The 142,503-nt window shown below is 42.5% G+C and overlaps 4 protein-coding genes across 10 annotated transcripts; 2 read left to right on the top strand and 2 right to left on the bottom strand.

Annotated features, from left to right (window-relative positions):
- Nucleotides 1-23,477: 23,477 nt before the first annotated feature.
- rhov (ras homolog family member V) lies at nt 23,478-26,322 on the bottom strand. Its single transcript, XM_063002374.1, has 3 exons — nt 26,121-26,322; nt 25,257-25,315; nt 23,478-23,924 (listed from the first exon to the last, which is right to left on the bottom strand). The coding sequence occupies exons 1-3, from the start codon at nt 26,320-26,322 to the stop codon at nt 23,478-23,480; spliced, it is 708 nt and encodes a 235-aa protein (XP_062858444.1).
- Nucleotides 23,585-38,272, top strand: vps18 (VPS18 core subunit of CORVET and HOPS complexes). Of its 7 annotated transcripts, XM_063002370.1 has the most exons (8): nt 23,585-23,926; nt 26,208-26,295; nt 27,256-27,331; nt 28,305-28,408; nt 31,060-31,201; nt 32,148-32,239; nt 33,862-35,732; nt 36,611-38,272. In XM_063002370.1, the coding sequence occupies exons 2-8, from the start codon at nt 26,247-26,249 to the stop codon at nt 37,337-37,339; spliced, it is 3,063 nt and encodes a 1,020-aa protein (XP_062858440.1). In that variant the 5' UTR covers nt 23,585-23,926; nt 26,208-26,246; the 3' UTR covers nt 37,340-38,272. The 7 variants fall into 7 exon arrangements, with proteins under 7 accessions (XP_062858440.1, XP_062858437.1, XP_062858439.1 ...); XM_063002367.1 differs by having other exon boundaries at nt 26,208-27,331; XM_063002369.1 differs by lacking the exon at nt 23,585-23,926 and having other exon boundaries at nt 24,087-26,295; nt 26,441-27,331.
- An 8,612-nt stretch (nt 38,273-46,884) lies between these two features.
- ino80 (INO80 complex ATPase subunit) lies at nt 46,885-123,520 on the top strand. Its single transcript, XM_063002365.1, has 37 exons — nt 46,885-46,951; nt 49,635-49,696; nt 50,545-50,726; nt 51,597-51,781; nt 51,875-51,942; nt 53,358-53,501; nt 53,606-53,726; nt 53,815-54,017; nt 55,582-55,635; nt 55,725-55,928; nt 56,012-56,213; nt 57,757-57,824; nt 59,012-59,221; nt 60,513-60,593; nt 62,965-63,060; nt 65,909-65,968; nt 66,177-66,319; nt 68,421-68,505; nt 68,595-68,712; nt 69,796-69,881; nt 69,968-70,135; nt 72,908-73,041; nt 73,128-73,195; nt 73,286-73,379; nt 77,251-77,434; nt 83,440-83,580; nt 88,605-88,830; nt 105,248-105,375; nt 110,465-110,559; nt 110,979-111,051; nt 113,338-113,496; nt 114,305-114,407; nt 117,299-117,387; nt 117,475-117,636; nt 118,592-118,730; nt 121,309-121,524; nt 122,890-123,520. Exons 3-37 carry the CDS (start codon nt 50,584-50,586, stop codon nt 123,087-123,089), a joined length of 4,650 nt encoding a protein of 1,549 aa, XP_062858435.1. The 5' UTR covers nt 46,885-46,951; nt 49,635-49,696; nt 50,545-50,583; the 3' UTR covers nt 123,090-123,520.
- Nucleotides 123,521-131,592: 8,072 nt separating this feature from the next.
- On the bottom strand, nt 131,593-137,169 carry chac1 (ChaC, cation transport regulator homolog 1 (E. coli)). The gene is made up of 3 exons (XM_063002364.1): nt 136,532-137,169; nt 136,402-136,437; nt 131,593-132,373 (listed from the first exon to the last, which is right to left on the bottom strand). Exons 1-3 carry the CDS (start codon nt 136,700-136,702, stop codon nt 131,969-131,971), a joined length of 612 nt encoding a protein of 203 aa, XP_062858434.1. The 5' UTR covers nt 136,703-137,169; the 3' UTR covers nt 131,593-131,968.
- Nucleotides 137,170-142,503: the final 5,334 nt, after the last annotated feature.

The raw sequence follows: 142,503 nt of genomic DNA, 5'->3' as shown, positions 1-142,503 counted from the left end.
ACTTTGTAGTTCTACAATTACTGACTGTAGTCCATCTGTTTCTCTACATACATTTTAAACCTGCTGTCACCCTGTTCTTCAATGGTCAGGACCCCCACAGGACCACCACAGAGCAGGTATTATTTAGGTGGTGGATCATTCTCAGCACTGCAGTGACACTGACATGGTGGTGGTGTGTTAGTGTGTGTTGTGCTGGTATGAGTGGATCAGACACAGCAATGCTGCTGGAGTTTTCAAATACCGTGTCCACTCACTGTCCACTCTATTAGACACTCCTACCTAGTTGGTCCACCTTGTAGATGTAAAGTCAGAGGCGATCGCTCATCTATTGCTGCTGTTTGAGTTGGTCATCTTCTAGATCTTCATCAGTGGCCACGGGGCGCTGTTGGCTGGATATTTTTGGTTGGTGGACTATTCTCAGTCCATCAGTGACATTGCTGCTGTGTCTGATCCACTCATACCTGCACAACACACACTAACACACCACCACCATGTCAGTGATCCACCACCTAAATAATACCTGCTCTGTGGAGAGAAACTGATGGACTACAGTCAGTAATTGTAGAACTACAAAGTGCTTCTATATGGTAAGTGGAGCTGATAAAATGGACAGTGAGTGTAGAAACAAGGAGGTGGTTTTAATGTTATGTCTCATCAGTGTATATTTATTAAGTATAGATACACCCCTCCTTATAACTGAATTTAGGTATTAAGTATAGAACTATTAAGTATATTTATTAAGTGTTAATAAATGTGAGCTGTGCTGCTTCAGGCAATTAGTAAGACCACCGCTGAGACCCGAGTGGCTACACAGTGTACTGCACTAAACATAGAAATAATTCTGTTGTGTTTTTTTGTGCACAGATGAAGAGAGTAGAAAGACATTTGAGGTTCATCTTTTGTCTGGAGAGAGAGCAAAATAGAAACTGTAAACCGATGCATGCATAGTACATACAACTACAAAAGAAATGATACATTTGTGTTATTTGAGCTAAAAACCAGCTGAAGATGTTAGTTCTTGTGTTATAAGTCTTTCCTCATTCATAATGAAAAGAGCCTGGTCTTGTACAGCTGGAAATACCAGCCTGGAGCCAGTGGAAAGCTGGCGTATGAGTGTTTTTCCTACAAACTTCCTTATAAAGTACGTTTCTCTAATTTCACTTTTTCTGAATTGTTGCTCAGTATCTGATTATAAACATATTAGGATTATGTGTTAGTTGGAGTCACTAGGTACATTCAGAATAATAGAAAAGGTGTGACATATGGGTCAATGGCTAAACATTCATTCATTTTCTTATCCGCTTATCACACACACACACACACACACACACATTCATTTATAGAGCAATTCAATGTCTCCAAACCGGAGCTCCCGGAACAAACCCACGCAGACACGGGGAGAACATGCAAACTCCGCACAGAAAGGACCCGGACCGCCCCGCCTGGGGATCGAACCCAGGACCTTCTTGCTGTGAGGTGACAGTGCTACACACTAAATGGCTAAACATACATATAAAAATAATTTGTTTCGTAGGATTTAAAATGATCTTTGGTTTCAGTCAACAGGATTGTTTTTTTTAGTTGCAGGTGATTCAATCACACATTAAATCTTCACTCTTTATGTTTTGGTGCTGAACATAAAAGGAATGGATTTACTAAAGTCTAAAGTCTTTCCTTATGCTGTCATGCTTTCATATGTTACCCCAAATAGCCAGACAGGATTATGTAAATGTCAGGTCAGGTCAGGTTAAAGTGGTTTGCAGTGGAGGTGGAACGATGGCTTGGTGGGTAGCACTGTCGCCTCACAGCGAGAAGGTGCTGAATTCAGTTCCCAGGTCGGGAGGTCCGGGTCCTTTCTGTGTGGAGTTTGCATGTGCTCCCCGTGTCTGTGTGGATTTCCTCCGGGGGCTCTGAGTTCCTCTGACAGTCCAAAGACATGCAGTCAGGTTAGCTGGAGCTACTGTGTGTGTGTGTGCCCTGTGATGGACTGTTGACTGGTGTCCATAGTGTTTGCAGTAGTACATTGCAATCAGATGGTTGCTGGTTCAAGCCATCAAGTTGCCACTGTTGGACCCATGAGCAAGGCATTTAACCCTCAATTTTTCAGACTGTATTTAGTCACAGTTGGAAGTAGCTTTAATTAAAAAGCCTCTGCTGGAAATGTCAACTTAAATTGCAATGGCTGAGGTAAATTTACTCTAAAAAACCCTTGTCAAAATAATATTAATGCAATTTATAATTTACATCACCATTACTGTTATTTTTTTAAAATATCAAACATTCTTACAAACAAAACATTTATGAAACGTCCTTATGTATATGTTACTTTTTAAGTTCACCTGAGTTTTAAGATGAAATTAGACAATAGTTAGTTCATCTTCATAGATCAGGTAGTAATAAATGTGTTTAAAACAGCTACACAGATAAAGATGCCCATATTCACTCTTGGGGCATTTATTAGGATGAAATAACTCTGACTGAAGGAAAACACAAGTCTATTTATCCCCTACACACACTGAGAGGAATTATTAAAGAGTCAAAAATGAATAAAAACATATAAGTTTTAAATTTTACAATTATATGCCACCTTCGAGTCTATTTGAAAGGTGTACCAGAAGAAATTCTTTATTTTATTTACCCACCACTTTAAGTACCTGAAGTTTGCTAAATGCTGCTTAAACTTGACTCAAACTTTATGGCCAGTTGAGACGACTATAGAGCTTTTTGGAACAAATGCTTAAGGTGGATTTGTTCCAAATATTCCCATTCTTATTCCCATATGACCCAGCAGGCATTAAAAACGAGTCAATCTTTTGTGTTGATTACTATGATGAATATTTGCTTTTCTTTTTACACCATTGTTCAGTACCTGTTCATTACCTCAGAACAGACAGGAAGTGAAGATGCTTTGGTAGTCTGAGTCACTGTATTAGGTCATTCTGAAATAAAAGTGTGTGACGACAGGCTTTAGGCGATCTGGTTTACCCAGCTAAAACGCTTCCTTATAGACCTACATTCTCTGTTTCTATACATTTTCCTGATATTCTCTCTGTCACATGGTGCTATCAACAAAACCGCGGTTGGGATTTGTGATTTGGTTCATTGGTTTAATCATGTGTTTTGGAGTTGGGCCCCTGGAACTGAATATGGCTTTATTCCTAAACCCAATATTCTGGGCTAAACGCTATTACACACATTAAACATTTAAATATTAAGTCATTCACTCATTCACTGTATGTTTTTCCATCTCTTTTTACCCGGGTCAGGGTCACAGTGGATCTGATTCACCCCAGTCGGGTCACCAGTCTATCACAGGGCACACACACTGCAATTTTTATTTGCTCCTGTTAACCTGACTGCACGTCTTTGTACTGTGGGAGGAAGTGGGAGCACCCGGAGAAAACCCACACAGACACTCCACACAGAAAGGACCTTTACTGCCTAGCTGGGGTTCTTCTTGCTGTAAGGCGGCAGTGCTACCCACTATGCCATCACAATAATAATCAATTTCGCTCAGAATTATTAGTCCCAGTCTCACTAAACCAATGCCATAGCCATGAAATAACCTTTGTCTAAATGACAACCTTCTGACATGTAAGGAGGGGGGGTGCAAGAGCACCTTTATTTGTTGTATATATATATCCCATATTGAAGCACTTAGTAGTTCTACAATTACTGACTGTAGTCCATCTGTTTCTCTGCATGCTTTGTTAGCCCCCTTTCATGCTGTTCTTCAATGTTCAGGACCCCCACAGGACCCCCACAGAGCAGGTATTATTTAGGTGGTGGATCATTCTCAGCACTGCAGTGACACTGACATGGTGGTGGTGTGTTAGTGTGTGTTGTGCTGGTATGAGTGGATCAGACACAGCAGCGCTGATGGAGTTTTTAAACACCTCACTGTCACTGTTGGACTGAGTATAGTCCACCAACCAAAAATATCCACCCAACAGCGCCCCGTGGGCAGCGTCCTGTGACCACCGATGAAGGTCTAGAAGATGACCGACTCAAACAGCAGCAATAGATGAGCGATCGTCTCTGACTTTACATCTACAAGGTGGACCAACTAGGTAGGAGTGTCTAATAGAGTGGACAGTGAGTGGACACGGTATTTAAAAACTCCAGCAGCGCTGCTGTTTCTGATCCACTCATACCAGCACAACACACACTAACACGCCACCACCATGTCAGTGTCACTGCAGTGCTGAGAATGATCCACCACCCAAATAATACCTGCTCTGTGGAGGTCCTGTGGGGGTCCTGACCATTGAAGAACAGCATGAAAGGAGGCTAAAAAGGTATAGATATATAGATACTTTATTAATCCTGAAGGAAACTAAGGAGAATGTAGAAAAACAGATGGACTACAGTCAGTAATTGTAGAACTACAAAGTGCTCCTTTATGGTGTAGAAACAAGGAGGTGGTTTTAATGTTATGGCTGATCGGTGTATATATACATCTCCACATGTAGAGTACAATTAAATTCTTTATTTGCATACCCCAGCTTGTCTGGAAGTTGGGGTCAGAGCGCAGGGTCAGCCATTGTACGGCGCCCCTGGAGCAGACAGGGTTAAGGACCTTGCTCAAGGGCCCAACAGAAGCTGCATTGGATTTGAACTGAACCGACAATCTTCTGATTGAAAAACCAAAGCTCTACCCACTAGGCTACCACTGTCCCCAGATGTACTGGTTTGGGGTTCCTGCTATTCTAAAACATTCATGTCATATTAATCACTGATGGGAACACTGACGGAAGCTAACACTACACAAAGCCATTGAGTGGAATTGGTTTATTTATTATTTTTACATTAGTATTTAGGGTTGGGGGGGGGGGGGGGGAACATATATTATATAGGACAAGGTTTATCTCACTTTCTGTGTTGCTAGTTGGCGTCATTGCACATGTTATGACCATGAATCCATAAACCTCTTTGAATAAAAGTCTGCATGACGTCATTTCCTGCTCCAAAGCATCTACACTCGTTTTGCATACATCCTGAACTGAGAAACATTTCTAGTTTGTTAGTTTGAGGCAGCGGATGTTCGTGTAGTTAAACAACTCGTGTTAGCACAGCGCCAGCGTCAGTGTGTGTGTTCTTCCAGTCAGACCGGCTCCTTCAGCTCAGAGCTTGTCGAGCCAGTCTGGTTAGCAGGGACTTTCAGCAAGCAATAGTCTGCAATCCTAACCAGAGCCAGTCACGTCCAGCCCTGCGACAGGTGTTTATCATTATCATCATTGTACAAACACACCTTACAGTTACGAGCGCAGCCTCATCTCACATGGTTTGGAACAATACTGAGTAAAAGCCAGTCATGAGATCATGGTGTGGAAAGTCAAGTTACTGAAAGCACTGATTCGGTTGGTTTGATGACCCCTCATTGTATGACAATAGCAAGCACTTTTCATGCTTTTTCATTTTTAGGTTCATTTTGCATGCTTGGCTTAAATGACTCATTTTCCGGACACTGTTTCCAACGTTTCCAAGTTGTTGGTAGTGAAGAACACAGATCTTGTTTCACTTAAGAGCAATTCCAAGTCCAAAAGTTAGGTACACTTGTACATTTTCTCTATTTTCCCCTTGTCTTTATTGTGCTGGATTTGGTTTTATGAGGTGGGTAATACAATTCTCTGTACATTTTTGAAAACAATTATTAACAAATCTTTAATCCTTTTTAGTCATGTCAGGTCTCTGAATATAAATATTTGTGTATATGGTTAGATAGCACGCTGACATTCTCATATCACATTAGTAAATTACAATCTAAGGTTAAATCTGTATAGAATGCGGGCCTCTCTTAGTCGATCTGCTAAACTGACCCTTGTTCAAATGAACATCCTTCCCATGTTAGACTATGGTGACGTTATATACAGGTCAGCCCGAAAAAGTGATCTTCTGAAGCTTGACGTACTTCATCACTGCCATCCAGTGTGTGATAATTGCTCCCTATAAAACACATCACTGTACCCTTTATTCTACTGTGAACTGGCCATCTTTACACTCGTTGTACTATTCACTGGTTTATGCTCATACACAAAACTCTCCTCCCTATTTGTGTCATTTATTGCAAACTTTATCTTCAGTTTACGATACTTGTGCTGCTCATCTTATTTCACTGAAGGTTCCCAAAACGAACATCGTTTTTGGTCAGTCATCATTTCAAGTGGCTGCAGCCACAGACTGGAACACTCTGCAAAAAACAGTAAGGCTGGAAACATTTATTTCCAAGACAGTTTTTAAGAAACAAATTACAGATATCTTAAGTGATACATGCAGCTGTATGACAGATTAACTTTCTTTTTACACTGTTGTTGGGGGAGTGACACGGTGGCTAAGTGGGTAGCACTGTTGCCTCACAGCAAGAAGGTCCTGGATTCGATCCCCAGGTGGGGCGGTTTGGGTCCTTTCTGTGTGGAGTTTGCATCTTCTCCCCGTGTCCGTGTGGGTTTCCTCCAGAGGCTCCGGTTTCCTCCCACAGTCCAAAGACATGCAAGTGAGGTGAATTGGAGATACTAAATTGTCCAAGACTGCGTTCTATATAACCTTGTAAAATGATGACTTTTGTGTAATGAGTAACAACCGTTTTTGTCATGAATGTAACCGAATATTGTAAAACATGACGTTAAAATCCTAATAAACAAACAAACAAACACAGTTGTTGGGTGGTTTGACTATTTGTTGTTTGTATTGTGAGCATTGTTGGTTGTTTTCAATGTCTTATGTAATTTTGTTTGTAAGATTGCATGTTCTTCAAGAGGCTTTGCCTTTTGCCAGGCCGCCATTGTAAATAAGAAGCTGTTCTTAACAACTTCCCTGGTTAAATAAATGTTAAATTAAAAAAATCAAATACTGTATATTTGTGAATACATAGTGTGTTGGTTCCAAAATGCCATATGGCAGATAGTAAATCTGAACACCCTAGTCCTTTAAAAAGTTTCCGCACTTTTTAAAACTCTATTTCTTAAGAATTTCACATCATCATCACATGAAAATCTTCTTCCCCTTAAAGCTTCTCTGAGCGTCCAAGAAGGTGGAAATCAGATGGAGCTAAATCTGGACTATAAACGACCGATTAGATATAAGATGTTCTTCATTTGTCATATATACAAATACAGTTGTACAGTACAATTAAATTCTTTCTTCGCATATCCTAGCTTGTTTGGAAGCTGGGGTCAGAGCACAGGGTCAGCCATCGTACGGCTCCCCTGGAGCTGATCGTGTTAAGGGCCTTGCTCAAGGACCCAACAGTGGTTGCATAGCAGAGCCTGGATTTGAACCGCCAATTTTCCGGTTGATAGCCCAAAGCTCTACCTACTAGGCTACCACTGTCCACTACCACTGATATGGTAGCTGTCCAAAGTGTAGTGATACCGTTAACTGAACAGTGGTAGCCTAGTGTGTAGAGCTTCGGGCTGTTAAATGGAAGGATGCGGGTCTGATTTCCGGCTCTGCCTTGCAGCCACTGTTGGACCCTTGAGCATGACACTTAACCCTCTTGGCTTCAGAGATGCACTCTGACCCCAGCTTCCAAACAAGCAGAGGAAAAGTGTTTCATTGAACTGTACACATGTATCTAAAGGTGTTTTATCTGCCCGACTGTTAATGTTGGCTCTGAATGTCTTGCCAGTCTAAAATTACCAGTCTAAAACGCTTACTGTCGTGATGCGACTCCTTTACAAACACCAGGGATAAAAGGAAATGCTTTTAGCCATGACCAATCACTGTGGGTAAACAAATGCTGACATCACTTTCACTTCCTCCTATCGATGCTACGTATGGAAGCGTGGGATTGTGTTGGTGACTGTCGGCATCTTGTCCTTACTTGTCACTGTACGATTGTGCCAGAGTCGCCCTTAATCACATCACCCCCCCTTTGTCTAACAAGGTGTGAGAATGGCAGCACCCATTGATTCCCAGACTGTATGTCATAGTCGAACCAATCAGATTTCCTTCAGGCCCTCGTTACTATACAGAATTTAGGACAGGTCACAAGAGTTCCCAACTTACACAATGATGTATAATTCATTCTGATTTAATACTGGATATTAGATATATTCAGTTGAACAGATTGAAAGACTATTACTAACTACCAGAATAGGTATTAACTACCGTGTGATAACACAGCCCATTTATCATACCGACTAATCTCAGTCCTCGCTTGCTCAAACCGCTCTTAGCCAACACTACAGAAAGGTTCACAGTATAGGGACAAAACCAATACACAAGCTCAACGGTCACTCTGATAGCCCTTCATCACCAAATCCAATCAAGCCATGATGAGAGGCGGGAGATAAAAGCACAAACCTAACACAGTCCGTTAGCAAAACAAAACTCAGACGGAAGCTTTGAAGTAAATATTAGCTCATCAGGTTTGTGGAAACTCAGCTGTTTGTGGGACAGAGGTCAGCAAACTTTGATTGCTTTGATGCAGCACTACAATAACCAGTAATACAATGGGTGCTCAAACGTGTCCTTTGTTATGTCACGCAAAAACAGTTCACACGTGATTTTGTTGAATGATTAAAGGACCCCTAAAGTAAAAAAAAGGTTTATCATTTCAGGTTATACTCACTCTCACCGTGATAGAACAAAACTTAATACTCAATTAACAAACGGCCAAAATAATAAAAATACACCGATCAGGCATAACATTAAAACCACCTCCTTGTTTCTACACTCACTGTCCATTATATCAGCTCCACTTACCATATAGAAGCACTTTGTAGTTCTACAATTACTGACTGACTGTAGTCCATCTGTTTCTCTACATGCTTTTTTAACCTGCCTTCACCTTGTTCTTCAATGGTCAGGACCCCCACAGGACCACTACAGAGCAGGTATTATTTAGGTGGTGGATCATTCTCAGCACTGCAGTGACACTGACATGGTGGTGGTGTGTTAGTGCTGGTATGAGTGGATCAGACACAGCAGTGCTGCTGGAGTTTTTAAACACCGTGTCTACTCACTGTCCACTATATTAGACACTCCTACCTAGTTGGTCCACGGTCGCTCATCTATTGCTGCTGTTTGAGTCGGTCATCTTCTAGACCTTCATCAGTGGTCACAGGACGCTGCCCACGGGGCGCTGTTGGCTGGATATATTTTTGGTTGGTGGACTATTCTCAGTCCAGCAGTGACAGTGAGGTGTTTAAAAACTCTAGCAGGAGCAGCATGCATTCATCGATACACACTCAGTTGACATGAATGTCACCTGTGGTACAGCTAGCGTTGTAGTAGACTGCTGCACCACCCAATCACCAAACAAAAATATGACAATAGAAGCCAAGACTCCAGTGCTGTAGCAGTAAGCTAGCACTTCTGCTGTTATGATATACCAGAAAGACATGGGGGGCTTCCTGCATAAGTGACAATTAAATAATAGAGACTCATATTTTAAAGAGAGTAAAGCTGTACCTATGCTTTTAGATTATTTTTATTGACATCAAAATCAGATCAAACTAAATGTACCCGAAGGTGTTGTGCACAGTGTTAAAATAAACGTGTAATCATTTCCTGGTACAGTAACTGTTTTGACCTGCCACGGATCAACAACCGGCTCTGTGTGAACCGAAAACACAACAGTTTACAAGCCACACGCTCATCGAAACTGGGGATAAGTCCATGAAAGACGGCAGTTGAGGCGGGAGTGAGCGATGTTATCGCCTGCAGGTAAATCCAGACACAACAGCTGGGAGACACAGCTGGCTGCACGCCACCATCTCGAAACAGTCGGTTTATAGAACGGTTCGATTGGTCTGAATCTCAGAGAAACAAAAACAATACGTCACATCTCTTACTGTACGTGATTGGGTGGTTTGAATGAAATAAAAATTGGAGGGAAGATTGTCTGCTAACTGTGTGGTAAATAAAATGATTTCATTAATTTTTGCTATAATTGATAAATTATCTGTTTCTTAGTTGAGTTCCTACATGCACTTTTAACCAAAATGTACAGCTTACTCATTTACATTTTTGGCACTTATAGTACTGTGGCAGTACATTGTCTGAGCAATTGAGGGTTAAGGGCCTTGCTGAAGGGCCCAACAGTGGCAGCCTGGTAGTGGTGGGGCTTGAACCAGCAATCTTTTGATTACTAGTCCAGTATCTTAACCACTAGGCTACAGCTGCCATTCATTCATTGTCTGCTTAACTAGGGCAGTGATAGCTCAGTGGTTAAGGTACTGGACTAGTAATCAGAAGGTTGCCGGTACCAGCCCCACCACTGCCAAGCTGCCACTGTTGGGCCCTTGAGCAAGGCCTGTAACCCTCAACTGCTCAAAATTGTGTTCAGTCATAACTGTAAGTCGCTTTGGATAAAAGCGTCTGCTAAATGCCGAAAATGTAAATGTAAACTATTGCTTTATCCTGGTCAGGGTTGCAGTGCAGTGGGTCTGATTCATTGGCCGAAAGGTAGGAAACACCTCGGACCATCACAGTCCATGACAGCACAAACACACACACTTCACCCAAACCACTCCACCTGGGCATCAGTGCTACCCACCGAGCCACCGTGCCGCCCTCTGTATACTGTAAATGCCAACAGTTATGTAATGTATTTATGTCAATATTTGTAATGAACACTCAGTCAATAATAATTATGTTAATATTCTTGGGTGACCACTTTAATAAGCCAAACTGGTCATGCTCCTAGATTTTGGTCAAATGTTTCAATACTATTAGAACCTGTCACTAACATTTTTTATAGTGGCACTAAACAAGCATTTTAACATTGAAGGTATTCTAGAAGTGCTGATTTGTTTGTCCCGGCAAAATCAGTACAAACATTGGGAAGTTTGAAAGTCGAGCTATTGTGCATTTGTAAATTAGTTCTTTATAAGTTTGACCTCTCCAGTTAATTTGTAAAATGCCAAATTTGCCCGACAGAAAATCTGAACCCTTTTAATGGTCTCACCAAGAAAATAATGTCTTTGCATCAACACATGTCAACCAAACAGTAGATATGAGATTATTTAATACAGCTTATTTTTTTAAGTATTTAGACTAAAAGAAAGTCCATAAAGGGTTAGACTGGTAACAAAAACACAATGTTTTGTTGGAAACTTCTGACCCACAGGATGAAATATACAGTACAAACCCAATCTGCAGAAAAGTTGGGGCATTTTTATGCAACACAAACAAGGACCTGTGATTTGTTGATTCTTTAAAATTTTTTATTTAATTAACAATAGTACAAAGAAAAGATTTCCAATGTTGAGTAAGTGAATTTGTGGATCCAGATCCTTGCACCCAACTGTGATCTTGTAAAAATTCTAGTAAAAGTAAATAATGTACTGAATTATTAAATTAAATGAATTGTAATAATTAATGTTTTGATTGTTTGTTACAGTATATGGTAGTATAACCGACAGCCCCATAAAGAGAATCACATTACATCTGTCAGTGCTGGCGGTGATACACGGTCGGTGATCATGACAGTCAGACGCGAGTCAGGTATAATGCCGAGTGACATCAGTGAAACTCGGAGTCTGAAACTGGCTGGGTTCCAGAGAAAGCACTGCACGGTTTAGCTCGAGTCCTGGGAACGAAGACGAACAAAGAGGTGAGTAACCGTCCCTCAACCACAAAGCGAGAGGAACACCTCATGGCTCCCTGGGAACCTGAACCTGTCAGGCCTGGTCTCTATTGCGCAACACAGCAGAAAGTCAGTGTGTGTGTGTGTGTGTGTAACATTATCTAAACATAATATTGACTTTATTAGTCTGAGTTTTTACAGATAAAACAATGACAGCCTCCTGTCATTGGTGCAGTTTTTTACAGTTAAGCAAGCTTTACACTGCCATGGGTTCAGAGGCTCCTGTGCAAGAACAGAGTTTATGCACCAAAATCAGCAACACAGTTGAAATTTTACTTCTTTTCTAACATTATTATAGTTGTAGCCTAGTGGTTAAAGTACTAAACTAGTAATTGGAAGGTCACTGGTTCAAGTCCCACTACGGCCAGGTTGCCACTGTTGGGTCCTTGAGCAAGGGCCTTAACCCTTAATAGCTTAGACTGTATACTGTCCCAGTACTGCAAGTCACTCTGGATTAAAGCGTCTCCTAAATGCCGAAAATTTAATCATGTTATTTAGCTTTGTGATATAGCTTTATGACAGATTGCAGCCGGTGACTTCTCTATGCCCATATAGCTGCCCTGTCATCTAGGCACAAGAAGTCATCAGCTATAATCATAATAATAATCAGTCATTAGGAATTAGGTTAAGTTAAATGACTTATTAGGAAAGAAATGACATACATTTTACATTTAAATTTTCTGCATTTAGCAGACGCTCTTATCCAGAGCGACTTACAGAAGCGCTTCCATAGTAATTTCATTTCATTTCTCAAGTTTTAGTAAACAACAGTCGAAGAACACAAATCTGCTGAAACCTGTTAGAACCAGTGTTTTTTTTTTTTTTTTTTTTTTTTTTTTTTTTGGAAATGGAAAAAAACGTTAGTCAATAAGTACAAGTCAGCTTAAGTGCTTAGTAAAAAGGTGATGAAGGTTTTTAATCGTTTTTTAAAGACAGCAAGAGACTCAGATGTTCGGACAGACAGAGGAAGTTCATTCCACCACTTGGGTGCTAGAACAGATAAGAGCCTTGATGCTTGTGTTCCTCTAGTCCTGGGTGGAGGCTCAAGTTGAGCGAGACTAGTGGCTCGGAGGTTGCGCGGCACAGAGCGAGGCTTGATTAGGCTGCGAAGGTAGCTTGGGGCTGCTCCATTTTTGGCTTTGTAGGCGAGCATCAGTGTTTTAAACTGAATGCAGGCAGCTACAGGAAGCCAGTGAAGAGAACGCAGCAGTGGGGTGATGATGTGGCAGCAGTGGGGTGATGATGTGGCAGCAGTGGGGTGATGATGTGGCAGCAGTGGGGTGACGTGGCAGTGTTTGGGCTGGTTAAAAACCAGACGGGCAGCTGATTTTGAATGAGCTGCAAGGGTTTAATAGTGGACATTGGAGCTCCTGCCAGGAGGGAGTTGCAGCCGTCCAACCGTGAGATTACAAGTGACTGGACCAGAATCTGGGTAGCTTCCCTGGAGAGAAATGGTCGAATCTTCCTGATGTTGTACAGGAGGAACCGGCACGATCTTGTCATGTTGGCTATATAAGGAGAGAAGGTCAGCTGGTTATCCAGGACAACTCCAAGGCTTCTTACCTTATCAGATGGTCTGATCTGGGAGTCATCAAGAGAAATGACTAGGTCCTGGGTTGGAGACTGATCTCCGGGAATGAGCAACATCTCTGTCTTGCTGGGATTGAGTTTTAGATGATGAGCTGACATCCATTGTGAGATATCTCGCAGACATGCTGAGATGCGAGCTGAGACTTGTGTGTCTGAAGGAGGAAATGACAGAATGAGCTGAGTGTCATCTGCATAGGAGTGGTAGGAGAAGCCATGGGAGGCTATGACCTTACCCAGAGAGCGGGTGTAGATAGAGAAAAGAAGTGGGCCAAGTTTAATGATATTATGCACTGTAGAGGGAGAACATGCAAATCACTTCCAATCTTTCTTTGAGGATCATTGTTTTTAAACATTTCAATCATTTTCTCACACATTTGTGGACAAACTGGATCTTCTGATCATCTTTACTCATCAAGGACTCAGCCTTTCCTGGATGCTGCTTTTGTACCAAACCATGATCACAATCACCTGTTCACATCACCTGTTTGGAATCACATAATTATTTAGTTTTTTCCACCTCATTACTAGCCCTAAATTGCCCCGTCCCAACTTTTTATGGAATGTGTTGCAGGCCTGAAATGTTTATTAATAAATGAAATAAAGTTGAGCAGATAAAACATGAAATATCTCAGGTTCATCCTGTCATAAATGTAAGAAACTCTGTGTTTTTGTTTTATTTGCATTTCCCATACTGTCCCATCTTTTTCTGGTTTGGGGTTGTAATATTTATGGACAAAGAAGAATCATTTAGTCACAGAAAAAGAACAGTTGGGGGAATCACTGAATTAGGGCAGTGATAGCTCAGTGGTTAAGGTAGTGGACTCGTATTCAGAAGTTGCCGCTGTTGGGCCCCTGAGCAAGGCCCTTAATCCTCAATTGCTTAAAATTGTGTTCAGTCATAATTGTACGTCACTTTAGATAAAAGTGTCTGCTAAATGCAGAAAATTAAAATCTAAAATGTACATGAATCCCTGGCTGCGACATATGACCGGAAGAATATACTGAGTTTTGGTGTTTTATCCACACACACTGCTTAAGTGGGTAGGAAATTAATTTTATAAAATAAATTATATGCTTCCAACTGGAAACGTTTGGGGGAAATGATCTCTCCTGTTCCAGCATGACTGTGCCCTTGCGCACAAAGCAAGGAGTTTGAAAATAAACATTGGGGCATTGATTGCAAGCCAAGCTTTCACAGTCAACAGGAGACCAAATAACACATCAGAATGTGATCAGAATCTGAATTAAATGAAATAAATGAGTAAAGAGGAAGTTGCACTGTACCATGATGTCATGCTGCACGGAACACCTTTATTACCGTGTATGATGTGGCCATTACAAACTTTTATTCTTCCCTTGAGTCACTTGATCCCTCAGATGAGCCCGAGTGTCTTAATAATGAGCTGCATTAAACCTGAATGGCACGACTGGCGGCTTGTATATTGTTGAACATTTCAATAGAACAAACCGTGTGACATGTGAGAACAGTCGGACAGTCTTTACACTCAGCTCAGCCTCAGATGAAGTTTCTGCATATAACTCTGCATACAAGTAGTGTCCGATTTAGACCCTACAAAATACTCAAGGCTGAATACAGAATACACTAGCCGGCATTACCACAAACATGATTAACATATTGGGAATACAGTACCCCGAATACTTTGCTTCGACCAGGAAAAATTTATCTGCTAAGAAATGGATTCATAAAAATGTATTCTTGTTTAGAGAGACAGTTTGATTTAGTGTAGCTGTTGTTTCCTTTAATTTCTTTTGAACATGAGAAATATTAATTAAAAGTATAAAAAGTTAAAAGTATATCTTACTTTAGATCTGTGCTTTTTGTATGATTACATCCTTGACCCCAAATCAGAAAAAGTTGGGACAGCATGGAAAATGCAAATAAAATAAATGACTTTGACTTTTATTTGATATCAGACAGGATGAACCTGAGATATTTCATGTTTTATCTGCTCAACTTCATTTCATTTATTAATAAACATCTATTCCTGCATTTCAGGCCTGCAACACATTCCAAAAAAAGTTGGGACAGTAAAGCATTTACCACTTTGTAATGTTGCCGTTCCTTTTCACCACTTAAAAGACATTTTGGCACCGAGGAGACCAAGTGATTTAGTGTTTCAGCTTTTATTTTGTCCCGGTCTTCATCCTGTTTGCAATCAAATATAAGTCAAAGTAAATGTAAGGAACACTGCGTATTTATTTTATTTGGATTTTCCATATTGTCCCAACTTTTTCTGATTTTAAATGCTTGTTAGGGTTTTTTAAATTTGTGAACAGGTCATGTTCCATGTTCATGTTTATATACATATATAGATATAATTCTATGCAGATTGTGTAATTAATTACATTGTTTTAATGTACTTTAATTAACTATTTAATTGCACTTTAAGGATGCAGTGGCACATAGGGTGAGGTGAGAATCTTTATTATTTCTTTATTTATTAGGGTTTAAACGTCATGTTTACACACTCTGGTTATATTCATGACAGGATCGGTAATGTCAAACAGTCATTAAACTTAATCATAATTTTGTATCACCAATTTACCTCACTTGCACCTCTTTGGACTATGGGAGGAAACCCACGCAGACAACGTGCAAACTCCACACAGAAAGGACCTGGACTGCTCCACCTGGAAATCAAACCCAGGACCTTCTTGCTGTGAGGCAACAGTGCTACCCACAGAGCCACCATGCAAATCTGGACATTAGACCTAGAAATAAGTCTAGAATTGAACACCAGATTAAGACTGCACTGTTTTTATATGCTATATTACAGCTAACATTTAACAGACTGGCCAATATTGTAGTATTGGCCTAATTATAAATGCATTTATTAACATAGGACTACTTAATTAGGACTGACTCGAGTGTCTCCTAATGTCCCTCTCAAACAAGAGATTACAGATATTACCATTTACCTTTAATGCTAACGCACCAGCTTTGTGTCGTTCACACTTTTACCTTGGAAGATCCAGTACACACAACGTGATGAATAACAAATCCCACACACAATGTGATTGATGGAATGTCCATTCCATTCACTCAAGGCTGTTTATCAGCCACTTTATCTCTCTATTTATGTGATTCACAGATCATTGACACATAAAGGAGTACGTCTTACGTCGTGTCTTTTAAGTTATTACGAATTTAATCCCTGATACGATGGATTACAGCTCCCATTCTTCAGATGTGTGTTTATCTTCCTATGCTCTTTTTTATATCTGTTTTAAAGCACAAATAAGAGTTATAAACAGTGTGAAATGAGATCTGATACCTAAACCACATTGGGAAGTGGTCACAGACGCACGTCATCACATGACCACCTGTCTGAAATAATCCAATCACAAGCGACCGGCAGAGACCTGTCATATGGGTTTGTATTCAATTTCCTAACTATAGGAACTGCCAAATATTACCAATGCATCTTTAATGTCATAAAACAGCCCAGTACCAAAAATCTGAGTGTGTTTTTAGTCACTGAACACCACTGGTAAATTAAATAGCTAGGTACTTAGACTACATAATGGTGTGTTTGGGGGAAGCACCTCACACAGCTCTAACAAACTCCATCGCAAGTTTATACACTTAAATCCACGAAGGCTTAAAAATAATTAACATTCCATGAATTTATAACATTAAGCCAACTATTTTATCCAAAACAACTTGACTTACAGTAATTTCACAGTATACAGTCTAAGCAATTGTCAAGTCAAGTCAAATGTATTTGTATAGCGCTTTTTACAATGGACATCGTCTCAAAGCAGCTTTACAGACTCCAGGACCCACAGACCAAAAAACCCCTGTTGAGCGAGCCGAGGGCGACTGTGGCAAGGAAAAACTCCCCTAAAATTACAGGAAGAAACCTTGAGAAGAACCAGTCTCAGCAGGGTGGCCTGAAGGATAATTTAAATAAATAGGATTTACACAAATCATATAAACACACAATTAAATGAACTAGTAAAAAAATATTGGAGTTCTTCATTATTTGTCTGTGATAAACTCAGTAGTGAGTTCTTGACATTTTTGGTATAAACAAGCCAGGGTTTCATCACATCTAGCAGGAGCAGCAGTGAAGGTTAAGGGCCTTGCTCAAGGACCCACACAGTGGCATCCTGGCGGTGGTGGGGCTTGAACCAGCGACCTTTTGATGACAAGTCCAGTGGCTTAACCACTAGGTTTCAACTGACTTAGAATTTTGACTGAATACAATCCAGGCTATTGAGGGTTACAGCGACTTACAGTATTATGATAGTATACGATCTAAGCAATTGAGGGTTAAGGGTCTTGCTCAGGGGCCAAACAGTGATATCTTGGTGGTTGCAGGACTTGCACTAGCAACCATTCGACTACAGTTTTCTACACCAAGTACTGGAACTTGCATTTCTGTACAGAGCTACACAAACTACCAGCTTTTATTCTGCATTTAAATTTTTTTGTACTGTGTACACCGACCAGGCATAACATTATGAGCAATTTTATCCTCAAAGTTGATGTTAGAAGCAGGAAAAATGGACGAGCATGAGGATTTGAACGAGTTTGACGAGGGCCAAATTGTGATGGCTAGACGACCGGGTCAGAGCATCTCCAAAACTGCAGCTCTTGTGGGGTGTTCCTGGTCTGCAGTGGTCCAACAAAGGAACAGTGGTAAACCGGCGACAGGGTCATGGGCGGCCAAGGCTCGATGCACCTGGGGTCGATGCACCTGGGGAGCGAAGGCTGGTCCGTGTGGTCGGATCCAACAGACGAGCTTCTGTAGCTCAAACTGCTGAAGATGTCAATGCTGGTTCTGATAGAAAGGTGTCAGAATACACAGAGCACCGCAGACCAGTCACCCAGGAGGGTGGTCATAATGTTATGCCTGATCGGTGTATATTCATTTGTTGTTTCAAGAATATGTTCATCCAGAGTTTCAAGCTCATGACTTATTTGTTATGCACATTAACAATCCTCACTACTGATGTTTATTTTAATAGTGCAATGTACAATGAGGCCCTACTGTGTTTTTTGGTAACTGGCTACTAAATCTTAGCTAAACTTTACTTTGTGTAGTGTAAAAATGGTAAAAATGAATTCAATAGTGTAATTTAACTTTGCTTTAGCAGTTTAGTTGGCAAAAGATTTGGTCAAATTTGGTTAGTTAGCACAAGCTGTTTTGAAATTCAAAATCCAAGCAAATAATCCTCTTCAGTGTTGCCTCCAAAGGCACAGGACTCGCTCACAGGTTGTCTAGGCTAGAACCATGGGGGCAGGGTTTGATTTATTGGGTGCACCTACCTAGCCCTAGCAGTCAAGCTTTATTAAAACCATAGTTAGGGCTAAAAATATTTTCTCCTATTAACCTGCAATATGGACTTGATTTGGCTCATTTGTGGCTATAATTACTGTTACTTTTTGAAACAGACTTTCAAACAATGTTTTGAACAAAGACAAGACAAATATAAGGGATGCGAGGCTGCTTTACAGTTGCCTTTCTACATTTACAGTTTTGGGATTTGACTTAGATAAGGTCTAAGCAATTGAGAGTTAAGGTTCTTGCTCAAGGGCTCAACAGTGACAACCAGGCAGTGGTGGGACTTGAACCAGCATCCTTTTGATTACTAGTTCAGTACCTTAACCGATAGGCTACAACCTGTGCTGTTTATTTTAAACAGCACATTGTGGTAGTGCTTTGTGACTGAGCTGTTGTTGTTCCTAGGTGCTTTTACTTAATAGTAACAGCACAGTTGTTTAGGGCAAGAACCTTGATTTATCAACTTGCTATCGAGTTAGTGTTCAGTGACACTGACATATTTTAAATGCTTGTTGTGAATCTCTCTCTCTCTCTCTCTCTCTCTCTCTCTCTCTCTCTCTCTCTCTCTCTCTATATATATATATATATATATATATATATACATACTGTATATATACTGTATATACACACACATACATACATACAGTATATACAGTGTATCACAAAAGTGAGTACACCCCTCACATTTCTGCAAATATTTTATTATATCTTTTCATGGGACAACACTATAGACATGAAACTTGGATATAACTTAGAGTAGTCAGTGTACAGCTTGTATAGCAGTGTAGATTTACTGTCTTCTGAAAATAACTCAACACACAGCCATTAATGTCTAAATAGCTGCAACATAAGTGAGTACACCCCACAGTGAACATGTCCAAATTGTGCCCAAATGTGTCGTTGTCCCTCCCTGGTGTCTTGTGTCAAGGTCCCAGGTGTAAATGGGGAGCAGGGCTGTTAAATTTGGTGTTTTGGGTACAATTCTCTCATACTGGCCACTGGATATTCAACATGGCACCTCATGGCAAAGAACTCTCTGAGGATGTGAGAAATAGAATTGTTGCTCTCCACAAAGATGGCCTGGGCTATAAGAAGATTGCTAACACCCTGAAACTGAGCTACAGCATGGTGGCCAAGGTCATACAGCGGTTTTCCAGGACAGGTTCCACTCGGAACAGGCTTCGCCAGGGTCGACCAAAGAAGTTGAGTCCACGTGTTCGGCATCATATCCAGAGGTTGGCTTTAAAAAATAGACACATGAGAGCTGCCAGCATTGCTGCAGAGGTTGAAGACGTGGGAGGTCAGCCTGTCAGTGCTCAGACCATACGCCGCACACTGCATCAACTCGGTCTGCATGGTCGTCATCTCAGAAGGAAACTGACGCACAAGAAAGCCCGCAAACAGTTTGCTGAAGACAAGCAGTCCAAGAACATGGATTACTGGAATGCCCTGTGGTCTGACGAGACCAAGATAAACTTGTTTGGCTCAGATGGTGTCCAGCATGTGTGGCGGCGCCCTGGTGAGAAGTACCAAGACAACTGTATCTTGCCTACAGTCAAGCATGGTGGTGGTAGCATCATGGTCTTGGGCTGCATGAGTGTTGCTGGCACTGGGGAGCTGCAGTTCATTGAGGGAAACATGAATTCCAACATGTACTGTGACATTCTGAAACAGAGCATGATCCCCTCCCTTCGAAAACTGGAGTTCAAGGTGTCTAACATCCACCAGCTCCGTGATGTCATCATGGAGGAGTGGAAGAGGATTCCAGTAGCAACCTGTGCAGCTCTGGTGAATTCCATGCCCAGGAGGGTTAAGGCAGTGCTGGATAATAATGGCACAATTTGGACATGTTCACTGTGGGGTGTACTCACTTATGTTGCAGCTATTTAGACATTAATGGCTGTGTGTTGAGTTATTTTCAGAAGACAGTAAATCTACACTGCTATACAAGTTGTACACTGACTACTCTAAGTTATATCCAAGTTTCATGTCTATAGTGTTGTCCCATGAAAAGATATAATAAAATATTTGCAGAAATGTGAGGGGTGTACTCACTTTTGTGACACACACACACACACACACACACACACACACACACACACACACACACACACACACACACACACACACACACACACACACACACACACACACACACACACACACACACACACACACACACACAGACACACAGACACAGACACAGACACAGACACAGGCAGTTGTAGCCTACTGGTTAAGGTACTGCACTAGTAATCAAAAGATCCCTGGTTCAAGCCCCACCACTGCCAGGTTGTCACTGTTGGGCCCTTGAGCAAGGCCCTTAACCCACAATTTCTTAGACAATATACTGTAACTGTATTTTAAGTCACTTTGGATCTGCTAAATGCCGAGTATCTAAATGTAAATGACCTTGCTAAGATAACTGCTACATAAGGATAAGTGTTTGTCACATAGGGTGAGGTGAGAATCTGGACATTAGACCTGGTTTGGCTGTTTGGCTGAATCCACAGATTAAAAGTGTCCACATACATTGGATTACGCATTTCATGCAACAAAAAAAGAAACACAATTCAAGTGCCATTTCACTTCATTTTATTAAAACATCTTCCAACACTGTTTAACACCCAGCATAATTCTGATCGAAATGCTGACTGATCGAACAGATGAACCGTGGAATATCGAACACGCAGAAAGTCCTTCTTGCCTACGGCATCAAAACAGAGCTGTTAAAAATAAACAGAATGTAAAAATCTTCCACAAGAAGCATAAAGAACGAGTGTTTTAGCAAAGAAAACTGAATATTTTACATCGTTTTTACATGTGTGTCAAATTAACACGTTCATCTTACCAAGATAACAACTGCAATCAACAAACAAACGAACCCAGGCTCAGAGGCAAAGCATTGTGGGATTTCACGTCTTCATGAAAGAGAAATAATCCTGATTTCATTTTTAGTGTATGCAACATTATGGTATTTATAATGTTCTACATACTGAATAGGAGATTCTAAGATCATAACGTTGCTTTAATCTCTTAGTTAAATAAAATTCATTGCTAAACTGTCTGCTTTTACACCTATTGTTTGTTTTTAAATGTTTATTTTTATTGACTAGCCCATTAATCACTTACATTGACATATCTTTGTTACTATTTGCCTTTTATCATAAAGCTCAATTAAAAAGGTTTAACATATTTACTGGTGATGATCAGTGAGCTACAGATGATGTTAAAAAATTAAGAAACACTCATGTTCACAGAGTCTTCCTTAATTTTTCCTTTTTTACCTTTTATTTATATTAAGCCCTTAACAATAAATACATTTAACATGACTAAGGAGTTTTACTGTATTTTGCTTAAAACGTTTGATTGATTGTTTAAATAAAATTAAGGTAAGGACCCGTACAGGAGGAACCTAGGAGTAACTTGTTTTGCTCAATTTTTAGTGCACAGTTTCTAATTACTTGGAAATGTAAACAAACGAGTGAACACAAAACATGAAATACTAAAAAAACGTGTCATAACATTTTAACCCGCCTCATACTGTACAGTTTTTGTCTTCAATATCTTAAATACAGTAAATTAGCTGTAAGTGTGTTTAATTTAGGGTGATTAATTTAAAACGTCAAGTGCAATTAAACAACTTTTCATTAATTCATTTAAGTAATCTGATCAGGGTCACAGTGTATCCAAGACACCCAGGAACACTATGAACAAGATAGGGTTAGACCAGAGTTCTAATTCATCTCCCAGTCCCTCACTCAAGTCACTTACACCTAGATTTCTGAAAGGTGGAAGAAATCTGGAGTACCAATCTAAACAAACTCATGTGCCCCTATTTTTACTGCGCCTTTATACCAACCCTAAAATTATATCCCTCCCTTGCGAAAATGCTGTATACTTGGCTGTATTATTGCAACGATTATCAATACTAAGAAATTTGGGATTGCCGTGTACCCTCCGTTGTTTAGATCTACACGTTTACTGGGTCTACTGCGTAGCTGTATTCATGTTGCAGTTTGAGCACCATGAAAACTGTATTACATCATTAGATTACTTGTGTTGCCCTGAACTTCGTAAATTTGGTCAAACTTCACAGGTCCCCATTGCTTTACACCCCAACTTTAACATGAGTGTGTGTTTACTTGCCATCCGTAGATACAATTACAGTCTGTAACTGATACTACAACATCAGGAAACAGCCTGGATGTTCTCTAAATTATAATGCTTTAAATTTATATACTGCAGCTTTAAAATACTAAAATACAGCTAAAAGTAGCGAATAACCATGGCTCACAATCCCACGTCAGGACCCGAATGAACCCTCATTGAGAAGATCGATTTGCAAGACAATAGCCAGCTCAGAGATGTCGGCCGGCTGAGCAAACTGAATCCTAGGGTTGTGAAGTCACCTCTTAAATGTTCAAAAGGACAATCGCGAATACGGGTTACACTGCGGCCTGGGCTGGACGTGTTGCATATGAAAAGTCCCGTCTGACAAGGTAGCACCGAAAACAAAGAGAAACGACTGACAGCCATTCTCCTCCCAGGCAGCTTCTCACAGACACCTACGTGTAGGAAGCTAAGCCGTGTAGAGCTTCAGGCATTACCCAGTCAGATAATGCAAATGTTCAGTATTTACATACGGTTGGTGTTTCATTTCATAAACTGATTTGATTCTGGTGAGTCCAAAAGGGGAAAAATGACAGGGTGTGTACGTGGACTAAACCCTGAGTAAATTTAAGAGTTTCCTTGTTAAAAGTGGATTTTAATCCTGAACTGGTATAAGCCGGGTCTGTTTGCTCGTTATCTGACTCACGTCACGTCACGGCCGTCTCTGCACTATCAGCTACATCGTGGAATGATTCGTGTAAATAGTTCTCAATCCAAAACGTTGAGATCATCCAACACAAGTCTGTGAAGATTCACACAAATCGATCGACGTTCCAAATAAATAACAGTTCATGATTCGACCCACGGGGTCAGATGAAGCAGAAGAACTTTTTCCAGCTGCATTTAGAAAAGGCTTTAGCGCGCCTGTCCGACAGTCTCATCTTTTTGGCCTTTCTGGCCTTGTGTTTGATGGCGGCGAATATGGCGGCATCGAAAGCTTCCTTCAGGTTTTTCTGCGTCAGAGCCGAGCACTCCACGTACTCCGTGGCTCGGATCTTCTCCGCCACGCTCCGGGCCCGCGAGCCCAGCACGGGCTTTACCTTGTATTTGTCCAAGTCTATCAGAACGTTCACGTCCAGCAACAGGTCCGACTGCGTGCCCACCAGGATGATGGGTGAGGACGGGTTGCAGGAGCGGATCTCCGGGATCCATTTTTTTGTAATGTTCTCGAAGGAAGTAGGGTTGACCACGCTGAAGCAGAGGAGGAAGACGTCCATGTGGGCATACGACAGCGAGCGGAAGCCATCGAACTCCTCCTGTAACGGCAAAAATGCACAGATAAGGACTCACCTCATAACATTCCATTATTTATCACAGTGTTGATCAAGATGTTTTACATTCTTACTTTATTTCTTTTAGAGAAAGAAGTCTACAGTTCTGATTAGTAGTTATTTTTATAGATTTGAATGTAATCCTTCAAGATAAATTCAATTAATGTAAAAAATGATGATTATTATACACATATAGATTCTACATACGTTATAAATATTATTAATATTAATATTTATTAATTAATATTTGTGGCTCACAACACATGGTAGTCACTCAACACTTCCTAATACTGCTATAAATAAATGCGCTGGTGCTGCACATAAGACCAACTTTTGTTTACAGTTGTAAGCCTGTTGAAACCAAACTGACGAGAAGGTTAAACAACTCTCTTAGAAAGTTAAGTTTAAAGATTTAGATCGTACTTTTAAAGCCTCTGTTTATTAGTTCATAATTCTAGAGTTTTTAATACATTTCATTATTGAATAGTTTATACGATGCAGTTTAGCCCCGACACATTCTCTCTAAAGTACTTTAAGCTGATGACTCAAATCATCATTATTTACCTTCTAAAGTCTTTATCATGTGTCGTGTGTAATCATTAAAACAATGCAGAATATCAAAATAAAGGTGTGTTAATTAGATGTGATATGGAAATGTGATATCCAAATTCCTTCTGAAAGTCACGGCTTCACTGGAAACCACTGGGTGCAAAGCAAGGATTACTCCATTCAAACATAGCCAATCATGTCTGTGTAGATGCATGGTCGGCCAGTAGCACAGCTGAGATTCTAGGCTAGATGTAATAGACCACTGCGTCACTAGTGTGCCCAGTCTGGATTATTTTAGTTAATCTCAGTTCTTGCATTGATGCATTCTATAATTCATTTGCTTTCCATTCAGACTAAACTGCAAAAGTATTATAGATAGTTATTAGCCACTATGTCAATGCAGATTTCTAAAATTTTTAAAGTCTTATCCAATACATTGGCAACTGCAGATGATTTAACCTTTAACATGTTTGTTTGTTTGTTTATTAGGATTTTAACGTCATGTTTTACACTTTGGTTACATTCATGACAGGAACGGTAGTTATTAAACAAGATTCATCAGTAAACAAGGTTATATCCAACACAGTCTTGGACAATTTAGTGTCTCCAATCCACCTCACTTGCACGTCTTTGGACTGTGGGAGGAAACCCACGCGGACACGGGGAGAACATGCAAACTCCACACAGAAAGGACAACTCCAACCTAAATACACAAGTTACAGTAAATGTCTTTAGTTAAAAAGGCACATAGATTGTAGGACTAATTACCTGTCCAGCTGTGTCCATTAGTTGGATCCGTACTGGTGTTCCATCTACTTGGACTTGTCCTGCATGGAAAACATGAGAACTCCATTAAAATCATGTACAATACAAAACTATAAAACATAAGTCACAAAATCCTATTATATGAATTTATGATTCCTTCCTTCCTACTACAACAAACTTCAGTTAAACTAAGCTGAAATATACTGTTTGTTTTATCTTAAGCATTACATTAGCAGATCTGAGTTTATATATAAGTATTTGTATTATTTTTCACCTTGTTTAACTTGAACTTACATACAAACAGTGACCACCACACATTATCTACATGTACAATATCCAAACACTGTATTCAATGTTCGATTTACACCCATTTATACAGCCGTAAATAATAAATAGAAGAAAGTAAATACACATATACAAACCCCCAACTTAAATCTTTATAATACAGAGTGTATACCATATTAAAAAAAAGTCACAGAACAACCTGACAAAGCTTTAATAGTTGTAAAATTAAGATTAAGAAGTTACCCTTCATAGTTAACTGATTTATGGTGATTTACAGGCAATTGGGTGGAATAGACTAGGCTCCACCAAAGGTGTAGTGTGTTCAGAAATGGTTTTAAAATGGTGTTCTTGTGAATCGCCCTATAAAAACGAAAGTAATAATGCAAATGAAATATGTAGGGTCAGCTGAGGTGGACAACATTCATCATAAAGATAAAAACTGAAATGTTTTGGACTTTTTGCCAGTATATTCACTGGTACCAAAGAGATCTGATCTGCAAACATGTTACAAACTTAAATCCTGCTTAATTTTAAGGAACTGGAGAGATGTCCACATATTTAAGGCTTATAAGGCTTACTTACCGCAGAAGACATCGAAGGCAGTTTGCTTGTAATCAGTGGGATATCCATTATTGGTGTAGCTGACGATCATACTGGTTTTGCCCACAGCTCCATCTCCCACCAGCATACAGCTGACGAGCGGCTCTAATGAATCCTGCTGCTCCAAACACACTGAGGGGACCCGCGGTTCCTGCTGGTACATATAATCCATTTGGGGTGGCATGTCCAACACCTGAGCAACACCTGAGCTCTGTAAAACTCCTGAAGAGCACCAAAACTCAAAGTACGATACAACAAGAGGCTTTAAAGTCGGTGTAACTCCAGCTCATCCCTCCATGCAGGACTCATGGACTCTCACACTGACACACTGATCTGATCTGAACTGACTTCACTGCACTGAGCTGCACAGCTGAGGTTCAAAAGGGACCTGATTTACATAACCACGCCCACACAGTGAGCTACGTCACTGAGACCTACCTGCCTTCCTACCTGTGGGTATACAATAACAAACAGGGGGAAAAAACAAACAGACATGGGGCGACAAAAAGAACCTTAATACTGCTTAAGAACTCTTCTCTTTAAAAATTAATAAATTGTATTATTTATAAATTCCTGCTATTTTTCTATAATATATTTTATTTTTATTACTTTATTACCTCGAGCAAGTTTTAGTTAATTATAATCTAAATTAGCAGATGCTTGTATCCAAAGCGACATACAGTTGTGTGACAGTATACAGTCTGAGCAATTGAGGGTTAAGGGCCTTGCTCAAGGGGCCAACAGCAGCTACCTGGCAGTGGTGGAGCTTGAACCAGCGACCTTCTGATTACTAGTCCAGTACCTTAACCACTAGGCTACGACTTGCCCTATTTACTATTATTAAATTATTTTATGCCGTGTACTAATACATCAAACGCAATAAATGGTTCATAAAAAATTACTCATATTTACAATATATATAACAAACATGGGGAAGAGAGCTGCAGGCTTCCTTAGTGCATTTACACAAGGACTTTAAAGATACAAATAAAAATACAATTTTATGTTTGTTTTATGCTTGTTTGTTTTCTCTTGCGGCTATATAATTGCAGTCTGTCTGTCTGTCTGTCTGTCTATCTATTTCTATCTTTCTCCATGGTGTCTTCTTCATTCTTAGAACGTGTGTATCTGCCCTGCGATGGACTGATGGTGTTACTGTGTGCCTTGTGCCCACTGGTTAAAACAGTGAGTGAGTGAGTAATCCAGGACAGATGTATGCACTATAATAAAAAAAACCCATTAAAAATTCAGAATCAGAACACTTTATTGATCCCAGAGGGAAATTGCAGTTCTTACAGTAGCACCCATTTATGTAGAAAGAATAAACACTCTACTAGCTTAAAACAAAGAAAAAAGAAGAAAAATTTGCAAATAGAAGTTAAAAAGTTATTTCACACATAATTAAATAATTGAATGCTTGCATTATTATTATTGCACATATGAATACAAAATATTGCACTGAATATTGCACAGATGAACCATTGTGTCACACATTAAGGGAGGAATTATAGAGTTTGATGGCCACAGTTAGAAAAGACTTCCTGCGGTGCTCTGTGGTGCATTTTGGTAGAATGAGTCTTGCACTGAATGTGCTCCTCACTGTACTCATCACTGTGTCATAAAGTGGGTAAAATCAACTATAAAATAAAATAAACTATAAAATTTATAATAAATTATTGCATTGAATTATTATTAATTAATTAAGTAGTTTAATAATCATTTATAATGTAATAATAATTAATATTTGTTAATAATTGTTAATAATAATATGTAGAGCTGAAGCTGGTTACATGGCGCCCTCTTGTGGACAGTAAGTAAAACTGCACTGTAGAGTTTTCTCCAGTCACATGATCATAATCACCAGACAGCTGCTCAGGGCGAGCATTACATTACACAAATCTCTCCTTCTGGATTTCTCTTTAATGCTTCATATCTTACTTTTTTATATTTAATAAGACAAAAGACACTTTATTTTTTTTTTACTTTATACTTACTGGAGTGAAAAGGACCACAAGGACACAAAGTAGTTGAATCATAGCGGGCTAGCTGTCGGCTAACTGTTGGTTAGCTTAGCCGGCTGAAGCTAGCTGGATAATAATAATAATAATAATAGAGCTGCTTTAGTAAACAATGAGATTTATTTAATTGTTTAGGAATTCTCTACAGCGACACAATGGCGACTATACTTGACGATTATGAAGATTCTCAGACTATCAGACACCTGCAGAGCCGCCTGCCTGCTGCTAACATGATCGGCATCACTCACTCGGGTAAATATCACATCAGCACTGGTGGTAGTTTTATTATTTAAGTGTTTTTATTTGTATTTTATGGTTTTCTAAGAATTCTGCTCAATTCTTTATCTAATTTTGATCAAATACAGTGCAAGTAATTGTTCAGGGGACTAAAAGTGGTACCTTGACATTAGTGGGGCTTGAACCGGCAACCTTCTGATTGCTGTTCCAGTACCATTCATTCATTGTCTGTTTTACCACGGTGAGTCTGATTCATTTACATTTTCTGAATTTAGCAGACGCCTTTATCCAAAGCAACTTACATTACAGTTACAGTATACAGTCTGAGCAACTGAGGGTTAAGGGCCTTGCTCAAGGGCCCAACAGCAGCAACCTGGCAGTGGTGGGGCTTGAACCAGCGACCTTCTGATTACTAGTCCAGTACCTTAACCACTAGGGATAGAACATCCAGCATTTAATAAATGCTTTTATCCAGAGCGACTTACAATTATGACTGAATACTAATGGAGCAATTCAGGGTTAAGGGCCTTGCTCAGGGGCCCAACAGTGCAACCTGTTGGTGGTGGGGCTTGAACTGGCAACCTTTTGTTTACTAGTGCAGTCTTTAACCAAAAAGCCACCACTGCCCTATTGGGCAAAAGGCAGGAGCAGGAAACACCCTGGACAGGCCCGCCAGTCCATCACAGGGTTTAGTGGGGCTTGAACCGGCAACCTTCTGATTGCTGTTCCAGTACCTTAACTACTGGGCTGTCACCTGTCCAGAAATATGTACATGCAGCAAATGAATCTGGTGATATTGAACGTTCTGCTGGAACAGAGGTAGCTTAGTGGTTAAGGTACTGGACTAGTAATCAGAAGGTTGCAGGTTCAAGCTTGTTTACTGCCAAGTTGCCACTGTTGGGCCCCTGAACAAGGCCCTTAACCCTCAATTGCTGTATAAAACTGTATAACTGGATAAAAGCGTCTGCTAAATGCCACAAATGTAAATGTAATGTCAGCGTGTGGGCAGTTGTAGCCTAGCGCCAGAAGGTCGTTGATTCAAGCCCACCACTGCCAGGTTGCTACTGTTGGACCCCTGAGCAAGGCCCTTAACCCCTGTAATACTGTAAGTCGCTTTGGATAAAGGCGTCTGCTAAATGCTGAACATGTAAATGTAAAATTTACCCTTGTGGCATGACGTCCTTGTTCCTCACTAGTTATTATGACTGAGATTTAAACAGGGCTAGTTAAATTGCTGGCTCGGTGGGTAGCACTGTCACCTCACAGCAAGAAGGTCCTGGGTTTGATTCCCAGTTGAAGGGGTCCGGGTCCTTTCTGTGTGGAGTTTGCTTGTTCTTCTCGTGTCTGTGTGGGTTTCCTCCGGGTGCTCCGGTCCCCCCCCCCACAGTCCAAAGACGTGCAGGTAGGGCAGGGATAATGGAGATCAGTGCGTGACTTTAGCAGTAAATAAAATAAATAAACTTAAAAAGAGCCTCACAGTGAAGATAAACCGGAGCAGCGCGCGCGCGCGTGTGTGTGTGTGTGTGTGTGTGTTTGTGCTTTTAGAAGAGACGCTTTGTTCACTGTATCGCTATAAGTGATTCATTGATTCACGAGTCATTTTTCGCGAAGTGTAAGTTTCTCTTCTCAGTTATCTCTCCGTGTTTACTGTTATTAATTAATGTCGTGGTTTTAAATAAACACCAGCTACTACAGAACATTCTGTGTGACTCTCTTACATTAAAAAGCTTCATTAAACTGTTATTACCACAGATCTGTAACCGAGTCAGACTCGTTCCGTCTAAGGAGCTAAAAGTTCAGCAGATGATCCTGAACTAACGAATTTGGTAATGAATAAACTTTTGCCTCTGATTGGCTCTGTAACGTTTTCTGTTCTCATCTACATCACAAGTAAGAACCGCTTACGATTTACCAAAGTGAACCAGGAGTTTATATAACGTGCTGATAGAATCGACTCAGATGTGACCGGGTTGAATTATCTTTTTAAAGTAAATATTACAATCAGCAAAATTACATCGTATGTATGATGCACAACGTTAATTATGTTATTTTAGGTCATGAAGAGCTTTCACTGTGGTTTCTGTACGATGGTTGATGAATGGTGATCTGATGGTTGGTGCTTCGTAGCTCAAAGTCTGGATCGATCCACTGAGCCGTTAACTTAACGTGATCTTTATATATCACACGATCGGATCGGCTACTTTTAGTAAATATCGCCGATCGCCGATAGCATATTTTGATTAAAAATCGGCCGATACCGATTCATAGCCGATCGATCGTCCCATCTCTAGAGGAAACCCACACAGACACTGGGAGAACATGCAAACTCCACACAGAAAGGATTTGGGGAATTGAGCCCAGGCCCTCCAAGCAAAGCAGTTTTGTGTTTACATAAACATACAGGTTTAAAGTTCATAAAGTTACTGTACAGGCGCTTAGAAGGTTGTGGGTTCAGGTTTCATTACTGCCCAGGGGCGAGACCCTTAAACCTTAACTGCTTTGACGTCTGCTAAATGCTGAAAATGTAAATTGGAGATACAAAATTGTACATGACTGTGTTTGACATTAAAAACGTAAACTGCTGAATCTTGTGTAACCAGTGTGTAAAACATGACGTTAAAATTCTAATAAATAAACTGAATAAACGAGGCCTCTTTGTTTTTCAGGCTTCGTGAATGTGAGGCTGGAGGAAGAGAAGCCCATCTTCAACAAGCAACGCATCGATTTCTCTCCACCGGAGAAGATAAATCACTTCGCTGTTTGCAACAACCAGTTATGCATGAGTCTGGGGAAGGACACTCTGTTAAGGTGGACTCGCACATTTACGTTACAATAAATGACCGTTATAGCCACTGATTGCTGATGTCTTACGAGATTAGAGGTGCTAACTGGGGTACTTGACATTTGATCAGGTTTAAAGTCAGATAGATTATCTGGATGTTTGTTATATTTCATCTGTTTAATCTTCAAGCTTTCTAACATAACGTTAAAACCACCTCCTTGTTTCTACACTCACTGTCCATTTATCAGCTCCACTTACCATATAGAAGCACTTTGTAGTTCTACAATTACTGACTGTAGTCCATCTGCTTCTCTGCATGCTTTGTTACCCCCACAGGACCACCACAGAGCAGGTATTATTTAGGTGGTGGATGATTCTCAGCACTGCAGTGACACTGACATGGTGGTGGTGTGTTAGTGTGTGCTGTGCTGGTATGAGTGGATCAGACACAGCAGCGCTGCTGGAGTTTTTAAACACCTCACTGTCACTGCTGGACCGAGAATAGTCCACCAATCAAAAATATCCACCCGACAGCGCCCCGTGGGCAGCGTCCTGTGACCACTGATGAAGGTCTAGAAGATGACCGACTCAAACAGCAGCAATAGATGAGCGATCGTCTCTGACTTTACATCTACAAGGTGGACCGACTAGGTAGGAGTGTCTAATAGAGTGGACAGTGAGTGGACACGGTGTTTAAAAACTCCAGCAGCGCTGCTGTGTCTGATCCGCTCATACCAGCACAACACACACTAACACACCACCACCATGTCAGTCCTGACCATTGAAGAACAGCATGAAAGGGGGGTAACAAATCATGCAGAGAAACAGATGGACTACAGTCAGTAATTGTAGAACTACAAAGTGCTTCTATATGGTAAGTGGAGCTGATAAAATGGACAGTGAGTGTAGAAACAAGAAGGTGGTTTTAATGTTATGGCTGATCGATGTATATAACTGATTATTGTTTTGTAGGATTGATCTCGGGAAGCCAGATCAGCCGAACCAGATTGAGTTGGGACGGAAGGACGACAGTAAAGTACATAAATTGTTTCTGGATCCGACAGGTAAACACACCTTTATTTGTACGTACTAATGTGAAAGAATGAGGGTGGAAAGGGACGTTTTTATTTAAATCGATGAACTTCACCAGTTAGTTTAAATCATATGCCTTTATCCAAATTGACAGTTGAGGGTTAAGAGCCTTGCTCAAGGGCCCAACAGCAGCAACCTAGCAGTGGTGGGGCTTGAACCAGCCACCTTCTGATTACTAGTCCAGTACCTTAACCACTAGGGATAGAACATCCAGCATTAAAGAAATGCTTTTATCCAGAATAACTTACAATTATAACTGAATATTAATGGAGCAATTCAGGGTTAAGGGCCTTGCTCAGGGGCCCAACAGTACAACCTGGTGGTGGTGGGGCTTAAATTGGCAACCTTTTGCTTACTAGTGCTTACTAGTCTTTAACCACTTTACTACCACTGTCGCCTAACAGCAAGAAGGTTCTGGGTGGAGTTTGCATGTTCTCCCTGTGGTCTCTCCGGGTTTTCTTCCAGGAGCTCCGGTCTCCTCCCACAGTCCAAAGACGTTCAAGTGAGGTGAATTGGAGATACAGATTTGTCCATGACTGTGTTTGATATTAAACTGGACCTGATGAATCTTGTGTAATCTTGGACAGGTGTAGCCTAGCGGTTAAGGTACTGGACTAGTAATGGAAAGATCGCTGGTTTAAGCCTCACCACTGCCAGGTTGCCACTGTTGGGCCCTTGAGCGAGGCCCTTAAACCTCAGTTGCTTAGAAAATATACTGTCAAAGTACTGTAAGTGGCTTTGGATAAAAGCGTCATATGTAAATGTGTTACCAGTAACTACACTATATTGCCAAAAGTATCACGAATCACGCTTCTCCGTCTGGCGATCCGATGGACGAGTCTGGGTTTGGCGGTTGCCAGGAGAACGGTACCTGTCTGACCGTATTGTGCCGAGTGTAAAGTGTGGTGGAGGGGGGATTATGGTGTGGGGGTGGTTTTCAGGAGTCGGGCTCGGCCCCTTAGTTCCAGTGAAAGGAACTCTTAATGCTCCAGCACACCAAGAGATTTTGGACAATTTCATGCTCCCGACTTTGTGGGAACAGTTTGGGGATGGCCCCTTCCTGTTCCAATACGACTGCGCACCAGTGCACAAAGCACAAGGTCCATAAAGACGTGGATGAGCCAGTTTGGTGTGGAAGAACTTGAGTCCTGACCTCAACCCGATAGAACACCTTTGGGATGAATTAGAGCGGAGACTGTGAGCCAGGCCTTCTCGTTCAACATCGGTGTCTGACCTCACAAATGCGCTTCAGGAAGAATGGTCAAACATTCCCATAAACACACTCCTAAACCTTGTGGAAAGCCTTCCCAGAAGAGTTGAAGCTGTTATAGCAGTGAAGTGTGGGCCGACATCATATTAAACCCTATGGATTAAGAAGTTCATATGCGTGTGAAGGCAGACGAGCGAATACTTTTGGCAATATAGTGTACCTGTCCTGTCATAAATGTAACCAAAGAGTGTAAAACACGACATTAAAATCCTAATAAAATGAAAAATAAGTCTGTTGGGATATATTAACTCCATAAACTGAGGGGTGTCCACATACTTTTGCCCATATAATGTGGATAAATAAAGGTTTTATTGCTTGTTTCAGGGTCTCACTTGGTGATCAGTCTGACCACAAACGAGTGCGTCTACTTGAATCGAAACACCCAGAAGGTTCGAAATCTCTCTCGCTGGAGGGGCCACCTGATCGAAAGCGTGGCCTGGAACAAGCAATTCGGCACCGAGACGAACACCGGCCCGATTCTGGTGGGTACCAGCCAGGGCGTCATCTTCGAGGCGGAGATCTCGGCGTCGGAGGGGAGTCTGTTCAACACCAATCCGGACCAGTACTTCAGGCAGGTTCACTCTCTGGACGAGGACGGCAAGCCCGCGCCCGTGTGCTGCCTGGAGGTGGAGCGCGGGATCGAATCCAAGTACTTCGTCGTCGCCACGACTCGGAAGCGGCTCTTCCAGTTCGTGAGCAAGCTCCCCGAGGGTTCGGAGCAGCAGGGCTTCAGCGCCGTGTTCGCTCAGAATCAGGACCTGTTACCCAGCTTTCAGGAGTTCCCGGTGAACATGGGCTACAGCGAGATCGCGTTCTACACGTCCAAGCTGCGCTCCAGCCCCAAAGCGTTCGCGTGGATGATGGGCAACGGGGTTCTGTACGGCCAGCTGGATTGCGTCCGCCCCGACTCTCTTCTGAGCGACCTCCAGGTGTGGGAATACACGCCGGACGTCGACTTCGCCGATAACAAGCCCGTTTCCATCGTGCTCACGCAGTTCCACTTCCTGCTCCTGATGCCCGATCGCGTCAAGGCCGTCTGCACGCTGAACGGACAGGTCGTCCACGAGGACGTCTTCCCCGATAAGTTCGGCGCCCTCAAAAAGATGATCAAAGACCCCGTCGGCGGGCTGGTCTGGATCTACACCGAGAGAGCCGTCTTTCGCTACCACATCCAGAGGGAATCCAGAGACGTCTGGCAGATGTACATGAACATGAAGAAGTTCGAGCTGGCCAAGGAATACTGCAAGGACCGACCCGAGTGCAGGGACACGGTTCTGGCCAAGGAGGCCGAGCACTGGTTCCAGAACAAACGCTACCTGGAGAGCGCAAAGTGCTACGCTCTGACGCAGAACTACTTCGAAGAGATCGCGCTGAAGTTCATCGAGGCCAAGCAAGAAGAAGCGCTGAAGGAATTCCTCACCAAGAAGCTGGAGAACCTGAAAGAAAGCGAGAGGACGCAAATCACGCTCCTGGTCACCTGGTTAACCGAACTCTACCTGAACCGGCTCGGGCGGCTCGAAGCGGACGACGGGAAGAGGCCGGCGTTTCAGCAAACCCGGGTCGATTTCCGCTCCTTCCTGTGCAAAGCCAAGTTCAAGGAGTGCTTCTACAACAACCGCAGCACCATCTACGACCTCCTGGCCAGCCACGGAAACGTAGACGACATGGTCTACTTCGCCGTCATAATGCAGGACTACGAGCGGGTCATCTCTCACCACTGCCAGCACGACGACTACGCCGCCGCCCTCGAGCTCCTCTCCAAGCACTGCGACGACAAGCTCTTCTACAAGTTCTCGCCCGTCCTCATGCAGCACATCCCCAAGAAAGTGGTCGACGCCTGGATCCAGATGGGGAAGCGCCTGGACCCCAAGCAGCTCATCCCGGCGCTGGTGAACTACGGTCAGATCGGGAACACCGAGCAGATCAACCAGACCGTGCGCTACATGGAGTTCTGCGTGTACGAGCTGGCGGTCACGGAAGAGGCCATCCACAACTACCTGCTGTCACTCTACGCCAAATATAAGCCGGACTCTCTGCTGTGGTATCTCGAGCAGGCGGGTACGCACGCCTCGGAAATCCATTACGACCTGAAGTACGCGCTGCGGCTCTGTGCCGAACACGGCTATCTCCAAGCGTGCGTCTTGGTTTATAAGATCATGGAGCTGTACGAGGAAGCTGTGGATTTAGCCTTACAGGTAAGTAAACCCGGTGATCTCTCTACAGAGACACATTTTAGGTCATCCTACATTCCTAAAAAGAGGACATGTCTAAATTCTTAGATACCCTAACATGTTCCTACTGAGGCGCCTTATTTTGAAGCTGTAATCTGACTAAATAATGAGGGAGCCTTGCTCAGGGGCTCAACAGTGGCAACATGTCGGTGGTGGAACTTGAACCAGCAACCTTCTGATTACTATTCCACCACCTGAATCACTAAGCCACCCCCTTCCATTGTCTCATACTTAGCCAATCATGTCTGTGTAGACATCTGGACAACCTATAGCACTGAGATTCGAACTCGGCTCCCATTGGGCCCCTGAGCATGGCCCTTAACCCTCAATTGCTTGAACTGTTCAGTGTAAGTCGCTTTGAATAAATGCATCTGCTAAATACCACAGTTGTAAATGGGCTGCTATGGATTGCAGCCCTGTCCAGGGTATTCCTGCCTTGCGCCTAGTTTTTCCCATCGGAACTGCGACCCTGACCAGGATAAAGCAGTTGATGAACATGAAATTAAAAGTTACATTTGAAGTTTTATGGTTCTTTATTTGTTTTAATTACTTTATTAGGAACATCTATCTTGTTCGTGTATTCCTTGTTTGATTAAATTTGTGGGTATACAATTACTGACTGTAGCCCATCTGTTGCATTGTAAACGTTTTCACCCCGTAACCATTCATTAGTCAAAAAGGACCCAGACTGACCACTTAGTATTCAGATTTTCAGGATTGCTGTGACATTAATGTCACATGATAAAGTGTGTTTTGCTAGTAAAATTATAGCAGGTGCAGCAGTGTTGTTGGGATTTTAAAATGTACGACATCACTGATTTCTAAACGATCTTTCCATTCAGGTCGACGTCGATCTGGCCAAGTCGTGCGCCGATCTCCCGGAGGACGACGAGGAGCTGAGGAAGAAGCTCTGGCTGAAGATCGCCCGCCACGTGGTCCAGGAGGAGAAGGACGTGAAGAAGGCCATGAACTGCCTGTCCAGCTGTAACCTGCTGAAGATCGAGGACATCCTGCCCTTCTTCCCCGACTTCGTCACCATCGACCACTTCAAGGAGGCCATCTGCATCTCGCTGGAGGAGTACAACCAGCACATCGAGGAGCTGAAGCAGGAGATGGAGGAGGCCACGGAGAGCGCCAAGCGCATCCGGGAGGACATCCAGGAGATGAGGAACAAATACGGCGTGGTGGAGTCGCAGGAGAAGTGCGCCACCTGCGACTTCCCCTTACTCAACCGGCCCTTTTACCTCTTCCTGTGCGGACACATGTTCCACTACGACTGCCTGTTCCAGGAGGTCACGCCTCACCTCTCAGCCTACAAGCAAAGCAAGCTGGACGAGCTTCAGAAGAAGCTCGCCGCCACCACACAGACCGCCAAAACCCGGCACAGACCCAAAGAGGAGGACACGGTCAGCCTGGGGAAGGGCCAGGGAAGCCGAGAGCAGCTCAAATCCGATATCGACGATATCGTCGCTTCCGAATGCGCTTACTGTGGCGAGCTGATGATCAAATGCATCAATAAGCCTTTCATCGATCCACAGAAGTTCGAGCAGGAAATGTCCACCTGGCTCTGAAACAAACAATTTGCTTTGGTTTATGACCTGAAGGCTGATTAAAATGTTCATTATTTATCAAAAACTACGCCCGAATACTTCGGCAAGTACGACACCATAAGTAAGGCTGTGAAACGATCGATAATGACACGCGATCCTGTAATATATCTTCAGATCCGCCTGTGTGTCGCCCTTTGTTGAGTTTTCAAGCTCAAACCCTTTATAATCGTCCAAACTAAACCAGAACGAGGGTGTTTAGTGCTCCAGCTGTTGGTCCGGACGCGAAGAAACCACACAAGTGTCTAAATAATAATAATGACAGCATTTTATCTCAGCTATTAACTGAATAGAAGAACAGAACACGTCCTATACGAGGGATCTTCAAAAAGTAGAGTAGTAATCGCGGTATCAGTGGCTACACGCTCAATCAAAAACGTTTTTTGCTGACGGCATTAAAAAGTTGGTACGATGCTGGAAAAATGCATCGGAAGGCGACTGTGTAAAAAAGTGATGAAGTTTGTTTTTGAAATTCTTAATAAATAGAGTTTAAAAAGTGCGGAAAGTTTTTGAAGAACCCTCATATAATGTGTACTGTGTACAGTACCATCAAATTCCATCAAAAGTGTATCCAAGCTTGTTCAGAAGCTGTGGTCAGAGCACAGGGTCAGCCTCTGTACGGCCTCCCTGGAGCCGAGAGGGTAAAGGACCTTGCTTAAGGAGGATAGCCAGCTGCCAGTGTCCCCATACAGCACAGACATACTGTATGACCTGCATGACTCTGTTTCTTTGACTATGCGCTGTACGATTGTATAATATAACACGTACAATTTATGAACGATAGCTTAAATCTGTCAAAGCTATTACTGGACGCGATTACGTGGATGTTCGTATGTGACTCTGAATGATTGCTGACAGATGTATAAAATCAATAATCAAATAAATAACATGCTCTCAGCTTTGTCATGTCACATTTATTTGTGTAGCTCTCTTTACAATTGACAGTTCTACCTATTTCATGACCAAAAAACCCCTGATGAGAGAACCGGGGGCAACAGCACCGAGGAAAAAGTCAAGTCAAGTCAAGTCAACTTTATTTATATAGCGCTTTTTACAATATACATTGTCTCAAAGCAACTTTACAAAATCCAGGACCAACAGATACAAAAACCCCTGTTGAGCAAGCCGAGGGCGACTGTGGCAAGGAAAAACTCCCTGAAAATTACAGGAAGAAACCTTGAGAGGAACCAGACTCAGCAGGGCCCCATCCTTCTTGGGTGGTCTGGAGGATACTTTAAATAAATACACGATTTACACAAATCATACAAACACAGAATTGAATGATCTAAAAGTCATACAGTGGTAATAAATAGATAAATAAACAATTAAATAATAATAGAGTTGTTATCCGCTCTAGTCTTCAATAAAGTCTGTAGTGATTTCTTGTCGTTGCAATTACTCCAGACCCGTCACATCTGACAGGAGCAGCATCGTTGTCCCGGCAGTCTCGACTTTAATCCTTAACCTCGGCGGGTAAACAGGTTTCCATCAGAATGCCCTCGGGGTAAAACAACAGAGAATGTAGTTAATAATGTACAATGCTAGTTGACAAACAGTTTTACAGAGAGTTTTAGACTCCGGCAGCCCTAATTATTACAGCATAACTAAAAGGGAGAGCGAGCAGGTAACAAGGTCATGAAGGCTTTCACAGGACATCAGCGCCCACCTCTCCTACCCAAACCAGAGTGATTGGACAAGAGAGGCAGAACGACAGCGACCCAACATCCCTGATCACCACAAGTTTCTATGACCAAGAACCCCCAAGCTCTGCGCCTTTGTCTATACTAATCAAAAGCCTGAGAAAATAAATATGTTTTCAGTTTAGACTTAAACATTGAGACTGTGTCCGAATACCGAACAGAGGCAGGAAGATTATTCCAGAGTTGTGGAGCTTTGTAAGAAAATGCTCTTCCACCAGCTTTGGTCTTTTTAATTTTAGGAACTATAAGTAACCCTGCATCTTGTGAACGAAGTGGACGTGCTGGGCTGTAGTAATTAATAAGTTCACTCAGATACTGTGGAGCCAGACCATGTAGCGCTTTATAGGTTAGTAAAAGTATTTTGTAATCAATGCGAAATTTAACTGGCAGCCAGTGTAGAGATGATAGAACAGGAGTGATATGATCAAATTTTTTAGTTCTAGTTAGCACTCGAGCTGCTGCATTTTGAACTAACTGGAGTTTGTTTAAGGATCTACCAGAGCATCCAGTTAGAAGAGCATTACAATAATCTAACCGAGAAGTTATAAACGCATGGATCAGTTTTTCGGCGTCATTAACAGATAGTATATTTCTTATTTTAGAGATATTACGCAAATGATAGAAAGCAACTCTAGTAATATTATTAATGTGTGTATCAAAGGAGAGATCTGAATCTATTGTGACACCTAAGTTTTTTACATCTGGGCTGGGAGTAACAGAGAACGTGTTTAAGTTTAGCACCAGGTTAGACAACTTGTCTCTTGCAGCTTTAGAGCCAACAAGTAAAACCTCAGTTTTATCTGAATTAAGTAAAAGAAAATTACACGACATCCAGTTTTTTATGTCGTTTACACAATCTTCTATCTTACTGATTGTGTCAGTATCATTTGGTTTGGCTGATATATACAGCTGTGTGTCATCTGCATAGCAGTGAAAGTTTATGCCATGTTTATGAATAATTTCACCTAGTGGAAGCATATAGAGTGTAAATAATAGCGGTCCAAGTACCGACCCCTGTGGAACACCACACTTTACTTTTGTAGTTTCTGAGCATTTATTATTTACATAAACGAATTGAGAGCGGTCAGTCAAATATGATTGAAACCAAGAGAGTGCGAGTCCTTTAACACCTACTGTATTTTCTAGCCTCTCCAGTAAAATGTTATGATCGACCGTATCAAACGCTGCACTAAGATCTAATAGAACAAGAAAAGAGACACATCCATTATCAGAAGACATTAACAACTCGTTAACTACTCTAATTAATGCGGTTTCGGTACTATGGTTGGGTCTAAATCCTGATTGAAATTTTTCATGAATACAATTTTCATTCAAATAAGAACATAGCTGTTTGGAAACGACTTTTTCTAATATCTTTGAGACAAAAGGAAGGTTTGAAATTGGCCTATAATTAGATAAAACATGTGGATCAAGATTAGGTTTTTTAATCAGGGGTTTAATAACAGCACTTTTAAACAATTTAGGTACATACCCAAGGCTAAGGGATGCATTGATTAATGTAAGCAGGGGCTCTACAATAGCTGGGAGTAAATCTTTAAGTAAACGAGTTGGAACAGGATCGAGTATACACGATGATGACTTCGATGATTTAATCAACACAGTTAGTTCATTTTGGGAGATTGGATTAAAGGAATTTAGTTGGATTAACTCGTTACTATTATCACCAATGCTGCTCGGAGTGAGTCCATACTTAACATTGGCAAGTGACACACTCTGACTCTGAAGTCGTATTTTTTCTATCTTGTCATTAAAGAATTTTAAAAAATCATCACTGGTACAGTCGGGCGGTATATTAGATTCAGTTTCATTGACGTTTTTAGTTAATTTGGACACTGTCTCAAAAAGGAATCTAGGATTGTTTTTATTTTTCTCTATTAGGGATGAATAATATAAAGATTTAGCTTTTATAAGTGCATGTTTATACTCAGTTAGAGCATCTTTCCAAGCAATCTTATACACCTCCAGTGTAGTGTGACGCCACTTACGTTCTAATTTCCGTGCTGCTTGTTTAAGTGCGCATGTGTGGTCATTGTACCAAGGAGCAAGTTTTTTCTCCCTAATCAGTTTAGTTTTGAGTGGGGCTACGTTATCTAAGGTTGTGCGCAGTACGGTCTCTAGGTTTTGAGTTGCCTGATCTAGTTCTTTAGGTTCTGATGCTGATATATTTGGTAATTCTGGTAGGCAGTTTATGAACGCTGCTGCAGTTGCAGATGTAATAGTGCGCTTACATTTAAAACGATTTGGTTGCTGTATATTATTGGACAGGGACACTTCATATATTAGTAGGGAGTGATCAGAGATTAAGTCATTCTGTGGTATAATTTCCAGGTTGTCTATGTTTATACCATAAGTAAGTATTAAATCTAAGGTATGTTTACAGCGGTGAGTGGGTCCTGTTACATTTTGGGTGATGCCTAAGGATTCTAAAATAGAATCAAACGCAATTTTGAGTGGATTACACTTATCCTCATAATGAATATTAAAGTCACCAACAATTAAAGCTTTCTTAGTTGATAAGACTAATTTAGAAAGAAAATCGGCAAATTCGTTAAGAAATTCTGAGTAAGGACCAGGGGGTCGATAAACAGTAACCAGTTTAAACATACTATTTTTATCAGATGAACATTTATTGGTTATGTCAGAGATAAGAACTTCAAACGAGTTTGTTATGGGAGATGATTTTACAGTAAGACCTATGTCTTTATCATAAATTGCGGCTATTCCTCCACCACGACCGCTAAGACGTGGCTTATGTTCATAACTGTAACCCGGAGGAGATGCTTCATTTAAACTTAGATACTCATCAGGTCTAGCCCAGGTCTCGGTTAAACACAGGGCACTAAGACAATTATCTGTAATTATTTCATTTACAATTACTGTTTTGCATGCAAGTGACCTGATGTTTAGAAGTCCTAACTTTAGTTTAACTTTACTAGGGTTTTCATGATGCTCATTTAGATTAATTTTAATTAAGTTATTATGACATACTTTTTGATTTTGTTTTGGCTTACACCTGCCACGGTAAACAGACACAGTCTCAATGGTTTGTGACCTAAGGATTCCGGGTGACGTCCGATGGCGACTCGCAGACAGTCGGTTAGGCCTGTTAGTCTGCTGCCTGGTCTTGGCTCTGGATAGTCATTTAACACTATCTGCCGCTACACTAACGCGGTGGTAAAGCCTGTCACCTATGCTGCAAGAAATGCGAGCAGCACCCTCCCACGTGGGGTGGACACCATCCCGCTTCAAAAGACCAGGCCTTCCCTCAAAGGTGGACCAGTTATCTACAAAATCGATGCAGTTTTCTGAGCACCATTTAGACATCCAGCGGTTCAGCGACAACAACCTGCTGTAGGTTTCGCCACTGGGTCGAATCGGTAAGGGGCCAGAGCACACTACTGCCTCAGACATCGACCTAGCTAACTCACACACCTCTTTAACATTACTCTTAGTAACCTCAGACTGCCGTAAACGAACATCATTAGTGCCGACGTGGATAACAATCTTCGAAAATCTACGATTAGCATTAGCCAGCACTTTCAGGTTTGCTCTGATGTCAGGCGCCCTGGCCCCCGGAATACAGGTGACTATGGTTGCTGGTGTCTCTATGGGGGTTGCAATACGCACGTGTCGGAGCTGAGAATCTCCTATAACCAGAGCACTTACATTAACAGGCTTCTCAGCGGGTGGCTCACTGAGTGGGGAAAACCTGTTGGACACGTGCAACTGAGATGGTCGGTGCTTTTCCCTACGACTATGTCGCCGAGACGTCACCCAGTCGCCCCGCTGTGAGGGCTCTAATGCCGGAGTCTGGGGTTCTGTACCTGAACTGCTGGCATTCGGGACTGCTACAGCTGAATCTAAGCCCTCACTAGTAGTAGTCTGTTCTAACGCCCGAATGCGCCCTTCTAACACTGAGATCTTCTCCGTTAGACTAACCACTAATCTACACTTATCACATGTAAAGTTATCACTAAACACGGAGAAGGAATAACTGAACATATTACACTCGGAACATGGATACAGCGCTCCTGCTGGGGCCATAACAACAAAGAAATATACTTAGCTTTACAAGATGAGTTGGAGATGATGTTTATGTTGGATTCACCGGCGCTTCTGCTGGTAGTCACAGAAGAACGGCTTTAATTCCGGATGAAACAGGCGATGATGAGCTGGAATACAAAAACCACCAACCAAACCAACACAAACGTGCTTCGTTCGGACAAAAGCGGCTGTAATTCTAAAGGAAAACGGTGTTATGCGCTGGTGTACAAAACAAATAAACGCGCTTCCTACGAACAGAAACGGTTATAACTCCTCACAAAACAGAGGTGTTTTAAGAGCTGAAATACAGAACACAACCAAACACAAACGCGCTTCGTGCGGACCGAAAACGGTTTTAATTCTGGATAATTATGATGTTTATGCGCTGAAGTACAAAAACAAACAAAACCGGGCTTCGTTCGGATGCCGGTAGCAGAAGTTTCCTAGTTTCCAACACAGCACGAATTTACGTTAGTAAACACAAGCGCTTTTTTACGATAAACAAAATAAAACTAAATCAACAACACACGGAAGATTAACGTATAAATTATATGTTTAAAACATACGTATATAAAAAGTTATTTAGCTAAAGGCTACAAACAAACTACTAGGCTAGCGTCTCAGCGTGCGTACCACCGGAAGTGACGTGAGGAGTACGTCACTCCCTCAACAAGATCCATCCATCGTGGGTGGCCTCGAGCATCATTTGGATTCATTAGAATTAGTTAAAACAGACTAGATACATACAAATCTGTGTATTTCTAAAAGTGAGGTCTATAAAAAGTAGGGATGTCCCGATCACGTTTTTTTGTTCCCGATCCCGATCTTTAATTTTGATCCCGATCCGATACCGAGTCTCAAACCGATACTTGTATTTTCTAGATATTGTCTAGATAAGAACTAGATAATACTGTTTACACAGTGCACACTTCAAGTACATTACAGTTATTCACATTAATCCAGTGTACATGTTTAACAACTGAATAGCTCTGCAGTGCTGTAGGAAAAAAATTGCCTGCATCCAAACTATTGCTTAATGTTCTTTTACAAAATAAAAGTAAACAAACCTAGTGCAGCATTGTAGTAAAAATGAAGTGAGATAATTAGTTTCACTTTGAACTTTATATTCAAAGAACATAATTCTGTTTAATGCAGTGATACACTAAACATGAACAAAAATCTCCACTCACGAGTGGTGTAGCAGCTTAACCTGAATATAAAAAAACAAATAAGTTACTTAACAGCATTACAGTAAAACCTGAATACCAAAATAAAATGGACAGGCTCTTTTGTTATGAAGGAAAGCCAGTTCTTAAAGTGCTTGTATTGTGACAATGGTTTGATGGACGGGTCTACGCAAAGTGAGTGTGTTTTGACCCTTTGGGGCTTCCATAGTGCATGGGATAGCGTGCTCGGCTCTGGCTGTCCGCTATTCGTAACAGAATAAGTTAATAAAGTGTTAAAAGCTCCCGACAATTAGTGAATATAGCGTGTATTTATTTCTTTATTAAGCGAGTGCATCACTACGACGCTCGGTTACATAACTAAGCCAATCGGAGTGCTCGATACTGAGATGTCGTTCAGTCTTGTAACACGTAAACTGGTAAAAGCTGTACGTTATGGTCCTGAAGTTTTCATACTCGGATTAAAAGTTATTGTTTTGTAAACCGGCGTGATCCTCGACTCACACACCATATAAACAGTAAAATTCTACAGTAATGAACGCAGCTCTGCTCCCACCGCCTCGTGAAGCGCTCACACTGCAGACGTTACACTTCACTGTTGGACTCGTTTCACTTTCCAATTTAAAGTATTTCCACACAGCGGACATGCTGACGTAAAACAAAAGATCGGGTTATGATAATGCCGATTTCCGATCAGTTAAAAATGCCTTGATCGGCCCCGATCCCGATCTGTGAGATCGGATCGGGACATCCCTAATAAAAAGTCAACTCCATCGCCTGTGGAGATCTTTGAGCAAAGGTCGATTGCAAGATGTGCACATAAACACAAGTACACATACTGTAGGGGTGGCACGGTGGCTAAGTGGGTAGCACTGTCGCCTCACAGCAAAAAGGTCCTGGGTTCGATCCCCAGGTGGGCCGGTCTGGGTCCTTTCTGTGTGGAGTTTGCATGTTCTCCCCATATCTGCGTGGGTTTCCTCCGGGTGTTCCGCTTTCCTACCACAGTCCAAAGACGTGCAAGTGAGGTGAATTGGAGACATTCAATTGTCCATGAATGTGTTTAATATTAAACTTGTGAACTGATGAATCTTGTGTAATGAGTAACTACCGTTCCTGTCATGAATGTAACCAAAGTGTAAAACATGACGTTAAAATCCTAATAAACAAACATACTGTAGAAGTAAGCTTATAACATAAAATATAATAGAATACATAGACAAATAGAAATATACTAGGGCAGCTGTAGCCTAGTGGGTAAAATACTGGACTAGTAATCAGAAGGTTGCCGTTCAAGCTCCACCTTTGCCAGGGTACAACTGTTGGGCTCTTGAGCAAGGCCCTTAACCTTAAATTGCTTAGACAATATACTGTCACAGCACTGTAAGTCACTTTGGATAAATGTTGTTTTTTAAACGGTTACCCTACATGTTACCATGCTATATTTAATGTGGGGTTTTGTTTTTTTGAAGCCTGTCCAAATATTTTTATATTTACTATAGTGCCAAAAATTTGTGGACACCTGACCGTAAGCTTGTTTCCAAAACATGACCAATATTTTCAACTATGTCTGTCGGAATTTGTGCATATTCAGTTAAAAACGCATTCTGATTGTGGTCAAGAAGCCCAGGCTCACAGTCAACATTCCAATTCATCCCAAATATGGTTAAATATGGTTAAGGTCGATGCTCTGTGCGGAGCACTGGAGTCCCTCCTCACCAAACTAGACAAACTGTCTCTCTATGAACCTCACATCATGAAGGTCCTGGGTTTAATCCCCAGGTAGAGCGATCCGGGTCCTTTGTGTGTGTAGTTTGCATGTTCTCCCCGTGTCGGTGTGGGTTTCCTCCGGGAGCTCCGGTTTCCTCCCACAGTCCAAAGACGTGCGAGTGAGGTGGACTGGAGGTACAGAATTGACCATGACTGACCTAATACTGACCAGTTAGTGTAGCTACAGTGTTAAAAACCCTAATAAATCAGGCCTGACTCGCAACTGACATTCCAATTCATCCCAAAGGTGTTCAGTAAGGTTTAGGAAATGGCCTGTGAGCACATCACTTATGTAATATTATATATTTTATACACCATTATGTCACAAAATTGAACACTGGCTTAAAATACTTGATAAGAACTAATAAAATAATATAGTAAATATGTTATTATTAAACCCTGAGAATCTGCAAGTCACGCGATATTTGGGAGCGTCACCGGTGACGTCACGTGTACAAGCTCAGACTTCTGAGCGCACCAGGCATCATCAATCGGTGGCCAAAAATGTGCATCGCGTTTTGAACTAAAAACGTGCCTTTTTGAAGCACAGACTTTCACTTTTTGGGTTATTTTCCAAAACCCAGAATTCACGTTCGCGTCACGAAAAGAAACATCGCGTTAATGCGTGTACAGTCGGTTTAATGTGTTAGCGATGCGTGTTGGTGGTTGATTATTATGCCTGTTGGCTGCTCTGTCCTCGCCATGGCGCCGCTGTCCCTGCTCTCTGGGTTACTGAAAGTGGCCGCCTCTCTACTGCTGCGGCTCCGGCTCTGTCTCTCCACAAGCGCCATTTTGGAGACAGAGAGCTGTGAGCCGGCAGCGGCAGAGACTGCGAGGGAACAGGGGGACGCGGGGACAAGGTGAGCCGTGTTTATGGGGGACATGTGGGGGAGTGTTGGGGGGAAGATGGCCGGGAGAGGGAAAGAGTTAGAAAAGTAGAATCAGAGATGACAGGCCTGCTCTGATCCGCCTCGGCGTGTGTGTGTGTGAAGGCTACAGGCTACAGGCTACAAGCAGCTTACAGCATGATTTTATTAAACTAGATATTTTACCCCGATGGAGGTGGCCTTAAAGAGGCAGGGCCCGATCGAATTATTCATAATTATGTAACGCAAACCCATTTAAGCCACAAAAGACCAATCTGTATTCCAAACCACGTTGTGTTCCCTATATAGTGCGCGAAAATAGTACGCACGGGATTGCCAACCTAGCGCACTACGTTTTACAACCAAGCGCGGATCGGGATACGACTCTAATTTACCTATTAGCTTCTAACTAACGCTATTCTCCTAATAAACACATTATCTTCTTACCATTTACTATCTATTTACTATCAACTTTTAAATACGCCTGCAGTTTGATAAGTAAAAAATAATAATATATACAAATACATTTATCCGATTCAGGCTAGCTAGCTAACTTAGCTTGCTGATTAGCCGCGTTAAACCAGGTCGGTCGCGTTCCAAATCACTCACGAGGGGACAGGTGTGAAAGGGTACACAGTACAAATAACTCACCTAGATATTTTACCCCGATGGAGGTGGCCTTAAAGAGGCAGGGCCCGATCGAATTATTCAAATTTAGGTAACACAATAGACCAGGTTGTGTCTAATGCTCCCTGCATAGTGCGCGAAAATAGTACGCACAGGATCGCTAACCTAGCGCACTACGTTCTACAACCGAGCGCGGATTGGGATACGACTCTACGCTATTCCGCCAACACTAAGCACTTGTTTTTAATAAACACATTTGCACGTTTTTAAACGAACTAGCTAACTGTAAATACACCTGCAGTTTAATATGCAAAGCCGATAATAATAATAATAATAATAGAAATAAATTGTATTCCATTCAGGCTAGCTAGCTAGCCTAGCTTGCTGATTAGCGGCGTTAAACCAGGTCGGCCGCGTTCCAAATCGCACACCGCGTGTACTTAATAGCGCCTTAATGAGTCATTCTGTCGTTACTAATTTTACGCCCTAGTTAGTGTGCAAGCATGTAAATTAAGACACAGCCACAAATGAAGCGTTTATTTTGGTTCGTTTTACATATACATTCAGAATTGTGCATTTAGCTTTATGTTGGTTAGTCTGACTATTAAAGGATACTAGAATGCATTACAATTCGATAATTCTATTTAGCTTTTTATTATTTTTTCGTTGTGAGCTAACTGGCTATGCTAACTGGCCAAGATAGCACAGTTGCAGACCTGTATGTGAGGAGATGCGTCTCAAATCTCATGCTGTGTCAGTCTCAGTATGTTCTAAATTCTAATTACACTATTAATACTATTTCCTTCCAAGAATCTACGACTAGTGGACATATTTTATTTTCCCACAATGTCTAAAACATTTTTAGCAAAACCACACCACAGTTATTGGCACCCCTACAAATTCCCATGGACAAAATGTGACAAACACGTATATTTTTATGAGCATTTCTGGATTAAATGACCCAGCAGTGTTGCCACTCTCAATTTTAAGAATTCCCAAGATCTTGCCTCAAAAAAACCCAAGTAAAACGACAAAATTGTGAACATTTATATAACATATTTTCACAGTTATTCACAAAAACAAAAATCCTGAGTTTACTGACGAAGAAAAAGTGGGATCATTATCAGTATTAATATTTACAAATTGCAATTATATAAAAAATTATGAATGTCTTTCAAACCCAGAGAGTGTCCTGTCTGATCTCTTGGACAGCTATCATTATTGGACTATGCACTACTGCAATCAAACAATGTCATGAGAAAATAAGATATAAAACTGTTTACACTATGACGATTGGCCCAGATTTATTCCTGCAATCTATCACAGCACTAACCAAATAACGTAAGTAAAATGAACGGATGACAACAGACGTGACGTCATGTTCTCACAGCCAAGAAAATTTAAATAAGTGAAGAAGTACATGTACAGTTCCAAGACTTATTTAGTAGTAGTACGCTTTGTCATTTCTCATTTATTGCTGTAGACCGTAAAACTGCATGTAGATTTGCTTGAGTGCAAATTAAAAATCCCAAGATTTTTCGGCAAAATTCCCAAATCCCAAGAGTGGCAACACTGACTGTGTCTGAGGGAGACATGGCCAAAAAGTGGATTGGCGCCCTGTCCAGTGTATTACTGCCTTGCGCCCGGTGTTTACTGGTGGAACCAAATCTATGCCGTGACACTGACCAGGACACAGCGATCAGTCAAAATAAAATAAAAATAAATGTATTGACCTTTAGTGTTACCTACAGCTCTTATGATATATGGCCAAGCGAATATGAACACCTGACTATGATGAACATCCCATTTCAAAACCTTGGGTATTAATACGGAGTTGATTTTTTTCATTATAGAATATTTTAAATGTATTTAATAGATGAAATTTGGTATTTAATGAGACAATTAGTATTTGATTAAAAAAAAAAAGTTCCAAGCAAATGGACCAAATCCTAGATTGTGAACAAGGTCGAAAACCTTTGGTGGTTAAATACTGTTCTATGGTCTTATACACTCCTAATTGTGATTGTTTATTTATTTATTTGTTTTTCAGATTCACGTTTTCATAAAATCCGGATTTTGGACAGTGAGATGATGAAATCAGATTTTCTCAAGGTATTGTCAATTAGTCACTGTTACCATTTAAAAAAAAAAATAGTACAGTGGATAGCTCTCTTAATAAATAGAGTTAAAAGAAGATCCTTTTGAAGAACTTTCATATTTATTCACTAAAAAGTCATTAATAGTAAAAGGTGGTTCACAGTCACATGGCTCTCCGGTGGCTAAGTGGGTAGCACTGTCGCCTCACAGCAAGAAGGTCCTGGGTTCGATCCCCAGGTGGGGCGATCCAAGTCCTTTCTGTGTGGAGTTTGCGTGTTCTCCTTGTGTCCACGTGGGTTTCCTCCGGGAGCTCCGGTTTCCTCCCACAGTACTAAGACGTGCAAGTGAGGTGAACTGGAGATACAAAAGTGTCCATGACTGTGTTTGATATTAAACTTGTGAACTGATGAACCTTGTGTAATGAGTAACTACCGCTCCTGTCATGAATGTAACCAAAGTGTAAAACATGACGTTAAAATCCTAATACACAAACAAACATTAATAGTAAAAGGTGGTGCACAGTCACATGACTCCAGGGTTTGATCCTTGCCTTCATTAACTGTCTGTGAGAAAGTTGCTATGCATTTCCAGGTACTCTGGATTCCTTTCAAAGCATGCCATAGGTTGATTGGCTGCTATAAATTACCCCTAGGTCCAAGTGGTTAAGTAAATTACCTGCAATGGATTGGGGCCCTGTCCAGAATGTGTTATTATGTGTTTCTGGATAGGGCCTGACCTAAAATGAATAAACAAACTGATAATACACCTTGTGAAGAACTACAGAACTGTGAAGGCTGTTTTTAGTTGTGCTCATGTGCATCAGTGTCTCTCTAACCCATCTTCTGCATGTGTGACCTGTTTAGTAAGTGACCTACTGGGCTCAGGACTCCTTCTAGCTCCCTATGGCCTCGGAGCCGGAGGGCGTGGAAGCCTCCGCCTGCTCGAAGTTGGCCAAACCGCTCCACCTGCAGTACCTGGAACGCTCGGTTAGGCTCGATGCCTTTCTACGCCACACCGCCAGCATATTCAATCAAGATGTATCCAGGTAGGAAAAGAGTCTCAGTAGAGATGCGTCTGTGTAGAGTGATCACTAGTTTTCAGACGGACATACACTGATCAGCCATAACATTAAAACCACCTCCTTGTTTCTACACTCACTGTCCATTTTATCAGCTCCACTTACCACATAGAAGCACTTTGTAGTTCTACAATTACTGACTGTAGTCCATCTGTTTTGTTAGCCCCCTTTCACCCTGTTCTTCAATGGTCAGGACCCCCACAGGACCACCACAGAGCAGGTATTATTTAGGTGGTGGATGATTCTCAGCACTGCAGTGACACTGACATGGTGGTGGTGTGTTAGTGTGTTAGTGTGTGTTGTGCTGGTATGAGTGGATCAGACACAGCCGTGCTGCTGGAGTTTTTAAATACCATGTCCACTCACTGTCCACTCTATTAGTCACTCCTACCTAGTCGGTCCACCTTGTAGATGTAAAGTCAGAGACGATCGCTCATCTATTGCTGCTGTTTGAGTCGGTCATCTTCTAGACCTTCATCAGTGGTCAAAGGATGCTGCCCACGGGGCGCTGTTGGCTGGATATTTTTGATTGGTGGACTATTCTCAGTCCAGCAGTGACAGTGAGGTGCTGCTGTGTCTGAACCACTCATACCAGCACAACACACACTAACACACCACCACCATGTCACAGCATGAAAGGAGGCCAACAAAGCATGCAGAGATACAAATGGACTACAGTCAGTAATTGTAGAACTACAAAGTGCTTCTATATGGTAAGTGGAGCTGATAAAATGGACAGTGTGTGCAAAAACAAGGAGGTGGTTTTAATGTTATGGCTGATCGGTGTATTATCAATGGGAATGCTACTAAATGGTAAAAATGTATTGTGTGTTTCAGTGATGACACTGATGATGATGATGGTTTGGGTGAGGGTCCATCCTTGACCCCCTCTAACCCTCATGCTCCACTGACTGTGAAGGACGAGCCAGCTGATGCTGAACATGGTATCAGGGGCTCTGCTGGAGGAGGAGGAGGAGGAGGAGGTACAGGGTGTGGAACTCTCAATGGAGCTTTGCTTCAAGGTATGGAACACAATCTGCTATATCCACATATAAATATTTATTCAATCACTGATTATTTGGTCATTCTTAACTTGGTATCAATGTCCACTACAGAACATAAAGCTGATAAGGCCAGTTTGTACAACTTCTCCAAGCTGAGGAAGAGTCGGAAATGGCTGAAGGTATGCGGCGCTTATCAGATATCGACGTCTTTGATGAGGGATCTTCAAAAAGATTTCTCACTTTTATATTTTAAATAGGAGGAGTAATCGGTCGTGTCTGAGAGACAGAGAGACGCTTATAGTCCGGATTTAGCTCCATCTGATTTCCACCTTTCTGGACACTCGAAGCTTTAAGGAGAAGAAGATTTTCATGTGATGATGATGTGAAAGCAGCGCTGCATCAGTGGCTACGAGCTCAACCAAAATAATTTTTTTGCTGATGGCATTAAAATGACACGGCGCTGGGAAAATGCATTGAAAAGAAAAGTGACAGAGTTTGTTTTTGAGCCGCTCAGGTGGCGCAGCGGTAAAAACACACGCTGGAACCAGAGCTGAGATCTCGAATACATCGTATCGAATCTCGGCTCTGCCCTGCCGGCTGAGGCTGAGTGGCCACATGAACAACGATTGGCCTGTTGTTCAGATAAGGGGCGGGACTAAGCCGGATGGGGTCTCTCTCTCAGACTAGTGCGATTACGACCTCTGCTGGCTGGTTGGTGGCGCCTGCACGGAGATGGGGAAGGAGTGCGGTAGAGGGTGTGGCTCTCCGTGCACAGCGCTGTACCGCACTGCACCCGTCGTGTGGGTGATAAGATGTTCGATTGCTGTGCACGTGTCGGAGGGGGCGTGGGGCAGCCTCGTCCTCCCCAATCGGGAGCGGGGACCAGCATTAGTGAGAGGATGACTGACGGGTAGAAATTGGATGCGCTAAAGTGGGAGAAAAAGGGGAAATTTTTAAAACAAATTTTAATGAATAGAGTTTAACAAAGTGTGGAAACTTTTTGAAGAACCCTCGTGTGTATATATACTGAATAAAATAGATTATATAGTGAATTTGTTGACATGGGAAGTTTTTTTGGTGCTACATGGCAGGCACGAAGGTGGCTGGTTCAAGCCCCACCACAACCAATTTGCCAATGTTTAGCTCCCCCAGCAAAGCCTTAACCCTAACAGCAGGAAGGTCCTGGGTTTGATTCCCTGGTGAAGCGCTCAGGGTCATGTTCTCCTTGTGTCTGTGTGGCTTTCCTCCGGGTGCTCTGGTTTTCTAAACTAAATTGCCCCTAGGTATGAGGGTGGGTGTTTGCCCTGTGATGGACTGGTGCCTTGTCCAGGGTGTTTCTGTGTGCCTTGCACCCACTGAGAGCCGGGATGAGCTCCAGCACCCCCCGCAACCCTGATTAGGAAGCGGCTTAGAAAGTTAGTGAGTGTTATGATATGTTGATGTTGATGATGGTAATGATTTATTGTAGTTGCACCCACCGTGACCCTAAATTGGACCCACTATGATCGAGATCAGGAGAAAGCTGTTCCTAAAAAATGAATGACTGATCAATATTGCTCTGCTCTACACCTGACTGATATCTTACAATCCTCAGGGCGTGCTGTTAAGCGACACCACAGATTCGGACTCGGATTCGGACGACTCCGATTTCTCCCTGAGCCGAGAGGAGCTGCACGACATGCTGAAACTACACAGGTTCACCAGGCTGCACCAGAGCAAGGTTCAGCCTGACCGGGAGGTAAACACACACACACACACACACACACACACACACACACACACACACACCTTCTAAAGCAGTGGTGGTGGCAGACTAAAATGAATGTCTATGTGTTTGTACAGCTGCAGCAGTACCAGTACTACAGTGCAGGACTCCTTTCCACTCATGATCCGTTTTATGAGCAACAGCGCCACCTGCTGGGTCCCAAGAAAAAGAAGATCAAGGAAGAAAAGAAATTTAAAAGTATTTTTTATTATTATTATTATATATTTTTTTAATTCAGATACTTCATTGAATATATATGTAATTTAAATCTGATGTTTGATCACAGCCAAGTTAAAGAAGATGAAAAAGAAGAAGAAACGAGGGGAAGAGCTCTTAGATGAGGGGCGGCCGCACGCCACCAAGGTGTTCGCCAAGTTCTCCAACGACTCGCCTCTGCCCGTAGTGAAAAAGAAGCACTTAACCGTAGAGCAGCTGAACGCACGTCGCAGAAAAGTCTGGCTTACCATCGCCAAAAAAGAAATCCCCAAGGTAGGAACGTTCCCCAGAGCCCATTTCTACTATAGAACACCTTTATTTGGCATATATACATATGCAGATGTACACTAGAGAGGTGCATTTCCTGAAGAAAATGCGAGCGTGATTGCAGTGCAGCAGGTGGGTGGGGGTGCGTATCCAAAACCTGTTTCCGAGTCAGGGGTCATCAAGGGGCCGGACGATTTGGAGTCGAAACGGCGTTGATATCTTGAAATTTGAAAAAGTGAACGGGGCTGAAAAATGGGTGTGTATTCCCATGCCGTATCCAAGTCGGGGTGTCATCAGTGGGCAGTGTGCGTATCCAAATACTGTGTGGATGACCTGCAGTTTGTGGGGGTGTGAATATTTTTCCCTTCTCTCTGGAGCAGAAAGGGTTAAGGGCCTTGCTCAAGGGCCCAACAGTGGCTGCATGGCAGAGCTGGGATTCGAACTCTCAACCACTCAGTTGATAGCCCAAAGCTCTACCCACCAGCTATCCGAATAATAAATTTAAGCTCCAGGGTACGAATCTTAACAGTGCCGTTGGCCGGTCGGACGCCTACACAGACACGATTGGCTGTGTCTGAGGGGGGTGGGGATGGGATGGCCGCTCCCCTGCCTGGATTAAATAAAGGATTATGTCAGGAAGAGCATCTGGCATCAAACTGGGCCAGATCAGGTATGCAAACCAGAATGATTTGCTCTTGTCCACCAAAAGTGACAAAATATGACGACCTGCTGGGTCCAAAATATACATACAGCAGCTCAGGCTGTTATATTGTAATAATTGATATGTAGAAAGGTTTACGGTTTCATATAAGGGTAGTGATAGCTCAGCGAATAAGGTACTGGACTAGTAATCAGAAGGTTGCCGGTTCAAGCCCCACCATCACCACTGTTGGGCCCCTGAGCAAGTCCCTTAATCCTCTGTTGCTTGAATTGTATTTGCCACGAATGTAAATGTAAATCAGTGATGTGACCTCCTTATTCCTTATTAGTCATTATGTTAGACTTCATCTCTGTGCCCATATAAAAAGGCTAATTTGACTTCAACCTTAATAAAGTACACAGACACTAGGTCTGTTTGTGCTAAAGGGATTTTTTTCTTGCTGGTCAAATGTTATCCATCAGTTCTGCTATAACAGGATTTTTTAAACCCTAAGGGTGGGCGGCACTGTGGCTCGGTGGGTAGCACTGTCTCATCACAGCAAGAAGGTCCTTGCTTTGATCCCCATGTGGGGTGGTCCAGGTCCTTTCTGTGTGGGTTTCCTCTGGGAGCTCTGGTTTCCTCCAACAGTCCAAATCCTAATAAATAAACAAACCCTAAGGGTCGTGAGCTGAAAAAATGGTTTGCAGAGAAAAATAGTAGTAATAATACAAACTTGTACACAAACGCCCCCTTGTGGAGGCTTTATGTTACATCTTGTATCGTATAACATAGAAGGTGCTCGAGATAGGGACACTGTTCACAGTCAAGCAAGCATTACGTAGACATTGCCAGCTCAGAGGCTGCTTCTCTTTGCTCATGTGATCAGTGTGATCAGATCATTACCGTTTACCTTTAATTTTTCTCTCCCAGGCGTTCAAGCAGAAGGCTTCCGCAAAGAACTTTGTTTTAACCAATGCCAAAAAGGTAACAGCACTACTAAACCAGCCCGTTTGAGTTTATTTTGTGTACATTTTGCATCTGAGGAAGTTAAATTTGTGTGCGTGTGTGTTCAGCTGGCCCACCAGTGCATGCGTGAAGTGCGCAGAGCTGCCATCCAGGCCCAGAAGAACTGCAAAGAGACCCTGCCGCGGGCGCGGCGTCTCACCAAAGAGATGCTGCTGTACTGGAAGAAGTACGACAAGGTGGAGAAAGAGCACCGCAAGCGGGCGGAGAAAGAGGCGCTCGAGCAGCGAAAGCTGGACGAGGAGATGAGAGAGGTACGGACCCACCCCGACGTGTCGTGTTACGCTTAGAGTTGTCGGCGGCGACGAGTCTCACAGCTTCTGCTTCATCTTATCAGGCCAAGAGACAACAGAGGAAGCTGAACTTTCTCATCACGCAGACAGAGCTGTATGCACACTTTATGGGCGGCAAGCACAAAGGAGCGGGCGGGGACAGCGCCCAGGAGGAGATACTGAGGAAGCTGGATGAGAACGCAGCACAAGGGCAGATGGATTCAGGCGCTGGAGTGATGCCCGGTGCTCAGAGTCAGGACGAGTATGGTGGGTTCTGTAGCTTTTGTTGCTGTGAAATACACCCAAACGTCAGCGAGATGCCTACACAGACGCTATTGGCTGTGTCTGAGGGTGGTGGGGATGGGATGGCGGAACAGCCTAGGTATTGGGAGGTGCACAATGTGTGCGCTCTCAGTTCTGGACCCATGCCCGGGTTAAATAAAGAGGATTGTTGGCACACCTGAAATTCTTAAAATCAAGGCAGTTTTCTATACGTATTCCACTTTTTTAAGTTAATTAGAGTGTCTAGAAACTTTTAAGCTGTAATCTGACTCTCTGTTTCACTGGGGAACATGTGGGTGATTCTTCAATTGCGGGCTCTTTTTACCATCTTAACTTTTGAAAAATAAAATTAGTAATAATTTAGTTTTAATTATGTCAAGATAATGCTTACATGCTTTTGCAAAGTGGCAGCAAAATGTCATCATGTGTCGGTAATGACGTGTTGCGGTAAAGACAATTTTTACTTTTTTTAAGAAAAAAACTAGCTAGTCAACAGCTAGTACAAGATGCACTTTAAATACATATAAATAATGTGTAAATTCCCTTTTTATTTTTGGTAAAGTACTGCCATACTGATGTAAATGGTAATGACGCTGAATTAATATACTCTATGATCGGGAGGAATACATGATTAAATTACTCACATTTCCAGACATTAAAATATTAATCTTCTCTCATGGCTGGCATGTGCTTCCTTGCGAGTCTTTGTTTCCATGGTTACAACATAAACAAGTGTTACCTTCAAATGATTCCCTACAGAAACCGTACACTGTGCGGTAATGACGATAATGCTGGGGACAGTAATATATTGCTCAAAAATATGCTTTCTTTGTTTCTTTTTAAGTTATTATAAAACTCATATTGTGGTTTTTATAATGAATTGATCACTTTTTAGCATTTTATTAGAGCAGAGAAGTTTTAAAGTCTGGGTTGGGGACAAGGCCAAAGTAGCAAAATATTGATGTTTAAATCATCATAAAAAATGGAAATCATAATTATTTTGGTATGTAATTTTTTTTAGTGATGCAGTGAATGATCTTTTTAATACCTAAAATATTTGTTTTGTAATAAAGTATTTTTAACACACATGTATAACCTAGGGACGTAAAAGTTCCCCCAATTGAAGAATCACCCATATATGCGATGACAAAGAGGTCATATTCTTTTGGGAACAATGACAAGAGAACATGCAGTTCAAAAATGGGAAAAATGTTGTAATCCTAAAATGCCCAAATCCAGTTAGGGCAAAAAAAAAATTCATAAAAGTTTGAATCCATTAGAACTGTGACAAATTTGCCTGGACAAGGAGCCAAGCTTTTTTTGTGAGGATGGTAAGAGAGGCAAAAGATCTATTACAGGATTACTATTACAGAGACCAATCACAACAGGAGCCACCTTCATGCAGATTATTTTAAATGTAAAGTGTTTAAGGTCTTGCTTAATAAAGCCTCAATAAACTAATATTGACGATGTAGTATCAAATAATAAAGGATTCTTTACATTTTTCTCTACTTGCTGTGTTTTACAGACAGTGAATATTACAAGTCTCAGGCCCTGAGGAACGCAAAGGAAGCCTACCAGATTCACCAAGCCAGAGTGAGTAACGGGGAAAAAAAAGACATGTTTTATATTTCATGCTCTGCATTGTGAGCATGTGCTTTATGTAAAATTTGGGTTTTTATTTGGCAAAAGGGTAGCACTGTCGCCTCACAGCAAGTAGGTCCCGGGTTCGAATCCTGGGTGGAGCGGACCGGGTCCTTTCTGTGTGGAGTTTGCATGTTCTCCCCGTGTCTGCGTGGGTTTCCTCCCACAGTCCAAAGACGTGCATTGGAGATACTAAGTTGTCCACGACTGTGTTCGATGTTAAACTTGAAGTGATGAATCTTGTGTAATGAGTAACTACCGTTCCTGTCATGAATGTAAGCAAAGTGTGTGAAGATGACGTTAAAATCCTCTTAAATAAATAAATATTGTCGCTCAGGTGGCGCAGCGGTAAAAGGACACGCTGCAACTAGGGCTGGATTCTGAGTACCTCGTATCGAGTCCAGCTCTGCCTCACCCGTTCGAGGCCGAGTGGCTGTATGAGCAACGATTGGCCGGTTGCTCAGTCGGGGGGCGGGACAAAGAACCGGATGTGGGTCTCTCTCTGTCAGAATGCGATTACGAGCTCTGCCGGCTGATTAGAGGCGCCTGCACAGAGATGAGGAAGAGTGCCCTTAGGGTGTGTCTCTCCGCATGCAACGCTAGGTGGCGCCACACTCATCAATGTGCGGGTGGCAAAAATGCATCCGGCTGCTGCCCAGAGAAAAAGCACGATGCAAATTGAACAATTGGATGCGCTAACGGGGGAGAAAAAGGGAAAAAAATAAATAACCTCAGTTTAAATAGCAGAAATAGGGTCATTTAAAACGTTTTTGCAGTCTACTGGAGTTCAAAGTGGGCGGCACAGTGGGTAGCGTTGTGTGTGGAGTTTGCATGTTCTCCCATTGAGAGGGTTTGAGCCTCCTCTAATATGTGTGTAGTGCACTGGCCTTTTTTTTCAGTATACTGCATTAGGTTTCTATAGAAAGCCCCACACACAAGGGGGTATTCCTCAGTTGCTCGTGTTGGCACCTCGATCAGACACTAGGTGTAGCTTCTGAAATGAATGAAGGTGCCTCCCAATACAGCGAACCCTTCATAAGACATGACCAACAGTGTCTGAAGAGTGTCCGACCATTCAGAACCCCCCCAAACCCCACTGTTATTGTTGTGTGTGTTCACTGTTGCTGTGTGTGACGTAGACGAGGCAGTTCGACGAGGAGGCGAAGGACAGTCGCTGCGCCTCTGTGCACGTGGCCAGCGGAAGCGGCTCTGGGTTCGGGGAGAGCTACAGTCTGTCCAATCCCTCCATCCAGGCCAGCGAGGACATTCCTCAGCCCACTATTTTCAACGGCAAGCTCAAGGCCTACCAGCTCAAGGGCATGAACTGGCTCGCTAACCTTTATGAACAGGTAGGTGACCTCAGATGTTGACGGAGGGTGTCTTCCACTCCAGCAGCGCAAATTTACTGCCCATGGTCTTTTCGGAGTACAAAGTTTTACTGTTTGTTTTGAAATCGCAAATTCATTCGTTTAATTTCTGCAAATTATAAATGTTATGTGTAAAAGTAAATAAACTTTTGTCACAAAAACAGCTGATATACAAACCAAGAATACAGTGAATATGTCTTTGTTTTTAACCTGCTGTTTTCTTTCCTGCTTGCTAATATTAACAATGTTAATATCTATGATATATTTTTACTTCTGACTTCTAATAAAAAAATGAGAAATAAATGAGAATATACAGTAGTAAAGAAAACTGAGACTGCAATGCCGGCAGTTGTAGCTTAGTGGTTAAGGTAATTGACTAGCAAGCAGATGGATGCTGGTTCAAACCCCACCACTGCCAGGTTGCCACTGTTGGGCCCTTGAGCAAGGCCCTTAATCCTGAGTTGCTTAGACTGTATAAGTTGCTTTGGATAAAAGCGTCTGCAAAATGGCAAAAATGTAAATGTAAAACAATTAAATTTTTTTACATTTTCAGCATTTAACAGACGCCTTTATCCAAAGCGACTTACATTGCAGTTACAGTATACAGTTTGAGCAAGTGAGGGTTAAGGGCCTTGCTCAAGGGCCCAACAGCAGCAACCTAGCAGTGGTGGGGCTTGAACCAGGAACCCTCTGTTCACTGGTCCAGTACCTTAACCACTAGGCTCCAACTGGCCTACAATTCCTCTTCTTTCTACTCAGGGCTCATACCTGCTAGGCTAACAACCCTGCTAGATATCAGCCATTATTAACCATAATTATAATTATTTATTATGCAAACATAATTTAAAAGTCAAGACTTTGATTGTGAAATACGTTTGGCTTGTGGCATGTTGGTATGCTGTGGTAGCTAACTGGGTGTGTTTAAATTGCCAGTGCTGGATATACTCTACTCTACCTGGTATTATAAGGGAAATGGTTATTTAATGTTTTGATAACATAAGTAAAACATCTAGTTCTCTTGACAAATGTCCATGTTCACTAGGATTTAACCCCCAGCCTCAGTACTTAATGGAACAACAACAACGAAGTTAGTACACTTCTGTGATTATGTACAGTTGTTTGGAACACAACCAAATAGTGGAAGTGTTTGTAAGCTATTGTAAGATACCAGAATAACATGGAGGCATTAAATGAAAATAAAAAACACGTATCATATAGTTTGTACATTCATTTAGGCTAATGGTGGCTTATCTGCATGTACGCTGTGTTACAGGGCATCAACGGCATCCTAGCAGATGAGATGGGACTGGGCAAGACGGTCCAGAGCATCGCCCTGCTCGCCCACCTGGCAGAGGTGAGTCAGCACTTTCCACAGTACATCTACATTACTTTTTTGGCATTTAGCAGATGCTTTTATCCAAAGTACTTTGACGGTATATGTCTAAGCAATTGAGGGTCAAGGGCCCAACAGCAGCAACCTGGCGGCACTTGAATCAGTGGCCTTCTGATTACTTGTCCAGTACCTTAACCACTAGGCTACAACAGGACAGTAATCAGAGAACTATATGTACCAGCACAGTAGGACCAGCCGGGTTCATTTCTCTTCTAGTAGTCTTTTAGCGTACCAGATCTGATGCAGGTGTTGTGGTCGAGGACAGGTTTAGACGGGTCATATATAATAAAAGGTTGTGCTTCCATGCCACCTTTTTCATTTTTGCTGTTAAACTTCAGGCAACACAAACAACGCATCAAAATTAAATATTATTAATTAATACAAATGGTGGCAATCTGGTCCAACTGTGGTTCACAAGATGTAACGTAAAGCCTCCACAAAGGGGCGCTAATGTACAAGCTTATTTTGCGTTTGTTCCTGTTAAAATGTGTTGATTTTATTTATTTATTTATTTATTTTAAACCCTGAAATACGCTGGGTCATGCCCACAGGATGCTGTGCTCGCTTGGTGCCTCTTTCCTTGATTGTTTCCTGTTTTACCCCCCATGTCCTTCTCACCATTCCTACAGGCATCTGTGTTCTGGCCTCTAATGTTAAACACTAGGCAAAAATAGTACATTTTGATTGTGTAGCTGCCCTTTCCTGTTGAATTATACAGTGCTGAATATGAACAAGGACACACGGTATAGTTTAGGTCAGCGGACCCCAACCTTTTTTGCACCACGGACCGGTTTCATATAAGATATAATTTCACGGACTGGTGGGGGCGGCAGGATTTAAAATAGAATAACTATAGAAGGAAAAATCAGTGTGAAGTCGGAGCATTTTATCGCTGCAACGAGACGCTGCTCCCACCTAGTGGTGATTGGGGATAATAACACCCGAAGAGTGTTGGAAATTAATTGCGGCCCAGTAATAAATGACCCACGGACCGGTGGTTGGGTGACCACTGGTTTAGGTGAAGCACCAGTGTGAGCGGCCCTAACACAAAAAGCTTGCACACAAGAACCTCTCTTATGAATACGGCAGGCCGGGCACTTGAACGTAGAATGACTGGCTCGTCCGAAGGTGAGAGTGTCAGACGTGCGTGACTCTCTGTGCACGATACGGATCTCCATTTGAACCCGCTTCATTCAAGTAAAAAGAAGCAGTCAGCTACTTCACACATGTCGGATGCGGCGTGTGTTAGTCACGGCCCTTCTCAGACAGGAGTGGAGGTTTGCAGCAGTACAGGGGAAATAAGATCGGGTAATAGCATATGACTAAATTGGGAGGAAATTTGGGAATAATGTTAAAACATTCCACTATAAGTGAACAAGCACCAGCCATTTATTATCAGCCATGTCCTTGTGGTGCTTAGGTCCTGTACAGACCCCAAAACCAGGGGTATGTTTGTTTTAAGTCTTGTACCCACCCGCTTCTACACTAAACTGGCTTTATACTGGTTTATATTGTCATGCTCCCATTTAAAAGCCCTAAATACCTACGAGAACGTATGTATAGCAATACCAAAAACTATGGAAAACAGTTTTTAACCAAGCCAACATAGAAACAATCCTCAATTTCTTAGAAAAATGTGTCTAAAAAACGCATATAAAAACAACATGGGGTTTTTCCAACCTAAACATTGCCACATCACCCCACTGCTGTGTTCCTGTAGCTGCCCACATTCAGCTTAAAACACCGATGCTCGCCTACAAAGCCAAAAATGGACCAGCCCCAAGCTACCCTTGAGGTCTAATAAAACCCTGCTCTGAACCACGTAACCTCCAAGCCACTAGATCCTCCACCCAGAACTCGAGGAAGACAAGCATGAAGGCTCTTTTCTGTACTGGCACCCACGTGGTGGAACGAGCTTCCCCTGTCTGTCAGAACCTTCATCACTAAGCTCTTTACTAAGCCCTAAAGCTGACATGCACTTACTAGTGCTCTTTATTTCTTGCATTTATAAAAAAAAAAAAAAAACAGGATTAACAGGGTTTCAGCAGATTTGTATTCTTGGTTTTTTTAAACCAGAGTAAGGTAATGTTCACTATGGAAGCACTTTTGTAAGTAGCTCTGGATAAGAGCGTCTGATAAATGCTGGAAATATAAATGTAAATGACTAAATCAATGCTTGACAAGGGCTATAGACTGATCTAAAACTTATCTACCCTTTGTGTTGTAAAACATCTAAATAAATAAACTCTCATTTGTACTAATGCAAGCAAAAAAACACTTTTATTTCAGTAAACAGAACAGTGTGTTCATTAAATGTGTGTGTGTCCTGCAGAGAGACAACATCTGGGGCCCCTTCTTGATCATCTCGCCAGCCTCCACACTCAACAACTGGCACCAGGAGTTCACCCGCTTCGTGCCCAAATTCAAGGTGAGCGTGGCAGCTGTGCAGGAAGACACCTGCATTCCCGTAAATGGCTCGCTCCTCTCCTCCCCTTTTACAAACCCACTGAACTGGCTTTGTTTTCAGGACTATAACAATCGCCCAAGGTTGCGTGGTTCTATTTTCGCCTCTCTAGAAGAACCAGGCGGAAACGTGCCACATCTGTACGGCCGTGTCGGTTTGAGTAGGAAGGGATCCGTGTTGGAACTAGTGGGGGCAGTGTTGCATCATAGATCAACACTGGGTCTCAGAAAATCAGCCATGATATTACAGACTGGCTTTAAAGGGAGTGTTCTTGCTTTTAAAGACCTGATCCCCCCCCAACCCCTCATCCCAGGGAAAAAAATGATAGGGAAACCTGCTTTCACTTTTACTTCATCAGTAAAGCCAGATTATATGAAAATACTTATTTTCTTCTGATGACTGATGAATATAAAGGATCTTATATTCATAAAATGACATAGTATGCCTTTATTTGTCATACAGTATTTACTATATTATACATTTTATCAGCTTCACTTACCATATAGAAGCACTTTGTAGTTCTACAATTACTGACTGTAGTCCATCTGTTCCTCTGCATGCTTTGTTAGCCCCTTTCACCCTGTTCTTCAATGGTCAATTATTTAGGTGGTGGATGATTCTCAGCACTGCAGTGACACTGACATGGTGGTGGTGTGTTAGTGTGTGTTGTGCTGGTATGAGTGGATCAGACACAGCAGCGCTGCTGGAGTCTTTAAACACCTCACTGTCACTGCTGGACTGAGAATAGTCCACCAACCAAAAATATCCAGCCAACAGCGCCCCGTGGGCAGCGTCCTGTGACCACTGATGAAGGTCTAGAAGATGACTTTACATCTACAAGGTGGACCGACCAGGTATGAGTGTCTAATAGAGTGGACAGTGAGTGGACACGGTGTTTAAAAACTCCAGCAGCGCTGCTGTGTCTGATCCACTCATACCAGCACAACACACACTAACACACCCCCACCATGTCAGTGTCACTGCAGTGCTGAGAATCATCCACCACCTAAATAATACCTGCTCTGTGGTGGTCCTGTGGGGGGCCTGACCATTGAAGAATTGCATGAAAGGGGGCTAACAAAGCATGTAGAGAGGACTACAGATGGACTACAGTCAGTAATTGTAGAACTACAAAGTGCTTCTATATTGTAAGTGGAGCTGATAAAATGGACAGTGAGTGTAGAAACAAGAATGTGGTTTTAATGTTATGGCTGATCAGTGTACATTATACACATGTACAGTACAGTGAAATTCTTCTCCTGCATATCTCAGCTTGCATTGTCTGGTGCCCCTGAAGCCAAGAGACCTCAGGGCCTTGCTCAAGGGCCCAGCGGTGGCTGCTTAGCAAAGCCAGAAATCAACCCACAACTTTTTGATTGATAGCTTACAGCTGTACCCACCGTGTCACCCCCGTTCCTTAAAGAATGCAGTCGAGATTCCCACATTTGGGGAATTCACAGGGGTCTGCACAACCAGAGTGCAGTGGCTGAGCCTCTCCTTGATCCTGGTATCTCTAACTCTCGTCGTATTACTTCTTATACTCATAACTATTGTTATGTAGTTCATTTTTCATACAGTTGTCCTAGATTGATTTTAAATATGGTGCAAAACCACTGCGGTGAATTTTTATCACCCTTTGACCAGTGTAGTGAGGTCTAGTAAAACAAAATCATCTGTATTTCGTTCCACGGCTGAACGAAACAACGTTCCTCAAGGGCAAAACAACACAATATACACAGTGCAGATAAAAAACAGTACAATAAATACAAGAGACGTTTCTAAATGAATTGAGTGGGACGAGACCATAGACAAGAGTAGTGTTGGCCATTAAGTACATGGTACTGAGTAAATGATAAGTAAAGTAAAAACATACAACCGATCAAGCTTCTTAATATTGTGTTGGTCCCCCTTTTGCTGCCAAAACAGCCCTGCAACTGTGATGCTCTGTGTATTCTGACACCTTTCTATCAGAACCAGCATTAAGTTCTTCAGTAATCTGAGCTACAGTAGCTCGTCTGTTGGATCGGACCACACATGCATCAAATGCATCAAGCCTTGGCCGCCCATGACCCTGTCGCCGGTTTACCACTGTTCCTTCCTTGGACCACTTTTGATAGATACTGACCCACTGCAGACCGGGACACACCCCACAAGAGCTGCAGTTTTGGAGATGCTCTGACCCAGTCGTCTAGCCATCACAATCTGGCCCTCGTCAAACTCGCTCAGATCCTCACGCTCGCCCATTTTTCCTGCTTCTAACATCAACTTTGAGGATAAAATGTTCACTCGCTGCCTAATATATCCCCCCCACTAACAGGTGCCGTGATGAAGAGATGTGTGTTATTCACTTCACCTGTCAGTGCTCGTAATGTTATGCCTGATCGGTGTATACTGATATATAATTAACAGTGTAGGTTTATATAGCAGCAGAGATATTAAAGAGTCAGGTGAACAGATGCAATATTGTGAAAATAATATAGTCTCTAAGTAGTTGTATGTATTGAAGTTGTCAGAATCCAGGGAACAAGACTGTGTTGGATAGATAGATAGATAGATAGATAGATAGATAGATAGATAGATAGATAGATAGATAGATAGATAGATAGATAGATAGATAGATAGATAGATAGATAGATAGATAGATAGATAGATAGATAGATAGATAGATAGATAGATAGATAGATAGATAGAGTAAAGGCTTAGGATACATTACAAAAAAAATAAAGTATTTCAAAGATTCAGTTACAAATTATTAATTAAGTAAGGCTCAAGGTGCATAAGAATGTTTTTTTCTTGTTGTTCTGTTATACAGGTGCTGCCATACTGGGGGAACCCTCACGACCGCAAAGTGATTCGAAAGTTTTGGAGCCAGGTAGGCTTTGTAAACTTATTAAAATAGCTTAATTTGGGCACTCGGGGGGCGCAGCTAGCACTGCTGCTGAGGTATGTTGGCTATGTTGCTGTTGGCTGGTCAGGTGACACGATTTGCTATGTCTGAGGTCATTGCTCGAACAAAAGTTAAGAAGTTTAAATGTATAAACTTTATCCAACCTGGAATCACTTGTGCTGTGTGTCTGCAGAAAACGCTGTACACCCAGAACGCTCCGTTTCATGTGGTGATCACTAGTTACCAGCTGGTGGTGCAGGATGTGAAGTATTTTCAGCGGGTGAAGTGGCAGTACATGGTGCTGGATGAGGCTCAGGCACTGAAGAGCAGCACAAGGTAAGAAACTGAACCCAACCCAGTGATGACCAGCTGAGAAATGCTGTTTCCTGTTTGTAAACATTAAAATTAATTATAAATCGCGGGCACCCAGGTGGCGCAGCAGGGTGTTCCAGTGGCACTCTCCGAGTTCGAATATCAGCTCTGCTACTGGTCGACTGGGCGCACCCTAGCGGACACAATTGGCAGTGCCCGTAGAAGACAAATTTGGCCACTAAGTCTGCTGGGTGGGAAAGGACCAGACTAAATAGTGGGTGGGGTGTTCAACGCTGTGTAAAGACTTTGGTTAGTAGCCCTAGGAGCCTGTACAGAATTGGAGGAGCGCAGAGATGCGTTGGAGGGAGCGGGTGTCAGGCGAAATAGACCCTCCTCGGACGCCATCGGGGTCTCCAGCAGCGCAAGGTGAATTGGCTACAATAAAAATGCGAAGAAAATGCATAAATAAAATAGCAAAATGAACTGGTTCAATTTAATTTGATGCCTAGTTCACACTACACGATTTTTGCCCTGATTTTCACTCGCTGACCGGTCGGCGCTAGATTTGCCGGCTTGGGAGCAACTCGGCGTTCGCTCGACGAGTGAAACTCGGCTCTCAATCGCTATGTGTGCACTGCTCAACAACTCGATCCAGGCGACTGAAAGTAATTATCTAACTTGCTAGATGTCTGTATATGAGTTGGCTGACTGGTAATGAGTGCTATGTCGAACAGCCAATGAGGAGTGTAAAAAGGTGAGACGGGCGTAATATAGTTTATATCAGAATACATCGACACACACGCAAGTTTTACAGTATTTCTGACCTTATCGTTTTCTACAAAACATAATACCCACGCTGCATTGCAAAAAATATTTATTAACCTCCAACTCACTACAGAACAACCCATGCTGTTCGTGTTGCCAAATCCACTCAGATTCATTTATTTTTCCTCTTTGCTTTTACGCTGCACATCAGCGCACAAACTCCGATCGCTCGCTACTTGTTGACGTGCATTTTTGGACGTGGTGTCATTAAACCTCTCGTCACTTCTCTCGTGTGTTTTCGTGACTAAACGTAGTTTGGGAGACCAGAGAAGCTCGCCTGCGATTCCAGTTGGTGATAGATGGTGTAGTGTGAAATACACACCGACTTGAAAGACTCCCGATTACAAGAGATCCAGTCGTGTAGTGTGAACTGTACAGCGACCTGACCACTTGGAATGTCGTGTAGTGTGAACTTGGCATGAGTTGAGGTTAAGCCGGCGCTGCTCTGTGGTCATCGGCCCAGTTTTGCTGTCGCAGCTAAATTTACTCATCGTAAATGATTTTGCTTGGTTTTGGGTAAGGATCAACAAAGGATCCGAACGAAGTCAGGTGACCGCTTCTACAAGACTTATTTAACATTTTTTGGATAATCTTTGGGAAATTAGTGTCTTTATTTCATTGGTTGAGTGATTGTTCAACAAACGAACATTTAACCCACTTACATTCATTATGTCAACAATAGGGTGGCACAGTGGGTAGCGCTGTCTTGCCTCACTTCAAGAAGGTCCTGAGTTCGATCCCCGGTCTGGGTCCTTTCTGTGTGGAGTTTGCATGTTGTCCCCTTGTCTTTGTGGGTTTCCTCCGGGAGCTCCAGTTTCTCTCCTACAGTCCAAAGACATGCAAGTGAGGTGAACTGATAAATAAATAAAATGTAAAACAAATGCTCGACAGTAGAAGCAGAATTGCAGTCTTATAGAGAGATGTCTGAGGAAGGTACATGGATAGAGTGGGAGTTTTTTATATTAACACCAGACCTGGGCTGGAACCCATCTCCCAAACACACCGTGTGAGACTGTGCCCAAGACGGGCTGACTGCACACGCGTCTGCAGCCTGTGTTGTGGTAAAATATGAAATAGTGTCTCAGCCGGGCGTCGGCGCGGCCTCGGCTTGCTCCCTCAAGTTCCCCAGTCGAGTAGCTCGTTCTTAATAAGTCTAATTACGATTCGGATTGATCCGTGTGCCGGTTTTAATCTGCGCTTCAGCTCTGATGCTGTGCTGACAGCCTTTCTTAGATCTTTCGCTAAACGCAGCGGTCTCGCTGTTTGATTGATACGTCTACGGTTCGGTTCTGCTTGACAGCGTGCGGTGGAAGATCCTCCTTCAGTTTCAGTGCCGGAATCGTCTGCTGCTGACGGGAACGCCCATCCAGAACACCATGGCCGAGGTGAGACTGCACAGACCGTGTGTGTATGGTGGACGGTGGGGGGGTGTATATGGGTTTTTGAAATCTGACTCTCGTGTTCTGCTCCTCAGTTGTGGGCCTTGCTGCATTTCATCATGCCAACGCTGTTCGACTCCCATGAGGAGTTCAACGAGTGGTTCTCCAAGGACATCGAAAGCCATGCTGAGAACAAGTCTGCCATCGATGAGAGTGAGTTCCTGTGAACTGTTCGGTCACATTTGTCCACTTTAACTTCATTTACTGCAATTATTTTCAAATATTTCCACATTTTAACATTTTCAAGAGAGGACAGATAGTCCTACATAGAGCTGTGAGTGTTGGCCAGTTACAAACAAGTATCTTAAACCCTAAACAATATGCAAAACTGTTTTTACCAAGACTAAATTAGTTTAACCCTTTAAATAATGTTAAAAATAATATTTTTTGAGATTTGAGATTATCAGAAAAGTAATGCAACGTTCATGGATAATTTTTCAGCTGCAGCTTCAAGCATATAGGTTGAACCATCTACTAATATTTCTGAGTTAAACTCGTCAACCAAGCAGTAGATACGTCCCAAACAAGATGATTTAAACACAGCTTATTCTTAGCCAAGTATTTACAATTGAATAAGCTGGTGGTTAATTACACTGACCAGGCATAACATTATGACCACTGACAGGTGAAGTGAATAACACTGATTATCTCTTCATCACGGGACCTGTTAGTGGGGGGGGGGGGGGTATATTATATTAGGCAGCGAGTGAACATTTTATCCTCAAAGTTGATGTTAGAAGCAGGAAAAATGGGCGAGCGTGAGGATCTGAGCGAGTTTGACGAGGGCCAAATTGTGATGGCTAGACGACTGGGTCAGAGCATCTCCAAAACTGCAGCTCTTGTGGGGTGTGTCCCGGTCTGCAGTGGTCAGTATCTATCAAAAGAGGTCCGAGGAAGGAACAGCGGTAAACCGGCGACAGGGTCATGGGCGGCCAAGGCTCACTGATCCATCAGACGAGCTACTGCAGCTCAAACTGCTGAAGAAGTTCATGCTGGTTCTGATAGAAAGGTGTCAGAATACACAGAGCGTCGCAGTTTGTTGCGTATGGGGCTGCATAGCCGCAGACCAGTCAGGGTTCCCATGCTGACCCCTGTCCACCGCCGAAAAAGCGCCAACAATGGGCATGTGGCACCAGGATCCACTATGGGACTATGGTCAGTGTGATGCTTTGAACAATGTTCTGCTGATCTCAAGGTTTTATTAACACCATCGTTCGTCTTTTTGTTGACGGGCAGATCAGCTCTCCAGGCTGCACATGATCCTGAAGCCGTTCATGCTCCGCAGGATAAAGAAAGACGTGGAGAACGAGCTCTCGGATAAGGTACAACTCGCCCGAATTCAGTCTTGTTCTCGTCTTGTCATCTGTGTTTATAAAATGATTTTTTTTTTCCTTGTTTTTTTGACCAGATCGAAATCTTGACGTACTGCCAACTGACAAGCAGGCAGAGGCTTCTGTACCAGGCCCTGAAGAACAAGATTTCCATCGAGGACCTGCTGCAGTCGTCCATGGGTACGGCCCAGCAATCCCACAGCACCACCAGCAGCCTCATGAACCTCGTCATGCAGTTCAGAAAGGTATCAAAGCCACTTTGGAGTCTTTTTAGGCTAAACCAGCAAGGCTGATTTTAGTTCTTGCTGTGCTGTAGGTTTTCTTTTGCACATCAGGACTAGTGACCGTAGCTCATTGTACAGAAAAATCGGTATAAGCATTCATTTAATTCTTTATTAGTTAATTTAACTATTGGAGCTGGTCGCACCAGGTGAAGCTCATGCAAGAATTAAAAATTCAGTTTACTGGATGTTTAACTAAGGTAGATCCATTCTGTGGCTAAAGAGTCACAAAAAGAGGGTACAGAGGGTACCTAAAGGGTACAGAGGGTACCTAAAGGGTACAGAGGGTATTTAAAGGGTACAGAGGGTACCTACAGGGTACAAAGCATATTTAAATGGTTCAGAGAGTACCTAAAGGGTACAGAGAGTATTTAAAGGGTACAGAGGGTATTTAAAGGGTACAGAGGGTACCTAAAGGGTACAAAGGATATTTAAAGTGTACAGAGGGTACCTAAAGGGTACAGAGGGTATTTAAAGGGTACAGAGGGTACCTAAAGGGTACAAAGGATATTTAAAGTGTACATAGGGTACCGAAAGGGTACAGAGGGTACCTAAAGGGTACAAAGGGTATTTAAAGGGTACGGAGGGTATTTAAAGGGTACATAGGGTACCTAAAGGGTACATAGGGTACCGAAAGGGTACAGAGGGTATTTAAAGGGTACAGAGGGTATTTAAAGGGTACAGAGGGTACCTAAAGGGTACAAAGCATATTTAAATTGTTTAGAGGGTACCTAAAGGGTGCAGAGGGTACCTAAAGGGTACAGAGGGTACCTAAAGGGTACAAAGCATATTTAAATTGTTTAGAGGGTACCTAAAGGGTGCAGAGGGTACCCAAAGGATACAAAGGGTATTTAAAGGGTACTGAGGGTACCTAAAGTGTACATAGGGTACTTAGATGATACAGAGGGTACCTAAAGTGTACATAGGGTACCTAAATAATACAGAGGGTACCTAAAGGGTACAAAGGGTATTTAAAAGGTACAGAGGGTACCTAAATGATACAGAGGGTACCTAAAGGGTACAGAGGGTACATAAAGGGTACAAAGGGTATTTAAAGGGTACTGAGGGTACCTAAAGTGTACATAGGGTACCTAGATGATACAGAGGGTACCTAAAGGGTACAGAGGGTACCTGAAGGGTACAAAGGGTATTTAAAGGGTACAGAGGGTACATAAAGGGTACAAAGGGTATTTAAAGGGTACTGAGGGTACCTGAAGTGTACATAGGGTACCTAGATGATACAGAGGGTACCTGAAGGGTACAAAGGGTATTTAAAGGGTACAGAGGGTACCTAAAGGGTACAAAGGGTACTGAGGGTACCTAAAGGGTACAAAGGATATTTAAAGTGTACATAGGGTACCTAAAGGGTACAGAGGGTACCTAAAGTGTACATAGGGTACCTAGATGATACAGAGGGTACCTGAAGGGTACAAAGGGTATTTAAAGGGTACAGAGGGTACCTAAATGATACAAAGGGTACTGAGGGTATCTAAAGGGTACAGAGGGTACCTAAATGATACAGAGGGTACCTAAAGGGTACAAAGGGTATTTAATAGGTACAGAGGATACCTAAAGGGTACAAAGGGTATTTAAAGGGTACAGAGGGTACCTAAAGAGTAAATAAGAGGTGGGCAAAATAACAGAAACAAAGTAACAAATGAAAGACGTGTAAACATCTGCAGCCCACAACGGAGAAAGTGGGTAGAAAAGGAATCGAGCAGAAATGAAAGCTTGTTCACAATATGGGAAGCTGCCTAGAGCGCCTGCAACAACCAAGTTTGGAACCCCATCCCACCAAGTGGTGCAGCTTGGGTCCAGTCATGAGGTCTGGGGTAGCTCTCTTATCCAGGGCAGTTCTCTGGTGATGGCTGAAAAGGGAAACTGACCGGACCGAGGTTTTTGCAGGTTTTTCAACACAGGAGCCGGCAGCTCTGTAAGAAAGTAACCATGATGAATAGAAAGACCTCCACCTGGAGCGAGTTAATGCTCAACAAGCTGTGAGTTAGAAGGAACCAACACATTAATCATCTGCACCTCCAAACCCCTCATCCGGTTGAATGTGTCAAAGCAGAAGAGTCCCGTCGCTGATCTAAATGGCAGATGGGCTTGTTACGTCTTGAGGGTTCGTCCAGATTTCCAGTTGACCATTTACCGCAGCTTTTAAACTTTGCATCTCAAGCATCTCAAGGGCCGCCAGCTTTGAAAGAAAGAAAAAAAACGTGCATTACCATCACAGCTTGCTCAGATTTTCATTCACCTGATTGAACTTTGACCCAGTTTGCCGCTGACCTTTTTAAAAGCTCCTCCAATTAGCCGAACTGCTTGATACGACACGGTAAAAGTGACTTGGGCCATACGTGACTTATTGCACTAAACCAACGAGCGAGAAATTTCATTAGTAGAGAGAACTTATGAGCAGTAATAATGAAGAGAAGTTTAGTGCTCCTGTGTCATTCATTTAGTACGTTAAACCACGTTAAGCTTTATTTTCTTTAACGATAATCGTTTTAGACTCTGGGAGAAGCTGATTCTGATTCTCACAATTTCTCAGAAGCTCGAGCTGTAACACAAGTTTAAAAGTGAAACAGTGAGGAAAATCCAGATAAACACAGATACACGTGGAGCTGTAACCCTGGATCTGATGGTTATTCCACACAAATGCAGATTCGTCTCATATTCACACTTTGATGACGTTCTTTACTGATTGATAGGAAGTGTTTTTCTGTGTTTGTGTAGGTTTGTAACCACCCAGACCTGTTCGAGCGGCAGGAGACGCGTTCACCCTTCCACATGTCCCTAAAACCCTTCGTCATGCCCAAGTTCCTCATCCGGCACGGACTTCTGCACACCTGCAGCCAGGCGAGAAGCAAGTGAGGTTTCATTTTCTGTGTTTTTTTTTAAGGATTTATCATTATAACGTATCGTTTATCATTTATCTTACATGCATGTGTTTCAGACTGCTGCAGGTCCTGCTCTCCCCGTTCTCCCCTCACCACATCCAGCAGTCCTTATTTCACAGAAATAGTGAGTTTTCCTTCTACAGTCGCCACCTTTAGGTCTGACTCTAATATAAACACACAAGATCATTTTCTTCTCATGTTTTATTCTTCTCAGGCGACGACGAAGGAAGCTGCTTCTCTTTCCTTCGCTTTATCGACGTCTCACCAGCTGAGATGTCTAATGCCATGCTGCAGGGAACTCTCGCCAGGTCGGGTTTGTTGATCGTCTAGTCATAAAGCTTAATCATATACAGCTGAGGTCAAACGTTTGCAGACACACCAAGTTGGAATGCATGGAATGACTTATGCAGTTGGGGCAGTTGTAGCCTAGTGGTTAGGGTACTGGACTTGTAATGGAATGGTCGCTGGTTCAAGCCCCACCTTCCAGGTTGCCACTGTTGGACTCTTGAGCAAGGCCCTTTGACTCAATTGGGACAGAAAATAAACCAAAAGGGTTTCAAAATTTTTGGGATAATGAAGTTACTATGACTGCCTACTTTTTGCCCATATTAATAGGGCTAGTCGATATATATACAGTCCCTGACAGAAGTTCTGTCGCTTATCCCTGTTGTGGAAACAAAAGCTTATAACCTGACTTTAAATTCATCCATTGGTTTTAGAAATGACTCATATGAAAGCTGAAACCCTCCCAAATGAGGTTTAATTTATGAAAATAAATTTGCTTCACTGCAGAAATATTGATCATTTAATGAACACAGAAAGGTCAGATTTTGGCAAGACAAAAGTTTTGTCGCCCACAGAAAGTAATGTGAAAATCAAACAAATAATTTACTTCAAACACAAAGATATGTTTCATAACATTGGTGAATGAAGTTGTGGTGCTATTAGAGCCATATTTAATATTTTGTGTGACTTCCATGAGTTTTAAGGACTGCATCCATGCGGTTCCACAATGATTCATACAATTTATTGATGAAGTCATCAGGAATAGCAAAGAAGTTCATCAAGATTCTTTGGTTTTGTCTTCCAAGCTTCCTCTTTCATCCTACCCCAAACATGCTCAATGATGTTCATGTCTGGTGACTGGGCTGGCCAGTCCTGGAGCACCTTGATCTTCTTCGCCTTGAGGAACTTTGATGTAGAGATGGATGTATGAGATGGAGCACCATCCTGCTGCAAAATTTGACCCCTTTTATGATTGGGAATGTAAGAGGTAGCTAATACTTCTTGATATTTTAGGCTATTGATATTGCCTTCCACATTGCAAATGTTTCGCACACCCCCATACTGAATGTAACCCCAGACCATGATCTTTCCACCACCAAACTTAACCGTTTTCTGGGTGAATCTTGGATCCATACGGGCTCCAGTAGGTCTCCTGCAGTATTTGCGGCGGCTGTGGTGTAATTCAATTGAAGATTCATCTGAGAAATCCACCTTCTGCCACTTTTCCAGCGTCCATCCGTTTAGCAGGCTGTGGGCCTTTTGTTTAGTGCTGGCTTCTGGGCACTGATTCGACCATGGAGGCCATTTCGAGACAGAATCCTACAAACTGTTCTAGTTGACACAGGGACTTGAGGTGACCAGGCCTGGTGGAGCTCTGCTGCAGTGGAAGAGGGGCTGGCTTTGGATTTTCTAACCAACAAACGTTCCTCCTTAGCAGTTGTCTTGCGGGGTCTGCCGGACCTGGGCTTGTCAAAAACATCTCCAGTCTCTTCAAATCTTTTTTTAATTCTTTGTACTTGACGCTGAGACACATTAAAGGTGCCAGCCACCTCTGCAGTGGATCTGGTCTTCAGCCTCTTGATAATCAAGGCTTTGGTCGCAGGGTGGATTTTTGGCATGTTGTCAGAGGTGAAGTTGCAGTTCAAGTGAAGGTCTGGGGTGCTGGGGTTCTTTTTATACACACCCACTAATTAACCGATCAATTAGTGAGCACAGGTGAGGCTGTAAACTAGGACTGGGTACATTATATGACAAGGCGACAAAACTTTTGTCTTGCCAAAATCTGACCTTTCTGTGTTCATTAAATGATCAATATTTCTGCAGTGAAGCAAATTTATTTTCATAAATTAAACCTCATTTGGGAGGGTTTCAGCTTTCATATGAGTCATTTCTAAAACCAATGGATGAATTTCAAGTCAGGTTATAAGCTTTTGTTTCCACAACAGGGATAAGCGGGGTTGGACAAAATAACTGAAACACCTGTAATTTTAGTGTGGGAGGTTTCATGGCTAAATTGGACCAGTCTGGTGGCCAATCTTCATTAATTGCACATTGCACCAGTAAGAGCAGAGTGTGAAGGTTCAATTAGCAGGGTAAGAGCACAGTTTTGCTCAAAATATTGCAATGCACACAACATTATGGGTGACATACCAGAGTTCAAAAGAGGACAAATTGTTGGTGCACGTCTTGCTGGCGCATCTGTGACCAAGACAGCAAGTCTTTGTGATGTATCAAGAGCCACGGTATCCAGGGTAATGTCAGCATACCACCAAGAAGGACAAACCACATCCAACAGGATTAACTGTGGACGCAAGAGGAAGCTGTCTGAAAGGGATGTTCGGGTGCTAACCCGGATTGTATCCAAAAAACATAAAACCACGGCTGCCCAAATCACGGCAGAATTAAATGTGCACCTCAACTCCCCTGTTTCCACCAGAACTGTCCGTCGGGAGCTCCACAGGGTCGATATACACGGCCGGGCTGCTATAGCCAAACCTTTGGTCACTCGTGCCAATGCCAAACGTCGGTTTCAATGGTGCAAGGAGCGCAAATCTTGGGCTGTGGACAATGTGAAACATGTATTGTTCTCTGATGAGTCCACCTTTACTGTTTTCCCCACATCCGGGAGAGTTACGGTGTGGAGAAGCCCCAAAGAAGCGTACCACCCAGACTGTTGCATGCCCAGAGTGAAGCATGGGGGTGGATCAGTGATGGTTTGGGCTGCCATATCATGGCATTCCCTTGGCCCGATACTTGTGCTAGATGGGCGCGTCACTGCCAAGGACTACCGAACCATTCTGGAGGACCATGTGCATCCAATGGCGGTGCCGTGTATCAGGATGACAATGCACCAATACACACAGCAAGACTGGTGAAAGATTGGTTTGATGAACATGAAAGTGAAGTTGAACATCTCCCATGGCCTGCACAGTCACCAGATCTAAATATTATTGAGCCACTTTGGGGTGTTTTGGAGAAGCGAGTCAGGAAACGTTTTCCTCCACCAGCATCACGTAGTGACCTGGCCACTATCCTGCAAGAAGAATGGCTTAAAATCCCTCTGACCACTGTGCAGGACTTGTATATGTCATTTCCAAGATGAATTGACGCTGTATTGGCCGCAAAAGGAGGCCCTACACCATACTAATAAATTATTGTGGTCTAAAACCAGGTGTTTCAGTTATTTTGTCCAACCCCTGTGTATATATATATATATATTAGGGCTGTCGCTAATCGCGATAATTAACGCGATTAACGCGTTAAAATTTTTATCAAGATTAAAAAAATTAATCAAGATTTAAATTTTTAATCTAACCATTTTTATTTGGCTGTTTGTTCCACCTAAATATGTGTCTCTGTGGTAATGAACTGCATTTCAGATGAGTTTGGATATAAAGCGCATTAACTGTATTTATATGGACTAAGCGTTTACATGGACTGTATTAATTAACACTTTTTATAGCTACAGTCAATAACTTATGGATAATGTCTGGTAACTTGATTGTTTTAGGTATTTATAGATGTTTGAATGGTAATAGAACAGTATTTCCCAGTCATGTTTCTGCAAAACAGTATTAAAAGCTTTTCTTAATAGAGCTATGAAATAATCATATCTGTGTTTTGTTATTGATGCATAATATCAGATTAAAATATTTTGAAAGCATGATTTCTGGGTTAGTCAAAAAGCTTAAGCACCAGGGCCCAGGGAAGGGGGGGGGGGGTTTCTGGGGTCCTCCACGACATGAACTCACTGCCCTCCTGGATTCCAGTGATAGTGGGCTAGTGCTGTTTACTGCCACTCGAGCGCCTTTCTAATTAGTCCAAATTAGATGTCCAAAACAAACAGCTCAAGGGAACATTTTGTTTGACGTCTTTCTCCTGTACTCTTTTCAGATGGCTAGCACTTTACCTCTCCTTCAAGCATGCTCACCGGCTTCATCACCGGCGGCTGTGGGGCGAGGAGGAGGACGGTGAGAGGAACGGCCCTGGAACTCACTTTCTGACTAACAGGGATCTCATCCTGTGGCCAGACAGACCCACGGCATTCCCCAATGTGTTTAACAGCACCGTCCTAAAGGTGAGTCCCTCCAGTCTCTACACGTCTGATAAATGGGATTGTTTTATCATTACTACAGAATAAATTCAACAGAATAACGAGGGATCGTCGACTCCAAAATTATTGGTGCCCTTCGGCAACCTAACTGCTAACCTAGCACTGAAAAATCCAGAGAACGCGATCCGAAAGCACTCGAGAATGCACATGCAATCTCACCCGGTTCTTAACAAGGGTGCCAATAATCTTTTATTCCATGCTACGTAGGGCGCATTCACGTGGCTGTGCCGTTGTTCCTATGGAGTGTGACGGTGCTGCACTTTTGCCGTGTTTGGCTCGCAATTTTTGCGCTTGCCGTGGCGCTTATAGTTCACCTGATTGAACTCTGACCCAGTTTGCTGACCTTTTCATAGCTCCTCCAATGAGACGAACTGTTTGATATGACGTAAAAGCGACTCGGGCCGTACGAACAAAGCTCAGCGTGACTTATTGTACTAAAACAGCGAGTGAGGAATGTGATTAGTGGAGGAACTGATGAGCAGTAATAATGAAGAGAAGTTTAGTGCTCCTGTCTCCTTCTTTTACTACATTAAACCACGTTAAGCTTTATTTTGAACCAGAAGCGTTTTAGACTCTGGGAGAAGCTGATTCTGATTCTCAGCATTTCTCAGAAGCTGGAGCTGTAACACAAGTTTAAAAGTGAAACAGGGAGGAAAATCCAGATAAACACAGATACATGTGGAGCTTCCACACAAATGCAGATTCGTCTCATATTCGCACTTTGATGACGTCTTACGTCTAACGAAGCAGCAGTTTGTGCCGAGGCTTCTCATGTGAATGCGCCTTTAGAATGGCTACTGATTACAGTGTGTGCAGATTGAGGGTTAAAGGCCCTGGTTCATTTGTATGTCCTTCACAATGACCCTCACCTCTCTACAGACGGTCTTCATTTCCGTGAAACCGTACACATGGAAAAGAAAAAGACAGGCGCTAGTGGTCAGCGATTATTTTTGCCTTGCTAATCGAGCCGTTGATGGCGGTTTGCATTTTCTATGCGCTGCTGGTACGATGGACCAATGCGATGCTTTGTAAGCGGTCTGAACGACCCGCGTTCAGCCCGTGGGCCCTCAAGATCGACACCTCTGACACAGAGTTTCCATTAAGCAGAAGAAATGAGCCGCCAGTGAGCTTTATTTGGCTTCATTTTTAAGGGATTTGGAGGAATTGGCACAAAATGAAGGCGCTGTAAGGATTAGCAGTAATGAATGTGCTTGGCTTTTGATCCGCATCTATGAATAACAGCGTCATTTTTTAAAACCAAGCTTTTTTTTTTCCCCTCACAAAATACTGACCTTATCCTTGGATGGAAGAATTGCCCGACTGAGCTGGCTGGAAACGGGACGCTGTTTGTGTTGTGTGTGTGTGTGTGTATGTGTGTGTGTGTGTGTGTTGGGGCGTGAGAGCAAAGCCGGCGGTTCTTGTCAGTCATTAGGTAACTCATATTTCACTGTACGCGCACCCCAAGCCTCCCATCAGTCATCCGGGTTTTATTTGCGTCAGTGCAAAGAAGGTGTTGCGTGTCTGCTTTAATACTTATTGATTCCTGATTCTGATATTTAATCTAGCGATGAAAGATTAGGCCTGTGACTACATGGCCGAAATATGTGTGTCCCCCGTCTAAAAAGAAAACCTGAGCACCACATTTAAACAAATAAAACAGAGCTGGTCCCTCTTTGCTGCTCTGAATGTGTTTGTTTTTCTGAGCTATTGCTCGCCTGGCATCTTCCAAACACAGATTTGCACTTAATGCTCAAAAGTATCTGGACACCCATGCTTATTATTAAGTGTCACAGTGACTCCGGCCTCCCCAAACCATCGGGCGCGATGCGGTGACACCCCATGACACGACTTCTTGGTCATCCCCTTCTCTGGAATAGCCAGTCGTGTCTGTATGTAGACGCCTGACGGGTTGATAGCCCTGCTGGCGATTCGAACCCTGTATCCCAGCGGTAGTCGGCTGGCACACTTTACTGCTGCGCCAACCGTGCACTTTAAAATTAATCATGTAAAATAAATTACAGTTGAACCTCGATTTAACGGACCCCCATTTACTGGACAAAATCAGAAAAACTGAATGTGTGCTCCGATTCTTTCAAATTCCCGCGAGAAGAGTACCAAGACCAGTAGTTCAGTAATCGTCCACTAGCCAGCACTTGTCTCTCTGTTTACATTAGTGAGAGGCTTTATTTTGTCGTGAGGCTCGCTTTGTTCTCGCCTTTTCCTCTGTATTTTATGCTTCATTTATGCAAGTTGTAGAGCTTAGTGATGGCTTTGAATGTCGAGGGAAGTGGTAAGCAAAAGAGGCATCTAGGTATTGCTGAAAAGTTAGAACTTACATATTTATTTACGTTGTTAATTTTCCTGTTTATCATTTGAGCATGTTTAGCACTTTTGTGGACCTTTAGTGTTAGACCTAGTGTTTCCGAAAATCCCCCCTTTAGTCCATTAAATCGAGGTTTCTCTGTATTTACTCTCAGCCGAAACAGCTTGGAAAGGCTCATCCCTGTTCCAGTATGTAAGGTGCCCCGGTCGTCCAGCGGGACAACCTGCTAACACACCAGCGACTAAATTCTAAACTCCCGGTTGGCTGGCGCCCCCTAGCAGGCATCATTGGCCTCCAGTATGCTAGGTGCGAAAGACCAGACTAAGGGGGACTGAGGACCTTGGTTGCCCAGGGTGCCTGTACAGTAAGTGGAGAAGCGCAGAGATTGGGGCGTGGCTCTCCGTACGCGAAGCCGACCTCACACGCAAATCAACCGAAGTATGGGAGAATAAGAAGGGATTGGTAGGGTGAATATACGCTCTCCTCGGACGCCTTCTGGGTCCCCAGTAGTGCTACATTGGGAGTAAAAGGGGGCAAAAAATATAAAAAGATAATCAAGTTTGGTCTGGAGAGACCTGCACAACCCCATTGACCACTGTTGGGCTGTTTTTGTCCAGTGAAATTAAATTGGCTTAAATCCCCACAGGCATACTACAAAAGGTGGGAGAAATGCTTCTATTAATGCTCATAGTTTTTTGAATGAGATGCCAAGCTCATGATCAGCTGTTCACATATTTTTGGTGAGAAGTGGGTGATTTTCTGTGGGCTGAAAAGGCATTTTAGGTGGTAGAATGGGGGTTAAGAGGGCATGTAAATTATACGTTTCCATGGTCCCCAGCATCCTGCATCCCTATCAAGGGGTGCCTGGATAAGCAGGAAGGGTTCATGTACGTTTGAGTGAGGTGTCGGTGATCTGGTGCTGATATGAGGGCGGGAGAAGCTCTGCTCCTCAGGTGTTGACAGGGGTGTAATCCTACTCCGTACGGCGTCTCCCAGCTCCACTGGAGCACGGACAGGAACTTGATACCGCCAACGCTACCCTCTTCTCGCCAGGGTGCTGGGAGACGTGGAACCCTGGTTTCCCAGCCTCTCGTTCTGCTCCTGCTGGGTAACTGGGCACCTTTTGGATTTCCAAACAATTTTTAAGGTCCTTTATGTTTCAGCTTGGAGTTCTTCTGTACCTACCACCAGAACTGCAAATTAGAAAGAAAGAAAGATATCCTTTATTTGTCATATATACATATACAGGTGTACAGTACAATGAAATTCTTTCTTCGCATATCCCAGCTGGTGTTGGAAGCTGGGGTCAGAGCGCAGGGTCAGCCAACTTACGGCGCCCCTGGAGCAGACAGGGTTAAGGGCCTCGCTCAAGGACCCAACAGTGGCTACATAGCAGAGCCTGGATTTGAACCGCCAATCTTCCGGTTGATAGCCCAAAGCCCTACCCACTAGGCTACCACAGGCCTACTAGAGGTGCCCGACTAATTCGTATGCAAGCCCAGCTGGCATGTAATTGGCACTTTGTGTTTGCTTAGTACCATGTGGTCCAGTAATTATCTAAATGAAAGATTGCCCTGTTGTTGACTCATATGTAAATCAATCGGTCGGTAAATCAAACATCTCCCATGAGGGCGCCTAGACCAACCAGGGCGATAGCAGAGCTGTGATTCGAACCCAAGAGCCTGAGGTCTCTCTATAGGTGATGGTTCTCTCTGTGAGACATCATCTCTGGTAGGTGGAAAGAAGCAGTTGGTTCGAATCTCTCTGCTCTGCTATTGATCGGCTGTGTATGAGGGAGGGCTAGACGAAGGGATTCCTTGTTGCTGCTGCAACAGCGGCCTCTGCTGGCTGGTCGATGGCAACTGCACAGAGATGGTGAATAATAGATAGCAGTGCGTGATTCTTGCACAATACTTCTCTCTGTCTGTACCTGGCTTTTGCAGGTGAAAAGAAGCGGTTAGCTACTACACACGTGTCGTGAGGATGAGTGTAGGGGTCTGTAGCAGTGAGATATAGTGAGTGTGATATATCTGAGTGATTGGATTTGACTAGATTGAGAGAAAAGGCAAATTCAAACCCGAGAGCCTGAGGTCTCTCTATAGGTGATAGTGCTCTGTTGGTTCAAATCTCTGCTCTGCTATCCACTGGCTGGGTGCCTGTACAGACATAATCAGCTGATAAAAATATCTATTAAAGGGGCGGTCAGGTGGCGCAGCAGTAAAACGCACTAGCACACCAGAGCTGACATTTCAAATTCGTCGTTTCCAATCTAAGCTCTGCCACCCTGCATGTTGGGCGCCTACATGAACAACGATTGGCTGTTGTTCATACAGGGTTAGGGAGCCGGATGGGATCTCATAACTGAAGCAATTACGACCTCTGCCGGCTGATTGATAGTGGAATAGTGCGTCGATCAGGGTGTGGCTCTCCGTACACAAAGCTGATCCGCATATGAACTCACCTCGTGCAGGTGAAAAGATGCAGTCGGTTACTGCACACGTGTCGGAGGGGGCGTGTGTCAGTCACGGCTCTCCTCATCTAGAGTGGAGGTCAACATCAGTAGAGAGAAAGCGTAATGTGATTGGGTAAATGGATAAACAAAATAATAATAATAAAAAATATATATTGCACAGAACCTGAACTTTAAAGGTGTTTTTATATCAAGAATTATTGGGCCTTTATTTGCCCTGCTATGAAACTTACTTCAAGCCACATTTAAGCCTCTAAAAAGAATTTAAAAATAAGGAAAAATGCCATATAAAAGCTGTATTATTATTATTATTATTATTATTATTATTATCAACAGAACATCGAGCAGAATGAATCTTTCAGCATATTCTCCTTGTTAAGGCGCACCATAATTAGTTTGTTTAGCATTTTTCCGGGGTCTTCAGTTCTGTAGCCACATGGGTGCTTTAGCGCTCTAGAAGTGAGAATCTTCACAATCTGGGCGCCTGGGCCTTGTGACGCCTCTCGCTTTCAGTCGTGCTCGTCTCCGTAACGGCTTCCAGACCTATCTTTCCTCCCGGCTTGTGGTCGGGAACAAAGCCCAGACTGCGGCTCGTCGAACACCCGTCCCTCATTCCCCTGCGCCTCCTCAGTCGGGCGTGTTTATGATGGGGTGGAAGCTCGAGTCGCTGCTAATCTGAGCCTGATTCTGACTGTCTGGTGGTTTGTCCTCAGAGAGGGTGTTGTGTAGCCCTGGGGTTTAGAAATATAGGTTTGAGAGGTGTCAAGTGCATGTGTGAAAAATAAGTGGTTGAGGGACTGTGCATGTGTCGAAGGGGGCAGGCGAATAAACCCTCCTGGATCCCCGGCAGCGGAAGATTAAAGGGAGAAAATGCATAAATAAATAGTAAAAAAAAAAAAAAACAAGACACATGGGTGACCAAACTTCTGAAAATGTAATTTAAAAACAACAAAACATGAAATTTAACCAGGAAAATGTTTGCATGATTGTTTACGTTTACGTACTCAGGTTCTCTGCATTGATGTTACTCAATGTACAGCCGTTGTTTCGATCTGATACACTTCAACTGGTTTGAAGCGAGGGCTCGTCCCATCCCTGAACAACAACTAATCGACATGATGTAGTGGAATCCCAGCTCTGGTGTGCTAGCGAATTTTTCCACTTGTTTTGTTGCAGGAACTGGTCTTCACGGGTCAACATCCAGGTCTCCTAACCCATTCAGATGTGCTGATCCACAGCAGGCGTTCATCTAGTCCTGTCTTCAGAAGCTGCCAACCCACCCAGCCACCCAAGTTCCTATTTACAGCCACACCCAGGGTAAGAACACATGTCATCTCATAGGACCAGACTTAATCTCTAACAGGATATACAAAATATGGACAAAAGTATTGGGACACCTCTTTTAATTGTTGAATTCAACCAGTGTAATAAATCAATTATAGACAAGGAATTATATGCTTTTACCTTTGTAACAACAGTTTAGGGAAGGTACTTTTCATGTTTTAGCATGACCGTGTCCCTTGTTTTAAAAGAAACTCCACTCTCAGCCTCACTGAACAGCTCTGGAATGAACCGGAACATCAACAGAGGCTCTTTTGACTGAATGGGCACAAATTCCCACAGACATGTAATGTTTTTATGTGAGTTATGTGATATGCTTGACATCCTTTTCATACTCAAACCATTCAGTGACCCCTCATACGCTGTGGGTAGGGTCGCCGTCATCCAGGAAGAGACCACTCCCATCACGATAGGTGTGTTCCATTATACTGAGCAGCTAGTTCATCAGGCAGTTAACGTTAACCTTGTATTGATTAGCAGTGACCCGAACTCACACTCAAGAGCGGCTATTTACACGGGAGCGGCTATTAAGGAGGAACCAGTAGGACTGATGAGCAGCTGGCGGGTCCTGGGTTCGATCCCCAGGTGGGGCTGTACGGGTCCTTTCTGTGTGGAGTTTGCATGTTCTCCCCGTGTCCACGTGGGTTTTCCTCCGGGTGCTCCGGTTTCCTCCCACAGTCCAAAGACGTGCAAGTGAGGTGAATTGGAGACACTAAACTGTCCATGACTGTGTTCGATATGACCTCGTGAGCTGATGAATCTTGTGTAACGAGTAACAACCGTTCCTGTCATGAATGTAACCAAAAGTGTAAAACATGACGTTAAAATCCTAATAAACAAACAAACGTGGTGAGCAGCTGGCCCTTGACGGTGATCTCCGCGACACCAGAAACAAACAGCTTGTCTAAAATAAACTCTCGGACGCGATAGAAGCCCCGACATCAGAACTGCGTTTATTTATTCACCCCGAGCTGCTTACAGATGTGCGTCTCAGCTGGACTGACCTCACCACGACACAGCTAAACAACCAAACCGACCGGAAACAAGAGACGTCTGTAAAAGCTGCTGGCTGCCACTGATTCAGCTTTTGGGGCTTTTAAAGGCACTCTTAAGTCTCTGCACATTTCGGGTTCGGGTGGCGCAGCGGTTCATCACGCTAGTCCACCACCGCTGGGATCCGGGTTTGAATTTCAGCGCCGCTGTCAGTCGTCTGAGTGTCTACATGTCTGGGAGGGACCTGTAATATTCAGTATATAATCAGATTTTGAAGTGTGTCTGAGGGAATTTGTTCCCATTCTATCAGAAGAGCATTTGCAATTTATGTTCAGGTACCTGTAATATATACACCGATCAGCCATAACATTAAAACCACCTCCTTGTTTCTACACTCACTGTCCATTTTATCAGCTCCACTTACCATATAGAAGCACTTTGTAGTTCTACAATTACTGACTGGAGTCTATCTGTTTCTCTACATACCTTGTTATCTCCCTTTCACCCTGTTCTTCAATGGTCAGGACCCCCACAGGACCACCACAGAGCAGGTATTATTTAGGTGGTGGATCATTCTCAGCACTGCAGTGACACTGACATGGTGGTGGTGTGTTAGTGTGTGTTGTGCTGGTATGAGTAAAAACTGTGTCTTATCCAAACACCTCACTGTCACTGCTGGACTGAGAATAGTCCACCAACCCAAAATATCCAGCCAACAGCTGTGACCAGAAGATGACCGACTCAAACAGCAGCAATAGATGAGCGATCGTCTCTGACTTTACATCTACAAGGTGGACCGACTAGGTAGGAGTGTCTAATAGAGTGGACAGTGAGTGGACACGGTATTTAAAAACTCCATCAGCGCTGCTGTGTCTGATCCACTCATACCAGCACAACACACACTAACACACCACCACCATGTCAGTGTCACTGCAGTGCTGAGAATGATCCACCACCTAAATAATACCTGCTCTGTGGTGGTCCTGATCATTGAAGAACTGGGTGAAAGCAGGTTAAAAAGTATGTAGAGAAACAGATGGATTACAGTCAGTAATTGTAGAACTACAAAGTGCTTCTATATGGTAAGTGGAGCTGATAAAATAGACAGGTAGTGGTTTTAATGTTATGGTTGATTGGTGTATAGCTAAAACACTTAAACTCAGAAAAGGAAGGGTGTCCATATACTTTTGACCATGTTTAATATATGTTAAGCATTCAGACTGTTTGTACCAATGATCTTATGGTCAGAAGTTGCTTAGGTTTTACTGGCTGTCCCAACATCATGGATCTGGACTAGTACTGGACTAGTAATCAATGGTTGCTGGTTCAAGTCCCCCCACCAAGTTGCTAAATGCCATAAATGTATATGTAAATTTCAGCAGTGCTACCGGCCTGGTCGGGCAGCCAGTCGGTACAATTTGACATGCAGTAGGGAATTAAAAATGACCCAAATTTGGGGAAAACGGGATGTGATTCCGTGACTAAATCCCAGTTATATGTAGCGTTGGCTTTGGTCTGATTATCTGTGTTTTATGCACTTGGTTTATTCCCAAAACTTCTGCCCAAAATCACCAATCGATGCCAACTAAATCTGGTGCAGTGAGTGAAGATTTAACTTTAATGCTAGCAGTGCTTTTTAAGTCCAGGGATCCTGTCTGGCCTCACAGCTCTGCTGTTTGTCTGTGGGAGTTGGCACACTGTTGGCACACTGCTGGCACCAGCCCCTAGGCGCCGGGGGCATACGGGCACTGTGGGAAAGTGATAAGATAGATTAGCCCCGTACTCCCCCTCTGTGTATTCCCGAGGGTCTCACTGCTGACCTCGCTGCTTTTAAGGCCATGTGCTTGCCCGAACACCCTCCTATCGGTCAGCTGTAGAACCAGAAGCCGAGGAAGATAAAATCATCCGCCCGTCAGCACGCCGTAAAAAGAGGGAGACGGAGGAGACGAAAATAAAGAGAACGGAGGGCAGCGAGGATGCGGTGAATCACTTCAGGAAACGCTCGTCTGTTAGCCGAAGCCCTGTTAGCCCGGTTAGCCCCTGTTAGCAGTGAAAACCTTTGCCATGCTTTCCTGTCAGAGTCGCCGGGTTCTGTGTGTTGGGTGTTATTGTAGAAAATTGTATCGTTTCGATGCTGGGCAATTTGGCCACTCAAATTTTCCATGGATTAAATAAAAGAGCACACACAACACGAGACAAAATCCTTTGGAAAAAGTCGGAGGGACGTCAGAGTCAAGTCACGAGTCTTTAGGCTACAGTCCGAGTCAAGTCACGAGTCTTTAGACTAGAGTCCGAATCCAGTCAAGCGTCTTTAGACTAGAGTCCGAGTCAAGTCACAAGTCTTTAGACTAGAGTTCGAGTCGAGTCACGAGTCTTTAGGCTGGAGTCCGAGTCAAGTCACGAGTCTTTAGACTAGAGTCGAGTCACGAGTCTTTAGGCTAGAGTCTGAGTTGAGTCACGAGTCTTTAGCCTAGAGTCCGAGTCGAGTCACGAGTCTTTAGACTAGAGTCCGAGTCAAGTCACGAGTCTTTAGGCTAGAGTCCGAGTCTCGTCACGAGTCCTTAGGCTAGAGTCTGAGTCAAGTCACGAGTCTTTAGGCTAGAGTCCGAGTCTCGTCACGAGTCCTTAGGCTAGAGTCCGAGTCGAGTCACGAGTCTTTAGGCTAGAGTCCGAGTCTCGTCACGAGTTTTTAGGCTAGAGTCTCGTCACGAGTCTTTAGGCTAGAGTCCGAGTCGAGTCACGAGTCTTTAGGCTAGAGTCCGAGTCGAGTCACGAGTCTTTAGACTAGAGTCCGTGTCGAGTCACGAGTCTTTAGGCTAGAGTCAGAGTTAAGTCACAAGTCTTTAGGCTAGAGTCTGAGTCTTGTCTCGAGTCTTTAGGCTAGAGTCCGAGTCTCGTCACGAGTCTTTAGGCTAGAGTCCGAGTCTCATCACGTTTTTAGGCTGGAGTCTTGTCACGAGTCTTTAGGCTAGAGTCCGAGTCGAGTCACGAGTCTTTAGGCTAGAGTCCGAGTCGAGTCACGAGTCTTTATGCTAGAGTCCGAGTCAAGTCACGAGTCTTTAGGCTAGAGTCCGAGTCGAGTCACGAGTCTTTAGGCTAGAGTCCGAGTCTCGTCACAAGTTTTTAGGCTAGAGTCTCGTCACGAGTCTTTAGGCTAGAGTCCGAGTCGAGTCACGAGTCTTTAGGCTAGAGTCCGAGTCGAGCCACGAGTCTTTAGGCTAGAGTCTGAGTCAAGTCACGAGTCAATATAATAAACACAAAACATATATTGGAAATGTAGCGTAGAAATAAACAAATAATCTGTAAATTCAGATAAAAAACAACAACAGATTAGCGAGTGTATTTAGCTGTTTTACTTCGTGCCTTTACTTCCCTCCTCATTGTGTAAATTAATGTTAATGAATTTCTGTAACATGAAGGTTCCAGTTAAAAGCTTAAACAGACTCGAGTCCCCATCTCTGATATACACTATTCAGCTCCTGAGCCATTTTTATGCTTAATTCTGTTTAGATTATACATAAATATAGTCATTTTCATACATTTCGTTTTGTATTTTGTTTTGATGAAGTTTGATGAAGATGCTCCCTCATTATTCAGACAGAACATTGGTCAAAATAAGGCGTCTCAGTAGGAGCTCTTTGAGTTGGAAGAAGCTAATCTTAAAGTCAAGGGGGCGGCACGGTGGTTAAGTGGGTAGCACTGTCGCCTCATCAGAGGAGTTTAGTGCTCCTGTCTCCTTCTATTACTACATTAAACCACGTTAAGCTTTATTTTCAACCAGAAGCGTTTTAGACTCTGGGAGAAGCTGATTCTGATTCTCACAGTTTCTCAGAAGCTGGAGCTGTAACACAAGTTTAAAAGTGAAACAGGGAGGAAAATCCAGATAAACACAGATACATGTGGAGCTGTAACCCTGGATCTGACGCTTATTCCACACTAATGCAGATTCGTCTCATATTCACGCTTTGATGACGTCTTAATGGTCTGTTCCTCACTCCATGTTGTAGGTAACAGCAGTTCCGGTGGAGCGTTTCTGCCCGGATCGCAGTGCTGACTACGAGTGGCGCCAGTTCCGAGACGGCGGGAGTTTATCTGCCAAGCGGTGCTTCCTGTTTGGCTCACCTGAGCTGGCACTGTCCTGGGCAGCCCGTGCCCACTTCTTCCGCCCCGTGAACCCGGGTGGCCTGATGGCCCTACATCCGCGACATGGGTGGTCGTTTATCAGGATACCAGGTATGTCTTGGTTTTTATGAAATGAAGTGAAGCCCAGTATTTGTATAAAGTATGAAGTGCAGTCAGTTTGTCTTCCGCTGCTGGTGGATCCCTGATTGCAGTCGATGTGGGTATATTGCTGCTCACGCCTCCGACGACCCGTGTGCAGCCCTTAGCGGAACCCTTTTTCACCTGTGCACCCTGCACAGGCGCCTCTCTATCTGCCAATCAGGGTCCTTACACAGCGTTTGAAGACCCCACCCACATGGTCCGGTCATCCCGCCCTAGCAGAAACGTGTCTGCTGCAGGCACTGCCAATTATGCCCGCTAGATGGCGCCCAGCCGACCGGTGGTAAAGAACCGAGGAGTACAGAATCTCGGCGCTGGTGTGCTAGCGGAACATCCGGCTGTGCCACCTGGGCGCGCGAGCTACTAGACTATTCATCAAAAGGTTGCTAGTTTAAGTCCTACCACCATTAAATGGCAGCTCTTGGGCCCTTGTGTGATGATTTGACGTAAAAGTGTTTATTGACATTTTATAGAGATGTATTCTCATGTTGGGTAGCTCTGTCACCTCACAGCAAGAAGGTCCTGGGTTCGATTCCCAGGTGGAACGGTCCGGGTCCTTTGTGTGTGGAGTTTGCATGTTCTCCCCGTGTCTGTGTGGGTTTCCTCACAGTCTAACAGTCCTCACAGCAAACAAAGGAATGCAGTCAGGTTAATTAGAGGTACTAAAAGTCCCTGTAGGTGTGTGTGTGTGTGTGTTTGCCCTGTGATGGACTGGTGACCTGTCCAGGGTGCTTGTGCTTGACTGACCTGCCTGCAGTCCAGATCTGTCTCCTATTGAAAATGTATGGCAGATCATGAAGAGGAGAATCAGACATCAGCAACCATGGAGTGTTGAGCTCCCGATCCATGCAGAATCAGGAGTAGCTCTATAAAATCTTTATTTGTTTAGTGTGGGTTATTTCAGTGGTCCCCAACCAGCCGGTGGGCTATTTATTACCGTGCTGCACAGAAAGAATAAATAATTAGAAAAGCAGTTTTCACTGCTTCTATTTCTGGTGTTATTGTCTCATGACACCCCTAGGTGGGAGCATCGTCTCGTTGCAGCGAGAAAAGCTCATTTTACATCATTTGTGAGCAATATTATTTAATCCTCCCTCCCCCTCGGTGAAATTATATCTTATGTGAAACTGGTCCGTGGTGCAAAAAACCACTGGGTTATTTTATGTAATTAATTTTATACATCAGTAAGCAATAGACGTGTCTAAATCGCCTGAAGTCAAAATATAGAAAGATAGGAGGGGTGTCCACATACTTTTTGGCCATATAGCGTTTTAGAAAAAACCAGACTGCACCTCTAATGCGCTATAAAGTGTAAAAGTTACTGGCTAATGGTACTAAATCATCAGGCTGAGCGACTGTGTCATTTCTCCGTATCCGCGCATTGTTTCCTCGCTGACCGATTTATTAAGGACGAGGAAAATTCTCACAGCTCGATTGTTCGATTTCATGCATCTCAGAAGGAAGCCAGTGTCCAAAAAAGCACCGTACAAATCATGCCAAGAGCTACCGGGGCTGTGAGAGTCCATCCTCGTAAATCCACACCTACTTTAGTCCTGCCTTCGACATCCGAGCTCGGTCGGTCGGGGAGGCCCGGCTGTCCGGCAGCACCGGGCTTCTCTCTAAACCATTGTGCGTGTGAGCTGAAGGAAATGCTACAGGGAGCAGGACAGGCTGCCGGGGAGGGCGGGAGGTACCGAGGGAGACCCGTGGGATAGTGGCACAGGTCACGGTGGCCACCCGCCCGGGCTGCTTCGGGGTTCGTGACCTCGGGCCGACCGGCATCTCCGTCACTGTCAGCGTTTGGCTCGACGCGCTGCCATTAGTTCAGCTTTTGCAACTCGTGGAAAGCGGAGCGATAACAGAAACGCCAGCCTAGATGGGAACCGTGAGATGTTTTTGGAGGAGCTGTACACTGGTGCGGCGTGTTTATTTATTTTCTGTGTGCATGCCAGTGCCGCTGCTGGGAGTTCATGAAACCGGCCTGTGAGTCTTGTGAAGCTGGGAGGGGGGACAAAGCAAGGAAGTCTGACCGTTGGACATTGTTTGGGCGCATTGTTAGACGGACGCTTGTGTATAAGTGTGTGAGTGAGCGCCACGGCTCATTCACAGACTCGAGGTGCTTCAGCCTCCGTACTTTTCCCATTTTCTCAGAGTCATACTGTACCCAGGGAAGGAAATGACACAACGCCAGGGCCGGGCTCATTGAAGTCCCGTGGCAGCCTGATCGCCACCTCCGAAGACGGTGGGAGAGGCCGTGAATAGGCTTTGTGATCCGGGCTAATCTGCAATGTCAACATACTAGAACAGCCATTAAAGTATTTAGTCTAATCAGACAACAAACATGCGCATATAAAAATGGTTTGCCATTCAGCTGCAGAATTGTTGGCATCCTTGGGGAATACAGGTCATAGGTCATAGAAAAGAAAGATTTAATTGACTTCATCTCTCACTGGAGAGATTAGAAATATAATCAACTGTTTAATCAAATATACACTGATCAACCATAACATTAAAACCACCTCCTTGTTTCTACACTCACTGTCCATTTTATCGGCTCCACTTACCATATAGAAGCACTTTGTAGTTCTACAATTACTGACTGTACTCCATCTGTTTCTCTACATGCTTTGTTAGCCCCCATTTCATGCTGTTCTTCAATGGTCAGGACCCCCACAGGACCACCACAGAGCAGGTATTATTTAGGTGGTGGATCATTCTCAGCGCTGCAGTGACACTGACACGGTGGTGGTGTGTTAGTGTGTGTTGTGCTGGTATGAGTGGATCAGACACAGCAGCGCTGCTGGAGTTTTTAAATACCGTGTCCACTCACTGTCCACTCTATTAGACACTCCTACCTAGTCGGTCCACCTTGTAGATGTAAAGTCAGAGACGATCGCTCATCTATCGCTGCTGTTTGAGTCGGTCATCTTCTAGGCCTTCATCTGTGGTCACAGGACGCTGCCCACGGGGCGCTGTTGGCTGGATATTTTTGGTTGGTGGTCTATTCTCAGTCCAGCAGTGACAGTGAGGTGTTTAAAAACTCCAGCAGCGCTGCTGTGTCTGATCCACTCATACCAGCACAACACACACTAACACACCACCACCATGTCAGTGTCACTGCAGTGCTGAGAATGATCCATCACCTAAATAATACCTGCTCTGTGGTGGTCCTGTGGGGGTCCTGACCATTGAAGAACAGCCTGAAAGGTGGTTTAACAAAGCATGCAGAGAAACAGATGGACTACAGTCAGTAATTGTAGAACTACAAAGTGATTCTATATGGTAAGTGGAGCTGATAACATGGACAGTGAGTTAAAAAGTTAAACTGGCGCCCAGGTGGCGCAGCTGGATATCCCGCTAGCACACCAGCGCCGAGATTCTGAACTCCTCGGTTCGAAACTCGGCATTGCCACCGGTCGACTGGGCGCCATCTAGCGGGCATAATTGGCAGTGCCTGCAGCAGACACTTATTTGCCACCGTGTCTGCTAGGGGGACGGGATGACCGGACTGCCTGCAGTGTGGGCGGGGTCTTCAAACGCTGTGTAAGGACCCTGATTGGCAGTTAGAGGCGCCTGTGCAGAGTGCATGGGTGAATAAGAAAGTGTTCTGCTAAGGACTGCACGGGTTGCAGGAGGCAATATACCCTCCTCGAATGCAATCAGGGATCCCCCAGCAGCGGAAGACAGATCGACTGCACTAAATAGGGGAAAATAAAGGGAGAAAATGCTTAAATAAGTGGAATTTGCACTAGGGATGTCCCGATCCGATCTCAAAGAATCGGGGCCGATCAAGGCATTTTTTAACTGATCGGTATCGGCTTTACTAAGCCGATCCTTCGTTTTACGTCAGCATGTCCGCTGTGTGGAAATACTTTAAATTGGAAAGTGAAACGAGTCCAACAGTGAAGTGTAACGTCTGCAGTGCGAGCGCTTCACGAGGCGGTGGGAGCAGAGCTGCGTTCATTACTGTAGAATTTTACTGTTTATATGGTGTGTGAGTCAAGGATCACGCCGGTTTACAAAACAATATCTTTTAATCCGAGTATGAAAACTTCAGGGACCATAACGTACAGCTTTTACAAGTTTACGTGTTACAAGACTGAACGACATCTCAGTATCGAGCACTCCGATTGGCTTAGTTATGTAACCGAGCGTCGTAGTGATGCACTCGCTTAATAAAGAAATAAATACACGCTATATTCACTAATTGTCGGGAGCATTTAACACTTTATTAACTTCTTCTGTTACGGTACCGAATAGCGGACAGCCAGAGTCATCGCGTTAGCCGAGCACGCTATCCCATGCACTATGGAAGCCCCAAAGGGTCAAAACACACTCACTTCACGTAGAAACGTCCATCAAACCATCGTCACAATACAACCACAGAAAAGTCTGTTACAGTGACAACACGCATACAAGTACGGTGGCTCATAAGAAACAAACCAGATATCATTTAACCAAACGATCTCCAATTACTACCAATTTGATTCGGCACCTAAAAAATAAACACTCAGCCGAATACAGCGAGTTCATTATTATATGATGAGAAGAAGAACCGGCCGTCTGCTAACACGGCAGAGACGTGAACCTTCACTTCATTTTGAGTGTTCTAGTGTTACTGCTACAATGCTGCACTAAGTTTGTTTACTTTTATTTTGTAAAAATAAAAGAACATTAAGCAATAGTTTGGATGCAGACATTGTTTTTCCTACAGCACTGCAGAGCTATTCAGTTGTTAAACATGTACACTGGATTAATTTGAATAACTGTAATTTACTTAAAGTGTGCACTGTGTGAACAGTATTATCTAGTTCTTATCTAGACAATATCTAGAAAATACAAGTATCGGTTTGAGGCTCGGTATCGGATCGGGATCAGAATTAAAGATCGGCATCGGGAACAAAAAAACGTGATCGGGACATCCCTAATTTGCACTGTTTATAAACAGTGTAATATGCACATTGGTTTAATAGCACATACAGTGATCACATTGTAAAAGAACGACGTTCTAACAACGTCGGCTATGCTGGTAGCAGACGGGCGTTCCCTTATGTGTTTTTTTTTTTTTTACTTTAGTGCTGTACAGAACGCATTCACCTTTATGTTTTGTATATGACATGAATCTTTTTGGAGGCGGTAAAGCCTGTGTTTAGTAAACAGAGGCGCTATAGTAGCATGTTGATGTGGATTTAAGGTGACACTTGCTAACTAGAGGGCAGGGCGGTGTAGCGTGAAGGTCTTTTCTCACAGCCGCTCTGGCACAGAGACGACGTTTTATCGGAACTGCATTGCTGCAGACTTCTTGTAGATTGGGGTGGTGGGGGGTTTCGGTAGGGTTGCAGCAATTGGTCTTAGCTTGCAGACAGCCTGTGGGAAACTTAGCGTTCCCTTCCTGTTCCTTCAAAGAATCCCTGCGCCCCAGCAAAATAGGCGGAAACATTCTTGGCCTTTTTGATTTTTGGCCCGAACGTTGACGGCTACGCGATTGTTTGCGAGCCCCGAGCCTCGGCTTTATCATGTCGATTAACTGCACCAGGATGCGGTGAGGTGAGAAGGAGCTTCTTCCTTCAAACTAGCTCACGGAGCATTTCTGGTACCATAGGTGTTATGTTTTATTTTATTTATCAGTAGACTGAGTGTGCATAGATCTGAGCTTTTAACATTATCTTCTAGTGTTTTAATGATCTAGATAGTAGGTGCAGTAGTGTTGGGATTTCCTTCAAACAGCCTTCTATGTGACCTCAGATCATTTTCTCTTTGTGTCCAACAAACGTCAGCAGAGCTTTAAAGTGCCAGTTTTGGTGCAGGGGTTTCTTTACTGCAGGGCAGCCTCGATGCCTGTGACACTGTAAAGCTCGATTGATTGTGGACAGTGACACCTCCGTTCCAGCAGCTTCTAATTCATATTTGTTGCTGGTTCTTGGATTACATCTGGCAGACAGCGTGAATGATAGTCCACTGTTGGGCCCTTAAGTATTCACTGTTGGGCCCTTAAGCAAGGCCTTTAAACCTCTCAGCTCCAGAGGCAGTGTACAATGACTGAGCCTGCCCTCTGACCCCAGCTTTCAAACAAGCTGGTATATGCGGCAAAAACATGCTGCATATATGCCGCAAAATATGATATGTGACAGTGGTAGCCTAATGGGTAGAGCTTTGGGCTATCGAAAGGTTGAGAGTTTGAATCCCAGCTCCATTGCCATGCTGCCCTTAAGCAAGGCCCTTAAACCTCTCACCTCCTATCTATCTGTCTGTCTGTCTGTGTCTATCTATCTATCTATCTATCTATCTATCTATCTATCTATCTATCTATCTATCTATCTATCTATCTATCTATCTATCTACCTGTCTGTCTGTCTGTCTGTCTGTCTATCTATCTATCTACCTGTCTGTCTGTCTGTCTGTCTATCTATCTATCTATCTATCTATCTATCTATCTATCTACCTGTCTGTCTGTCTGTCTGTCTATCTATCTATCTACCTGTCTGTCTGTCTGTCTGTCTATCTATCTATCTATCTATCTATCTATCTATCTATCTATCTATCTATCTATCTATCTATCTGCCTATCTATCTATCTATCTATCTATCTGCCTATCTGTCTGTCTATCTATCTATCTATCTGTCTGTCTGTCTGTCTATCTATCATCTATCATCTGCCTGTCTGGCTATCTATCTGTCTGTCTATCTATCTATCTATCTATCTATCTATCTATCTATCTATCTATCTATCTATCTATCTATCATCTATCTATCTATCTATCTATCTATCTATCTATCTATCTATCTATCTATCTATCTATCTATCAATCATCTATCTATCTATCTATCATCTGCCTGTCTGGCTATCTATCTGTCTGTCTATCTGTCTGTCTGTCTGTCTGTCTATTTATCTATGTATTTATAAATAAATATATACGTAAATACGCATCTATATATCTATAAATAATGCAGTTTATACTGTATAAAGGTGGATGCTGTATCACCCGTGTTTATCCGTCGCCTGCAGGTGGCGCTGTTCGCTCTGTTTTGTCCTGCTGGACAGTACAGTGAGGTGAAACTGCTGCTTCAGCGTGTGTGTGTGTGTGTGTGTGTGTGTGTGTGTGTGTGTGGTACATGTATGTCATTATAATGGCAGCTTTCATGACTCACCAGCCTCACATCCACCCCCCTCTCCCCCATTAGCTTTGTGTTGGTGTCATCATAGCCAAACCCTTTAAACCCCCCAGGTCTGATTCGTTCTTTCACCTCTTAGGCGGGGTCATGTGATTTAAGAGCAGCAGATCTCGCTCCCACTGATGATCTTCATTATTATTTAATAATAATTGTAGTACTCTTGGGTTCTCATAAGGGCGTCATTACTTATTAGTTATAACATGCGTGCAGAAACACAAGACTAATAAATAATACAGTATAAAGAAATAATACATAAAGAAATAATACAGTAAAAAAAGGCCTTAAAACACAGGGTCTGTTATTTGATGTGTTTTGTTTGTTAACCATTGTTAATGTTTAATGCGTTTATACCGTGCACCTAAAACGAATCATTTTGTTTTCAAGAAATAACCGATAAAATTGAAGGATTGTAGTTTTGAGTTCAATCTTAATCATCTTCAGTTGTATTATTAATATAGATTCTGCTATTAAAGTCAGGCTTATCATTCACAAAGCAGCCAAAAACCTTGAAGAATTTCACTGTCCAGGTATTATTTAGGTGGTGGATCATTCTCAGCACTGCAGTGACACTGACATATGGTGGTGGTGTGTTAGTGTGTGTTGTGCTGGTATGAGTGGATAAGACACAGCAGCGCTGCTGGACTGAGAATAGTCCACCAACCAAAAAAAAATCCAGCCAACAGCACCCCGTGGGCAGCGTCCTGTGACCACTGATGAAGGTCTAGAAGATGACCGACTCAAACAGCAGCAATAGATGAGCGATCGTCTCTGACTTTACATCTACAAGGTGGACCGACTAGGTAGGAGTGTCTAATAGGGCAATTGTAGCCTAGCGGTTAAGGTACTGGACTAGTACTCCAAAAGTTACTGGTTTGAGCCCCACCACTGCCAGGTTGCCATTGTTGGGCCCTTGAGCAAGGTCCTTGACCCTCAATTGCTTAGACATTATACTGTCACAGTACTGTAAGTCGCTTTGGATAAAAGTGTCTTCTAAATGTAAATGTAATAGAGTGGACAGTGAGTGGACACGGTATTTAAAAACTCCAGCAGCACTGCTGTGTCTGATCCACTCATACCAGCACAACACACACTAACACACCACCACCATGTCAGTGTCACTGCAGTGCTGAGAATGATCCACCACCTAAATAATACCTGCTCTGTGGTGGTCCTGTGGGGGTCCTGACCATTGAAGAACAGGGTGAAAGCAGGTTTAAAAAGTATGTAGAGAAACAGATGGACTACAGTCAGTAATTGTAGAACTACAAAGTGCTTCTATATAGTAAGTGGAGCTGATAAAATGGACAGTGAGCGTAGAAACAAGGAGGTGGTTTTAATGTTACGGTTAAGCTAAACATCTAAGTCTATTTAAAACTGTTACACCGTTATACAATTGAATGTGAAACACAATACACACTTAACAACTTAAGTTAGTCAAGTCAGATTTATTTGTGTAGCTCTTTTTACAATAGACAATAGATTCCAGGACTGAACACCTATGAATAATAAGCTTAGGTCAACAGCTGTGAGGATGAACAAGGAAGAAACCTTGAGAGGAACTAGACTCAACAATGTTTGAATTGAATTGAATTGTTTGAATTTGAATGAATTAGAATTCGATTTCTGTTTCATATAAAATAATCTCTCGTTTAGTAAGTTAAACCAGTCTGTAATGTATGCAGTTAGTGCTCTAGTTCCATTTAAAAAGCTCGTACACATGTCAGGTCTCCGTTTCTTTCTTTACGAGGGCAGTTTGGGTGGGAAGAGACGTAAACATGACCCCAGGTCCTTGTTCTTAACGTTTCACCTCTGGATTCAGAGCCAGAAGTTTAGCACAAGACTGCCACCACTGAGTTTATAGTTATTACATGTGATGATTTAGAATCGCCCTCCCGCCCCACCCCACCCCACCCAGTCTAGGCCAAAACTTTTATGACTTCAGTTCGTTTCTGGCTCGGGTTGTGACCGCTTCAATTGCTCCGCTGTCTCTTCTGAGATAAGTAAGATGACATCATGGCGGTCAGCGGTGGCCGTGTCGCCCTCCTCGCCATCCACTCATCAGAAAACCGAGATGAGCTTTGATGAAATTAGCGAGCGGCACCGGACCAGTTAAGTGGCACCCAGTGGGGTTAATTGGCCAGGCTGTAGGGCTCCGTGGATGCGTTTTTAAATGAGGTCAGCGCAGGGTTAGACCCCAGCACTGGCCAGGAGGGATCGGATTACTTGGGAGGACTTTGGAAGGGTTGTTTGGTGGAGGGGGAAGGGAAGAGCACCAGCAGGTGTCTTCGGGACGACGAAGTATGGTACCTTCGACTTATTTACAAGCGTACGTACAGTTTTCCAATTCTTTTGTTTAACATGTTGATTTTTGTCAGATTTATAAACGTCTTTTAACTATAAATTCTTATTTGTTCTGCCTTAACTAAAGGTCTTGCCTCCCAGCCTTGATTTGTATCAGTTTAAATTTTCTTTTTTTTTAATTAGACAAAAAAAAAAAAAATAGTTGTTTTAAATTTTTCCCAAAAATGTAATGTTTAAAATTCATTAGTATTAAGTATTCACAAATATCTCTTAGTCTTAGGTCAGTGGTAGCTCAGTGAAGAAATTACTGGACTAGTAATCAGAAGGTCACTGGTTTAGGGCTGCCGCAATGCATCATTTTTAAAACTATGTTTACAAATGTCCATTCATATAAGCGTTCACATGATTCCCTCAGCACTACTTGCTGCGTGCATGACCTAACTTGTATCTGGTCCGGTCACTGGTTGGCGGCATTAAGTGCAGTCTTAAAAAATGCCGTCTGCAGCAGTCGGAGGCCGATTGTAGAGCTTCCAAAGAAAAGCTAAAAGTTTCCCATGACCCAAATCATTAAAAGTTTGGTGATACTTCAAACTAGCACAAAACAAAAAGGTGGTTCACTGTGTAAAGCTTTGATGGTACCACAGCAGCACTAGCGCCGTGTTGCACGTCTATATTGTTTCATTACGCTTCTTAATCACGAGATCTTGGAATACCGTATTCCTTAGAGAGTTCAGTTAGGACGCATGAGACACGGCAAAACTCTTACCACTTTATTTACATGGCTTAGAATGTGAAGTAAGTGTTGAGTGAATGTGTAGGTTAGAATCTGGGCTCATTCTGTCGTTACGGTACGTCGGACTTAATGAGACGCGGCTACATCTAACTATTGTATTTCTGCTATAAGTTGAAGCACTTTTCTTTGTGTACGGAACACCATAAACACGTGCTGCACTCTGTTTAATATGGAGCACTGGAGAATTTGATAATATGGAGCATAAACCCTGTTTACATTTAGTTTTGTGCCATATTATTATGCCGTACAGTTTGCTGTTAAAATAAAAGAAGCTTAAATGAGATTCTAAATTACATTTTTTGGAGGAAAATTAATCGTTTAGATTAATCGACTAATCGATAAAATAGTCTATAGACTACACTGGTTTCAGACCCATATCCACCAAGTTGCCACTGTTGGGCCCTTGAGCAAGGCCCTTAACCCTCAATTGCTTAGATTGTATTCATCACAATTGTAAGTTGCTTTGGATAAAATGTAAACATAGTGTTTGGTAGTAGGCTAAGCTATCTTTGCCGGCTAGTAGTCTTGTATAATGAATCTTAAAAGGTGAAGTAAGTTTGGTCGTGTCCCCTGTATGAAATTGTACAACCTCTGCCAGGTTTGTAATGTTTGCCATGCATGTTTGGCTTTTTTGGCTGATTCTATACATAGTGGTCGTAACAGCGGATCTTTCTGGTTTGCATAGGGCAGTTGTAGCCTAGCGGGTAAAGTACTGGACTAGTAATTGAAAGGTCGCCGGTTCAAGCCTCACCAATGCCGGGTTGCCACTGTTGGGCCCTTGAGCAAGGCCCTTAACCCTCAATTGCTTAGACAGTAGACTGTCACAGTACTGTAAGTCGCTTTGGATAAAAACGTCTAATAAATCCCGAAAATATAAATGTAAAATGTAAATGCATACCAGGTTTGGCACAGTTTTCTGCCGGATGCTTTTCCTGACTGACACAACCCCTTTTTTTTTATCTGGGCTTGGGACCGGCACAGAGAGCGCACTGACAATTTCAACCATTCCCCCCTGCCTCAGACATAGACTATCATGAAAGCAAGGCTGAAATCCAAGCCCCAGGTCACAGAGCTTATGAATTTTACTGCCACGCCTTTCAAGCACCCGTTTGCCACGTTTAATATCATTAAAATCAGGAAACGACTTCAGTTTTTCTTCATTCTGTGTTTTAGTAACCATAGTATCTCATTCCTTTCTGCTTTATTGACTGTGTGTACAGAGTGACTTGACCTAGGCTGTTTGGTTATTATCTTTTATATGTTCTTTGTTTCTTTATGATCTGTGATAGATATTTGTTGCTGTATTTGTATATTTGCTGCTTTTTTCTTCAGATTTCTCAGGTTCTTTCAGATCAGTTCCCTGATTTTGCTCTTTGACTTGTTTGCTGGATGGTCTCTACCATACTTACACACCTCACAAAGAGATGAACTATTGATTCTTGTGAAGCAATTGAAAGGTACTAGATTGTTGAATTTGACATAGGGTCATAGGGTTATGGTCTTATTGTCGATTCTATAAAGTACTTGAAGACCGATGAGGCAGCAGTCCCTACAATGGCTCTTTTTTAGACTCAGTTTTGGACTGTGGTTCTGGGTTTGATGCTTGATTAAAGCGTGAAGCCGTAGAGCCTTGGTGTCCCACGACACCCCCCCTCTCCATGTACTGTTCCTAATAAAGCCAGATCTGGGGTCTGCGCCTCTCCTAAACCCCTGACGCCAGGTCCATTAAATTAACACGCTTTGATGGATGAGTGTGTGACTTGATTCTTTTCTCATCTTCAAACCACTCCTGCGACATTAAAGCGAGCAGAACTGAAGACTGATTGAGTTTTCACGTTGATGTGATGTCTCTGAAACGGCTCTGTATAAATCTGATATTACAACTCGTATTGACTCACCAAGTGTCTAATTACCCGCGTTTGGTCAGGATCAGTGAAACACCATGTTTGTCCTGTCATATAACCTGTCAGGAAAAAAAAAACACAATTTATTTATATTCTTGACTTTTTCCTCCTTTTGATGTCCAATTCCTGATTGTGAATCCTCTGCGACCACTTCTTACCACCTGGTGGTTTTGGGTTCACACACAGAGCCATAAGGGCAGTTGTAGCCTAGTGGTTAAGGTACTGGACCAGTAATCAGAAGGTTGCCGGTTCAAGCCCCATCACTGCCAGGTTGCCACTGTTGGGCCCTTAGATTGTATAATGTCACAACTGTAAGTCGCTTTGGATATAAGCGTCCGCTAAATGCCGAAAATGTAAATGTAGATATCACATACAGAGAGCCCCAATAAGCTCCAGGCAGGTGGTCAGACCTGTCCCAGAGATCGCATATCACAGTGGCATTTGGGAAAAGACCCCGTCTGACCTTTCCTCCCTCCAACACGGCTGTTTATGTTTGTGTGGACACCCGGCTCTGCTAGGATTCAAACTCACAGGTTCCAACACGAGTAACAAAGCTGCACCACCCAGGGCAAACTACGGTTCTTAAGAAGCATCTTTGTGTTTAGAATTTAGATACTGCTTTGTGCATTCACTTTAATGACATTTAACAGATGCTTTTAGGTTTTGGTGTACCTATTACATTGGTCTCCTGTCAAAGTGTGAATGAAAAAACCCAAATGTCATTTTAAGATAAAACTAAAATTGGTCTGGATGGATCAGATGTAGTTCAAACGTTATCATTGTCTTGGAGGCTCTGCTTGCTGGAAAAAAGCCTCCATGAAAGTGTATGTAAACTTTTGACCTCAGTGGTTAGAGGTTTTGGATGGTTGCGGTTGTCAGGCTACTTCTTAAAGTCACATAGCTGGAGGCCAGAACACAAGAACCACCTACAACTAGAACCACAGGTTTTTACACATTATTGACAATAAACACTCAGTTATAAATATACATACACACAATTCTACTGTAGATACAGGTATATCAAACAAAAAAAGATGGGACGGGGGGTTTCCTGGAATAAACTGACTGTAGCTGTGGCATAAACACAGTCCTGTTATAGGGACAAGAGACAATCCAAACCTGAGAAGCTACCAGATTTAGGCCTGGTTGCCAGATGCTAATAAATCCATTTATATTTATGTAGGAAGTATGTTTTTTGAAAATCCAGTGCTTAAGAACCATCTAACTTGTGTATAACAATATTCTGGTTAACTTAGAGTTATGTTTGTGAGCTGGTAGATTTATCTCAGCTGCTAATATGCATTCAACTGTATATTATAATTAGGGCCCTACTTAATTCACGGGAGAATTTGCTTAATTTCATGGACCTCATTTTTTAAAAATCACAGATTTTGCTTCATTTTATGGCAGTCAGTTAATAAAACACATAAAGTGAATGATGTCTGTGTTTTCACCCCTCTGTGTCCACATATTTGGTTTTCCAATTTTTCTAAAACTTAGTTACCCGAGTCGTGTTTACATTTTCACATCTTGGACATTTTGTCTAACCGATTGTTAGTGTAACCGAGCGTGTTTAGAGTTTGCTGAGTTTAGAAAGAAAGAAATAATCTGTACATAGACAAACTATCAGGAGCAAAATACTTTACTGGTTTGTTCTTTTGAGGTGAAGCACAGAGATGATCACGTGTGTAGAGAAACACACTTTTAAATTGATTATGGAATCCTCAAAGGGACAAAATGCACTTAATACGTAAACACCCCCATCAAACATGGGCAGCACACGACACCACAGAAAAGTCTCTTACACTAACTTAATTATGATGCCGTATGATTGTTAGGACGCTATGCGAATGAAAAATTATAAATCGCTAAACACAAACCTTGAAGTTTGAATTTCACAGCTAATTGTAAACAGCAAAAGGTTCATTTCACGGTCCATGACGCAATTTTTTACGGCTGTGAATTAGGTAGGGCCTTAAATATAACCGATTAACATCGCTGTGTCATCCTTCACCTCAGTCCAATGCACATATGTACTCAAATTTGGGGTGCACTTTGGGCATTGTGGGGTATTTAAGCCCATTTTTACTTCTTAGCCATGTTGTGCAGTAAAGCCTACAGTAAATAAAATAATTAATGAGCATCATCATTTGTAACTCCAACTGCAATAGATTGTTGTTTTCTAGACAGATGTAGCCTAGTGGTTAAGGTACTGGACTAGTAATCAGAAGGTCGCTGGTTTAAGCCCTACCAGTGCCAGGTTTTTACTGTTGAGCCCTTAAGCAAGGCTCTTAAGCCTCAATTGCTTAGACAATCGCTTTGGATAAAAAGAGTCCGCTAAATGCTAAAAACGTAAATGCAGTCATAGATTCTAATTGTGTTTTAATTCAAATCGAACAATTTCACATAAAACTAGTGAATATAAACTATAAAATCCCAAATTGGTGAGATACTTCAGACGAGGTTTATTATTGTATTTATTTTTTACATGCAGTGGCCCTTCAGCTTTTTCATTTGGTTTTTAACTCTGAACCACCACTGGCTTTGATCTTAAATCAACATAAAGTTGATAAGAACTGATACCATCTGGGCAGAAGATTCGATCGTGGGTCTCCTGGGTAAGCGCAGTCTCGGCCTAAGTGGTCACTCTGGTGTCTATTAGTCTCTTTTTAACACGTCGAGAGACTGACCTTTTCAACCGGCCCTGGTTATGAGGGCACATTAGCATACCACTACATTCCTGCTGGACGTGAGGATGAGTGGGATCGGCCAGGAACCAGCTGTTACTGGGAACTTCCCCGTCTCTCCTGGTTGGGGCCCGTTTTGGCCGGTCTGTGCTCTGTCAGTATTTATGGCCCTTTTTCAGTTGACCTTTGGGTGGGGACGTCCAGTGAGTCGGGCATGGGCCGGTTAGTGTTAGAATGATTTCTTGCCCTTTTTAAAGTATATAATTCAACCCGAAAGCATCTTTTTGAAAATTACGCACTGGTTGGGGCTTTTTAAGAATGTAGCAGTGCGTTCATTAATCATGATTCACAGTCCAGACTAACGTTTCTGAGATTCGCACAGTTACAACACTTGGCACTTCCACAGTAAACATTTCACTACTCTAGTTTAAGTAAACAACAGTCCAAGGAGACAAATCTGTAGAATGTTATTGCTCAGCCTAAGTGTTTAGTAAAGAGATGATGGTCTTAAATCGTTTTTTGAAGACAGTGAGAGACTCTAAAAGACTGAGAGACAGTGAGGATTATATTAAATTATGTTTTTTCGTAATTGTATCAGTAACAAGGCTTGGTTACAGAATCACGTCCTTCTGCGCTGCCAAACATGGCTGGCAGAAGGGGCATGGAGGCCAGACAATTGGCTTGTCAGTTCCTCTAAACTGTCAGTTACTTGCGTCTTGTTGAGCTAATTTGCTCCAGGTGGAAGCGTTTCTAATTATCGCGGTTTCTTTCTTACATTAGATTCCTCTTAAATCTGTGATGCCAGGCTCGGTCTAGTCCAGTTTTTTTGCTGGTGTATGATGCCAGCATACTTGCCAGCCGGTGTTGTTTCCAGGTAGTGAGCTGCCTCAGATGTGGCTTGGCGGCCCTTTTCCAGAGCTGACCCTACGTTTGGACCAACGCTGGCCATTCCAGGCTTGTGATATGGGTTCATCTGTTTCTGTTCATATTGTGACAACCAGTCTTCATTTCTGCGCTATCCCTTCTCTTTCCCTCATCTCTGTTGCGGGCTGCAGATGTTTTTGTGTCTTTTATTTGTTACTGTGTTATTTTATACTTGTAATGATAAGACACATACTTATAGAATGCCCCAAATACACAAAGGAAAAACAACAAGTAAACAGAGTAAGCAGCAATATACCCACCTCGACTGCAATCAGGGATCCCAAAGCAGCGGAAGACAAATTGACTAGGCTAAATTGGGAGAAAATGCATAAACAAAATAGAAAAATGAGTAAATAAGCAGACAGAAACATAATACCTTGTCATAAAATGATACAAATGTGTTAAAGTCCTCATGCCGTTAAAATCTAAATAAATTAAATAAATAAATAATTAGATTTTTTTTGTCTACTGCTTTTATTTTTCTGTTTTACCCTTTTTGTTTGTGACTTGTGATTTGTACAAATGTCCTTGACGAAACATTCAACGTGAAGTTTTATTTTGCTCCTGTCCTCCACCGTTGTGTTTCAGACAAAGAGAGTTTGATCACGGAGAGTGGAAAACTTCACACTCTGGATCTGCTGCTGACTCGGCTCAAGACTCAGGGCCATCGCGTCCTCATTTACTCCCAAATGACCCGCATGATCGACCTGCTGGAGGTGAGTAATTCCACAATCTGTAACTAGACCTGGAAAGAGTAACGTCAAATACAACTGTTCCATGTTATAAACAGCGTCAGATCTTCTGTAACCCAGCATTCCGTGACATGGTGCATATCTGTCTGTCTGTCTGTCTGCCTGCCTGCCTGTCTGTTTATCCGTCTGTCTATATCTGTCTGTCTATCCATCTGTCTATCTATCCGTCTGTCTATCCATCTGTCTGACTATATTTGTCTGTCTGTTTGTCTATATCTGTTTGTCTATATCTGTTTGTCTAGCTATCTGTCTATCTGTCTATCTATCCGTCTGTCTATCCATCTGTCTGTCTATATCTGTCTATCTATCTGTCTATCTATTTATCTGTCTGTCTCTGTCTGTATCTATCTATCTATCTATCTATCCATCTATCTATCCGTCTATCTGTCTGTCTGTCTGTCTGTCTATTCATTTATCTGTCTGTCTGTCTGTCTATCTATCTGTCTGTCTATCCATTTATCTATTTATTTATCTATCTATCTCTGTCTCTACATCTATCTATCTATCCGTCTGTCTGTCTATCTGTCTGTCTATTCATTTGTCTGTCTATCTATCTATCTATCTATCTATCTATCTATCTATCTATCTATCTATCTATCTATCTATCTATCTATCTGTCCGTCTGTCTGTCTGTCTGTCTGTCTATTCATTTATCTATCTGTCTGTCTGTCTATCTATCTATCTATCCATCTGTCCGTCTGTCTATCTGTCTGTCTATCTATCTCTATCTGTCTATCTATCTCTATCTATCTGTCTGTCTATCCATTTATCTATTTATTTATCTATCTGTCTCTACACCTATCTATCTATCCATCTGTCTGTCTGTCTGTCTATTCATCTGTATGTCTGTCTACCCATCTATCCATCTATCTATCTGTCTGTCTATCTATATGTCTGTCTACCTATCTATCTATCTATCTATCCATCTGTCTGTCTGCCTGTCCGTTTGTCTATTCATCTATCTGTCTGTCTATCTATCTGTCTGTCTATCCATGTATTTATTTGTCTATCTATCTCTGTCTCTACATCTATCCATCCATCTATCTAGGTTAGGTTCTGTAGTGTGGTTGACAATCAAAATGTAAACTCCCCTCCAGAACTCTACAGTTTTCAATAGGAGGTTTTGAACCATGGTGGAAACATTTATTCTGTCAGTTTCATCTGGAGATGGATGAAGAGATGGATTATGAGTAAAAAAAAAAAAAAAAGAGTTGCCCCAATCGTGTTTTTAGCTGCTTTATACTTCAAAATCTTGGACGTTTTGACTCAGCGATTGCTAACTGAATTGCCGTAGTATTGCTGAGATGCCTCATGGTGCAAATTAACCAGTAAATGTGAGGCCCTTTTTTTAACACTGTTAAATCGCTAAACATAAACCTTTAGTTTGAATTTCACAGTACATAGCATATTACATGATACGATTTTCATAGCCGTGAATTAGGTAGGGCTTTAATTATACCCGCAGTGAGGTATAAGTTGGGCTAAATTGTAATAGAATTGGCATTTTTTTCACAGCTCTGCCAGCGCACAACATTTTTCAGTATAACAAAAACCTGATTTTATTGGTTTATTGCTGCTAATCGGGGAAAGAAAATTGGATCTAAACTCTATCAAAAGTTGAAAGAGACAGAATCTTCAAAATGGAAACGAGACACTGATTGTTTTGCTTTCTGTTTAGTTGTGAAGCATTCTTAAACCCCTTCAGTTCACGTTCCGCTGATAACGGCGGCCTATTGTTCATGCATCTTTCTGTACGGCAGCATTTGTAGTTTGTAAGCGCCTCTCTGTAGTCCATGGGAATTCCGGATGATTTGTTTAGTACAAGTGTTTTTCTGCTGGAATCGTTTGAAGGCTGAAAGGAACTTCCCAGGTGGTTACACATATTTCGCTTCCTCCGTTTGTTGTGCGCTCGCTCCATGGGAAATGTTAATCATGGGAAAAGCAGGACGGCATTCTACCACTTTGATTGTCTATCAGCCCTGGCATGGGAATGTTTCAGCTTTTTTGTTTTGCATCTGATCAGCGCGTTTAGCGATTATACCGTAATCACTGGGTTATCGCAGAACACTTCGGTGATAAAATCCAGTGCAGGGCCGGCGATGAGGGCGTGGGCGTGGAGACTCTTTAGGGCTCAGAGTAATGGACGAGCCTGCAGTGTGTATCGGGGGATGAAGTCATGCCCCCACCGATTTTTCCAGCTCTCGGTTGACTTGGCCTGGCTTTATGAGCCAGCTGTAGTCAATTTGAGGTCCTGGTACGGGCTCTGGGGAACAGACTCTGATCGTAATCTTTGCCATTAGCTTCAGAGCTCTTGTTTTTGTTTTTTCGCTCCGACACCGCCTAATTTTTCTTGACATCAGTGGTAGTTGAGTTGATGTGACCATCGCCCGACTGTGTGATGACGAACAACTGATTTTGGGTTTAGGGCCTTTTTGGGACGTGTGTACTTGACATGAACAAAAGTGCTCTGACACCCGACCTTTACTTTCACATGTGCTCCCAAATGCACGATTCTGCACTCTTTGAAAAGGCTTTCCACTGGATTCTCACTATTTGAGAAGGCTTTTCACTGGATTCCCACTCTTTGCGAAGGCTTTTCACTGCGTTCCCACTCTTTGTGAAGGCTTTCCACTGGGTTCCCAGTCTTTGGAAAGGCTTTCCACTGGTTTATCACTCTTTGTGAAAGCTTTCCACTGGATTCCCACTCTTTGAGAAGGCTTTTTTATCGGATTCCCACTCTTTGGGAAGGCTTTCCAATGGATTCCCACTCTTTGGAAAGGCTCTTTACTGGATTTCCACTCTTTAGGAAGGCTTTCCACTGGGTTCCCAGTCTTTGCGTGGTCTTTTTACTGGATTCCCACTCTTTGGGAAGGCTGTCCACTGGATTTCCAGTCTTTAGGAAGGCTCTTCACTGGATTCCCACTCTTTAGCAAGGCTGTTTGTAAAGGCTTTCCACTGTATTCCTGCTCTTTAAAAGGGCTTTCCACTAGATTCCCTCTCATTGAGAAGGCTTTCCTCTGGATTCCCACTCTTTGAAAAGGCTGTCCACCAGATTCCCACTCTTTGGAAAGGCTGTCCACCAGATTCTCACTCTTTGAAAAGGCTGTCCACCAGATTCCCACTCTTTGGAAAGGCTGTCCACCAGATTCCCACTCTTTGGAACGGCTGTCCACCAGATTCTCACTCTTTGGGAGGGCTTTCCACTGGATTCCCAAGCTTTTTTAGTCCATGATGTCTTCAGGACAGCACCTTTTACTTTTATTGTTCATTTCTGAACATTTCACACCCGTCTGCTTCATTTTATTGACTTGTTAGCAATATGTCTGAAGGAAATAGCTAAATCCACTTGACATATGGGTTTTATACACACTTTTGGCAATGCAATGTAATTTACGTTCGGTTATTACTCATGTTGTCCACAGGGAGTCCTAAATTCCATCTGAAACTTGTGGATCTTAAATATTTTTGATTTGTTCATTAGCTGTAATCCCACTCAGACTGAATCCAGATTCGTTTTGTGCCAGCGGGTTAAATCATGCTAGACATCGTACGTTTGGACCCATCAACACCTTTTTTACAGGGTTTTGGGTTTTAGTTTCAGTGTCGTGGTCAGAACCAGAGACTGAATCGATGGACTGAAATGTCAACAAAACATTTTCTCATAATCCAGCTCTGATGTTTTTTTGGAGTGAAGGCCAGAGGAGCGACTGAGTGGAGGTTTCACTCTGGGTGGTGCGTCAGGGTGGAAGGTCTGCGCTGATTAGCGGTTACAGATATGTTTTGACTTGTTTGATTTCAGCTGGGGATTGGGAGTGTGGTGGTAATAGGACATACGTTGCTATAGGTTGCCAAGGTTGTTCCTGACAGCCACAGCGTTTATTTTACCGAATCACTGAGAAAATTGACGCTCTATATATATTTTTTCAAACTGTTAATGTTTGCGCACATCTGCAACATCAAACTAAGCGCAGGTTCATGAGACTGTGGTATCCCAGTGGGTGTAGAGCTTCTGCGTTCTGACCCCAGCTTTCAAAAAATAAAAAAAACAGACTGGGACGTGCATAAATAGTAGTTCAACGTACTGTACACATGTAGATGTATATATGACAAATAAGGCCTTCCATTTGGATATATCCAAGTCCTTTATGCACCTTGGCAGCCCCTGTATCTTGCACAACATCTTTGCTGATCGCAGCAGGCTAGCACTCATTGTCTTCAATATGTGTGAAGCTGTCAAGTGGTGGATGTAAGGAGGACCACGCTGTGCTCTTTGTATTCCTTTACTTGCTCGTACATTTATGGCCTTAACAGTGGCAACTCTGCATTAATTAGGCTTGAACCAGCTACCCTCTGATTATTAGTCCAGTACCTTAACCACTAGGCTACAGCTGACGTTAAAAATGTAATTATAAGTGCAGTTGTAGCCTAGTGGTTAAGGTACTGGACTAATAATCAGAAGGTTGCTGGTTCAAACCCCACCAATTCCAGGTTGCCGCTGTTGGGCCCTTGAGCAAGGCCCTCAACCCTCAATTGTTTAGACTATATTCTGTAAGTCGATTTGGATAAAAGTGTCTGCTAAATGCAGAAAGAGTAAATGTAGTCCAGTACCTTAACCACTGAGGTAGCACTACCCCAAATAGCCAAACATACACACGATATTTGATAAAAAATTTTATGCACCCATAAACCCTGTGGCATACATGATACCCGCCAAGACTCCTACAACACGTGCAGCCACTGGTCTGGATTTCACCAGCCAACATGGGATTCCAACACATACCAAGAACCTTGCTATAATTTCTGTACTCCTCCACTGCTCATGCCAGTCCATGAACCAGGCGGTAGGTGTGTTTGAAGGTGCATTCGAATGACTGGTTTCTGTATTGGGAAGCCAGCTTTGTAGACCACTGCGCCACCCAATCACCCCCTATAGTGTCAGTTCCATAATAAATGATTTTTAAGTCTTTTAAAAAGCATATTTGTGACTTGTGTGCATCCTAAATCAACTTTACCCCACTGACCCCTCTTTTACCCCACTTTCACTCATCTTTAGGAATACATGGTGTACCGCAAGCACACGTACATGAGACTGGACGGCTCCTCTAAGATCTCGGAGCGACGCGACATGGTGGCCGACTTCCAGAGCCGGTAAGCTGCCAGTCAGTGATTTTTGTGGGTTGGTGGCGGTATCATAAAGCTGTCATAAAGTCTAGACTGGGATTGACATGCATGTTGGGATTGAGTTTGTCTGTTCTTAGACTCAAAGCTTGTCTAGAACTCGATCCTGCTCGATGCTCCAGAGAAGAATTGTGTTTTTTTCTCTCCTCCTTTCTTTCATATTCGAATCCCTTTTCATCCCCTCGGCCTTCCTGCTAGGCTCTGGTTCGCATTATCTCGTCTGTGGTGGACTCTGTGGGGTCTGCTTTTCATTTAGCTGGAGAGTGTGTGGTATATTTAAAAAAAAAAAAAGTACCTTGTTGTAAATCCAGGCGGATTTGCGCTGCCTCGTTTCGGTTCGCTCTTGCTCACTCTCTCTCTCTCTCTCTCTCTCTCTCCTTCGTTTGCAGGACGGACATTTTTGTTTTCCTTCTCAGTACAAGAGCGGGAGGCCTGGGGATCAATCTGACTGCTGCAGACACGGTGAGATTACAAAGCAGCCCTGCTCGCTCTCACTAATTACGGTTCTATGTATTGCTGACAGTTGACAAGGTTTAACTGGGGGTAAAAGTGCCTCTAAAAACGGACTCTAAAACATTTAAAATTAGGAAAACTGACTGGAACCAGGGGCGTTTGATAACTAGTCCAGTACCTTACCTAATAAGTTATCACTAGCTTAACCATTATAGTGCTTCTTCACTTGTTAGTTCCAGTTCGAGAGCCTGTATAATCTCTTGCCTCTTAGCTGAGGTGTTGTTGCTCCTAGACGTTTCTAGTTTACAATCACACTTGGGGCACATTCACATTGATTCCTATGGAGTGTGGCGCTCATAGTTCACCTGATTAAACTTTGACCAAGTTTGCTGTTTGCTGACCTTTTCAAAGCTCCTCCAATGAGACGAACTGAATATGATGCAGTAAAAGCCGTAGGCCGTACGAACAAAGCTTAATGTGACTTATTGTACTAAAACATCAGTCTAGGAATTTAATTAGTGGAGAGAACTGATGAGCAGTAATAATGAAGAGAAGTTTAGTGCTCCTGTCTCCTTCTTTTACTACATTAAACCACGTTAAGCTTTATTTTTTAACCAGAAGCGTTTTAGACTCTGGGAGCAGCTGATTCTGATTCTTACAATTTCTCAGAAGCTCGAGCTGTAACACAAGTTTAAAAGTAAAACAGTGAAGAAAATCCAGATGAACACAGATACATGTGGAGCTGTAACCCTGGATGTGACGCTTATTCCACACAAATGCAGATTCGTCTCATGTTCACACTTTGATGACGTTTAACCCCACCACTCAAGCCGAACGCTGAACAAAGCTGCAGTTTGCGCCCTTACAGTTGACCAGTAAACCCCCTATGGTGGTAATGGCTTTCGCGCCATGTGTAGCCACATGCCGAGTCCTAAAAAGAGCCTCGACACGTACAGAGAAACATGCTGTGCTCTCTGGATTCCTCTGTGCCTCAACCAGGCAGACACTTCCAGTCATGTTTGTTAATGGCACCACTGAGACCCGAGCCCTGGTCTCTGCAGCGGTGGGCTAGCATGTTGGAGTGGATAATTTGCACAAAGGTCTCCTGTAAACATCTGCTGGAACATTGGGGCATGGTTTACACTACCACTGGCTTATAGACTACAAAGCATGAAGGAAGCACTTGCATGAAGGAAGCCCTTGCTTCTGCTTTTCTGTGCATGTAATCAGTGACAAACTGATAGTATTGACAATTTACACACATTCAGTTTTGTATGATGGGTTCATGAATCTTCAGTTTGTTCATTTAAGGGTTATTTAAACATATCGAAGCCACGACAAGCGATTCCAGGATGAGGATTGCATTTGCTATTTTAAATGCAAACCTAGTCTCCACATTTCACAGCTCACTAGTCGCCATGCCGTATTTTTTTCTCCTTTCTAACTTCAAGGTTTTGTGAAACAGTAAAGATCAGTTTCTCTTTGCCATGTCTGTGCATAGCTTCTGCCTATGTCGGCGCATGTTTGCCGCTTTGCTCAGCGCTTGGCTTGAGCGGTGCAGTAAAACGACTATCAAAGTGCCAATATGAGACGAATCTGCATTTGTGAATCTGCACACATCTCTGTGTTTATCTGGATTTTCCTCGCCGTTTCACTTTTAAACCTGTTACAGCTCGAGCTTAACGTGGTTTAATGTACTAAAAGAACGACTCAGAAACACTAAACTTCTCTTCATTATTACTTCGCATAAGTTCTCTCCACTAATGAAATTCCTTTCTCGTCGTTTTAGTACAATAAGTCACGTTAAGCTTGGTTCACGGTAATCGTTGTAGGTACTTTAACTGCGTCATATCAAACAGTTCGTCTCATAGGAGGAGCTTTGGAAAGGTCAGCGGCAAACTGGGTCAAAGTTCAATCAGCTGAACTTAGAGCGCCGTGGCAAGCACAAAAATCGCGAGTCCAACGCGTCCAAGTGCAGCACCGCCACATTCCATAGGAAACAACGGCACAGCCGGCGCAAAAGCTTAGATCTTACATAAGGGATTTTTAAGGGTGCCGACAGTTTTGGCACACACAGACGGTTTAAAGCCTGTTTTGCTTAAGTCTTCTGACGCCTTTATTTAGGAAGGGAACTGTGTCACTTAAGCCATCAAAATGACAAACTGTCCATTCCATGTTCCTGGTTCAGTGCACGTTTAAGAAATGTAATAACAGTAAATAGTGACGTAGTGACATTAGGGAGATTCGTCGGAGGATGTGGTTTTATATCCGTGCTGTTTGTTTATGTGTGTGCAGGTGATTTTCTATGACAGTGACTGGAACCCCACGGTGGACCAGCAGGCCATGGACCGAGCTCACAGACTGGGTCAGACGAAGCAGGTCACTGTGTACCGCCTCATTTGTAAGGGCAGTATAGAGGAGCGCATCCTACAGAGGGCCAAGGAGAAGAGTGAGGTATAGTTCAAAAAAGGCTTTATTGTCATTTTAGCTGTATACAAGTACATACTGAAACAAAACAACGTTCCTCCAGGACCTGGGTGCAATATTAATGCAATATTATGCATAATCGACTAGGCAGGGTTTATCTTATGCTGGTTTAAAGCAGGGTGGCACTGTGGCACAGTGGGTAGCACTGTCGCCTCACAGCAAGAAGGTCCTGGGTTCGATCCCCAGGTGGGGCGGTCCGGGTCCTTTCTGTGTGGAGTTTGCATGTCATACCCCGTGTCTGTGTGGGTTTCTTCCGAGTGCTCCGGTGTCCTCCCACAGTCCAAAGACATGAAAGTGAGGTGAATTGGAGACACTAAATTATCCATGATTGTGAGCTGATGAATCTTGTGTAATGAGTAACTACAGTTTCTGTCATGAATGTAACCAAAGTGTAAAACATGACGTTAAAAAAACAGCACGAAGGGGTTGGGTTCGATTCCTCGGCTGTGCGGCCAGGATCCAGTCTGTATGTTCTCCCTGTGTCTGCGTTGGTTTCCTCCGGGTGCTCCAGTTTCCTCCCACAAGTCCAAAAACCAATTGGAGCTACTAAAATAAGCCCTAAGTGTGAATGTGTGAGTGTGAATGTGTGTCCTGTGATGGACTGTCGCTCTGTCTGAGGTGTTTCCTGCCTTTTGCCCAATGAATCAGACCCACCATGAACCTGACCATGAAAAATCAGTGATAAAACAGTGATGGTCTAAAGCATAAACAGTTTTATGAGAAAGCATCTCCTGTTTGTCTTTGTCTATTTACGCTCGGCTCTTTTGTGTCTCAGATTCAGAGGATGGTGATCTCAGGTGGAAATTTCAAACCAGACACCCTAAAGCCTAAAGAGGTGGTCAGTCTGCTACTGGACGACGAAGAGCTGGAGAAAAAACGTGAGTTGGTGGTTATAAATTGGAAGGGGTGGCTTCTTATTACATATTTTTGATCAGACAGATCTAAACACGTATGCAAGCTATTTAACAGGTAGTGGGCAGCACGGTGGCTTAGTGGGTAGCTCTGTCGCCTCACAGTGAGAAGGTCCTGGGTTTAATTTCCACGTGGAACGGTCCACGTCCTTTCTGTGTGGAGTTGGCATGTTCTTCCTGTGTCTGTGTGGGTTTCCTCCGGGTGCTCCGGTTTCCTCCCACAGTCCAAAGACGTGCAAGTGACGTGAATTGGAGATACAAAATTGTCCATGACTGTGTTTGACCTTAAAAACTTAGTTACCAGTAACGACATGTCCTGTCATGAATGTAACCAAAGTGTGTAAAACACAGGGGTGTAACGATACACTCTACCCACGATGCGATTCACGATACGATTTTTTCCTGATTTTTTAAAACTGAAATTGAAGACAAATTATGACAAAGTTTCCTTTTATTATTTCTTTTAAAAAAATTAAGTAAAATGCTGTATTTGTGCTCATCTTTTATTTATCTAAATAATGAATGCCCTTTTATTTCTGAGGTAGGTACAAACTATGCAAAACGATTTTGAATTAAGCCCAATTAGGCTGAAAAACCCTGAATTTGGCAACCAGGCGCATAGCGCCAGTGACGTCAACCAGGCGAGGTGTATAGCGCCAGCGCCCTCTGCTGTTTAAAGTGAATATAGATTCATTTTACATGTCGAATCGATTTGAATCGTGGAATTTTTGAATCGGTTATTAACTGTATTGCGGTGCATCGTTACATCCCTAGTAAAACATGATGTTAAAATCCTAAAAAATAAATAAAATAGTAGTGAGTAGGTAGTAGTGATACATGAACGCCTACATTGTAGGGGTGGAAATCTTTAGACGCGTCACGATTTGATGCAATTTCAATTTATGGTTCCATCATGCGCTTGTAAAGCATTTCGTTTTCCCCCTTTTTTCCACCCAGTTTGCACCCTTGCTGGCCAAGGGGAGCAACAGACCAGCAATATTCCCCACCACACGTGTGCACTCACTGGCTGCTTCTTTTACACCAGCAAGCGCTGGATTCCCACAGTTAGAGAGCCAGAAATGGAAAGTCTGCTCATAGCAGAGGTTGCAGCAGCAATTGAGGACAGATCTCATCTGACCCTACTTCATTTAATATTGCAAAATGTGCCTTTTGGGCACCCAGGCAGGCTGGTAGTAGCTTTAAGATTAAAGTCACAGACTTGTGTGGTAGACCGACTCACGAGTTCGAACACTCCACAGTAGTGTTAGTGTGTAAGTACAATCACACAGTTGTTTGTGTTGGCCGCTGGTGAGATAAACGTCTTACAAGTTAATTCACTCATAATGAATGATAATACCACCTCGGATCAACACTGTCACACAAACCTGCTCCGTACATCCGATTTACATTCCAAACCACATATTTAATAATAAACAGAAGGATAAAATACAATATACTATTGTACTGCTGGTGTAAACACTTACTATACTGTTAAGCAGCAAGAGATTCTGAGCTATCACACACCCATTAGTAATCTTAATGGCCAAAAGTATGTGAACACACCTTTTTATTGTTGTGTTCACTGTTTGAGACACGCCTATTGCGACACTATTAATAAACTCAGTGATTTAAATCTCATATATATTTACAGGCGATGGCAACAGATTATAAAACAGTTCCAGCATGTCAGGGTTTGTTGAGGACAAGGTTGAGATTTGTGTGAAAGAATTTAAATAACCTTCACCCTAATCAAAGCCTCATTGGGCATCTTTGGAGATCTACAGTATAACTAGAATCAATTGCAAGCCTTCCCAATTTACATGAGTTAATTACCTCTTAAATGCTGTTGACGGACACACTTATACTGACGGACGGCTCTTATATTGTCAGTAGGGAGAGGGTGATGTCCAACAAGCTCATGATGTGGTGTATGTATACATGGTGTCAGCCATAACATTAAAACCACCTCCTTGTTTCAGCTCCACTTACCATATAGAAGCACTTTGTAGTTCTACAATTACTGACAGTAGTCCATCTGTTTCTCTACATACTTTTTTAACCTGCTTTCACCCTGTTCTTCAATGGTCAGGACCCCCACAAGACCACCACAGAGCAGGTATTATTTAGGTGGTGGATCATTCTCAGCACTGCAGTGACACTGACATGGTGGTGGTGTGTTAGTGTGTGTTGTGCTGGTATGAGTGGATAAGACACAGCAGCACTGCTGGACTGAGAATAGTCCACCAACCAAATATATCCAGCCAACAGCCGTGGGCAGCGTCCTGTGACCACTGATGAAGGTCTAGAAGATGACCGACTCAAACAGCAGCAATAGATGAGCGATCGTGTCTGACTTTACATCTACAAGGTGGACCGACTAGGTAGGAGTGTCTAATAGAGTGGACAGTGAGTGGACACGGTGTTTAAAAACTCCAGAAGCGCTGCTGTGTCTGATCCACTCATACCAGCACAACACACACTAACACACCACCACCATGTCAGTGTCACTGCAGTGCTGAGAATGATCCACCACCTACATAATACCTGCTCTGTGGTGGTCCTGTGGGGGTCCTGACCATTGAAGAACAGCATGAAAGCAGGCTAAAAAAAAGTATGCAGAGAAACAGATGGACTACAGTCAGTAATTGTAGAACTACAAAGTGCTTCTATGTGGTAAGTGGAGCTGATAAAATGGACAGTGAGTGTAGAAACAAGGAGGTGGTTTTAATGTTATGGCTAATCAGTGTATAGACCGAGTCAAACATTAGACTATGAGAACAATTCAGAAGGTTTTGATTGATTTAGTATGTTCGGCCTGGTTCTTCAGCTTTTGCTGATATGCTTGGGTTTCTCTGCAGTGCGTTTAAGGCAGGAAGAGAAGAGGCAACAGGAGGAAAGCAGCAGAGTGAAGGATCGCAAGAGGAAGAGAGAGAAATATGCAGAGAAGGTAAAAAAAAAAAAAACATCTTTAATGTTCTTTTAATTCCGGATCATTCCATGTACACTTGTTTGCTTTCTCGTGTTCTTTTCTCAGAGGAAAAAGGAGGACGACACCGAGGGGGGTAAGAAGAAGAAAGAGGTGAACCTGGTGATTCCGTTCATTCCCTCCGCAGATAACTCGAACCTGTCTGCCGACGGCGAGGACTCGTTTATCAGCGTGGACATGGAGTCGGCCATGCCTAGTCCCTTCAGTGAGGTAAGGAGGCACACTGGATGTAAAAGTACGATGGTCAAAAATACAACAAGTTCCATTTAATTCAAATTAACAGCGGTTGGTTTGCTACCTCAAAACAGTTTATGTACGCTAAGAGTGTGTGCTCACCCTCTAATGAATCCGTTCAGGTTAATTAGTGTATAAAATCTGATGATCTGATGCACTAGCCTCAAGTTCTCACGTTCGAACCTCAGCTGTGTTATCGACCTGGCTAGGTTGACGGGAGGACATATTCTTGCTGCAAACATCAGACCACAGAGCGGGTATTATTTAGTGTGTGTTGTGCTGGTATGAGTGGATCAGACACAGCAGCGCTGCTGGAGTTTTTTTAAATACCGTGTCCATTCACTGTCCACTCTATTACACACTCCTACCTAGTTGGTCCACCTTGTAGATGTAAAGTCAGAGACGATCGCTCGTCTATTGCTGCTGTTTGAGTCGGTCATCTTCTAGACCTTCATCAGTGGTCACAGGACGCTGCCCACGGGGCGCTGTTGGCTGGATATGTTTGGTTGGTGGACTATTCTCAGTCCAGCAGTGAGAATGAGGTGTTTAAAAACTCCAGCAGCGCTGCTGTGTCTGATCCACTCATACCAGCACAACACACACTAACACACCACCACCATGTCAGTGTCACTGCAGTGCTGAGTATGATCCACCACCTAAATAATACCTGCTCTGTGGTGGTCCTGTGGGGGTCCTGACCATTGAAGAACAGCATGAAAGGAGGCTAACAAAGCATGCAGAGAAACAGATGGACTACAGTCAGTAATTGTAGAACTACAAAGTGCTTCTATATGGTAAGTGGAGCTGATAAATGGACAGTGAGTGTAGAAACAAGGAGGTGGTTTTAATGTTATGACAGATCGGTGTATAGTATATAATATATATTTATTGTCTCGCTGTCTCTGACCCTCGGAGTTGTGTGTCTCTGCAGATCTCTCTGAGCAGTGAGCTGCAGCCCGGCTCTCTCCCAGCGGACGAAAGCAGCAGCGACATGCTGGTGATCGTGGATGAGCCGCTGCCCACCAACTCACCCGCCTCAGGCACGGGCTCCGCCTCTGACAACATGAATGGTAAGAAGGTCTTCTGGTACATGCAGGCTAGCACGCGCCTGGTCTTATGTGTGTGAAGCTGCTTTTTGTTTTAAAAAAATAGAAGTAAGTAAAAAAAAAAAGGATGACGCTGGTATGACATATTTTGCAAGTCTGTGGTCAGAACAAGGCACCACACTGGGTTTAATGCACTTAATAGGGTCGTGTATATCTGCTGGTATTTTTACCAACTAGAAACACAGCAAGAGGAGGAATACATTAACAAAGGAGTCAAAACATTTCTTTGCTGTTCATTTACCGTACAATTGTTTTCAGTGCACTCAGTATGCATCTTTTTTGTGTTTGTTCTTTTTTCTTTTTACCCTTTTTAATTTTTTTGTCTCTTTCTTTTTCTTTCTTTCTTTTTAATGTTTTGTCTGTCTTTCTTTATTTTTCTTTATTTTTTTCTTTCTTCTTTTTTCTTTCTTTTAAATTTTTTGTCTTTCTTTCTTTTTAATTTTTTGTCTCTTTCTTTTTCTTTATTTTAATTTTGTCTTTTTTCTTTCTTTCTGTCTTTTTCTTTCTTTCTTAATTTTTTTGTCTGTTTTTCTTTTTTGTCTTTCTTTTTAATGTTTTGTGTCCTTTCTTTAAATTTTTTGTCTGTCTTTTTCTTTTTCTTTCTTTTTTTCTTTCTTCTTTTTTCTTTCTTTTTAATTTTTTTTCTTTCTTTCTTTCTTTTGAAATTTTTGTCTGTCTCATTCTTTCTTTCATTTTAATTTTTTGTCTCTTTCTTTTTCTTTCTTTCTTTTTAATGTTTTGTCTGTCTCTTTTTTTTTCTTTCTTTTTTTCTTTTTTCTTTTTTCTTTCTTTTTAATTTTTTGTCTTTCTTTCTTTCTTTTAAATTTTTTGTCTGTCTCATTCTTTCTTTCTTTTTAATATTTTGTGTCTTTTCTTTCTTTTAATTTTGTGTCTTTTCTTTCTTTCTGTCTTTTTCTTTCTTTCTTAATTTTTTTGTCTGTCTTTCTTTTTTGTCTTTCTTTTTAATGTTTTGTGTCCTTTCTTTAAATTTTTTGTCTGTCTTTTTCTTTTTTCCCTTTCTTTGTTCCTTCTGTCTTTCTATTTTTTAACAGACACAACTTCACTAAATAAAACAGAATAGCAAATAAAAAACAACAAATATCACAACCTTTCCTGGCATGAACATGGCCCAAGGGCAGACATGGCATTAAAACTAAACACTAACTAACTTCTTTCTTTTGTTTGTTCTTTCTTTCTTTCTTTCTCTTTCTTTCCTTCTTTAATTTTTTTTCTTTCTTTTTAATTTTCTTTCTTTCTCTTTCTCTTTTAATTTTTTCTTTCTTTCTTTTTTTTTTTTTTTTTTTTGTTTCTTTCAGACACATTTTCATTAAATAAAACAGAATTTGTGAATAAAAGACAATAAATATCACAACCTTTCCTGGCATTAAAACTAAACACTAACTAACTACTTTTATTCTTTCCTTCTTTCATTGTCTTTCTTTTTTTTTTCATTGTCTTTCTAGTGAAGTGATTAATTTCTTCAGTCCCTCCTTTTACCAACCAGTATATTTATCCCCCGGTTTTAAAAACAACAATAACTTGTTCTTTATTCCCGGGGTTCTGAAAGTCAGTATCTTTCTCCTGCTGTACATTCTTCGGTATCAAAGAGTGAAACTAATGAAAAATTAATGGGACGCAGACAGAAGTAAATGAAGGACACGTGCTGCTGTGTTTGTTTGAACGGTAAAACGTCTGAGTGAAACGTTCAGTCTGTCGACACGCGCTCAGTTCTATTTACAGATCCTGTTGAGTCCATGGCCGTGGAGCTCGGGGGAGACCTCGGTCCTTTGTGCTGTAGATATAAACTTTATAAATTAATCCCAGGACTCGGCGTCCAATAAAAGAAACAGATCAGATCTGAAAGAAAAGCAGTAAAACGATTGCATATGGTGGTAGTTTTAGCACTCAGTACATTGATGATAGAACTGTTTTATCAGCATGCTTCCAGACTGCAGGTTCAGGAGCACCTCAAGGTCATTAGCATTGAGAAATATTGAATTTGGTAGGTGGGATATACACTATATGACCAAAAGTATTTGGACACCTGACCATGACCTTAATGGACATCGCAATTCTTCTTCTCACAAGGCTTTGAAGTATGTCTGTGGGAATTCATGCCCTTCTTGATTAGATCAGTGGTTGTGCAACCATCGGATTCACAATTGGGAATTCTAAATGACTAGTTTAGGGGCAAAATGGGAAAAAATTCCAGAAAAAAAGAAGCAGCCTAATATTATGATGCGCCCACCACCGTACTTCACAGCTGCATATTCAAGGAATCATGCAAGCAACATTTTTTCCATTTACATTACATCCAAAGCGACTTACGGCACTGTGACAGTATATTGTCTAGGCAATTAAGGGTTAAGGGCCTTACTCAAGGGCCCAACAGTGGCAACCTGGCAGTGGTGGGATTTGAACCAGCAACCTTTGATTACTAGTCCTCTGCCAGGCTACAACTGTTCCTAAACCATAACCTAATATTAAATAAGTATTTATCGTAAGGTCCCATGTGGTTTACTCCTGTTTGTTCATCTTGCAGGTGTTTCTTCTCTAGACGTGTCCAGTTCGGGCCGAGGTAGAGCCGGGCGGAGCAGAGGTCGGCCCAAAGGTTCGGGAACCAGCGGAAAGTGCTCGAGCAGAAAAGGTCGAGGGAGGAAGTCAGCGGGCAGCGCGGCAGCGATGGCCGGAGCGATGGCAGGAGCAGCCGCCGCCTCCGCTGCAGCTTATGCTGCCTACGGCTACAGTGTGGCCAAAGGTGAGTTCTACACAACCATCAACCAGCAAATACACGAAGGTTTAGTGTCGTGCCTCTGGAGAACCGGCTGATATAAATGAGAACCTTACGTATAGAGTGGAATAATAAACAGTGATTACACACAGTAGTTGTATACCTTATTCTTCTAATAACAGAAATTATGGTGACTGTCACACACTGCAGTTGAAGAATCATCTGTCATCTATCTAGAACTAAAGCTGACAATTATAAACACACCCATAATAACATTTGTCTTTTTCTTTCTTTCTTTTTTATTTTTAGTCTTTCTTTTTATTTATTTTTTTATTCTTTATTTTTCTTTTTTTTTTTTTTTTTTTTTTTTTTGTGTTTTCTTTTTTTTCCTTTAAGTTTTTTGTCTTTTTCTTTCTGTCTTTGATTTTTTTATTTCTCTTTATTGTGTTTTTTTCTTTCTTTCCTTTATCTTTTTTCTTTTTAATTTTTTGTCTTTATTTCCTTCTTTTTGATTTTTTGTCTTTTTCTTGCTTTCTTTTTTCTTTTTTGTCTTTTTCTTTCTTTTTTCTTTTTAATTTTCTTTCTTTCTTTTTCTTTTTTATTGTCGTCTTTTTCTTTCTTTCTTTTTTGTCTTTTTCTTTTTTCATTTTTAATGTTTTGTCTTTCTTTCCTTCTTTTTGATTTTTATGTCTTTCTTTTTTATTTTGTCTTTTTCTTTCTGTAATTTTTTTTGGTTTTTTTTCTTTCTTTCCGTCTTAGATTTTTCTTATGTATTTTCTTGTGTCTTTTTCTTTCTTTTTTCTTTCTTTGCTTCTGTTAGAACAGGTGTAGCCTAGTGGTTAAGGTACTGGACTAGTAATCAAAAGGTTGCTGGTTCAAGCCCCACCACTTCCAGATTGTGACTGCTGGGCCCTTGAGCAAGGCCCTTAACCCTCAATTGCTCAGACAGTATACTGTCACAGTAGTGTGTGTCACTTTGGATAAAGACATTAAATGCAAACGCTGTTGCAGCAGAAATTAAGATCGCCGGCCCTCCCTCAGGCACGGACAGTTGTGCCTGTTGGATGCAAGTGAGCTAAAACATTAGAAATGATGCGGTATACGATACAATACTGACAGAAAAACAAGCACACTGGCATAAAATAAAAAATAAACAGAAAAATACAATTAAATCATTTACGGTCGACCGACCCAGCCAGACAAAAAAAACACAATTCTGCTTATAATACTGAAAGAAAGGAGACTGGCATACAATAAACAAAATATACAATTAAATCATTACGAGTGACCGACCCAGCCAAAGAAAAAACACAATTCTGCTAATAATACATTTTCTATTTTAATTTTAGTTGTGGTTGCTGTTTATGAACACTGTTAATGTTTTATTCTCAGGTATTGCAGCTTCCGGTCCTTTGCAGCCTGCGTTGGCTCGATCTTCATCCTCAACCTTCGTCCCCGTGGGCACGACTTCCCCTCAGGCTAAAGGTGGCGCCATGGGCTCCGGCTCTCAGATCCTCACACAGGGAACCTCACACATTCTTCACGCTCCATCTAAACGAGGCAAAGCGGCCAGCGGCCACGGGGGACGGTAGCAGCGTGTGTGTGTGTGTGGGGTTTGTGGAACTTGGGATTCTGGGGGGTGAAAGTGCTCATGGTTTATGATGGTGTGCTCACGGCAAGAAGAGAAAAAAGTCACCAGCCCGTGTGCCACTGTGAAACTGTGATTGGACTGAGATGGAAATGAAAACGCGTCTGGAAAACCATTAAGCAGGAGGATGGGTTAATATAATTTAGAAAGTTCTTTTGCTAAAAGCGAATCCATGTTTACGTCAAGGAAGGATTCGTGATTCATTTAGGAGAGGAAATAATCAGCAGCTGGGATTCATGGGGTTTTAATCAGTGTGAAGTATTAAAACAGAACACAACACTGTACACCCAGCAAACAGCTGCATCACTTACTTTGTTTTCTGAATATACACTGATCAACCATAACATTAAAACCAGCTCCTTGTTTCTACACTCACTGTCCATTTTATCAGCTCCACTTACCATATAGAAGCACTTTGTAGTTCTACAATTACTGACTGTAGTCCATCTGTTTCTCTGCATGCTTTGTTAGCCCCCTTTCACCCTGTTCTTCAATGGTCAGGACCCCCACAGGACCACCACAGAGCAGGTATTATTTAGGTGGTGGATCATTCTCAGCACTGCAGTGACACTGACATGGTGGTTTGGTTGGTGGACTATTCTCAGTCCAGCAGTGACAGTGAGGTGTTTAAAAACTCCAGCAGCACTGCTGTGTCTGATCCACTCATACCAGCACAACACACACTAACACACCACCATGTCAGTGTCACTGCAGTGCTGAGAATGATCCACCACCTAAATAATACCTGCTCTGTGGAGGTCCTGTGGGGGTCCTGATCATTGAAGAACAGCATGAAATGGGGCTAATAAAGCATGTAGAGAAACAGATGGACTACAGTCAGTAATTGTAGAACTACAAAGTGCTTCTATATGGTAAGTGGAGCTGATAACATGGAATCTAGTCTCTCCCATTTATTCTGAGATCTTATTTGGCACTACACATCACCTCTCAAAAGTCTTGCAGCCTTCAGGATAAAAGAAGTGGATATATCCAAAACAGAGAACTATTAAAATAATTATTATTTAATCTTAATACGTTCTATTAATATCACAGATCAGAACTGTTATTAAACAGGAGATTCAGCAACCATTTCAAAAGCCAAACTTCTGATTGTAGTTCTTTATAAATACATTTCAAATGAATTACAATTATTTAATTGAAATAATTAATTTTATGAGTAAAATGATCTTAGATTTAGGCCTGTTGGCGCCCAGTTGGCGCAGCAGGATTTTCCGCTAGCACACCAGTGCTGAGATTCTGAAATCCCGAGTTCGAACCCCGGCTCTGCTACCGGTCGGCCTGGCGCCATCTAGCGGGCATAATTAGCAGTGCCACCAGCAGACAAAATTGGCCATTTAAAGTCTGCAGGGAGGATAAAAGACCGGACTAAATAGCGGGTGGGGTCTTTGACGCTGTGTAAGGACCTTGGTTAGTGGCCCGAGGCGCCTGTACAGGAAGTGGAGGAGCGCGGAGAGCGAATACTGGCCTCATGCGCAAATTCACGAGGGGTCGGTGTACTGTACACGCGTCAGAGGGAGCGTGAGGCGGGCGAATATACCATCCTCGGACACGACCGGAGTCTCCAGCAGCGGAAGACGAATTGACTGCACTAAAATAGGGTGAAAAAGGGTAAAATGCATAAACAAAATTAGGCCGGTTTAGTTTGTCATTATAAAAGGTTATAAAATGACCGATTTCCAAACGTTTGTTTACAAATTTTAAGTAAAATCATCTCATTGTTTCCACAATTGCTGGGATCCAGGGTTTGAATCTACAGCGCTGGTATTGGCTGGTCGGACGTCTATATACAGACATGGTTGGCATGTCTGTGGTCTCAGGTCCGGGGTGTTCCAGGGAAACCATACCCACCACAACCCTGACCAGGATAAAGCAGTTACCTACATGTGTAAGGAACGACTGAATGATCTTGTTTAACTGCTTCTTATGGCAGTGATTGTTTTACATGTATGACAATTTGGACACATAACAGATTAGATTTTCTTTCTGACCTGAACTACAGTGTTGCTAATAATCGTTTGTATAAATGATTTCTGGATTTGAAGTTGCTTTGAAATAATTCCAAGTGACATTCCTGACTTGGCTTTTTGAGATCTGTACAGAGCTCTCTAGACTTATATATACACCGATCAGTCATAACATTAAAACCACCTCCTTGTTTCTACACTCACTGTCCATTTGATCAGCTCCACTTACCATATAGAAGCACTTTGTGGTTCTACAATTACTGACTGTAGTCCATCTGTTTCTCTACATGCTTTGTTAGCCCCCTTTTCATGCTGTTCTTCAATGGTCAGGACCCCCACAGAGCAGGTATTATTTAGGTGGTGGATCATTCTCAGCACTGCAGCGACACTGACATGGTGGTGGTGTGTTAGTGTGTGTTGTGCTGGTATGAGTGGGTCAGACACAGCAGCGCTGTTGGAGTTTTGTGCTGTGGGGGTCCTGACCATTGAAGAACAGGGTAAAAGCAGGCAAAAAAAGTGTATAGAGAAACAGATGGACTACAGTCAGTAATTGTAGAACTACAAAGTGCTCCTATATGGTAAGTGGAGCTGATAAAATGGACTTAATGTTGATGTAATGTAATGATTTAATGTTATGGCTGATCAGTGTATATAGATATATAAAACAATAAAGTTCAGTTTGTTTGATTTGTAAACATTTGACTACTTGTACTAAATTTTTTTGTTTGCTTGTTTTTGCCCCAGTTTAGTTCATTTTTATCAACTGCTTTATCCTGGTCAGGGTCGTGGCAGGTCCAGTTCCACGCGGAAACACTGGCCACAAGGCAGCACCACCCTGGACAGGGTGCTAAATGAGTGTAGACAGAGATTCAGTTCGGCTCTCAGCTTGATTATTCAAAATGGAATCGTAATCTTATATTAATTTAATGAGAAACGTATTGAGTTTGAGATGAATCTATAAGATAAATGTGCCTACAGTTATATAAATTCACTGCTTATGTTTGACTTTTTGCTATTTAGACTGAACACCAGTGTTTGACGAGTTTATCTGAATAATGAAATGAATAATGAACGATGTGGATTTGTGGAGGAACGTTTCTAACCTGAGTGTCTTGGATGGATGTAAAATGTATCATAGCTTAAGTTAAATCTCAGTAATTTATGAAGATTTGTGCTGACTGTAAATTGTATCTAAGCCGTTTATTTTTTAAAATACTGACAGGATTTCGCTCGCAGTGTTTTCGAGGATTATTTTGTTGTGATATGGTCCAGTGTTTGTAAATAGCGCCGTGGATGATGCTCCTTTCATCGTTCTCCGTATTTGCCATATTGCTCGTCTATTTTTATAGCTCGTCGTGTACATACGAGAGAGAAAAATCCTTTTACTAACTTGCAATGAATCCAAAACAATAAAAAACCTCACAAATCATTTTAAAGGCCTCTGCTTGATTTTTACAATTCATATACAACTGATACTTGGTTATTTTCATGTTACTGTCTTGCACAGTACAATCTTGTGTAGAAACTCGAGTAAATCGATTACAAAAAATCATCGATTCAAATTTTTTGCATCAAGGCATCGTTTAATCCATACAACTATATATACAGCTCATGGTGTTTCCGAAATCTCATACTTAAACAGGACTTAACAGGACTTAACAGGACTTAAACCGGGTACTTTTTGCGTACAGTTGAATGAATATTACGTATTTGGACACGCTCGCCGCTCCTGCGTACTGTTCCGTGTGAACGTAGCGATTTAGGACGCAGCCGAGATTTGATAGCGTGGACTGCAAAATATAGAAAGAGAGAAAATAGTGAACAGGAGACCGGACAGAGAAAACCACAGAAAGTTTGAGATCATTTTTGGCTGAAAAAACGAAAACTCAGTATAACATCCACACCATCAGAGTGTCGTGTTGATACGTTTACTTTTCTTCATCGCAACCACCACAGGCTTTTTTGAAGACTCAGGCAAACACAAATGTACTCGCACACAAACACCAAAACTACCTCATCTAGGAGATACAGTCCTGACAGAACCTCCTACAAATACCACAAAACCTCTCGACAATATTAAAGCTTTATGTTCTGCCTGAGCTGGAGCTGAAACTTAGTTCTGAAAGTTGCACAAATTAGAGGCTTATGTTCATGTATTCTAGTTTATTATTATTTAAGCCTTAGTTTTAGGTTGCCTGTTTACATTTTAAAGGTAATTTGATTTATTTTTGATGCTTTTGTTTTTTCATATCAAAAGTGTTCTCTTTAAACCGTCCTGTATGCAGGGAATAAAAATGTACAGTTTTAAGAGACGCATCTTATTTACTCTTATATGTATTTATTTTTGCTCTTTATTAAAGCAAAAGTATTTCTTATCCGATTACTCGATTAATTGCTGGAATAATCGATAGAATACTCGATTACAAAAATAATCGATAGTTGTAGCCCTAATCTTGTGCAAAAGTTTAAACATTCCTGGGCACACTTCAGGTTTGTTAATTTTCCAAGTAAATAAATGGTAACACATTCTTTACAGTGAAAAAAAACATAAACACTGCATTTTTCTGTTGTTATCAGGGGTGCTGTATGGAGGGGAATGCTTCTAAGGTCCTGTGACTGACAGGGGCCCTAAAAATGATTACAGCATTGGGTATTTTTCAATATTAAACTATTAAACTTTGAATAATAGAATATTTTAGGGTGGCTGGTGGGTAGCACTGTCGCCTCACAGCAAGAAGGTCCTGTACATGTGTGTACGTACAGTATATATGACAAATAAAGCCTTCTTTATTTAATGCAGATTTTTTATGAAATGTCCAACCCAACAACCCCATAGTCAGCTGGGTGAGGCAATATAGAGTATTTTTATCTGAATCAACAACTATCAGAAGCGTCTGAATGTTTGTATTAGACCGATTCGACTGTGTGATTCACCATGTGAAGTCTAGACTGTTAGTAACACCAAGGTGACGCAACACCAGCGAGATCTGATTGTTTGTTTGGGTCTGGAGACTCAGATCTGTGTTGTTTTTACACAGCTTTGGTAAATACAGGCTATTGCGTATACAAGTACTGTGATATATTACACCATGTTACCCAACTCTAGATTTAGGTCAGAGGTGCTGCTGTGCTGATGAAATCATTAAAAGAGATCTCACATACTTTTTTTTTTTTTTTCAGGTAATCCCCATCGACTCAATCATCAGCATTTGTTAATATTTGTACTCTTTTGCAGACTTTAATGCGTACAGGCTCATTGCTAAGAGAACACATTGATGGATGCTGATGGTTTCTGCCGTAGGTCGATAACATGGCCGGGTGTAAACACAGGACTTCCAGGAGCAGCGTGTTCCCCGCCCGAGCTTGCGCAACCGTGAAAGCCCTGTCCAAAACAACAACCCCTGCCAACTGTTACACTCAGCTTTATGGGAATGAAGCGAGCGAGGTGGTGGAGTGTGACCAATGTCCTTGGTGTGGGACTGAACCTCGTCTGCTCCGCCTGATTCCAGTTCACAGGTAGAAAGTACAAACAGACCCGGGTGTAAACAGTATCATGTTAAACATACTTACACAAGGACTGGGCTGAAAATAGAACACTGTAACATACTAAATAAACAGGACGCTTAAAAGCATGTGGACATACAACTGATAACAGGTTTATAAAATCAAATATAGAACCCCAAATCAAAAGAAGTTGGGACAGTATGGAAAATGCAAATAAAAAAAAACAACAACAGTGTTTCTTACAGTTACTTTAACTCTATTTTATTTATGCATTTTCTCCCAATTTAACGTAGTCAGTTTGTCTTCTGCTGCTGGTGGATCCCTGATTGCAGTCGAGGTGGGTATATTGCTGCTCACGCCTCCTCCGACCTGCTCACAGCCCTTAGCGGAACCCTTTCTCACCTATGCACTCTGCACAGGCGCCTCTCTATCTGCCAATCAGGGTCTTTACACAGCATTTGAAGACCCCGCCCACATAGTCCGGTCACCCCGCCCACATAGTCCGGTCATCCCGCCCTAGCAGAACCGTGTCTGCTGCAGACACTACCAATTATGCCCGCTAGATGGCCCGCTATATATTACTATTGAAGTTGGTAAACAGTAATGTGAAAAAAAGTAATTAATCAAGTAATATATCAGTGAATCACAAACCCACTAAAACAAGAATCAAAAAATGAGTGATGAGTGCAGTGGATATGACGGGACAGTCAGACGCTCTTAGCTTTTGGCAGCAGCTTTTTGTAGCTTCTGCAACTATGACATCATTGTTGGTCAACCAATCACAGTCATCGGACATGTGACATCCAGGACGTTACCTAAATTGAAGTAGGAAATAAACCACATTCCAAACTCCCGGGATGTAACAATGACTGGTCACAATTTGATCACAATGATTCGCTGACAGATCACTGGATTTCAGGGCTTGTCAGTGATGGGGCCCTTACAGACTGAGGGGTGTGGAATCAGTGATGGGGCCCTTACAGACTGAGGGGTGTGGAATCAGTGATCGGGCCCTTATAGACGAAAGTGTGTGGAATTCCAAATATGTCCAATCAATTCAAAGAGCAACACACACAGCTCAGTAAAGCAAACAGGACGCACCTGACAGTTTGGAGTGGGTTTCAATACTTCCTGAATCCACTGTGTGAAGGGCAGCGACGGAAACCACTGTTGAATGTGCGTGACCTTTGAACTCTCTGACGGCTTCGCATGAGAAACCGTCATGCTACTGGGATAAATATAGCTGCGTGGGCTCGGAAGTACTTCAGGAAACCATTGTCACTGAACACAGTCTACCGCTGCATCAAGAAATGCATCCTGAAACTCTGAACTTTCCAGGCCTGAGCTCATCTTAGATGGTCTGAAAGGCAGTGGAAACTACTGTGTACTGTGGTCAGATGAGTCCAATGGTTTAGCTTTTTGGAATAATGACCATCCATGCTGTAATCAGTGAAAGGTGCAAAAGCCAACATATGTCGTCATCATGGGAGTGCATCAGTTCCCATGGTGTGTGGTAACTTGCATATGTGTGAAGGTACCATTGATGCAGAGGCATATATTGAGATTTTGGAGACACATGCTGTCATCAAGGCGACGTCATTTCCCGGGAAGTCCATGATTATTTTACCAAGACGATGCCAGACGATGCTGTGAGCGCTACAACCGTAGACACACAATGCGTGTGCTTGACTGAGAGTTGATCAGTCCATATATCGTGGCCCAGCACACTGTGTGCTCTTCTGGTATGAGTGTATTAGGTGTAGCAGTGTTGTTGTTGGGATTTTTAAACACTGATCTACTGGTATCTATTAGGAACACTTGCTCAGTTATCCCTCGCTGTAGATGCACAGTTAGAGACTAGAGCTGTTGTCTTTTTTTATGCACAATGTGTCAGTTGATGCTTTCTGATCACAGAATGCTCTTGGTTTTATATTTTTGGTCATGGCATTATTCTCCTCCCAGCACTGACACTGAGAGTTCAAAAATCCCAACACCTTTACACTTTTACGACACACAAGTACAAAAGCAGCCGGCCTGTAAAAATTCCTCCAAGTGGGAACAATGACTCAACCAGCAAGTCACACAAGAACCCAGATGAACATCTAAGGAACTGTAGACCTTGCTCGCCTCAGACAGAGTCAGCGTTCATTATAGATAGATACTTTATTAATCCCGAAGAAAATTATTCCACTATATGAAAAAGACTAAGAAAAGTAATATATCTATTGAAGAAGTGCTGGGTGAAAACTACTTTTCACCAACATAAATAGAAAGGTTTGTTTGTCATTTGCCATAATCACCTATATGGCTCCTAATATCTTCGATCCATGGACTCAGGTCAGCTAGTTGAGCCCAGAGTCCAAACTAAACATGGTGAAGCAGCATTTAGCTGTTGGGCTGCATATAACTGGAACAGACTGCCAGGAGATATTAGATGTTCCGCAAATGAAGAAATGTTTAAATCCAGGTTAAAAACTTTTCTTTTTTTCTTGTGCCTATGATTGAGCTCTTGCTATTACCCTCATTTTACCATATTTACGAAAATGTTTCAATTGCTTATCTCTGTTTTAATTTCGTATTTCCCAAATTGTAGGGTATATTTTACAATATTTTCTTTTAATTTTTCACGTTCTTAATTTTTTTATCTCGTTTGAATTTCATGCTCTATTAATTGTAACTAAATGTTTCCTTATGTAAAGCACTTTGAATTGCCACTGTGTATGAAAGGTGCTATACAAATAAACTTGCCTTGATTGGCCATTTATTTAGTCGTATTATTAAAAATGACCACACTACTAAACTAAGCATCATTACCCATGCTTATATTGTTTTTAAGCTAGTACATCATTTAAACATTCTAGTGTTACCAAACGCATTCTACTACTGAGAATTGAAACCAGTATCCCTGTACACATCAGCCAGACCGGGATTTTTACAAAATGAAAAACTGCAGTCAAATAATTGCAAACATTTTATTTGAGGATGTCAGGCATTGAAAACAAACAGGAAATCCCTTTTACAACAAAGGTTATGAATACAGGTCATTCAAATACAGAATCTGAATCAGAGGTAAAAGAACTGACCATGTCAGTAATGGAGTGCAAATGAAATGAACATGTTGAACTATGCAATGTTTGTGATACAGTAAATCCATTTAGGCTATATCGCCAACACGGTAAGAGCTCGTACAGCTAAGACATGCTAGCTAAAGCTACAACAGTACAGTAAAACCAAAAGCATTTAATACCCTAATCATATCTTATATCAAGTGTGAGGAATATATGTGCGTATTTAATCATTTACATTTGTAGAGTTTAGTTGAGGAATTGACCGTTTACATTTGTAAAGGCTGCTGCTGGGCAGCTAACAGTAAAGGCTGGATGATGGCAAGGCAGGCGGCCTCGATAGAGAACAGGTGTGGATCGTCGATGCCCGGGCAGCTCCCCCTCATGAAATCGGCCAGGCGCAGCAGGTACTCGATGTTGTGCCCCGTCTTTCCTCTGCACGTTGCGATTTGGGTGGCGATGTCTTCTGTACTTGCAGGGCCCAGGTAGGTGGGGTTGTCTGATGTGGCGATGTAAACCAGAGCCTGGACTGGTGATTGGCGCTCATCTCGCGAGATAAAATCAACCATTTCGGTGCCGTAGCCACCACGTACCGCCTCCCTCACGTTCAGGTAGCGGAGGGCATCCTCAATCTGGGAGCCGGTCACCTCAAAGGCGATGCCCCACGTGCTTGCCTGTAGAGAGGGAGAGAGAGAAGAAATCCCTTTTAAATTATAAATTCTAATCTTAGGACATTTCAATGATGAGCTGAGCAAAATACTCAAATACACAGTATAGTACTTTATTATATACAAATGTACTAGTATTACAGTACACAATGGTGCAGTATGTAATATGCAAGTACACATAAAGCTGCAGAATGCATGTGCAGTATACAAGTATACATATATACACTGATACAGTATACAGTGTGTACCGGTGCAGTATGTAGTATACACACACTAATGCAGTATGTAGTATACAGTGTGTACCGGTGCAGTAGGTAGTATACAGTGTGCACCGGTGCAGTAGGTAGTATACAGTGTGCACCGGTGCAGTAGGTAGTATACAGTGTGCACCGGTGCAGTAGGTAATATACAGTGTGCACCGGTGCAGTAGGTAGTATACAGTGTGTACCGGTGCAGTAGGTAGTATACAGTGTGTACCGGTGCAGTAGGTAGTATACAGTGTGTACCGGTGCAGTAGGTAGTATACAGTGTGTACCGGTGCAGTATGTAGTATACAGTGTGTACCGGTGCAGTATGTAGTATACAGTGTGTACCGGTGCAGTATGTAGTATACAGTGTGTACCGGTACAGTAGGTAGTATACAGTGTGTACCGGTGCAGTAGGTAGTATACAGTGTGCACTAATGCAGTAGGTAGTATACAGTGTGTACCGGTGCAGTAGGTAGTATACAGTGTGTACCGGTGCAGTAGGTAGTATACAGTGTGTACCGGTGCAGTATGTAGTATACAGTGTGCACCGGTGCAGTAGGTAGTATACAGTGTGTACCGGTGCAGTAGGTAGTATACAGTGTGTACCAGTGCAGTAGGTAGTATACAGTGTGCACCGGTGCAGTAGGTAGTATACAGTGTGTACCGGTGCAGTAGGTAGTATACAGTGTGTACCGGTGCAGTAGGTAGTATACAGTGTGTACCGGTGCAGTAGGTAGTATACAGTGTGTACCGGTGCAGTATGTAGTATACAGTGTGTAGCGGTGCAGTAGGTAGTATACAGTGTGTACCGGTGCAGTAGGTAGTATACAGTGTGTACCGGTGCGGTAGGTAGTATACAGTGTGTACCGGTGCGGTAGGTAGTATACAGTGTGTACCGGTGCAGTAGGTAGTATACAGTGTGTACCGGTGCAGTATGTAGTATACAGTGTGCACCGGTGCAGTAGGTAGTATACAGTGTGTACCGGTGCAGTAGGTAGTATACAGTGTGTACCAGTGCAGTAGGTAGTATACAGTGTGCACCGGTGCAGTAGGTAGTATACAGTGTGTACCGGTGCAGTAGGTAGTATACAGTGTGTACCGGTGCAGTAGGTAGTATACAGTGTGTACCGGTGCAGTAGGTAGTATACAGTGTGTACTGGTGTAGTATACAGTGTGCACTGGTGCAGTAGGTAGTATACAGTGTGTACTGGTGCAGTATGTAGTATACAGTGTGTACTGGTGCAGTAGGTAGTATACAGTGTGTACCGGTGCAGTAGGTAGTATACAGTGTGTACCGGTGCAGTATGTAGTATACAGTGTGTACTGGTGCAGTAGGTAGTATACAGTGTGTACCGGTGCAGTAGGTAGTATACAGTGTGTACTGGTGCGGTATACAGTGTGTACTGGTGCAGTAGGTAGTATACAGTGTGCACTGGTGCAGTATGTAGTATACAGTGTGTACTGGTGCAGTATGTAGTATACAGTGTGTACTGGTGCAGTAGGTAGTATACAGTGTGTACCGGTGCAGTATGTAGTATACAGTGTGTACTGGTGCGGTATACAGTGTGTACTGGTGCAGTAGGTAGTATACAGTGTGCACTGGTGCAGTATGTAGTATACAGTGTGTACTGGTGCAGTAGGTAGTATACAGTGTGTACTGGTGCGGTATACAGTGTGTACTGGTGCAGTAGGTAGTATACAGTGTGTACTGGTGCGGTATACAGTGTGTACTGGTGCAGTAGGTAGTATACAGTGTGCACTGGTGCAGTATGTAGTATACAGTGTGTACTGGTGCAGTAGGTAGTATACAGTGTGTACCGGTGCAGTAGGTAGTATACAGTGTGTACTGGTGCGGTATACAGTGTGTACCGGTGCAGTAGGTAGTATACAGTGTGCACTGGTGCAGTAGGTAGTATACAGTGTGCACCGGTGCAGTAGGTAGTATACAGTGTGCACCGGTGCAGTAGGTAGTATACAGTGTGCACCGGTGCAGTAGGTAGTATACAGTGTGTACCGGTGCAGTAGGTAGTATACAGTGTGTACCGGTGCAGTAGGTAGTATACAGTGTGTACCGGTGCAGTAGGTAGTATACAGTGTGCACCGGTGCAGTACGTAGTATACAGTGTGTACCGGTGCAGTACGTAGTATACAGTGTGTACCGGTGCAGTACGTAGTATACAGTGTGCACCGGTGCAGTAGGTAGTATACAGTGTGTACCGGTGCAGTAGGTAGTATACAGTGTGTACCGGTGCAGTAGGTAGTATACAGTGTGTACCGGTGCAGTAGGTAGTATACAGTGTGTACCGGTGCAGTATGTAGTATACAGTGTGCACCGGTGCAGTAGGTAGTATACAGTGTGTACCGGTGCAGTAGGTAGTATACAGTGTGTACCGGTGCAGTAGGTAGTATACAGTGTGTACCGGTGCAGTATGTAGTATACAGTGTGCACTGGTGCAGTATGTAGTATACAGTGTGCACTGGTGCAGTAGGTAGTATACAGTGTGCACTGGTGCAGTAGGTAGTATACAGTGTGCACTGGTGCAGTAGGTAGTATAGTGTGCACTGGTGCAGTAGGTAGTATACAGTGTGCACTGGTGCAGTAGGTAGTATACAGTGTGTACTGGTGCAGTAGGTAGTATACAGTGTGTACTGGTGCAGTAGGTAGTATACAGTGTGCACTGGTGCAGTAGGTAGTATACAGTGTGCACTGGTGCAGTAGGTAGTATACAGTGTGCACTGGTGCAGTAGGTAGTATACAGTGTGTACTGGTGCAGTAGGTAGTATACAGTGTGCACTGGTGCAGTAGGTAGTATACAGTGTGCACTGGTGCAGTAGGTAGTATACAGTGTGCACTGGTGCAGTAGGTAGTATACAGTGTGTACTGGTGCAGTAGGTAGTATACAGTGTGCACTGGTGCAGTAGGTAGTATACAGTGTGCACTGGTGCAGTAGGTAGTATACAGTGTGCACTGGTGCAGTAGGTAGTATACAGTGTGTACTGGTGCAGTAGGTAGTATACAGTGTGCACTGGTGCAGTAGGTAGTATACAGTGTGTACTGGTGCAGTAGGTAGTATACAGTGTGTACTGGTGCAGTAGGTAGTATACAGTGTGTACTGGTGCAGTAGGTAGTATACAGTGTGCACTGGTGCAGTAGGTAGTATACAGTGTGCACTGGTGCAGTAGGTAGTATACAGTGTGTACTGGTGCAGTAGGTAGTATACAGTGTGTACTGGTGCAGTAGGTAGTATACAGTGTGTACTGGTGCAGTAGGTAGTATACAGTGTGCACTGGTGCAGTAGGTAGTATACAGTGTGCACTGGTGCAGTAGGTAGTATACAGTGTGTACTGGTGCAGTAGGTAGTATACAGTGTGCACTGGTGCAGTAGGTAGTATACAGTGTGCACTGGTGCAGTAGGTAGTATACAGTGTGTACTGGTGCAGTAGGTAGTATACAGTGTGTACTGGTGCAGTAGGTAGTATACAGTGTGCACTGGTGCAGTAGGTAGTATACAGTGTGTACTGGTGCAGTAGGTAGTATACAGTGTGCACTGGTGCAGTAGGTAGTATACAGTGTGTACTGGTGCAGTAGGTAGTATACAGTGTGCACTGGTGCAGTAGGTAGTATACAGTGTGCACTGGTGCAGTATGCACAAGAATGCAGTATGTAGCGTACAAGTATATACACACTAATATAGTATGTAGTATACAGTGTGCACTGATGCAATCAGTAGATGCAATCAGTATACAAGTATGCCTGGGACTTTACGTCATGGAAGTGCCACTTACGTCATCCTCCTCGATGAGCGTCACCACTCTGCCAGGCTGTCATGGCGCAAAGAGAGACGCACAGATTTAGCATCAAGGTCAACCAATGAATATTTATCAAAAAAGCCCAAATAATAGAACCTCGTCTCACCATTTCATCGTTGCCCCGGTGGAAGTTGTCCCCGTGCCAGAAGCGTCTCTTGTAGCCGCGGATGAAACCCACTCGGCTGCGCTTGTACTTGAAGTCTGGCTTCCACACCAGCGAGCCGTAGCCGAAGATCCACAGGCTGCTCTTCCCCGCGACGATGTCTTGTGGCTTCATGTCGGTGGTGTAGGATGTATCGAAACCCTGGAAATACAGTAGATGCTAAGCTAAGCTAACTCGCTAGCGTTAGCTTCCTCCTGTCTAGTAACGGAGGTATGGGGTGCTGGCTCGACGCTGTACCGGGGCCGGTACCGGAGCCCGACTGCTCGGCAGTCGCGGGGATGGTAAAGCGAGGGTTGGTTTGCGTTGTCTGGTGCATGCCGCCGCCTTTTTGCTACCACATCATTGCATTAAAAAGCCATAATCGCCTTTTCGGCTTAATGTAGATAAAAATAAACACGTAAAGCCACTCGGCTGGCCAGCCAGCCGCTTTAAATGTATTTAAATCAATAAAACAAACTGGTAATTCAATATAGCTTAGTTAAAACTGGTTAAAAATGCCTTTTAAAAATAAAAACCGATATAAAATCGGACAGCTCATCCAGCGAACTCGGTCTTCACCGGCTGATGTAACGGATGAACCGTTTGCCTTTATATATGCTGTGTGGGCACGTCTCAACCAATCAACGTTTAGTACACGCGTCTGTCATCCAATCATCACTCAGAAGCCCGTAAACGTATTGTCAGCAGGGACGCGTTTCCACGATTTCTATTGGTCACTCGAGCTGTCGTTTACAACTCCTGCATGTTTTGATGCAACCTGATGGCTGATGCAACCAGAGCCGATTGTTTCAGGCCAGGTCGGTACGTTCAGTTCTGTGTTGAAATGTTGCGTCATTTTTTTCAAGAGACTCGATGCTTGTGGAACATCAACATAGAATTTCTGAGACATGTGCTGATATTGAAAATTGTACGTTTGTAAAACGTCAACAACACTTTGCACCAGTTTATGGGACATATCAAGGCAGCCTGGTTGGGATATTTGGACTGGAATTTTGGACCAAGGTTCTGAATCTTGTCCAGTATAAGGCCAATAAGTGGTACAGATCTAACTTCCAGATCTGGTCCAGCACCAGAATCAATAAACAAAAACATAATTCACCCAATAACTTAATAATTGCAAACTAGTGTTTTCAAATACTCATTTTTGTTGATTTGCACAGTGCATACTAACATTTAATGGGTACAAGTATCTGTTCATTGATAATCGTTCATGGTTTTTATTTTATTTCAGGGATAGTTTGTTTGTTTAGTGTATTATTTTGAAGCTGATATTGACCAGAATCTTTAAATCAGATGCATTTTATATCATTACACCAACACTCACAGGTTGTTAGAGCAGGTCTTTACGATATTCGTAATGTTTTACATCCCGCACAGAAAAGACTAAACGACAAGACTGAGAGTATTAGATCTGTCTTATCGATAGAAAGTGGAAAGAGTTAGCATAGACCTTGATTGGTCATCAATCTATTGGATTTCTTCACTAAGAGAAAAGCCAGTTTATCTGGTGCCATGTTTTCGAAGTTTCCATAAACTTGATCATTACAATGCAGTAATTTCAAATGCTTATTTTTGTAATAACTTGATGCAAGGATAAATCCACAAGCCATTTATCATGTTTAATAATTCAACCATCCTTATTTATAGTGCATTCAGTAACATATACAGTGGTGTTCAAAAAAATAGCAGTGATTTAAAAAAAGTGAATAAAGCACAAAATCATTATAATAACTTTCATTTCCATAAATGCAAATGCACTGAAAATACTACACTTTCAATTCTAAATCAAAACATTAACAACATTTAGCCAGTTTGTGTTAATCCTTTACAGAAAGTTAAGAACAATGAATATTAGGCTGTTCAAATAAATAGCAGTGCAGCATTTTTCTTTAAAAACTTCTTAAAAAATGTATCTATAAACTGAAAATGTTTGAGGTTTCACTTTACTTTAAATTACTGAACTAATATTTAGTGGCATAACAATTGTTTTCGAGATCTGTGTTGCATGGAGTTGACCTACTTCTGGAACCTCTGAACAAGTATTCTAGTCCAGGATGATTAGACTACATTCCACAGTTTTTCTGCAATTTTGGGTTTTGCCTAAAACAAACGTGTCTTTCAGGTCTTGGTTGTCACCTCAAGGCATTTGAGATCATTTTAGCTGAGCAGGCTATAATTTGCTGCACTTCTCTCTATGTTTTTTCCCTCTAGAATCAACTTTTTAATCAAAGTATGCTGATCATCAGAACAATGCCTGGAACAACCCATTTTACCCAGTATTTCAGAAGGAAATGTGCTATGACCAAGCTGTGCAACATTTGCCCCCCTCCTACTTTAAATAAGGGCCAAAATTGACACCCGTTCTTCTGCAGAATGAATGACTTCACCAGTTAAACTCCTCACTGCTATTATTTTGAACAACCCCCTTTCAATCAATGCTTTGATTACTCAGAATGAGCGGCATGCATGTCCTACTTGTTGGGTTTGATTTGTTTTCATTACTCTACTACACTTTCAAGTGAATTTTTTGCTATGTAGAAATATCACTTCTACTAAAAACAGTGATTTATCAGGTTAATGGTGTTGGACTGCTATTTTTTTTGAACACCACTGTAGTAAAGAAAAATAAATAAAATCAGGAGTTGAAGGTACCAGGTTGGATGCACTAAGTGTAGAGGATAAAAGTCCTCAATTACTGAAGTATCAAAAAAATAAGAAAATTGAAGAGTGAAGTTGTGTCTTCTAATTTTTGGGAAACAAGGAAGAGACCCTGGAACACTGTAACCCTGTATCATGTAAATGTTGATGTTGTTCACTGCAAAAACTAACTTGCCAACTTATTTATGCAAAACTAACAGGATTTCTGAGAATAAAATTGAATTCATAAATGTTTATAATCCTTCTGCTGGCACTGCTAGCTAGTCTGCTAGATATTACAAGCTAAGTCCTTGTAGTGCTGGACAATAATTCGATATCGATATACCGTATATCGCGATAGAAAATGTTTCAATAACGGTGATATGATAAATGAGTTCAGCAGCTGTGAGTGAACGAGCATCCACAGTTAAAAAAGAAGTCCCAGAAATAGTTGATAAGAGAGGAAAGACTAGACTCTTCTTTTCTGTATTCTTTAAGCACAACACCTGATATAGCAAATTCTGCAGCAACTCTAAGCACTTTTTTATATTCTTTATCCTGGTTGAGCACTTTTGTTCGAAAATGTTTACATACAAATAATAATCAGTCCATGTTGTGGATTAAAGTTGGTTAAGACCAGAGGTGGAAAGTAACGAGTTACATTTACTCGCGTTACTGTAACTGAGTAGTTTTTTTGTGTACTTGTACTTTTTAAAATAGATTTCACAGCCTGTAATTTTACTTTTACTTAAGTATGTTTTGTATTAGGAATTGTAATTCGCTACATTTTAAATAAGATCCGTTACTGAGTAAAATAAAAACGCTAAAGAAATCGCGGCTGGGAAACTGCTGCAGTGAATTCTGCGATGGGGAGTCGGATCTTTTGTCTCGGTTCTTTTTAAAGAGCCACATATACAGTGTATCACAAAAGTGAGTACACCCCTCACATTTCTGCAAATATTTCATTATATCTTTTCATGGGACAACACTATAGAAATAAAACTTGGATATAAGTTAGAGTAGTCAGTGTACAACTTGTATAGCAGTGTAGATTTACTGTCTTCTGAAAATAACTCAACACACAGCCATTAATGTCTAAATGGCTGGCAACATAAGTGAGTACACCCCACAGTGAACATGTCCAAATTGTGCCCAAAGTGTCAATATTTTGTGTGACCACCATTATTATCCAGCACTGCCTTAACCCTCCTGGGCATGGAATTCACCAGAGCTGCACAGGTTGCTACTGGAATCCTCTTCCACTCCTCCATGATGACATCACGGAGCTGGTGGATGTTAGACACCTTGAACTCCTCCACCTTCCACTTGAGGATGCGCCACAGGTGCTCAATTGGGTTTAGTCCATCACCTTTACCTTCAGCTTCCTCAGCAAGGCAGTTGTCATCTTGGAGGTTGTGTTTGGGGTTGTTATCCTGTTGGAAAACTGCCCAGTTTTCGAAGGGAGGGGATCATGCTCTGTTTCAGAATGTCACAGTACATGTTGGAATTTATGTTTCCCTCAATGAACTGCAGCTCCCCAGTGCCAGCAACACTCATGCAGCCCAAGACCATGATGCTACCACCACCATGCTTGACTGTAGGCAAGATACAGTTGTCTTGGTACTTCTCACCAGGGCGCCGCCACACATGCTGGACACCATCTGAGCCAAACAAGTTTATCTTGGTCTCGTCAGACCACAGGGCATTCCAGTAATCCATGTTCTTGGACTGCTTGTCTTCAGCAAACTGTTTGCGGGCTTTCTTCTGGGATGACGACCATGCAGACCGAGTTGATGCAGTGTGCGGCGTATGGTCTGAGCACTGACAGGCTGACCTCCCACGTCTTCAACCTCTGCAGCAATGCTGGCAGCACTCATGTGTCTATTTTTTAAAGCCAACCTCTGGATATGACGCCGAACACGTGGACTCAACTTCTTTGGTCGACCCTGGCGAAGCCTGTTCCGAGTGGAACCTGTCCTGGAAAACCGCTGTATGACCTTGGCCACCATGCTGTAGCTCAGTTTCAGGGTGTTAGCAATCTTCTTATAGCCCAGGCCATCTTTGTGGAGAGCAACAATTCTATTTCTCACATCCTCAGAGAGTTCTTTGCCATGAGGTGCCATGTTGAATATCCAGTGGCCAGTATGAGAGAATTGTACCCAAAACACCAAATTTAACAGCCCTGCTCCCCAGTCACACCTGGGACCTTGACACATGACACCAGGGAGGGACAACGACACATTTGGGCACAATTTGGACATGTTCACTGTGGGGTGTACTCACTTATGTTGCCAGCTATTTAGACATTAATGGCTGTGTGTTGAGTTATTTTCAGAAGACAGTAAATCTACACTGCTATACAAGTTGTACACTGACTACTCTAACTTATATCCAAGTTTTATTTCTATAGTGTTGTCCCATGAAAAGATATAATGAAATATTTGCAGAAATGTGAGGGGTGTACTCACTTTTGTGATACACTGTATATACATAACGACTCCCAGAAGCGCGAATCGGTTCCTTTATTTCAGTTTAAAGGGCCGTTCAATAGAATCGAATAATTCTACGACACATCACTAGTGGTTATACAGTTTGAAAAAGTTTTATGGGACTAAAATGACACATTACACATCCCTAAATGTTTTAAATGTTATATCAACATGTTTCTTCTATTATATTTGAATTAAAAACAACTATTGTGAGATTTATATCCACTTGTCCTGTTTGCATTACACAAAAGAGACCCCCCCCCCCCCCCCCCCCGCTGTTAAACAAGTAACTAAGTAACGTTTACTCTGAGTACATTTTAAATGAGTTACTTTTTACTTGAGTAGATTTTTAGACTAGTAACTTTACTCGTACTTAAGTAAAAATTCATTAAAGTAATAGTACTTTTACTTGAGTACAATATTTTAGTACTCTTTCCACCTCTGGTTAAGACATATGTTAATATATTATTATATTATATTATATATTGTCAAAGCTTATGTTTATTTGAGAATGATGTTGTGTTTTTGATGCTGAATACAAGTAAAAGGTAAAAAAGCTAATTTATTTGTATTATTATTATTATTTCTAAAATATTATGTAGTTGTAAAGGGTGAGATTTTATAGACTTTGCAAATACAATTTTCAGTTTTGCAGGTACAGCCTTCCAATGTTGGTGTTCTTGGCAGTTTTTCTGACATTTGTATTATTCATATCGTTATCGGAATTATATCGTATCGACCGAAATTAGGAGTTATATCGTGATATAAATTTTAGCCATATCGTCCAGC

The sequence above is a fragment of the Trichomycterus rosablanca genome, chromosome 9 (genome assembly GCF_030014385.1).
Source record: "Trichomycterus rosablanca isolate fTriRos1 chromosome 9, fTriRos1.hap1, whole genome shotgun sequence".
Classification (NCBI taxonomy): domain Eukaryota; kingdom Metazoa; phylum Chordata; class Actinopteri; order Siluriformes; family Trichomycteridae; genus Trichomycterus; species Trichomycterus rosablanca.
This window is presented reverse-complemented; position numbering and strand designations above follow the sequence as displayed.

Coding starts and splice junctions, on each gene's coding strand:
- rhov (XM_063002374.1), bottom strand. CDS start 26,322: ATGCCACCCCAAATGGATTATATGTACCAGCAGGAACCGCGGGTCCCC. Junction 25,316..26,120: donor TGCCTTCGATGTCTTCTGCG/GTAAGTAAGCCT, acceptor TTTTCCATGCAG/GACAAGTCCAAGTAGATGGA. Junction 23,925..25,256: donor TAATGGACACAGCTGGACAG/GTAATTAGTCCT, acceptor TTGCCGTTACAG/GAGGAGTTCGATGGCTTCCG.
- vps18 (XM_063002367.1), top strand. CDS start 27,153: ATGCTTGTTTGTTTTCTCTTGCGGCTATATAATTGCAGTCTGTCTGTC. Junction 28,409..31,059: donor GATCGGCATCACTCACTCGG/GTAAATATCACA, acceptor TTTGTTTTTCAG/GCTTCGTGAATGTGAGGCTG. Junction 31,202..32,147: donor GGGAAGGACACTCTGTTAAG/GTGGACTCGCAC, acceptor ATTGTTTTGTAG/GATTGATCTCGGGAAGCCAG.
- ino80 (XM_063002365.1), top strand. CDS start 50,584: ATGGCCTCGGAGCCGGAGGGCGTGGAAGCCTCCGCCTGCTCGAAGTTG. Junction 55,636..55,724: donor TTTTAACCAATGCCAAAAAG/GTAACAGCACTA, acceptor GTGTGTGTTCAG/CTGGCCCACCAGTGCATGCG. Junction 83,581..88,604: donor TATTTACAGCCACACCCAGG/GTAAGAACACAT, acceptor TCCATGTTGTAG/GTAACAGCAGTTCCGGTGGA.
- chac1 (XM_063002364.1), bottom strand. CDS start 136,702: ATGAAGCCACAAGACATCGTCGCGGGGAAGAGCAGCCTGTGGATCTTC. Junction 136,438..136,531: donor ACCGGGGCAACGATGAAATG/GTGAGACGAGGT, acceptor GCGCCATGACAG/CCTGGCAGAGTGGTGACGCT. Junction 132,374..136,401: donor CGCTCATCGAGGAGGATGAC/GTAAGTGGCACT, acceptor CCCTCTCTACAG/GCAAGCACGTGGGGCATCGC.